The sequence below is a fragment of the Sander vitreus genome, chromosome 3 (assembly GCF_031162955.1).
Source record: "Sander vitreus isolate 19-12246 chromosome 3, sanVit1, whole genome shotgun sequence".
Classification (NCBI taxonomy): domain Eukaryota; kingdom Metazoa; phylum Chordata; class Actinopteri; order Perciformes; family Percidae; genus Sander; species Sander vitreus.
The window spans coordinates 9,672,100-9,816,278 of NC_135857.1; the positions used below are offsets into that span (position 1 = coordinate 9,672,100).

At 40.7% G+C, this 144,179-nt stretch overlaps 1 protein-coding gene across 2 annotated transcripts; it reads right to left on the reverse strand.

Annotated features, from left to right (window-relative positions):
• Positions 1-473: 473 nt before the first annotated feature.
• LOC144515243 (nectin 1b-like) lies at positions 474-87,693 on the reverse strand. 2 transcript variants are annotated; one of them, XM_078245911.1, is made up of 6 exons: positions 86,711-87,693; positions 29,107-29,478; positions 26,386-26,685; positions 25,084-25,201; positions 19,314-19,465; positions 474-2,677 (listed from the first exon to the last, which is right to left on the reverse strand). In XM_078245911.1, the coding sequence occupies exons 1-6, from the start codon at positions 86,799-86,801 to the stop codon at positions 2,175-2,177; spliced, it is 1,536 nt and encodes a 511-aa protein (XP_078102037.1). In that variant the 5' UTR covers positions 86,802-87,693; the 3' UTR covers positions 474-2,174. The 2 variants fall into 2 exon arrangements, with proteins under 2 accessions (XP_078102037.1, XP_078102038.1); XM_078245912.1 differs by having other exon boundaries at positions 86,750-87,692.
• Between the last annotated feature and the right edge of the window lie 56,486 nt (positions 87,694-144,179).

Below are 144,179 nucleotides of genomic sequence, written 5' to 3' on the forward strand. Positions count from 1 at the left end.
GTTAACTGCAATATTGTTCCTGGGTACTGTGTGCCCATGAACTCTTTACCTCTGTCAATACTGACGACACTGACAAAGTGTCGCCTTTTCAGCTGCAAATGAGGACAAACGCACTGCAAATTGATACAGAAAAAATAGCAAAATATGCACATCCACTCCAACACAAAAACATGCATAAAATAAGGCTTAATATAGTATTTATATTGTTCAGAGCCAGCCAGGTGTGTCGTTTATATCCACGGATTTACTCCTTTGTTCCTGTTTTATCTGATATTAGACATTGAACTTTTTTTTGTTTTGTTTGAAGCAAACACATTTTGCTAATTGTGTCATGGACCTCAATGTGGAGGGGAGAAACAAGTCATTTGCTATGCTAGCATCCACTGGCAGTCATTAACAATGATTTAAAAAGCCACATATATATTTTTATATGGCTTATATATATATATATATATAATATATATATATATATATATATATATATATATATATATATATATATATATAATGCCATCTGACAGCCCTATTGGCAAATTCAGATGCCAACATTAAGATAAGGACAGCCATTAATTCCTTTCATCCCCCAAACACCTACTAAAATTCATTTTAGAAAGAAAGAAAAAAAAAAAAGATGGAAAAAAAAAAAAACCATCATGAAAGCAGCAGGTGACTTATTATACTCCAGCATGGCCACCGTCATATTTTCAATTCCCTTTACATGTTCAAATGTTCTCTCTGCAGACGCAAACAAAAGCATCTGTTGACATTTTCCTCCCATCCGTGTCCTTTGTGTCCATGGACGACGACTCTTTATAGAAAAACAGATGTTGGTGTAAGCGGGTGGGGGGGGGCTTAAGCCAATTCTTCAGTACACAGTCACATAATTATAAGAAGAGACAGAGTTGTTGTAGGGAAACTTCCCAGCCACTTTTCTCTCACATCCATTTGATAAAAGAAGGGTTAGAACAAATCATAGTTATGATAAATCATTTTACACGTTTCATTATAGTGGTAGGATCGAGAGCTTGCGTACACAGGTCAAACCTGTTCAAGTCGAGTGACAATCGTGACATTTCAGAGCATTGTTGAAGGTTTCTGTGGATGCTGAGACACATCAAACCTCTTTTGGACATGATTGGGATGCACCACTGAAAAAGTAGAAATTGTTGCAGCCCTTCACTCCCCCTGTTATTCCAATTCACTGATGTGGAAAATCAATTCAAATCAAATCAATTGAAATTCAGGGAAAGAATTGGGGAAAAAAACACTCAATATTCATCTGCCACATGGCTCAGTAGACTGTCTCCCTCTCAGTGAAAAAACAACCCAAGCCTATTAACACGAGGGGGGTATTAGCATGTCTTTGGAACACAGCAATAACACATCTGCTTTTAATGCTGCAAATATACAAAAATGAGTCATTTCATGGACGCTAACCCCAGTGAGAAACAGGAGAAATGATACAGGTGCTGTTTGGTGGCGGCGGCTTTTTTTTTCTTTCTTTTTTTTCTCTGAAACATTTGACCACAACATTACAAACACGTAGCACTCCACCTGTAATTATGTCAAACAGTTAACTCTCAATTATCTGGTCACTTTGAAAATCATACAAAAAGACATTATAAAAAATAACAATAAAAAAAAAGGCAATGGTTATAAAAAAAAATAATAATAATAATCGCACATCCAGTGTAGGACTTTCACAAATGTGCTCAGCAAAAACAAACCTCAACCTGCAGTCTCTTTTTATACATTTAATACATTTAGAACATGGAAAAAGGAAAAAAAAAAAAAAAATACACAAAAAGAATATTACACCAGTATGTAACCAGTAATTAAGTAACCAATCACCTCCCTGGACAACGAGTCCATTTACATACCTTAGTTTGTATTCTTTGCCCATTCACCTGATGGAACTGATACCAATGCTGAGAAGTTGATGTCGCTAGCACGTTAAATAGACGCTTGCTCTTCTAATTGAGATTAGTTGGATGGGGTTTGATGGGGGGTGGGGGTCAGGGGGAAGGGGGGTACTAGGTGGACCAAAAGAGGGAGCGGGACTGTGAAAGGGTTGCAGTGTGACGAATGGGAGGGCGGGGTCGTGATGGAGGTGAAGGGTGCAGTGGAATGCAGGTTGGCGGGGACAAAGGGTTTGGCTTGGCGGTTGCATGCCACTACACATACCACTCTTTCTTAGAAATGACAGAGCCATCGGTCTGAGAGACCATATCGTCGGCTATCTCAGGTTCAGGGTCATACTGGAAGGCCAGAGTCCGCTCGTCATAATCTCGGCTCTCTCCTTCGTCCACGGTGAAATAGGGCCTCTTCAGGTCCTCCTGCTCGCCATCAAAATCACGCTCGCTCGCCTCAAAGCCCCCGGGCCCGCCGATCTGGGCGGGTTTCTTCTCGTCGTCCGAGTCGTCCGGGTACTGAAGGTTCTTGGGGATGGGGGGGTGGGCGGGCAGGCCGCCGGCCTTGCTGTACCCGTTACCGAACACGTGTTTCTTGGTGCTGTAGTCTCCTTTGAAGGTGCGCTGGCGGCGGCGCAGGAATACGAAGAGCAGTATGGCTGCCACGCCCAACAGGGCCACTCCCCCCACGGCGCCCCCGATGGCGGCGCCTGCATTGTGCGGCTCCTGCGTGATCTCGCCCCCGCGTGGCATGTTGTTAGGGAATTCTGGGTAGGAAAAGACAGATGGAAGGGAGTGTGTCAGTGCTCTGGTGGGAGGAGGTGCATTTGTGCAGGTGCAGATTGTTGTTCAGGAAAGATGAAGTAAGGGAAAGAAGGACGGAAAAGCAAAGGGAAAAGGAAGGACCCCCGGCCCCACGACAAACCCCCCCCCCCCCCAAATCCCTGAGGAGCCCTTACCGAGTGTGGCAAGGCCCCATCATTAACAGTCACATGCAGTTTGGAGAGAAATAAACAGCCAGTCAAGCACACAACACCATCAATGAGTAAAAGGATTGAAGAGATTAAAGTGTCAAAGAAAGTGTCATTAAAGTTAGTCAGCATGCATTAACCATCATATTTCTTCTCTGTTTGGAAGGTGGAAGAAAATGAAACAATTTCACAAACTGTGGAAGAATTAATTATTGTGGCCGATCAGTTAATACATTCAACTCTGCAGGTTTCACACAAGTCAAAGTAAGCATATTGAATGAAACACTGTAGCACAGTCCAGCGTAAAACAGTCAAACATGACATATAACCACCTTCATCGTTAGTGTAGCGGTAATGAAATGAAAGAGCACTGCCAGAGATGATTATCAGCAGCTAAGCAAACAGCCAGGATGCATCCAGAGAGCCGAGAAACATGAAGCTCTTTTTATTCAGGCAGCACACAGAGCACACAAAATATATGTTGTTCAGTCAGGAGAAAAGTATCAAATGAGTCAAAGATGTGCTCTAGTAGAGTGACAATGACTAATGGCCTGCTAGAGACAAACAATAACTCAGATGCCAGTCTGAAGACTGGGATTTTGCCTTGCAAAAATACAAACAAAAACAAAAACAAGAAGTTGTTTTAAATATAAAACCGCCATGATTAGACACCATATCTGGAGCTAAACTGAAACATCACATTCAATCCAGCATTTCAGAGAGCAACGTAGCCCAGGAAGGTGACAGGCTCATTACAGTTACAGTTATGTATAAAGCTATGTCCCTTACATACACACCTTCACTTGAAACAAAACAAATGGTGCAAAGCTCCTTGAAGCAAAGCGACAGAGGAGACATCTATATGAAACATGATCAAAGCCTCGAGGCGCACAGGTAGTGCTTGTCTAAACCTGCAGAGCAGAGGCACATTTAGCTTCAATGGCAATCTCTGAGTCCTCAGTAGAGAGTTGAGGGGGTGGGGGGACGGGACAACAAAGACTTAAACCATCCACTGAACAAATGGAGTGGGAGAGGTCTGAAAAAAAGGAGACTGAAACAATGAGGAAGAAAGGAGGAAGCTCCTGTTCACGCAGAGCAAACCACAGGCTACGGTATGCAACAAGGCATGACAAGTCAGATGAGATGCACTAAAGATTTACTGCTTTTAATACCAGTTCTGCCTACTGTTGTACTGATTTACAACTATCCTGTTATGACACGAGTCAATAGTCTGGTAAGCATAGATCTTACCACTGTTCATCAGCTGTCTTCTCAGAGATAATATCTGGATCTGATAACCATAAATACTGTAACACTCAGGCAGCAGACTCAGTTAGATTTATTTAGCTGAAACAAGCATGATGTTCTTCTTTTGATGTACTTCTTTCACATACATTTATATCAGCAAACATGTCACAGCTTAAGGGGCCGTCCACACGGAGACGTTTTTTGGTGGAAACGCACGTTTAGCATCGTTTGGGCCCCTTGTCCACACAAATGCAGAAAAAGCACTGCCTGAAAACGCACTTTTTTGAAACCGGGTCCCAGGGTGAAAAAAATTCGAAAACGGCTCCCTTTTGGCTTCGTTTGGACGGCGAAGCTGGCTTTTTATCGTATCGGTGATGTCATCGCCACACCCCTCGACCTCGTACCGCAGTCCTGCACTAGTGCATGGCCACACACGACTGCGGTGAAGCTAAGCGAGCATATCCCATCTCAATGCTCACTTCATCTAGCTAAATAGTTTGTCTCTGCTCCCTGACACCTCCCTCTGCTTTGCCGGTCCTGGATTCTACACAAGATATATTGATAACGTTATGTAGCTAACGTTAAACATCGCTAAAGTAGCTGACCGCTACAGCAGCGACGTAACGTTAACGTTAGCTGCTATGGTTAGCTAGCCATTTATAAAGTGGAAGCTAGCTAGCTAATCTGTCTGCTTATCAAATCCTTGAACGGATTATAGTAACTTTTACCACGGCTTATTGTAGAAAAACTGTGTAGATTATCAAAAAGACATTGGATCATTGATGTTTGTTTGACTGCCGATGTTAGCTAGTTAGCAGAGCTAACGTTAGCGCGCTAACGTTAGTTCTGCCAGCTAGCGCGCTGCAATCTAACCGATGGCAGACAGAATTGCAAAATAAAAAGCAATCCAACAGCACATTATACAATGTAAACAAAGACACGTTTCCTTGCGGAGGCCTTTATAAAATGAGGAGTGGTGAAAGTTATTATAGTCCATGGATGTATTAAGAGAATGTTAGTCTAGCTAGTCATGTTATGATGGGAAGTTAACTCTTTGTCTCCGTGTTTTGGTGAATTTATGTAGCAGAAACAGCGCTGGAATATGAAGTAGTGCGTTGAGTCATTTACACCTGGATCCGTATAGATGCAAAAATTCTTGAAACGAATCCAGGGAAGACGGGTAAAAAGAAGATCGTTTTGGTACGTGTGGACGTGGCCTAAATGTAACACAGGTGATATATGCACAACAAGCCTTGAATGTTTTCTCAAAAGCCCAGAATCTTTTAGCTTCCAAATCCCTACCCTGTCTATGCTATTTAACTTAAAATAGTAACATCAGACAATTTTGCCTCTTTTTATGTGGCAGATGTGTTCTGGTTTCAGAATGATGAAGACAGTTGGTGAACAGTCAGATACTAAACCGGATCTACAGGATGATTTTTTCCCCTGGCAACAATCATTTTCCCCAAATGATTTTTAGGCATTCTATAATCAAATGACATGAAAAATATTGCATATATCTGCCGTAAATGGAGCATGCCCCCGGACTCTCCCCCGAAGGTTAACAACATCTGGCTACGTCCCTGGTATGGAGATGTGTCAGCTGTTACAATGTAAAGGCAACAACGTGCAGAAAACATGGTTGTGTCAGTATAGGAAACTATTACATGCAATGATGGTTAATCTTGATGGGGAAATGCTCGTTCTGAAATTGGAAACTAATCATAATTGAGCCAAAATTAAGGTTTATGTTAAGCAATCCTAAAAAGTTCCTTAGAGATATTAAATTCTTTGTGCTGCCTCGCAGGAAGTCAAAATAGAGTCAAATCAGAACGTTCCTGCAATAACCAGCCAATCTGACAACCTCTGCCATCCTCATCATGCAAAACTAAAACGCCAAATTTCCCACATAGGCAGAAAATGATTTTTAAATTATTGCCCTAAACTGTTGAATCAAAACCATTACACTCGATTAGAACTGCCTGTTAGTGGAAAAGATAAATCTCTGCAGAACTCTGGTAGAAGGAGGGGATGGTATTGGGCCAAGTAACGACTAAATGCTCAAGCCTTTCCCCTCTCCTTTAATTACAATGGCACTCTATTAGTCCAAAGAGGCGACCTCCCAAACGCAGTCACTCTCTTCCGCTGCGCTTCCTCCGCGCCCTCTCTCCCAGCAGCGACAGCAAAGCTCTCCAATTTCTAAAGCGGTGCCGGGCACAGTCTCAAATATCAGCTCAGGTTTTAATCTGAGCACCTAATGGGATTATTCAGACACAGGCCTTCATTACACACATGAATGAGAGAGCGGAGCCAGGTCACCTCTGCTCGAGAACACACCCTCCTACCAAGTCCAGAAATCCACAGGATTGAAGGAGTGAAGAGAAAAAGGGAAAATGTTCTCTTGTAATCCTCTCCTCTACCATCAACGGCCTTCCGCTGCTAGGATACGTCTTCCCTCTGACCAGCCCCGTTAATCAAGCTTAATTTGGGAGCCCTTTGCCTTGCATTTCTAAGGTTGCCAAGACTCGATATTTACCACTAAGAGAGGTGAGAAACACAAGGCGAGGCCGTTGAACCTACAGAATAGTGGCAGTAAAAAAAGAAGATGCAGCGAGCCTTCAAAGGCACCTCCATTTCTATAAAGGATCAAGTGACACCACCTCTGACACCTGAAGAATGTGACTGCCAACGCTAATGATTGAAGAACATGTTATAGCTTACAAACTATAGACATGAAAGCAGCTGTAAACATTCATTTGCCTTTTACATCCGAGGAAGCCCCAGAAGTATGCCGTATGGAAAAGAGGAACTGGAGTATCTAAAGGAGTTATAAAGATGTTTTGCTCCAGGAACTGGAAGGGAGGAGCAGTGTTGTAGTCAAGACCACCTAGACCGAAGTCATCACCAAGACCAGTGTATCGAGAGCGAGACAAGACCAAGACTTTGAGGGGTTGAGACTGAGACAAGACCAAGACCACACCAGACCAGACCAGCGCGAGTCCTACACTGCATGACACGATAACATGTGGAAAATGCTAACCATAGTCACTCCTCAAATTGATCTGAAAGATCCACAATCCCATAAAAAAAAAAAAAAGGTTCTTCTTCATTCCCCTCTGTTATCGCCATAAGTTTATCATGAGAAATGCCTTGATAACATAATCAAAAGGCAGTTGTGGGGCGCCTGGGTAGGTCACCTGGTAGAGCAGGCGCCCATATATAGAGGTTTACTCCTTGATGCAGCGGCCGCAGGTTCGACTCCGCCCTGCTGCCCTTTGCTGCATGTCATCCCCCTTCTCTCTCTCTCTCTCTCTCCCCTTTCATGTCTTCAGCTGTCCTACAGTATATAAATAAAGGCCCCAAAAAGTAATCTTAAAGAAAAAAAAAGGCAGTTGTGGTCTTGACCGGTCTTGAAATAAAATCCTGAGACCGAGACAAGACCGAGTAAAAACGCGGTCGATTCCGAGACGAGACCGAGACCTTCAAAAAGTAGTCTTGAGACCGAGATCGATCTTGAGTAATACAACACCGGTGAGGAATGTTGGAAGTATTCAGGTAGCACTTCCTCTGTAAGGTGGACTTTAAAAGCAGAGAAAGACGCTCAGAAGCACCAGGAAACGCTCATCAGATCCCTTCAGTGCAGAGGAGGAACACATTGCTTTTATTTTGCAGGAGTCCCTGTTCCCACAGCGTTATCACTTCCGCTCTGTAGTTCGCAAGGTCACACTCTGACACCAGCTCCCGTCAGCCCACTGGCCTTATGCATGCATGAAGATAACAAAACGGCAGAAAAACTCTCCAACACGGTGGCTTTGCCTAGTCCATGTACTCTGCGAGTGTGAAGAAATTAGAGTGTATATAGTGTTAAACTAATCACATTACAGAAACACTAATAATAACACACATTTGAAATGGTCGGCGTACGCAGGGGTGTTTGACAGCACGGAGGAGGGAGAAAGTGTTCCACCAGCACGCCATCGCTACCGGCAACACCTGCCAACTGATAGATAAAAAAAGAGCTCAAAGCAGCACCACAGCCCTGACACTGTTCCAGGCAACAAAAGGCTGTGTCTATTAACACCATGCTGGAAATATGCAGATAGTGGGCTAACCTTGAGTTGCAACCACTATAATGTACTATTGAGATTAATAGGTGCCAAGATGTGCCATGGAAGGCTATAATTCAATCCAAAGGCACCATAGATTTATAGAAGGTAACGGATAGCATGACATACTGCAACTACGCTGCAACTATTGCTGTTACTATTGCATTAATCATACTATTTTAAACACTCACATCGGACTTGATCGATCGGATGATTTACTACCTCCAAATATTTCACTGACAAAATTTGTTTCCCTCATAACCCGATGAGTGTTCTCCCTCTGAGGCATTTGTTTAAAACCCAAGTAAGTCTTTAGGAGACACAAATGGTAAACAAATGCGGCACACTCCAAAAAAAAAAAGAAAGAAAAGCCTGACATCTTGTTGTGGGAAGGTCGGTGCCAGATTTGCGGCTTCAGAGAACAACATAAATTTGGAGTAGGGTTTTGTATTTCGGTGGAAGCTACAGTAGAAAACCACCAGCAGTGGCAAATGTTAAAAGATATGGAGAGGAGAGGGATGTCTGAAGCAGGGGAAGGGGGCTTTCAAAAGGAATAGAAACTGTATCGCAACTCTGTCCTGCAGGTACAGTTTCTGGGTGTGCTCCAGTCATGTCTGCACATGAAGAAAGCAGGAGAGAGACAGGTACAAACATTCCTGAGTCTTAGCGCAATCACTTGGACAAGTTGTTATGACAGAGGCTGAGAAAATGAGAGAGGATTTTCAAAGAGCGCTGCAGGGAGTGGCGTTTAAATACGACTAAATGAGGAACAAGCTGCAGACAACAGGAGATGAAAAGAAAATAGAAGGCTACTCAGAGTTGGAGGAGTGGCAACAAGGAGGGGAAAAAAGAAGATGGAGTGAGTGGCTTTGAAAGGCAGAGGAGTGACAATGGCAAATAAAGAATGGCGTAATGAGTGAGTGAGTACGGGGGGCGATCGGGGGAGACGCATTAACTCAGCAATTCCGACGATCCTCATTACTCCCCTGTCTGAATTTGCCAGTGGTCGTGAAGTCATGGAAATGTAATGCTGCCACATAGAATAAAAAGCTCACCACTGACAGGAATTTACCATGCTGCACGGGGGAGCCATTGCAGAGGAAAAAGCTCCTTTTCAAGATTCTAGATTTTTATTTGCCATTTGTGCATACAACAGTCCAGGCACATACTGTAAGAATTCTTTGTGCAGGCTCTTTGATTCAAGTAAAAAGAATAAAAAGAGTTATGGGCAAAGAAAAGCACACTGAGTAAAATAGAAGATTATACAAGGTAAATTAATTAAAATAAAATCAGACAAAAAAAACTTAGATACTATACAAAAGAGTGCAAAAAATATAATAATGTATGAATACTGTAACTGGAGGATACAACTATGGGGGATATTGCATTTGTAACGAGCATAAACATTGCAAATACTGCACAGTGGAATTTTTACCCTATCGCACGCTCGCCCTCCAAGTCTTGCCATTTCCTTCCGTTTGTCAACACATTTTCTTTCTGCTATCGCTGATTTTACAGACGCTCGCCTCATATGTAGGTAAATGCCACACGCGCCATTAAAACCTTCAGACTAGCGATTCAAAATCATTTCCCTGGCAAAAAGCGGACGGATAAGAGGCCCGGGATGTGCTGGAGGAGATAACGTTGTGAAATACTGGCATCACAGCGCTGGTGACATCATCTGTGGCGCGTTGTGGACATGCATCGACTTGCGGGACGTTCCTGTCAGAGAAACAGAGAGCGTTTCATGTTTTCATCTCTCTAGAGCACATGCAGCACGTAATCCCTTTTTATTTATTTATTTATTTATTTTTTTTGGCCTCTACTGGTGACCGAGGACTCGCAACATTTACAGTCTTTGAATTATGTTAGCGGTGGTTTATAGTTGAAATAAACAATGAAGCCATATCAAAAAGAAGCGTGACTAAGATGACCAATTCGAGCAGAGATCCCACATCAATGTTTTTTTTTTTATTGAAAGCAGTGGAAAATGCTTCTGTTCCCAAAAGATTTCAGAGAGCGTGTTTCAATGCCCTGCCCTTGTTGATACAACATGGTCATTTTGTGCTACAGGGGTTATAATAATCATTCTTAATACTCCTTTAATGAGCAATGAATATTTACACCAGCATCTAAACACCAATGCTCTTTTTAAGGATTGTGTTTGCTCATAGGGTAGCATTATTAATGCATCTCTACATTTCCCTGCTAGCCTGCGTGTGTCTGCAGTGCTAAGGACGGGTTATTGTGTCAACAGACACGCAGCAAATCTGCATGTTCAAAGGCGTTAGACCAGGAGACGTCGGGGGCAATGTTTGTTCTCCGCTAACTAACCATTATTTCCATTGTCGATTCATCTGTGGATTATTTCCTCGGTTGATCGATTAGTTGTTTGGTCAACAAAACGTCAGAAAATGTGGACCAGTGTTTCCCAAAGCCCAAGATGACGTCCTCAACTGTCTCGTTTTGTCCACAACTCAAATATATTCAGTTTACTGTCACAGAGGAGGGAATAAACTAGAACATATCCACATTTAACAAGCTGGAATCAGAGAACTTACTCTTTTCTTTTCATTAAAAAAATGACTCAAACCGATTTATCAAAATAGTTGCCAATTCATTTAATAGTTCACAATTTATCGATTCATCCCCAGCTCTATTCTCCGTACCATCCTACTCTCTAGCTTCTCCTCTGACTGTTTTTTTTCCCCCTGTTGTGGTTTTCCTGTCTCCCTGTTGTTATTTTGGAGCTGTGTGTAGCGAGTGAATCACCATGCAGCAGCTCTGGAGCCAGCGGTCAGACCCTGGGACAGCGTCTGACCTACTTCATCAGGCTCTCAGGGAGGCGTGACACATCCGACACCACACGGCTGGACAGCCAATCCCACTACTCCGTCTGCCCGCCACATCCCTCTCCTCTGCATATCCTCGGGAGAGCAGAAACAGCAAGCCATGCAGAAACAAATGTTGAGATAAATCACTACGATCTCAGCTGCTCTGCTCTCACATGCTCTCCCCTGGTGACATTTCCATTTCACTCCCACAGCCTGGCTAACTCTTCTTCTTTTTTTTTAAGAACCCTTTACACAGTGAGCATCCCAATCCTCCATTTTACGCAAAATGAGGTGCAGCCACAATGTCTTCCCCCCTCAGTGCCCTTCCTGGCACAGCACAACACAGGCGAGGCTTTATGGGGCGGTCTATGGTGTGCAAGCAAAGGGAGCCGCTCATGCTAATGTCTCATTTGGATAATGAGGTGTATTATGGGCAGGATCTGAGCAGCCTCTCATGTAGTGAGGACGTGGGGGCTAAACAGTCACAGTCACAGCCTGCAACACACAAACCCTTCTACATGTAGGTTTGTAGACGCCGGATCAGAAAGTTCAAGGGTGATGAAGAAGCTAGCAGAGAGCGCAGGGTAATGAAACGCTCCTCAACCTGCCTGACAGCATGTGTCTGCTTGAAGTGAGGGTGCAATGATATACAAGATATATACGCGTGTGGCCTTTGAATGTATGAATAATGCAGGCGGCGGCGTGAGAAGGCAACACTGCGATGTGCTATAGGGCACAAATTGAGACAGACGCCACCATGACAGGCAAAGACAAACAAATTCCACATTGCTATGGGAGCCTGTGCAAAGCTCATAATGTCTCTTGTCTCTGTCAGAGGAAAAGAAAAGAGACAAATGGCAGCGTGGAGCCGCTCTGCTGTTAGATGTCAGCAATATATCGTGCGATACTTGTTTTTATTCAATGACGTACTCGTCGCGGTCTCGCAATCACACTTTATCACACAGAGCGATCACGATTGAGAAAACAGGCAGACCTGGCACCACAGAGAGCAACATGTCTGTTTCTCAGCTGATAAAAAAATTATCCAGGCCATGGACACCGGCTGTTATTTACAGTTCACTTGTTTCTTTTCAAAGCCACTATGAAGAGTTTTGGATTGTTTTAGGGTTGGGTGGCAGCCAACCCCTGTGGACGATAGTTGCCATGAGAACCACCATGAAACGGTTATCATCACGTCCTTCATGTGATGTATTTCACGTTGAAACAAGCCAGTGAGGAATCAATCCTAAGCATCAGTTACGGAGCGAGAAGAAAGACGTGACTGTTTTCCAGGAAGTGTCCATTTCATGGGATCCTTAAAAACCCTCCATGTCACAGCTGTTTATTTATGTGGACAAGAGAGGGAACCCGAGAGTGATTTTTTAGAAAGAAATATTTTATAAAACGTACATTGAGGCCAATACCTCTAATAAACTGTCTAATAAACAATACATGTCTAATAAATGTCTAATTGTTGCTACAGATGTTCGATGACTATTATAGGACTACAGGAAAATGTGTGGTATGCATCCAGTTCAAGTTGCAATGCGTTTCTTTCCTGACAATTACAACATTTGATGTCATCTCAGAGTAACATCTCCTGCTCAGTCATTCAAATTTATGCTGAAAACGCTCCCTTTGCCGCTGCCAACACCTCGCTGCTGCTTTCCTGCCAACCCGGTGGCAAGCATTTGCAATCATTATATAGACATAGCTAATGTGTTTCTCGGCAATGGGCTTGTTTGCTTGCGTTGGTTATATGGAGCCAAAGAACTGTAAAGTGAGATTGGTAAATAAATGGTGAAAAAGTCAACGTAGGTAGTTTTTTTTTTGTTTTTTTTAACGGCAGCCCCGTACACTACCACTGTGTCTCAGTGTCTTTTATCATCATCGTAATGTAGGACTTGGAGGATGGGGAAAGTGACAAGCAGTGAACACACAGGCTGTTACACAGAGTCATGCAAACAGCATCCTGCCCTCTGCCTCTGCAACTCTCCTACTTCCGTTTTCCTGGGAGCCATTTCTGCAATCGACTTTACCTCTTCAATAAAATTCCAAAGTATCAAGACCCACTGAAGTGTCTCTTTCGGTCATGGACACCTTTTATTTATTTACATTTCCATTGGACTCTATGTTTTATTCATCTCATTTTCACCATGTGGGTACGATATTTTTCCCCTAAATCTCTTCTCTCTCTCAACTTCATTTTCTCACACAGGGAGCCAACTATTGCTTGTTCAGGGGAGCGTGGACACATGTCGACGGCGGCTGGCCTGTGCTTACAGAAGGATCCATCCTCACGCTTCCTTGCTAAATTGATGAGAATGCTGTCACTCCATCCAGTTTAACCCGGGTGGTAAAGCACTGTAGCAAAGCAACCTGCACCTCGGCTCTCTAAAGCAACTCGCTGCCACAGCTCCGACAAAGGAAGGATGAAAGGTGGCGTGGCTGGGCCGTGAGTGGAATCACCCAAAGGTTCACATACTGGCCGACCCCAAGCTGATCTGATATTATCCTTCACAGCTGATCCTGCTAATGTGGCAGGAATTATACGTCATTGACGCAGTCCCGCCCCCATCTCACAAAGGGCTGTTGTGTGGGAGACTCAAGGTTAAAAAAATATCTAATCAAGTTTAAAAGATTACTCAAGAGAGTAAACAAATTCAATCTGTAGTGAATGTTCTGCTTCGCTGAGAGAAATGTTCCCACAAGTCACACACACTTCTCCCTTCTCAGGGGTGATAATGACATAATTGTAAGGTCCTGACAAAACGGCCATTCATCACGTCTCCTTATGTGCTGGGAAGAAATTCAAGATGGCAGCATCGATTTGTTTCGAGTGTGATGGTGGGAAAGCTGATTATCTTAATGAAAGACTGATTTGGCTCTCTTAAGTTGTGGAGGATCTTTGAGGTTTAACCACATTATTCAGCCCCCTTCCTGCGGCTTTGTCGGCTGCAACATTTCACAGTCAATGTTTGACTGGCATTCCTATTAGACGGCTAAAAGTAAGGCTGCACAATAATCTTTAATCTAATCTTTTTTTTTTTTTTTTTTAATGCCATCTGGAACTGGCGCAATAAACACAACACGAAAGACACTCAGATTTTTGTTTTAGTTGACAGAGAATATCAGCAGAAAACTGTATAAAATGTAATGTGTCATTCTTTTTTTAGTGCTGCCGATATTTATTTTAAAATGTACTTTCATAATTAAAGGTGCAGTGGTTAAGCCTTATAAAACTAACTTTCTGTCATATTTGCTGAAACTGACCCTATGTTCCAGTAGAACTACATGAAGCAGGTCATTTAAAATAAATCCAGCTCTTCTGGCCCCACCTACAGCCTGTAGTGAGATTTGCAAAAATCCACCGCTCCCTGTTCAGATGCACCAATCAGGGCCAGAGGGAGGTGTCTAACTGCCTGTCAATCACTGCTCATGCACACACATTCATTCTCCCTTGTGGGGGGAGAGGCTTAGGAGACCGTTTTGGGCTTTAGCGGAAAGGGGGGAGGGACTGAGAAGTTGTTGATGTTCAAATTTTTTGGCTAAGTCCTGGATCTTCGCAATCCTACCTACGGCACCTTTAAATATTGTTCAATAAAGGAATGTTCATTTGCTTTCAATTCAAAAGCAATGTGTTGTATTTTAGCAGAATACTGAATGCAGCAGAAATGCAGAACTGAGTACACTTTAATATCTGCTTATTTATCGCAAGTAAAAACATTATGGCATATTGCATATGTTCCTCATATCATATGTCATTGTCTCTATTTTTGAACATGGCCTCTGATGCCCGTTAGAGATCTCTGAATTAGAGGTGTTTGCTAACAAGAAGTCCGTTCCAAGAAGCTCACCTCTGTCGCCATAGATCCCCCGCCCCCTGCCTACCTCTCTTCCCTTCCTTATTTTTTTTTACCTCAGACTTCCTCTTTCACCTGTTTGTTTCTGAGAGCGAGGATTGATTAAAACAGGAGAGTGGTTCATTAGATTCTGACAAGCGACACCACATCTGCAGAACACATGTCCTTGGAGAAAGCCGCCTTGGCCCATGTGACTTACCGTAGTCGATGCCATCTCCACAGCAAACACTATCCCCAAACTAATTGAAACAAGGTGCTCCGTGGCCACTCTATCTGCCCAGCTGACACTTATGCAGCTCCCACTAATCCGTCCACCGAAACGGAGGAGCTTGATTAAAACGCGCCTTCCTTAAGTGCTACAAACAAGTTGTCACGGATATTTTATCTTCCTGACACTGGGAGCAGAGTTGTGTCCCTGGCAGGTGTATATTGCTGTGTCAATCTAAAAATCAACTTCAAAATTAAAACAAAAAGCACTACTGCCATACCCAAACATGATGCAGCGAGTAGTAGTGCATTTGGATACATCTAGTTCTTGATAGTGACAGAACTATGGATGTACCTCCGATACTGCCTAAAATGTGGTAATGGGGAGTATGCGAGTCTGTGCACCAATCTGATACCACGTCATCTATACCAGAAAAAAAATCAACTTTAAAGTACTTTATGTTCTTTTTCCGTTCTGTCAAACTAGATCATACAAGAAAGTTTAACAATGATAGCAATATTATCACATTCATGCAGGCTTAGTATTGTACAACTGTTATAAATAATAATATATAGGGAGAAATGGTATCATGGTATCAAATTGGAGCAATGGTATCAGATCGGTACTTGGTATCAGGCCGATACTAAAGTTCAGGTATCGGAATCATTATAGGGAAGCAAAAAATGGTATCAGAACATCTCTATGTACAATGGTGGTATGAAGTGCTTGATAGATTGTGTCATATTGCTCTGATACAGCTTAGTGCAGGCTAAAAAAGGCCAGAGTTATTGACTCTAGAAACACGGAACTCTTCAGAGTGCCTCAAAACTCCCAGAAGATTAAAATGTGCCCTTTAACAAAGGAAAACAAATAATCATTTCATGTTCAGCACTAGTCAGCTGTGGTCTCCCAAATGCACTGCAGCTATGAGCTTGGTCACCTTTCTTTTGTGCAGGGAACACTTAGCTGGCATTACTGAGGCCCAATGCTGCAGCCTTGAACAGTAGCCAGCAGTGGGCTCTCTCACCTGCCATGTCTCTGCCGCCTCTGTCTGAGGCACAAAGATGCTCTTTGAAGTTAATGAAGCATCAGCATACTTCTTTACCTCCACCACCGGGTCATTATGCACAGCCAATGTCAAGGCTGCACAGAGCACTTCAAAGAATTAAAAGGAAACGCCATGCCCACCCTCAAATTCACCTCGAACAGTCTTGTATTTAAATCTCCATAACTGAGACAAAGTCTACCACAAGCTTTTATACATTTTAGCGCTGCAACTAACGGTAATTATCATTGTCGATTTAATCCGTTGGTTATTTTCTCGGTTAATCGATTAGTTGTTTGGTCTCTAAAATGTCAGAAAATGGTGAAAAACGTTGATCAGTGTTTCCCAAAGCCCAAGATGACGTCTTCAAGTGTCTTGTTTTGTCCACAACTCAAAGATATTTAGTGTACTGTCACAGAGAAGGGAAGACACTAGAACATATTCACATTTAACAAGCTAGAATCAGAGAATTTACACTTTTTGTTCTCTGAAAAAATGACTCAATCCGATTGATCGATTATCAAAATAGCGACTGCCAATTTATTTAATTCATTCATCTTTGCAGCTCTGCTACATTTACAGAAATGTCTTCTGAACAGAAACCATTTCTTCTACACACATCCTCAAAGCTTAATGATGTTCCAGGTAGTGCAGGAGATTATGCTGACACGCCTGCTTAAGACAGGAACAGGCTAGCATTTCACAGCATCAGCAAAGAGCACAAGCATTGTGTGATCCCACGGTAACGTATCCATGTTGGACCTGCATGAGACACAAGGGCAGCTCACCTCTGTTCATACATGCTGCTGCGGCTGCACTCCCGTATCCTGGAGCACCAAACCATACAGTCAATTAAAGCTGTTTTGGACTGGGCGCCATGTTGGAGCTGAGGCTCTGAACTGCGCTTTAGGAGGGGAACTTGTCACTGGTACGATGAGAACTGGCAACATGCTTTTGAGGCTTGTATGGGGACCCTTTGGGAATGTATCCTCAACAGAAAATAGACCTTCAAGTGCCTTGTGCCATTTAATATTCAGGATATGTGTCAGCATGACGACACACAGCTAAAGGAAACGCGGCGATCAAGTTGTCAAAATGTGAACACTTCTCTTAAATGCCTAATTCTGGGTCTCTGAATGACATGTAATAACTAAGTGTATTCATTACTGCAAACAAACATAGGGATAGGAAGTAATGACTAGCTTCTGCTGGGAGCCAGCTTTAAATTCAATCATCACATTATCTTTAACATGCAAACATGTACAGGGCTTTAAATTTATATATATATATATATATATATATATATATATATGTATATATATGTTAAAAAAGGTGCAGATTCAAATTTTGTATGCAGAAGAATTGAAACCGAATGTGCTTAAATGTACCCATGCATTGTTCTCCTCACTCATTCAATAGAATTATACGAACAAATGATGAGAATAAACAGAAAGTCTGGAGGAACAATAGCAATGTGGTTTGTTAATTTAAGCAATCAATGAAAAAGCAGAAATAGAAAATGACTTTGGTGCCTTTGTTTTGCCTTTCCAAAGGGATACAGTACTTTATGCAACAGTACAATCTCCTTGGAACACAATTACTCAATACAAGCTGGTGCAGGGTGATTTCCTGACCATATTACTTCCTCACTTTCCTGCTTGATAGATAAGGGCTGTACAAGCTCCTCTGAGATTTACATTATCACACTACTACACCACCCGCCTACTTTGGATTGGCAAGTTCTCTCAATGCAGGTAATGACATCATATCCTACAAAGCTGCTTTGTCCTAGCCTTAGCCTTACCAGACGAGAATAACACACTGAAAGAGAGGAAACAGAAAAAGACGGTATGCAATGATACTGTAAGACACAGCTGTTCACTTCACACCAGGCACAGCGCTCCCAGAGACACAACATGAGTCAACATGCAAAGCAATGCAAGTTAGAACACCCCCGCTTCCCAGAAACCAAGCAGCACAACGAGTACAGTGGAAAAGTCTTTCCAGTCGGACCAGAGCAAAACTGTGACAGTCTTCCAATACCACACACACAGCTGCTACCAATAGAAGAAGATTCTCACATTAGTCCTACGTATAGCAAAAGTCAGATCTGCTATATATATTGCAGCAAAGGCTTTGAGTGCAAAATATGGTCTCCTATGGATGTGAACCCAGAGGAACCACAGTGTGTGTGTGCCAATGATTATGTGGAAGGCAAGAGAACTGAATCAGTTTTGTTCAGCATTTTTGTTTTCCCCAGAAGACAGAAGAGACAAAAGAAGGAACGCAGAGCTCGACTACAAAGGAGGCACGGGTTTCTCGGAGAAATGTGAGCGTGATGCGAGCAAACTAGGATCAATATAGTACCCTCACCTCAAAACCCTCATTCTCCTTGATGTTATTTTAGGCGTTGATACTAAGAACTGCTTTATATCGCTCCCACACATGTGCCTGGGTGCGTAACAGGGCAGGGGGGAAGTAAGGGGGCGGCTGTTGTGATCTCACAGTGTTTGTGGAGTTCTGATACACAAACACAGTTGTTTTTTTTCCTCATCTAACCTGCCACACAGTGCAACAGGGAGTAGCAGAGCCCGGGCAGGTGGTAACAGCATCCACAACACACAGCCAATAAGGGCTGGGTACTGAAGTACCAAAGTTCAACACGCCAATAGGCATGCAGCGTGCTTCTACCGAGATCTAACAATGTCTGTGATTGGCTGTGTAACGTTACACGTCATAGAGGCACGCAGGAAAAACTCTACGTTACACTGAGATGTCTCACGTAGTAGGAGCTGAAAAAATAAAAAAAAGCATTTGTGCCACAATGTGTAATGTTGTTATTTATTTTTGTTAAAATAGATTTGATCAAATAGGTACTGAAAAAAGTATTCAGGAACAGGTATCGAAGTCGCGGTATTGGTGTCAGTACTGGTATCGAAAATGTTTGAATGATACCTAGGCCTACAGGCAATCTGCTCTGGTCTATGCGTGTGCATGGATGGATATTTGTGTTGATTTGTGCGGACGGGGGTCTGACGGATCTTTTAGCAGGGTACTGTATTGATGCAAGCCATGCCAGAGTTACTGAAGAGAAAGAGAGCGGAAAGCGAGCGCCTTTATCAACCTACCTGTGATGTTGACGTCCACGATGCCAGTGCGAGTCCCGATGCTGTTGGTGGCGTCGCAAACGTACGTGCCGGCCAGGTCGTAGGTCACCGGTCCCTTGAAGAACAGGGTGTTGTTCTTGATCTCCACATTACCGGGCAGGGAGCCGTTCAAGCTGAGGTGAGAGAGAGAGATAGAGAGAGGGAAAGAGGAAAGAATACAGACACCATGAAAAAGGCTGAATTACACCAGACCACGGCAGAAAAAAATAAATAAAATCCTTCTCCCCGGAGCAGCAAAGCAATTCAAAGCACATAAAAAATATAGTCTCTAGTGCCAAACAAACCTGGAAGTATGTGTGTGTGTGTGTGTGTGTGTGTGTGTGTGTGTGCGTGTGTGTGTGAGGGTGAGATAAATACCAGGAATATTTGACAGCGCTATATTTCAGCCATCATCCATCAAGTCCAAACTAAATTATGAGGACAGGGAATCCCAGCAGGTCCAAGCAGGTAAGACATAGCTGATGCCTGAGGACACAGGCCTCTTTGGTATGTGGAATACAAAACAGTGGTGGGAGGAGGGTGGGGGCGGTGAAATGGGGGCTTCTTTCCTCAACGACGGCACAGCTCACATGGCTGGACTCGAAACACAGGTGAGCTGTCAGGGGAGGAAGCTGATCAAGTGATAAATGCAGAATCTACCAAAATGCTGGGGCTGTCAATGAGAACTGGAGCCTGTTTTATCCTGCCTGAGATGTTTGTCTTCATGGCTGGCTGTCTCCACCGCGTTAAGACTCGCTAATGTTCTTTGATCAGGTCAGCACACTTTAAAAGGTCATGAGACAGATCATGAGCCCACCCACCGTCCGTTCTATCATCCGGGCACCGTTTTTACGGAGCCTGGAGGCTGAGGAAAGGCATCAGATTTCAGGACAATTAGCTGTTTCCTGTTGCCTTCCCCTAGATCAGCTTCATCAGCTGCTCTGAATGGCTTTAGCTTAAGGCAAGCTACAAATGCGACTGTGATGACATCAAATAGCTCTCCGGGCTGACTGTGGTGAGCTGCTGTGTGTGTGTGTGTGACATTGGTTTCTGTAAACAATGAGTATGTTTACATGCACACTAAAATTCCACTATTATTCTGAATATGACAACATTCCAAATTTGGTAAAGGTCATGTAAAGGCACATATTCTGAATAAAGCCTTTCTTCGAATTAAGCATTTTCCTATTAAAACATGTGGGATATGCTGGTATTACTTAGATTTTAGAAGCATTCTTTGGGCATGTATACAGTGCATTCAGAATTTGCAGTTTGTAATAGTTTAGGATCTATTATGTGCATGTAAACGTAGTCAAAGAGCTCCCTTCTTCATTCCTGAGCTTGCTCTCTGTCGGCGAGACACTTTGAGATCTGCTGGTGTGCGAGAACATTAAAAACAATGTAACGCTCCATTTATTACAGCCGAAGAAAAACTAAATGAAATCACAGAGAGGTAACAAAATTAGGTCTCACGCTAACAATGGCCACACATCAGGCACTTGAGCTGCACTAAGCAGGCTTTCAACAAGATTCTTCAGTAACGGGGAGGAACGACACAGTGACGAGCTATTTGCTAATTAATCTATCATAAAATGTCAATTATAAACAGCTGGCCCGTATGTGGTTAATGGCGTGTTAGGGAGCACATTTTTTTCAGGATAAAAAGCGTGGCGATTTTTTCTCTCTACAATAACGTGTGCATAGTTCAGAACAAATGTAATAGAGCTATGGTGGAGTTGTTTTCATTGGCCACCTCGCAATGGAGCTGCAGACAAGCGTCAATGCAGTACCTCACAATTCAATAATCAGTTACCTTGTGAGCCTCTATCCAATGCTGAGTGCTGCAAAGCCCAATTGATTTGCTGCAGAAATTACAGGCGGGAAAACTGCAATTCACCGCAGATTCTGAGGTGACCAGAGCATTTGTATGAGACATCTAAGTGTGTGTGTGTGTTTGTGTGTATGTGTGTGTGTGTGGAGCCTGAGGGGCAGTGAAATGAAAAGCTTGCATACAGCTTGAGAACGATTCAGATTGTGCAGTGATTCTCGTGTGCATACATGTATGTGGCGTGTGTGTACAGATGAGGGTGAGGGGACTGGAGGACACTATATCCATCAAAACACCATGCCACTATAAACTGCATGATTGTGTGGAGGGGGCATTAAACTTGAATGCAGAACAACAGACTGTACATTATGGCTGTCACAATTCTCCAAATCCACAATTCAACGAATTTAAGGTCACGATTCAATTTCATTTTCATTCATTTGCTAACGTTACCCTGTGTCTTTAGCTGCATGCTACCAGCAAGTAAACTAATGTTACCCTGTGTCTTTAGCGGTCCGCTACCTGCCGGTAAGCTAACGTTACCCTGTGTCTTTAGCTGCCCGCTACCTGCCGGTAAGCTAACGTTACCCTGTGTCTTTAGCTGCCCGCTACCTGCCGGTAAGCTAACGTTACCCTGTGTCTTTAGCTGCCCGCTACCTGCCGGTAAGCTAACGTTACCCTGTGTCTTTAGCTGCCCGCTACCAGCCGGTAAGCTAACGTTATGCTGTGTTTTTTTTTCCTATTATTCCCGTTATCTTTCTTCAGGACGTGTGCAAGTAGGCAGGGGTGGAGAGAGAAAAAAATACTGGGGGAATCGCCAATCCTGCTCTTGACTTTAATAGTCAAAATCAAAAGCTCATTTTGATTGATTTTCGATTTAAAAAAACGAAAGTGTGACACCCCTACTATGCATGCTTCAAGGCTTTAATGTAAAATATGATTGTTATTCATAATCAGGTCTAAAAAAGAAGACGAAGAGATCAAAATATTCATTGAAAGAAGGAGTTCAGACTGCTTCCTGGACTTCAAACTAACACATAAGTATAAGCATGAAAGGACAGTATCTTTAATCAAAGAGCTATCTATTTAGATGGCCTCAAAGTGTTCTTACATTACTGCGTAATGTTTATTGTAAGGTTTCAGTGTCTTTGAGGAGCCACAGACAACTTTAGCAATATTTACTAACTGCTCATGTTAAATAAAAGAGGCAATAAACCTGACTTAAATATAATTTAAAGGGGCATTAAGTCATCTGAGAGTTTCATCCACAGCTATGGGTAGATTGAAGCAACAGTTCCCTTAGGGTGGCCTTTAATCAACATGAATAATAGAATCACATTTTCACTACGGCGATAAGTAAGCTAGCTAATTAGAGTGGAGTTTGAGGTAATCACACTGCAAAATGCGGTGATAACAATAATACTGCTTTCTTATTTCTAGAATCCCATATCTTTGATTGACTGTCAATGCATCGTGGAGGGAGAGGATGTGTGTGCTGGAATATTGCTTTTCAGGGAAAGCAAAAGAATATTAAATCTGAAACAACAGCACATAAGTAATTGAGGTACAGTATTTGTGATCATTAACAATTCTTTCGCCCTCCCTTCCCCCACTTAGTTTTCTTGTGCCCACTAAAAACATACTCAACAAATGTGTAAGGCGAGTGAAGAATGCCCTACAAGCAAACATTTAAAAAGCAAACAAAGTTCAAACAGGGAGTCCTTTCTTTAGTCGAGTCTGCTATTTCAGTGCAGCTCCCCATTAACCCATTTAGAGAAATAGCTCTGGCATTGTGCTCTTAGAAAAAAAAAGGACTGTGCTTATGCCGAGGCGTCTGCACACTCCACACAATGCAGGGGAACAGAGAAAACGTGAGAAAAATGAATGCAGATAGTAGGAAAGTGAAGATTATTTCAATTATAGCTTCTAGAGTGAGCCAAATAAATTAGAAAACAAACAAAACAATACAATCCTATGATCTCATGGGATTAGATAAATACTAGATACAATAGATTGTCTATGTAATTAATATGGATCTGTGTCAGAGACATTACTATTTATTGGATTTGGCTACACCTCTCGTGTGTGTGTGTGTGTGTGTGTGTGTGTGTGTGTGTGTGTGTGTGTGTGTGTGTGTGTGGTTTAAGAAGTGTGTGTGTGGGGGCGGGGGGGGTCTGGGGGTCCTCCGCCAGAAAAATCTTTTTGATTTAAATCCCATTTCCTGCATTTCTAAATACATATTTATAGGGTCGAAGGTGATACAAAATTCAGGAAATAATTAAGTTGATCATAAGGATAAATTATACCAGAAAGAATAGTACTAAACTATGTATAAGAAAACATTGTCTTACTTTCTTTATTGCTTAAAGTAGGAGCGATCGCCAAGACTTATAAATAAAATACTATCAATGTGTGTGTGTGTGTGTGTGTGTGTTTGTGGTGACAAGTGTGACGCAATCCTGCCGGCCTGTTCTGGATCCTTCCGTCACAGCCTTGTGCCGACCTCCACACAAGAGCCCAGGGGAACCTTCACAACACATTTGGCATCTCATTTTCAGTGCAGCAATGGCCGTCCCCTCCTATCTGTCAGCCCAGTGCCCTCGTCTTTCTAGATCACATCTCTTCACCCTCCTCCTCCTTCTCCCTATCTCCCTAAATCTCCCGTTGCCTTTGATGAAAAAAACAAACTAAAAAAAAAAAACAAGCAGGTCAAATCTTCTCTATCTTGTCGTCTTCGTTGGCTGCTGCTGTGTGTATATCAGCGTCTCTGCCCTGAGAGCTAAATCTATGCATAAGAAAAAAGGGTAAAAAACTCCCCATGCCTCATTAAAATCCAACAGTGGTCCATAGAGTAGATACAATGAGGGCACAATGGTCTATTAATCCACATCCACTCGTGTCAAGTGACATATTTCTGTGCCCAGTCTCTGCCGAGCAATTACACGACAAATTGCTACATTTATCTCTCAATTTGACCATATAACGCTGTCATTTCAAACTGCGATACGCTCACAAACATTGCTTTATATTCAAAGAGTGGCACCGCCTTTCCTGTGTTTTTTTATTGTTATTTTGAATCTGACATCAGAACCCAGTAAAGAGTTGATCAGTGCAAATTACAGCAAATAAGTATGCATTCGAGTTGCACTCCGTCCATGTCTCTGTGTACATTTGACCTACATCATTTCCGCACGACCGACTTTCATGCAATTACTCAAAGCAGATCAAACCCGGGGGTTATTTGGCGAGCCCCAGAGGCCATGAAAACATGTTTGTATCTCTTTCTTGCTCATGTATTAGCAGTGATAGTCTCAGAGGCAAAAACACTGATGTCAGCCCTGCGGTATGCTGGCCTAATCCATGGCTTCCAAACTGCAGCCCTCTCCTCCGTGTGTGTCAGAGACAAACCGCTGCCTTCTGTGCCCTCCAGAGAACACAACAGCACCAACAGTGACGCTGTCTTACCCCTCTATCTGCATGCTGGCCTTCCCGACTTCAAAGCAAAAGCCAAAAAGCAAGGCAATGCTGTTTGCATTTATCTCCCAGTATCTGAGACCATCAGGCAGATAGGGGAGTGTGTGTTGCAACCATAATGGGACCATTGTGCTCTGCCTCGGGCCCAAGTCTTATCTTCATTACACGTTATATAAACAAACAAATACACACAGACACATTTCTGGACAGGATGAAGGTAGCTGGTGTGTTTTTAATTTTGAAGAAGATTACTTTCTTGTACATATATATGTACATCTTGAAACAAATGTTGGAAAAGAGCAGGCTATTTGACTGGGCCATTCCATGAAATTGCCTGCCTGTGCTTGAGTAAGCCCTGCACAAAAATACTTGTTTTCACTCAGAAACCCAAGGTGAGAGAAACAACACGTAGCAATGCGGCCTTAAAGGGTTTTGTTTAGTCAAACTCACAGTTTCCACTGGTAGATGGTGACAGGGGGGTTAGCGTCAGCCCTGCAGGTCAGCTGAACATTCTGACGGTTCAGGAACCAGTTTCCATCAAAGTCCTCAATCTTCACCTCGGGTTCGTCTGCAAGGAAGGCACACTGGAGTCAGTTTGTTGCCCAAAAACACTGGTGTATTCCTGAATAAATTTAACTATTGCAAAAAAATTATGAACAATTTCTCCAGATTTTTAACATTTTTAGCTTTACCAATTGTTACATTGCTGTAGTTATATATATGATATGATATATATTATATAATGATCCAACAGTGCAAGACTCATTCCACCAAGATGCACCACAGAGCGCCACTGGAAGTCATTCCTGCCTGTGGCCAATCAAACTCTTTAACTCCTCCCTCCAGAGTGTCAGTGACTGGGAGGCCCTGGGATAGTTTATCATTATTTTTTCATTATTCATATCTTCAACTGTGCGATATTGTGAGCAATACTTTGTTAATACTGCAAGAAAAATTCAACTGTGCAATACTCCGGTTTATTTACATTAATGCATTTACTTATACCGCAAACCGATCCAATTTCTCTGCACTATTATTATGTAGATTATTGTTTACACCGTTGTATATATTACAGTATTTGACAGATTTTATATCTTTATTTTTACATATATATTGATGCTATGCATTTTAGTATAATGTCTATTTTATTTCTTATTTCTAATTGTTCTTATAATGTCTCCATATATTTCTACTCAAGAATGGAGTACATGTAACAAACCAAATTTCCCCTCTAGGATCAATTAAGTATTTTGATTGATTGACTGACTGATTGATTGATTGATTGATTGATTGATTGATTGATAATACACATACCTGTAAAATAGGTGCGTAGGAGAATTAAATCAAAAAGCAGTGAACTCTAACTCTAACATACTTTCAGCGCAAGATTGATTAAAGAGGCTATGTTGCAGTATTGGTTTTTTTTAAAGATAATTTAGTCAATTATTATTAAACCAAAAGTGAAAATTGAGAATTCTTTCGTAAATTGTAAAAATGTTCTTGGTGGGAGTCTGGTGCATACTCAGCAGCTATTTTGCTTTCTTTCTCTTGACTTTGTACAGCTGGAAAGGTTTCTGAGCTGTTTGCAAGAAGACCTTGTTTACTGTAAACTATGGTGATCGGTTCATGCTGGCGGCAGGAAACGAAAACATGATGCATGAGATCAGGAAATCCAGGTGAGAATACGTTCCAACCAAAAAGAAAAGACAAGTGATTTTTTAGTTCAAATCTATATAAAAAGCAGATTCTTACACTGCACGTTGAGCACCACGCTGTCTGAGATCCTTTCGCCTCGGTACATTACGATACACGTCAGCTTCTGTTTGTGGGTCTCACGGCTCGGCACCACCACGTAATTGCTCCGTACCGTCACCGTCCCGTTTTGGTTGCGAGTCTCCTGGAACGTGGCTTCGCCCTTCAACCTGGTGTCCCATTTGATCACACTCGGCGGCTTCCCGTTGGCTGACACACAAGTGGCGACAGTCATCTTGCGTTTGCTGGCCCTGGCCACAATTGTGGGCGTTGTCAGAGTCATGCGTGTCATAGGCCGAGCTGTGCAGAAGACAGGATAAAGCAAACAAATGACATACAATGTAATTAAAGCACGTTAAACAAAGACCTTGTGTTTTGTGTCTAATTGTGTCTTCTTCACCTACAATCAGCTTTTCAAAGTAAATTAAACTAAGGGGATGAGAGACGAAAACATTGTTTTGGAACTCAAATCACGCAAAGTTTTCCTTTCCTTGCTGAAAGCCAAAGCAGTTGTCAAGGCTCATGCAGACGTAGAACCCAATCATCCAATTTCAATCCTTTGCGAGTTGCCAATTAGCAATCTACTTTAAGAACATCTAAAGGCAGGCTCGAGCCTGAGCACTACTGAAAGAGATGAAGAGGCCTCTTTGAATGCTGCCACTTGGTTATCTGCACACAGGTTCCTAACGTTCACTGAGCTGCAGAAAGCCCAAAAAGACCTGGGAGGCTCTGTGACACAAAACGGGGACTAGGGGCTGAGAAGATGCTCTGGCAACAGGGACTACTTAAGCCAAGTGCTTTTTTCTTTTACTGGGACTTAATGGAAAAACACACCAACACTTAATTTCTAATTAGATCTCTAATCAGAGTCAGCGCACAACCTTTTGAAACGCTGCCTCTTGCCAAGATAAACTACTTCTTAGGCGCTCATTATTTCATCCCGCACAAAATGAGATTATTCAAGCCAAATTACACACTCTGAAGTGGCCTTATTGATTCCTGTCCCACCTGCCATTTTTATTGACTGCTTTCTGCAACGGCTTCCTATTTTCTAAAAACCACATCTGGGACTGGTGTTAAACGACACGTCACCCTAATCATCGCATCGTGAAAATGTCAAAAATGATTTTCATTTCAACTTTGAACGTGTACACATAACAAGGTCCTAAATGGAATGAGGGAGACTCAACAATGATGCAATGGTTGGCGGTGCTGTTCACCAATCACAGACGGGTTTTTTTTTTTTTACTGTAAACAGCGTGATTTTGTAGCAGCTTTAGGAAACAGAGAAACAGCATCTGCTTTTTAAACATTCCTACTTCCTCCACTACTACTACTACAACAAAGCCTGTGGCAATGTAACCTTGAAGAGCTTGAAGTGTGTTCTCTTAGCCTGTAACTAAAAAAGGAAGATGTCGGTTTGACCCAGTGTTCTCTGATTCAAAACAATTGTCTTTTGCCCACCTAAAGTCGAAGAGAAACAAAATCGGGGTGAAAGATTTACAACCTTCTGACTTCTCTTCAGGCCAACAATAACATGTTAAAGGAAAGAACTCCTTGGGCCCTATTTTAACGATCTAAGTGCATGTCGCAAAGCGCCTGGCGTAGGTGCGTTTAGGGCGCGTACGAATCCACTTTTGCTAGTTTAATGGCAGAAAATCGGGTCAAAAGGGTTGTACTTAGTGTCTTAATTAATTCATAGGTGTGTTTTGGGCGTAACATGCAATAAACCAAACCAATCAGAGTGTCATCTCCCATTCCCTTTAAAAGCCAGGTGCGTTTGTACCTTGGTGTAAAGCTATTATGATGGCGGATTTGCATCGTAATAATTTTATTTCTAATCTTTTGCATGTTTGTGTGCTGCTGCGCTTCCCTGTGTGTGTAAAAAGCATAGTGTGCGCGCGCTGTGCACGAGCCTAGGAGCATTTTACTAATTTGCTGTTAAAATAATGAAATGCTGCGTTATTGTTTAGACCAGGTTTTTGTTGGTCAATGGCGCGATCACTTTCCACTTCCTCAAGATAGCAATACACCAAGAATGCACCTGAACACACCGCCCTGTAAGACCAGCACGCCCATGGGCGCACATATGGGTGCAGGTGCATTAGCTATTTAAATGACACGGGCGCTGGCCGGGAAATTGACAACTGCGTCGGTCTTAAACTAGCAAAGACACTTGCGCTGTGCTGCGACGGGTGCAAGACAGGGCCCCTTAACTGATGCTAAGATGTAAAACCTGTTTTTTTTTGTTGTTGTCTCACAACACATTGATATATACACCGCGACCATTACACAATCTGTTCTGTACGATCCATGCCTGTTCTACAACATGTGGAAGCTTGAAAAGGAACAATATTGGCTGACCAAGGCACATGCAAACCTGGGTATTAAAGTAATTGGGTTGTGCCATTGAATGTGGATGAATTTTCAGATTTTACTGTGACTGTGCAGTCAAAACCCTGCATCTCCAAATCTGGTGATTTTGAATTTTTCAAACATAGGGAAGGATTAATTATTCACTTACAGATTGAGCAGCTAAACTGAACTCAGATTAGATTTCTAAGATTTATATCCGTACAGGGAGCCTTTGCTTTCGCTTAAATACAATATTTTTGCCAGTTTTACCTTTCAAAATATAGCTGTTGTGGATTTAAACAGAATAAAACCTGACTGACAATCTCCAAAAGTATAACATTTCAGTGTTTCTGTACAAGTTCGTACCAAATACAGTGAGGTTGACCGTGTTTTCCCGGTTTCCCGCAGGAAATGTGGTATACTCGCAGATGTAGGTCGCTTCGTCAGACAGCTGCAGCTCGGAGAACATGATGGTGGTGTCCTCCAGCGAGGGCATGCGATGGCGGACCGCGGCCTGCTTGAAGGTGACTCGCTCCTTAAAGGGCGGCAGGACGGACACGCCCAGGGCCGGGTTGGCTATGGCCACGTTCTGTTTGCTACTGTTGAGGACCTTCTGCCAGGTGACTTGAGAGATCTTGACCGGCGGGTTACTGTTGACGAAAATGCAGCGCAGTTCCACTTGTGAGCCCACAAAGCCGGACTTATTGGAGTCCATCTGTACCATCTGCCCGCTGCCAGCTACAAGTAACAGAGAGAGAGAGAGAGAGAGAGAGAGAGCGAGAGAGAAAAAAACATTTAATTATGATTAACAAGTGTCCAAGGTCAAGCAAAGCACTCGAGTCAATAGCACGTGCATGCACTGAAAGTCAAGGAGTCACTCAGCTTCCTAGCTAGTACATACAACACTCACAGTCAGAATCAAGGATTCAGCCATACATTCACCATACACTACAGATGCAACATCTGCTCCTCACACTGGTGGAATGTAACTAAGTTAATTTACTCCACTACTGTACTTAAGAACAAATGTTGAGGTACTTGTACTTTACTTGAGTCTTTTCTTTTCATGCTACTTTCTTTTCTTCTTTAGTTACTAGTTACTTTACACATTGAGAGTTTTGTACACAAATTAAGTATGTTTTATTATAAATGAAACTAGCCAACAACATAAGGGCCTGCAAGTCCAGCTGAGATGATTAGACCATTAAACACACAACTGTTTGGATCCTTCACTCTTTCTAAAATGGGAGGATTTTTCTACATTGAGTACTTTAACTTTAAAGGTAAGTACATTTACCTGATGATACTTATATACTTTTACTTAAGTAACATTTTCAATGCAGGTCTTTTACTTGTAACAGAGTATTTCAACAGTGTGGTATTAGCACTTTTACTTAAGTAAGGTATCTGAATACTTCCTCCACCACTGGCTCCTTATACATGTATACATGTGTAAAGAGTTGCTCCATGGGGGTGTTGTGTGTAAAAGCTGGGGGAGTTATCAACATAATGGGCACATCCACACAACCCTGTCTTTGTCCATGAAGGCAGTGTTTCTGCTGAGATGAAGGGCCGAGCGAGAACCAATGCATCACTAATGAATGAGTACAAGGGCGACGAGATGGAGCCAAGTCATCGTCGGCTGCCCCCCCGACTACACACTGGCTAACCCATTGTAATCTTAATTACTTTTTACTCACAAATACTTCAATGACTGCCTGGAGCTCCCATTAAAAAAAAACAACATGGAAGAGAACACACAAACATTAGCTATATAAAAAAACAGCAATCACGCCCCTCTCCTCTACTCTTTTAGCCTGTGGGGAGTATGGTACCAAAAAATAAAATAAATAAATTGATTAATTAGGAAGGACGGACCCTCTGTAAACTCGCCTGTGGTTTAGTCTTTTAGCATATGCTGACCTCTTACTAAACTCAAGTGTAAAGCTCCCTTCTTCCTCATGCCCCTCGGCTTGATGCATCATACAGTATGTCTCCATCCTGGCATCTGCTGCCCCTCTCAGCCTGCCTGCTTTTACATAGTGCACACATGATTAACGAATTGACAGAAAATGAACCGACAATAACTTTTATGATCAAATAATCACCTAAGTCATTTATTAAGCACATATGCCAAGCATTTGTTACTGATCGGCTGCTTTTCTCCATTTTGTATAGTTGTAATAATGGAGGTTTGGTCTATTTCATGGCATGTTATGGCCTGAATAATGAATTGATTAATCAAAGAAAAAAGCTCAACGGATTACTCAATATTGAAAATAATGGTTGTAGCTAGGACTGCCCGATATGAGGAAAATATGTGATATGCGATTACATTGTTGAATATCACTTGCGATAAATAAACAGATATTAAAGTGTAGCCAGTCCGCTAAAATACATCAGATTGCTAAAACAATGAAAGGAAATCATTTCCAACATTCTTTTTTTTTTTTTTTTATGAATTGAACATTGAATTTAATATAAAAAGGCACCACTAAAAAAGAATGACTAACATTTTAAAGTGCAGTTTTCTACTGACATTTTCTGTCAACTAACAAAAAAATCTTGGAGTTTCTATTGCGACATACTTTTCACAATGTGTAAAAAGTGCGCCAGATGATATCGCGATGATGATATAAAAAACAACATATTGTGCAGCCCTAGTTGTAGCTCTTCTTCCTGCTCTCATTCTTCTTTGTCCATTCGATCTGAGTTTGAAGTGCAGAAAAACGAACTTTCATTCACGCCTGATCCGGGGTCTGAAATGACTGCAGTCTGAACAGATGTGTCATTGAACCGCTGCAGGGCTCCAGCATCCAGTTGTCTTCGTCACACCTTTGTTATCTCAGGCTCTGATTTATGTTCCTTTCCAGGTGAAGGCTGATGATGCCCCATGATGAGGTCCTTCTACCCCTGGCAGGGCTTGTATTTACAACCAGCCCCAGCTATAATTATCACCCATGGATAGACAGGGACCCACAGGAAGAAAAGACTGAAACGTCTCCGTTAATCACACTGGACTCATAAAGCCACCAGTGAATAAAGTCATAAAACAGAGAGAAAATATGTTGCGGCCTCAAGTGGAGGACTGGGGCCTACACACATGCCGCACAAACAGAGAGGCTCTTTAACAATGAGTAACGGCATCACAGTGATGGATAATCGCTGTGTTTCAGAGATAAAGTTTCCACAGGGGGATTTATGTGAAATGTGAAATAATACGTGAGAGAGATCCATTTACATGTACACACCCACTGAATACAATATCTAATGGAGTCTATCTTCAACTACACATGAATCGGAAGCAGCTATGCGTGCAGTCTGTCAAACTGTCTAAGCAGCCACAGTTGGGAAGATTTTTCTTAGAAAAGCTGTACTGTAGGTAGTCAGCCGAAGGACACCAGGTCACAAAACATGCACGGGGAGAGAAAATATTGGGCGCAGACTCTGGCCTAGAAGACCATTAATGTGAACAATGTATTTCTTTCCATCTTTTCACGGCAAGGCGCACAGCTCTCAGCTTATGCTGGAAAGCAGCACATTACCAGTGAAAGGCAATTTCTATCCATTGTTGTATACTTTCACTGAAGTACAGCCTCCGCTGCCTGCATCAAATCATATAAAAAAAACAAAAAACACAGTGACAACCTTTTGATGTTACTGAGTGCCCATCATCTTTCATTTCCTTCGGACCACATCGGCGAGACCCTCTCTATACAGATTTAAACTTGGGGGATTTTACAATGACAGATTGATTTACTAATACAGTTTGACAGGGAGGACTGGCAACCTTGTCATCTGTACCTTGAGAAACACCTGTGTCCTTGTGCACCTCGGGGCAATGCTTTACTCCATTTTATCACAGCTTAGATTACCAGTTGTGGCAGCTATAGTATGATATTTTTTGAAATAGCAAACACAATTTACTGTGTGACAACACCAGTTAAAGTTTAATCTTAAGTTGGAGCGAAGTGTGTGTGTGTGTGTGTGTGTGTGTGTGTGTGTGTGTGTGTGTGTGTGTGTGTGTGTGTGTGTGTGTGTGTGTGTGCGTGCGTGCGTGCGTGCATGCATGCAGGAGGGCTGTAAAAACTACCTGGCCAGACCTCGCCTCCTTGAATCCTAAATAATCCCAGCAGGGGCTGGCTGTGTGAAAAGCTGCAGCCCCTCCCTCCCTCCCTTCCTCTCTTCCTCTCTCCCTCCTTTGAGTCTGATGCTCCCCACTCAGATTGAACCAAATAAACAGCAGCTCACACAAATGAAAACCAGAGGAGTAGGCATAATTATACAGCCACAGAGCCCAAATCCCCTCCGTGAAGGACCGGGGGCGCCCACGGGGACCCCTTTCACTCAAAGACTGGAGTCCTTGGCTGAGCTCACAATTACAGACTACAACACAGAGCGGCAAAGATAAAGAGGAGCAGAGCCACATACATGCAAGATGCATTAGGAAGGTAGATTGTGTGAGGGTTAAGAGAGCCAGTGGTGTGGAAACAGAGGGCGGGGGGGTAAAAGATAGTAGCAAAAGTGGTGGAGATGCAGAACTGGCGAGAGGGGGGAAAAGAGGAAGGCGGAGCTTTCGGGAGATTTGTAGGTGCGCTGCAGGTTTGGGGCTGGCTTGTGTTGCTGGTTGTGCTGCTGCTGCTTTGTTCTCACACTGACAAGAGGGTGACTGGGGGGGGGGGGTCATGCTCTAATGACCTGAGGCTACACATTGCCTTGAGAGTTGCCAGTGGAGAGAGGAGCCCTTTTTCTGGAAGGGAAAGCAATAGGACAAACAAATAAAGTCTGTCCAAGCTGGCAGAATAGAAGAAAAAAAAGTGGTTTGACTCACACCAGGTGAGCGGAGTTGGATCAAGGGGGACATAAGGGGCACTATTAAAACAGCTGCGCTACCGTCTGGCCCTGCACTGATAGCAAAAAGACTCCCAAGGCCGCGGCACAGAGCTGTGCATAGAACATTCTGTGCAAACTGTAATAAGATCTGGCCTGTCAGGCAGCAAGGAGAAGCATGTGCTTTGTGTTGTTTGCATATGGCACATTGGACAATGTCCTGCACCAAATAACAGCCTTCATAGGCTTCCTATGGTGTGTGGACAATATCCAGGACAATGCAGACCTGCAGGGCACTCTTCACTGCAAAGATTGTTTTTTTAAAACTGAGGGATGAATGTGTTTGAATCAAACAGACATTTTATTGTCCATGAGGGAAAACAAATGCGGACATGAAAAACAAGCTTGATTCCTTCCTGTAACTAATAAAAAATGAATGAGAAACATAACATTAACATTTCATATTTGCTTTTTATCTGCTGCAGAGACAAAGAAATGTAATTGAAGTTTCAACCCTAACACTATACTACATTTATCCGTGCGTTTAATCCCAGATATTCTTCAGTACAATGGAAAACCAGACCTTGCTCTACATATAGAACAATAACAACACGATAACAGCCTAAATTGAACACCAGGGCGCCTTCCCTAAAGCCAAGGAAGCTTCTTCTCCATAAAACTGCTACTTGGCAGCTCTTCTCGCAATTGATACGTAACACTATTGTCTTTTTTTTTCTTAGCTCAACTGGCCCACAGCCAACAACATTTCAAAAGACAATTATTGGCTCATTTACCGTTACTTGGGCCAAGCTCATCCAAGAGAAATCCATTTGTGCCTGAGTCAAACAAAGTTCAGAATAATTCACCTCTAGCTGCTGCGATATGAGGAAGGCAAAGATTAAATAGGACTCAATGCATATTTTAGAAGAGGCACTCATTACTGTCTTCTATTTAAAGCTGCACCAGGCACACTGTCAGTCCCAAAAGGCAGTGAGATGTCGCTGTTTGAAGTATGAAGACTTTAAAACCCAGAATATGTTTAATGTGATGGCATTAAACTGCACCCTTCTTGGGCCTAAATGTCGTCTTCTCAGTGGCTTTTAGGAGAGGATAGAGGGAAGAGTTTCCATTTCCACTGAGCTGAGCGCTCTCTCGTGTTTTTCAGTAGACAGTGAAGCGTTCCTGCTTCTGTCCAACCATGACACTAAAATGTAATTTAGGCAAATAGGTCCAATCTGTGACATCTCGGTTTGTAAGGATGCAACAGTCTCATCAACTGTTGCTCCACTTTGTGAATCAAGCAGATAAATCAGGCGTATTTTGCAGAGATGTGGACTTCAGACTTGGTGACTTGGACTCGAGTTGACTCACGTCACCGCTTTGATGACTTGCGACTCAACTAGGACTTTAGTTAATGACTCAAGACTTGACTTTATGCATCACACATACTGCATCATGCATAATTCATAAGTTTGAATGTTAGCTGTTAAATATAAAATAATATAAATGTATGCTGTCACGTTTCTGTAACTATGATATTGTAGTCTGGCTGACAGTCTTTCACTGTTTTAAACATGATTACATTCATTCCAGTGGATATCAATATTTATAATACAGACTAAATTCATTGTCATACTTTTTGTATTTTATAAGAGGGACTACTAATACCTTGCCTTTTCTCTTTATAAAGGCCGGATACAACCGGTAAGAGAGCTTTATCTTGGGTGTAAACAAAGTGACTTTATTTGGGACTTCACTTGCCTTAACTAAGGACTCAACTTGACATAACCTGTCACTTGACTTGACTTGCCCCCCCCAAAAAAAACTCCATATTGTTTGAGACTTGGACCAAATGACTTGAAACTTTTGCAAAGATGACTACTTGGTCACAACAACGGTATTGCTTTGGAAACTCCATTGTTACTTAAGTGGGATGCTGGTAGACAAATCATGGCTTGAGCCACTCGGGATAATGACTGTTTAATGTAGTCCCAGTTCCCACGGCAATGGCACAGGCCTCTGTACTCCCCTATTCATGACCACACATGGGGTGTTCAAAGGGGGGAGTCCAAATCTTCTGTCTCATACACACACACACACACACAACACCCACCCATTAGTTGCTTGTTTATTCCACTGTTGGAACACTTTTTTTTATCATTCAGTATTTTGGAGCTCAACCAGTGGGATTTTGCCGATGTTATCAACAGACAGAAGTGCTTTTCAAACTGCATTATCCAATAAATGACGGTATTACTCTTAGGGATGACTGGGAGCTATATATCTCTGATGCAGGCTTTAATACATCCAGATAGGGCACTTCATTTAGCAGGAGCAGCCATATTTGACATTTAATGTTGCTTTTTGTTGAGCTTTGCCATTCAGCTTTTTTTGAGATGGAGCAGTACGTGTCAGACAATTTGTTTTAATCTGCACTCAGACACTATTTGATGGTGCATCAGCTGGGTCTCTTGAGTAAACAATGGTGTACCTGCCAAAGCAGCTCGCTTTACCCTCTGTCTCCCCAAGCAAACATTCAACTGCAGAGGCAAGTGAAACCTCACTGGAACAGATGGCTGGTAGACCTGTTCCTAATTTTCTACTATCTGGTTCAAATTTTGAGACAGTGCTTTTGTACAACAAACTCATTCATTGAGGACAATGGAACGTTTGCTAAGCTGTAAATGGTAATAATTGCAGGAATATTTATTATGTTAGAAAACTCTAGCTCATGTAGCAATCCCAGATTGGGACGTTTTCTAAAATAATAAATATTCCTGACAATGCATTACATATGTAACTATAACGGTCATCTCTCTGGGGGAGAGAGAAGCATAATGGCCGAGCGCCGCAGCACAGTAGTCGTGTGTTTTCCACATGGGTTATAAAATTACAACTTTCAGGTTGGCGGTGCGTAGCATCGGCCAGTCAACCGTATGCATTAATTCCCACCTAATGCAGCCGCATCTATCGCTTCTGAAGAAACACGAGGTTCAGAGCACCCGCCCACACATGCACGCCCCCTCGAGCAGCTTTAAGGCGTTTCAAATGTCAAGGGGATGCATCAGTTCGCCTGCAACGGAGCTTCTCATCTTATTTTAGCGTGGTAATGATTCATCTATGAATGAAACACTGGAAAACACCACTGCTCCATTTTTCCATTTCAAAGAACCAAACATAGATGGAACAGTGGGGTATATTACAGCCTTTCTGGGAGCCTCTACTATGATCTTTGAATTTAATATATACAGTGCATATATATGTCTGTTAACTTCCTGTAATTAATGCATTTTTTTTATTCTGGTCTAATAGGAAAATATGCTAGAAGTAATCTGGGAGTTTAGTTATCTTTGAGCACAGCAATAGCAAATAAAGCTGGGGCGAAAATAAAATAAGGCTGTTGCCCTAGGCGGAGAGAGAGAGAGAGAGAGAGAGAGAGAGAGAGAGAGAGAGAGAGAGATATAGTATGGCATATATCAAGTGTAAACACAGTATCGGAGAGCTCTGACCCTCCCCCTGCAACTTAACTAAACAAGGACACTGCGGTTTCGGTTCTACAACACAAAATAAACAGCTCTGACGTTACCTGACCAAATGGCGAGATGACATCACCCACTGATACCAGATAGCAAGCAACTGTCAGTAAACAAAAGGCCGGGTGCAAGTCAAGGGGGGGGAGAGTCCGCCTACCTGGTAAATGAATGACTGGAAGCGTTACAGTTGTGCTTGTTTGACTGAAACTGAGTGGGGAAAAACAGGATCCAGCTCCAGGTGCTGCAAGTGTCACAGTGTGGGATCAGAAATGAAATGTTGTGGTGCGAGAACAATAACAGCTAGATAATGACATGCTTTATGAGACAGATCTAATACCGAGACACTGGGGAGCACTCGCACAGACCAGACAATTAGTCAGTCAACAAAGCATCTCATCCACAGAATGGGCTGAGTGTGCACGACAGTGTGCACTGGTTATCTTTCAATAATGCAGAAGTTTTCTTGGGCTTTCAACTGAAGGCAGCTGTCGGACGTCTTAATAGAAAAGAGCTTATCAATAAATAAAAAGAGGGCCAGGCTGCAAAGTGATGCATTATGGTCTCAGACAGGCCGAGCCCCGGCGGCTGCAGGTACAGGCCACGAAGCACAGAAGAGTTAAGGGGTGGGGTGGGGTTACATAAATGTGATGGAGAGGATTTTGGGGAGTTACGGGGGAAGGGTAAGCAGTGAGAGTGACACGCAGTGGGTCAGACGTGGTGAGCAGATTATAGCACTCAGGATATTAAAGTGGAGGAGAGAGGATGCTGCAGGCAACACACCTCCTGTGGAAATCTCAGTATTAGGGCAGGGTGACACAGAGGCGATGTGCACATTTCATTTGACACAGTCGACATAACGCTACAATAACAACTTCTGCAGGATCATGCTCCTCCTCATGTCCTAGGGTTCGTATCCAACCCTCGCAGGATAGGTCAGAGAGGAGCATTCTTAATGGAAGAATACAAGGAAAATTAATTTAGAACTACATTCATTAGACATTTAACGGGGGACTAAGGTTCCTATTAGCGTATCTGACATATCACCTAAAAGGAACACAACAATACTTGTATACTGTATGTAAGTCTAAATCTACACCATTACGTTTTCATTTTTAAGCAGCGTTTTGAGACAAAACGATCTCCGTCCACACAACAGTTTTAGCTCCAGCCGCAGAACTAATCTCTGTCCATATTAACAAGTCTGACAACACATATCACAGGACCATTCACACACACACTGGGCATGTGCGTGCCGGTGTAAACAGGAAGCAGATTGTCTGACGTTACTCTGCGGTTGGACATCATGGATGTAGAAGTTAAAAATACAGAAAATACTTTGGAGAAAGAACAACAATGATGAACAGTAAGAGCAGGGATTTATTAGCTTGGAGCGACGACGAGGTGGAACTGTTACTGAAAGGGATGTAAGCCTACCTAACCGATAAGACTGACTGACATGTGTCGTCGCTTCCAAAGGTCTCCATTTGTGCCCGTCCAGACTACAAAGCAACCCCGGAGTTTTCAAACCAAAATGGGGGGGTAGCAGTGTTTCCAAATGTCTCCGTTTTAGGGGCTCGGAAACGCTGCAGTAGTGTGGACGTGAGGCGTAAACGTAGCAAAAGATATTTGTTTTCAAACCAAAACGTAGTAGTGTAGATGCAGCCTAAGTGTAGATACATGTAAACCTTGGTCTGCTGTACTTCCTTTGCATTATTCTGCTAAAACACTGAATCAACGCTAAAAGAAATTGATCGATGAAGTTCCCAGTGTGAGGCTGTGTTACTTCTATGTTTTGTATCACTTGATGTCTTTGGGCTTTGGACTGTTGGCTGGCTTGGGTCTGGGAACTTGTAATGGACATTTTTTACTTTTTTTCTGACTTTTTAAAAGATAAAAAAATGAATGTGAAACATAACAGATCATTACAGAATAACTGGTAATGAAAATATTTTTTTAGGGTTGCCCCCTCTTAGTCAATTGGTCAACTATTCGCTCATTTTGGTCTTAGTGACTAAGATTTCTTTAGCCGAGGTCAGCCCTCCTATTTTTGCAGCCCTAATCCCTGCTGGTTTTGAAAGTTGCTCCCTTTGCTTGCATGACTCGGTATTAATGCTGTATATCAAACTATGAACGACAAACATCTTCACTGAATATGCATTGGACAATGAAGCACATCGGATTATGTATAAGAATGGCTTTGGAGTGGGACGTTTAGGATGGGGGTGGCTCAGTCTGAGGCAGCACCACAGCAGAACCCTACACCTCTGTTAAGCACTCAGCAAATGCAGCACGAAGTGCATATAAAGTCCTGCCAAAAAGTGCTGAAAAAAGACTCTGGCCCTGGACAACCATGCATGACAAATCCTTCTCTCACACCATCTGTTCCATTGTGCACAAGTAAAGATAAGTCTTGCATAGAGTCCAAACACGGAACACTTCCATGTGATAATGCCAAGCACTTGTGTTAGATACATAAAACATTAAGATTTCAAAAATCAAACAACTATTCATCTGGAACTGGATAATCAATTATTGGCTGTACATAAGGAAGGTAAAGGAAGTGATGTGGAGACCTTCTGCATGATCAGGGAAAACACATCAGATGTTCCATACACCCCATGCAAGTGACCTTTAGAAAATACTCAGCCAGAGCATAAAATATCATTTTTGGCAAGTGACCTATGTCGGCCTTTACGGGAGTTTTTCTGCTTTTTATTTTTATTTTTTATTTTTATTTTTTTTAACAAAGGCCAGCTGATATCTTACAGGCATACAGGAGGGAGGAAGTCTTGGGGGGATAAATAGGTCCAGTATAAGTATGATGAGAAGCACTGTTGCATGACCACTGGCTTATTAGACTAAGAAAAGAGAACGAACAATCAATATTTGATTAGAGTCACTTGTGATTTTTCAGAGATTTCCACTGTGCCTTATGTTGGAGTGGCCTCCAAAGATTTCTTGAAAGAAAGTATTTGCTGTGCATATCATACATTTTTAAAGATGTGTGGAAAAAAATAAAAGAGCTGGCTGTCATCAAAGTGCATCTCTAATTGTGGTTGGGACATACGTAAACAGGACAGCAGGGGCAATGTGCACACAGCTCTGCTTGTCGGTGTGTTGCACTGAGCTATTTTTCTCCAGCATGGCTGGCGCAGGCCATTTATACAGCGGATCCATTAACATATCGGTGAGGGAATTCACACTTCAGCTGGAGTGGGCAGTGGGCTGAAGCCCCAGTCTGCTATCAATTAACAAGCACACTTAGTATGTGTCTGAGTCACGATCACCATGGGACTCTGACAAATGACGCGCATTTGCTCAAAACAAGTGTTGTCACAATAGCAAATCTTTCAGCTGATTACCAGCCCTCGTATCACATGCAACGCCATCTCATGCAAACTAGTCTGGATCAATGGAAGTACATTTCCAGCATAATTGCCTGACATGATGTCCCTCTCCTTCTGCTCTCTGTATGTTGCCGTTCTCCAACTCCGTTCTCTTCCGGAAACAACAATCTTTAACCTAGCGAGCTACACGCTGAAAATCAAAAGTTTTGAAGAAGATTTGGATGGTGCAACAAGGCAGGCCTGCTTGGTTCTTTCAGGGAATGATTGTAAAGATTTACAAATAATAGGTTTACAGCATTTCCTCTCTAACTGGGACGTTTTGGGACCGATTGGTGGGATTGCTGTGGACGAAGTACACAAGGCGATACACTGGTTAGAGCAAATCAGGTTTAACCGTGTATCCAGCTAATTTAAATAGCTGACGTTACTGTATTGTGTGAACAGTTAACTTCATTTAATATTGTATGAGGTGTTTTCTTTTACGGGGTGCACATGTTCCACCACAACAAGTTCCTTCTCGAGACTTTTTTCCAGAGCCAGCGTTGCTGCGTCAGGAGCTTAGTGCCGCCCAAGATGCATATAAATGCAAACAACCCAGAGTGTTTTTTTCTTACATCCCTGAATGTATGTGTGGTGTAGCCAGACTGTACTCCACAGCGCTGCGGAGATAGTTCTGGCAATGCGAGACTACATGCAAACTCAAAGAAATAAAATGTCCTCCCCCAGTAGCATCACGCTAATACTGTAACGGGACCATCATCTCTGTACACGTGTACAAGGAATTAAGTACAAATAAACACGATTATGAATTTTGCCCTGCAGTCACATCATTTAGGCATGGATTAGTATCTTGTTTTCACCACTGGAGGAATGAATGTGCACAGTTACTTAAGCTGATAAAGTTAGATATGCTACACTCATTCTATCTCTGAACATGTCATCTTATCTTGTTATTTGAATAATTTTCGGTAATGCATGTACATTTTTAATAGTCATTCCTTGCTGCAGTTTAACAGACACGTGTTGCACGGTCAGCAGGCTTTTTGTTCAGGATAATTTTGCCATGAATTTTCTGTATCCTTGACTCTAAACTGGCTTCTTGTAAAACCTGACTCAGAAATCACAGAAGTTACAGTACAAGCATCGACAGCAAGTATGACATGTAAACAAAATGACAAGATTGATGCTTACATGTGGCAGAGATGGCTACATGGGAAAACGCAGCATTTAAGCATAAATGTTGGCTTCTGGCATTTGCCAAATTCCCCTTTTTTTCATGTGTGTTTTGATCATAAACCTCTATGAAATCCAGCGGTTCTCGGCAGAACTCCGAGACCGGGACTGAACCATTTCCTAAACCAAGACCACAGCCTATCTTTCCAAGGCGAGTAAGGCTCCATGTTCCACATACATATAACCGTTGGAATGCTCACCACATCTCAGGACCGTGTTCATATTCTGCTGCATGTGCTTTCCAGCTGTGATCGAGTATTGTCTTTCCCACCCGTCTCCGAGCCTCAACATATACACTACTTTCTCACAGCTCAGTATGTTTCCATACGCCGTCGTTCAGTGAATCAGGCTCTACACTGTATGTGGAATATTATGACATCTCAAATCTCTGCTTGCACGTCATTCTGACACCACGTGCCTTTGTCTTGTATACCTACTTGTCAGCATGGAAAGAATAAACAATATTGGTAAATTGAGCTAATTTTAAAGACTTAATAATATCGGGAGAAGCAATTTTCTGGACGCTTATTTTTCGGGCATCTGTGCCTTTCATTCGTCCTATTGTGGCATTATTTTTGATGGAGAGCTTTAGAGGAACACATGATATAACAGTACTTAAACGTCTGCACATTTTGCAACTGGCCTTTCAAGAGAAAAAACAACTGGCATGGAGACATAAGTAGGGAACCACAAAGCCACAGCAAGGGGAAAGGAACAGCCTGAAAGCTGAGACGGGTGGTATGAGTTACTCCAGTCTCCACTGGTCGCTGGATGTCTAACACAGTGTATTGACACAGAGACTCTCAAGGATGTACACGGCTCAAAAAAGAGGACAGGCACTTCTAAAATGTGACTGGAAGGAGAAAGAATGGGAGCAGAAATCAATCTTAGGAATCAAAAATCACAAAAAACGACTCTGGGGTTCTCTCAGTTTCATCTGAAAACACTGTAGTGGGTGGGCTGTGGGCATGAAAAAAGTCAGGAAATGAACTCATAGCATTTTTTTTGTCTTCAAAGTGTAGCTGATGCTGTTGAAAATCAAGTAGTGGGATTTGACGCGTTTAGCCCCAAAGATTGTTGAATAAAACTGAACCCAGACTACAAGCAGCAGGATCAACAATCACTTACTACTAATCTCAACATTTCAGTTTGCAACTTAATACTACGAAGTATCCAGATAAAATGAACAATGGTGAGGAGAGCTGCCAGTGACTGGAGATAACTGTGCGGTTCAATGCAATTTCAGTGTGGCCAAAGATGTAACTGTGTGACTGCTGTGTGAGTGCTCTGCGGACAGCTTGTGCTATTAACTGCAATCAAACCAGCACCGTAATTACCCTCCATGTTAAAAGACATTCTGTAGTTAAACTTCCCAGCGTGCCAATTTGGACACGCATTGCAAAAGGATGCAGTGAAATGAGCCTGGGAGAATGCGAAACGGCTTCTGGCTCATAGGGCTTTGATGAAACAAAGAAAAAAGCATAGCTGACAACGCTGATGGTGTATTACTATTGATCAGAAGCAGAGGAAGTAAAGCAGGCAGTCACAAGGAGATTCAACAACTCAATTAGGCCGTATTGAAATCTCTGTCATTCACTCAGCCAATGGAGCAACGTACTGTTGGGAGCAGTCGAGGGAACCATCTCTCATGATGCCAGCGTCTCTGATGGCATGCACATTTGAAATGATGAATACCAACTTCTGTCTTCTAACCGGCGATTTAGGGTCCCTTCGTTTAGATACAGGCTCAAGAACTGTTTTATACATCAGTGTATCCTGTTGCTAAACCAAAACCTGTGTGCTGCCAGTTACAGTAAGATCTGGATCAGTAGTTATCATGAAACCTGTTTCTTTGTCATGGCTTTTCATCTTTGCACTATTTCTGTAATTGTTGTCTTAATTGTATGTATGTCCTTTTCATTTTTTTGCAACGAAGCTGCTCGGGAGCACAAAATTAACTTTCAGTGTAAACTGACAAAGTTGCATCGTATCACATTGCATCGTATCACATTGCATCGTATTGTATGAGAGTCAACCCAAAGCCTTTTTTAGCCTAGGGCTGGGCAGTATATCCATATCATATCAATATCGAGATATATATATGAGACTAGATATTGTCCTAAATGGATATCGTAATACTGTAATATGACACAAGTGTTGGCTTTTCCTGGTTTTAAAGGCTGCATTACAGTAAAGTGATGTCATTTTCTGAACTTACAAAACTGTTTTAGCTGTTCTATTATTTGCCTTTACCCACTTAGTCATTGTATCCACATTACTGATGATTATTTATCTAAAATCTCATTGTGTAAATATTTTGTGAAAGCACCAAAAGTCAACCCTACAATATCGACATTGATGTATTTGGTCAAAGATAAGTAATATCTGATTTTCTCCATATTTCTCTTCTTTTGTAGCCACAAACAAACTTCATCCCAGATATAATCACTCGGGAACGCCTACATTTTGACATTAATAGCCTTTGAAATCTGCTGACATTGTTTAGACTACTGCTGTAGCTGGCTCAAAGACACCGGGGCTCGTCCAGTGGGAGCCCCAACTAAATAGCTGTACACTGCACATACTGGCGTTTTCCTCAGGGCTGCAGGGATATTATTTGGAGCTCTTACCCTGGCATTGCCCTCCCTTACTGTGTCTACACTGTGGGCTTCTTAGTGTTTGACAGGATTGACAAGCTCCCTGGCAGAGCTGATTAAAAGCTTTAAGGTCAGAGAAGTGGGACAGATATCGAGCGAACACCTGTCACCTCGCTGTGAGCCAGTCCCCTACTGGGTGTGTCCTCCATTGGCGCAGGATCAATGGCTCCATTAAGACCTAACGTTCTTTTTTTTTTTTTTTCTGACAGCGCTGCTTTGGCTTGCAAAGGACCTTTCACCTGGCTCTTCCTCTTTTTACTTCCCTCTGGTTCTAGTTTTATCAAAAGGGAAAATGTTGCTTCCAGAGGAGGTGATCATGTTTTTGTACAACCAAGGGCATGAGCTAGTCTTTGCTTTAGCACAAGCACACACTGCAATGTGTTTTCTTTCTTACACTTTGTGACTTAATTTCATCATGGATTTCCACATCCTGGTAAAAATAACTTTGAAAGCCTGGTTGCCCACTGAAGATTTGCCAAAGGATTATAGATCATTAAAGAGATGTTTGAAGTTCACTTGAAGTCTCTCCAAATAAGTTACTCGAATCACAGAGTTTATTGTGTCTTGGCTGCACGTTTTCTCGCTCTCTCTCTCTCTCTGGGACCACTTGCCTTTAAAAAAAAAAAGAGGGTCTCACAAACTGTCACAGCTGGTCATGCTCTCTGGAGTCATAATCCAGAAATGGACATTTCAATTTCAAGTTTGGATGATAGTGAATTAAGATACCTGAAACTGTGGATATCTTAGCGATTTAATCCCCTCTGGTAGGCTTTCCACTCAGAGCTTCACAGAAGAGAAAATGTGACAATAATCTATAAAATGAAACCTAATACCATAGCTTTAGCCATGGGATGAGACTTTAAGGGATGGGTGACTTTCACCAAAAGACATTTCGAAGTGTCACATACACACACACACACACACACACACACACACACAATTCATCAGAGTACTTCCAGTTTCACAGCTTTCTGGATCCCTGTGTCCCGCATAGTCACTTAGCTGGTCTTTCTTGATATGGTTCAGTAGCTGAGCTCAGAGACACATTGTGCTGTAGTTTTTGATCACATTGATATAGTTTGTAATCTTGTTTCCGTTTAAAAAATAAAGCAGCTGCCTAGACTAACTTGTATAATAAAGAGACTTTTTAAGACATTGCCAAAGAAGTATTATCAAAGCTTCGGACCTGCTCATTTTTACATTCCTCATCTGTCCCATTCAGGGGAATCACTTAAATAATTTTATGTCATGATGAAATTGTCATCGTTTCACTAGTCTCGCTTTGCCAGACCTTCCTCCACAGCACTGCGGAGGAGGGTCTGGCTAGTCCACACAGCATTCTGGGATGGGAAAAAACGTGCTCTTGGTTTATTGGAATTTCTTTAAATCAATCACAATTGTTTTGGGCGGCGGCAAGCGCTGGACGGGAAACGGTGCCGCTGCAAAGTAGCCTCGGGAAGGAACTTGTTTTGGTGGAACATGTGTACGTTCAAAAGTTGTTTTAGTCGAGCAACAGAAAACTCAGATTGGACAGATAGTCTAGCTAGCTGTCTGGATTTACCCTGCAGAGATCTGAGGAGCAGTTAACCATAGTCCTCATAAATCCACGCATCCTGCGGAATTTCCTGCAGAAGTGGAACGTTGTAGATATAGACTCGTATGTTTGGGGTTATGTATGACTAATGGCCCTCTACACCACATAAGCAGTTACAATAGACTACTAATGTGGGGAAACACACAAGTGCTTCATCACTTTGTGTTTCCACATTTATATATTTGATGAAGATGTAGCACAACCGTAAGGTGAAAGAAGCGAGTTCACACTTCTCTGGTGGTGTTGTCAAGTAGGTGTGAAACTGGGTTTGCAGGAGGACAGGGTGAAAGTGTTGGTGTTGTGGTAGGTCACATCTCCATTTGCAGCTGCTCTTTGGCCCTCTCTCATGCAGGCATTTTTTCCTTTTACGTGTCAGTTTCAAACAAGGTCAGAAGGAGGAAAGATGTGATGCAATGTTTTGAAGCTACACTGAGAAAGAAAGCGTGGATAGACTCTAAAATCCATGGAATATGTGGGAAATGTTTTAATGACATAATAGGACAAGTTTGGCTTATTTACGACTATTGAACCTCACTACTTTTTTGGTACCAAAATGTGTGGCATAAATTATTGTAAAACCCGCCTTGAATGTCTTCACAATCATTCTGTCGTCAAAAGATTGTGATTTTCAGGAAGAAAAATGGTTAAAGCTTTTTTGGGTACTGACCAACTGTGTTTTTCGACTAATAAAATGATGTGGTAATGCATCTTCTCTCTACCGTTACTTTCAGCATTCAGTGCAATTAGAAAAATTAGATTTAGATAGTGTGTTGTTAGTTAAGGATCGCACCTTTGCCCTGCAGCCTGGGTATTTTTTATAGACACTAGGGAGCACTTATTGCCAACAAGATTATGAATGGCACTGTTGCCTACAAATGACAGTAGCTTGGGTGAAAATGTCTCATCTTCTCTGTGCCCTTCACAGATTGCTAGTGTACCTTGTGCTCCCGCAATCCCAGCCCTGCAGAGCTGGTAGAAAATGTTTGGGCAGAAATGAGCCGAGTGTCTTGACAATTGACCAAACTTGTGCATTCAAAGTTATGCTCATACTGCAATATACACCTAAGTGATGTGAATGGATGCTGGAATAAGGCTGGACATACAGTATGGGCCAGAGTAAAACAAAGGCCAGTGAGCTGTGACAGGGGTATTCCTTCTGGGCATATTCTTGTCTTTAATCTTGTTTAAAGTTATTTATAATTTTGGACTGTGTTGTGCGTTAATCTGTCAAGCATACCAGGGAGGTAATTACAGCTAGTAATAATTTCAGAATGATGGATATGTTTAGGATAAGAAAAGAAAACAGGACAAATAATCACATTAATCATGTTGTCTCTGGGTCGACTTGAGTTATTTGTGACAGCTATGCAGACACATACAACAGCTATAGAGGCTATTAAAGATACAAAAAATCAACTGACAGGAGTGTAGCTTTGCTATTCCAAGATAAATTAGCATGGGAACACTGTTAATACAAATACAGCTAGCTGTAACACAAAGGACGGTAGTAAAAAAAAAACTTTTACAGCTCCAAAATATATGCTAACCCATCACACACTGTCACTGTTGTGCAATAAAATCCAATAAATGGCTGACTGATGAAGGCGGGTGGTGGGCTGAAGGATTTCAACCGAGGTTGGGCTCTTAAAGCTGCTTTTATCTATTCCAGCTTGGCTGCAATGTATGCTCACATGCTGTACAGGGCACAGCCGACCCTTCATACATAATAGATGTGTTGGTGTCCATGGAGCTGCATGAGCCAGAGACGAAGGGTTGGTGCAGGGCAGAGACAATAAAATGCATGTTTTTCAATGTTTTATCAGGCTAGAATGCTTTATACTATTCAGCAGCCTCTCCAGTGACTCAACAGTACATATGTGTTTTTTTAACAAAAGCTGTAAAGTCTGAACATTGTAACTGATATAAAGCTTGCATTTCTATACAACGGCGCCAAGAAATGGAAAACTTATACTACAAAACAAACCTTGACTTCACACTTGAGCCACTGTGAGTCAGAACAATAGTAGCTTATTAATACGTCAGCTTATTGTTCCTAATGAAAGTGGATTATCCAACAAACTAGCATTAATAGCAGACACATTTAGATTTTATTCCAGCAATGATCAAAGACATTAGTTTCCTGGGAGGTGGGAACATCGATGGTGCACAGCAATTAACAGTGTGTTGTATTCCTAATCCCCAAACAGTTAGTTATTTAGCAATTATCATGCACACCATAATTTTGCTATAGTTTTGAAATGCAATTTACGACTATGAATAAAAATGTCTTGTCCCCTTTTTTAATCTTGTTATTGTAGTGAGAGAAAGAAAAAAAAAAAACATGGACAAAAAAAACTGTTTAATATTTATATAACCATTTTCTAGCTACGAGCAGATCTCGCTCGGCTGCACTAAAATGAAACTTGTTGTGACCTAGTTAGAAGAATGCCACATGACGACGCCGTGCTCGCCCTCTATCCGCCAGACTAGCCAAGCAGAAACGGCCATATCCAACACGATATTTTGCACGGGGATCCTGATCGCCAGTTTGTTAGCAGGGCGTGGGGCAGCCAGGTCTGTGTCCTACTCCTTGGCTGATTAGCTGGGTGAAGGACAGATCCTGGCTCCCCGGTTGCAGGAGGCTGAGGCGCTTTGTTAATGTGCTGCCACTCCCCTGCAGGGTGAGCAGGCCTGGACAGGCTGAGGTGACGTTCCCCTCTTTCCCACAGCTTAGCCAGCTTGCCTTTGCTTGGCTGATGAACTGTGACGGGACACAACTCCAAGGTTGTTTGTGCTCCTTTCTTTATTTTTATTTTTTCACCTGGCTAGCCAGTCAGAGCAAGAGTGTGAAACATTGTGGAACTCTGCTGATGGCTCTCAACCTTCGTATCAGCTGGCTCGGCTGCAGCCGCGACACGCTCCGGTGAACACCTAAAGGATCCCCACTGTCAGGGTGTAAGAGTTGCAGCCCGTAGAGCCAGCTGCTTATGTTTCAATACGGGAATGAAGAGCATAAACAACGTCATAAACCTGCCCAGACATGATTTACTTTGCTCAACTTCAAATGAGTCAGTCTTGTTCCAGACAACGGAGCACTCAAACTCGAGGGAACTTGCTTCACAAGTCAAAGGTTTCTGAGTGGGTGCATGTGAAGAGATTGCTACTCTTTCAGAATTATTATTCAGATCACTTCTATTGGCCATTTTTAGCTCAGCTAGAGAGCCTATCAACATCATGTATGGGTTTCAAAGCACACTGTAGAGCTTTCCGTCGGTAGTTTTGTGATAATTCTCCCCTCACAACTGAAAAAGGTGTTACGGAAGGCCCTGTGTGCCTTGGAGGTTGTTATTTGGTTCTGCCTTTTCAACTCTCTGCAAATCAGAAACATAGAGTACCTCATGTCACTATACTTCAAGATCAACTTCAGGTTTGCTGAAATAGAATCCAACAACACAATAAATGCTCGCCCTGCCAGGGGGTTATGAAGAGCCTGCTATAAAAGCAATAAGTGAGGCCATTGTACATTTTTGCAAGGAGCTTGATAAAATCCCATAGAGGGAGAGGCAGCCAATACTTCTGCATGCTTCTTATACAAAGAACCCTCCTGAAATGGTGCGATGGATTCCCATAAGATGAATTTGCGTTCATGTAAAGGCACTGAGAACATATTTCTGTTTATGTTGAACATTTTTATTAGGAGCAGTCTCTAGAAAAGTAAAATTCATGCAAACTACTCGCTCCTTTGTTGTTCTTTTTATAGGGCTAACACACCTAATAGTTACTTCTAAGACCTTGTTCACACCCACTGTGTTATTACTACAATCTAACACAACAGGTAAACTGCAGAAAGCCAACCATTGAGACCATCTTAAAACAGCATCCGTTCCCAATCTTTAAGTAGCCAATGTCAATGGAACTAGAAGGCAAGTTGTTTCACACATTTAATTTCAGCATACAGCCACAGTTAATCCATGTGATTACATGAGACAGCGTTCAGGTTGAAGAATGAAAGAAAGGCAAATAACTAACATTATTGCTTACTCACTTCAAAGCAAAGAAAATGACTAATTCCTGTGTCATGGTAGGTTGTTAAAATCAAACTAGGCAGAAAGAGAGTAAGAAAAGTACCAAGTAGAGCAATTATGTTGCAATCTACCATTTTACTATATAATGGTTCTTCCAGCTTAGTACTTCATCCAACAGAGTTACCGTCAACCCCTCTCCAAATACTCCATCACAGGCCTCTGCTGGTCTTCTGCATCCAACTGTTAAGGGTTGAGTTTCCTTAAACTTTTCTGAAGTTTTTTTTTTGTTTATTTGTAAGGAGCAAATTTAGCAGACTCAGCATGTGTGTCTGTCAGGGGATTACTAGTCTAGATGTGAACTGTTTGTTGGTTTCACTGCATAAACCAATTACAGAACGAGGCGCCATGAGAGAATTAGAAGTTTGATTAGCCATAGGGTGGGTGGCAGTATAATTGGATTGGACAACAGTTGGACAGCTGCTATTTGTGTACTAAAAAGGAGACTATTCATGTGTGCGATAATGTCTGATAATGGCAAAGAGGTTGTAAATGAATCTGTGAAATGTTGAAATAAATACATTTAAAAATAAATTGTCTCACTGGTAATTTGCACGAAAAAAAACCCAATAAACTGTGAGCCTGCTTTTGAGCGTGTCGAGGTGGGAATATGCAACTTTAAAAAAGGTGCTACAGACTTCGTTCTGGTATGACTAGTGCTTTATGATAGCTAATGTTAGAAATCTTTAGACAGATGTTGCTGTGAAGCTGATGTTGAGTCAGTTCACAGGCTTTATGACTCTTCTCTACTTTTCTACTGTTACACTACATTTTACCTTTTACCATTATCCCGTAATTGTCACTTGTGGCTACAGTGACCATCATTCAGCAAGAATTGCATAGCCCCGCTTTAACAATGGGAGTTGAGTAGCACCTTCCTGTACAAAATTACAGTCTATGTATTTTACAAGGCCCTGTCTGTCGTATTGTTTGTTTCATGTTGGATTCAATAGCTGAAAATGAGTGTGATGAATAGAAGAAATATGTAGCTGCCATTAGAAAGGACCACCACCTACTAAAAGTCCAACTGCATCAATGTAAAATATGTTAGAAATAGTAATATGTTGTTGAATGATACAGGCACATAAAAATAATTTGGCAATATAAAAAATGGATGCATTTATTTTGAAAAGCCGCCTATTTCTGCAATCTATGACAGTGGTTCTCAAAGTGGGGTCCGTGGAATCATTTATTGCCACTATAATTCCATCCATAAGTAACACAATGACACAATGTATGACTATTTTGGTTATGGGTTTCAATTTCATTCTGTAATAAAACATCTAAGCGCAATCATGTGGGGGACCATGAGACAAAATCTTATCAAATGGGGGTCCGTGGTCTAATTTGTGTCAGTTAAGGGGTCATTGATGTGAAGAAGTTTGAGAACCACTGATCTATGGGATCTACATTTTCTAGAGACTCCAAATGCCAGAGAGATAAATTAACTCACAAGCATATTATTTCAAACTCATAAAGTATTAAAGTATTCTATATTGAATGCTATACTGATTGGTTACGATGCCAAATAATTATGGAACTTTAATCAGCTGTGCCTTGGTCCGTCCCTACATCCTTGGAAACCTGAGTTAGTGAGCCACGTCCAAAGAGTTTTCTAATGTGTGAGAACCAGGGCAGTTACAGCAATGAGCTCTGTTTAGCGCAATACATGTCACTAGAAGTAATAACAGTCCTAAAACTGTGCCATGAATTACATAAAGCTGCAGCTTTTGGTGTTCACCCCACATCTGAGGCAACACTTTGACATAGCTGACGTTTCCACTTTAGCCACGCTGACGATAAGCGTAACCAGACATGTCGCTGTTTCTTCCTTGACACTTTAACTCTTGCCCATATCTCCTCCGTCTCATTTCAGTATGCCAAAAACTGAGAACTGATTATTATTTCTATTCTTTCATGGAGAATTGCTGCAATCCGGCTTTGAAGATCTAGGAGAGATGCCCTTGAACCAGCCGCTAAAATAACAGCCCATTAATCCAGACTTTTCAAGAACAAGGTGTCAGATTTACAGGAGATACTCTCAGTGCTGTTGTAGATTAAATGCACTTATTTCAGAAATTAGTTGAATATTTTACATGCAGTTCATGATTCAGTGAAAGAGTAATTTAGATTCAAACGCCTACAGACAGGATTAAAGTTGGGAAAATAAGGTTCTACTCTATTTACAATTCATTGACCTTGGGCCCCTAATGAATAAAAACAAGGGCAGGGGATACATTGCAATTTCATCTGGTCTAAATATTCAATATGTTCAACCCAGTGAGAGCATTTATAAAATAGCAGTTCAGCATTATTGCCTGTGTGTGTGTGTGTGTGTGTGTGTGTGTGTGTGTGTGTGTGTGTGTGTGTGTGTGTGTGTGTCCTCTCCTTGAAACAACACTGTCCTTGACTGACTGTGCTGGGGCCATCACCCTGAGAGTTGACTCGGACATGTTTACACTGACGGTAGAGGTCATCAGTGTGGTTCCAGAAGGGAATATCCCATTTATTTTCTCCATAAGGATTGTGATAATTAGCCATAATGTCTAAATCATCCAATGTAGAATGACCACGAGCTACAAGGACGTGGAACAAGGGTTTATGCTCCCGTAGAAGCCACGTATGACATCAACCTTGTTTTAAGAAAAACGCGTTTTATTCGTGATTCACGAACAGCGACGTCTCTGATTGGCAGAGCTCGCTGTTATCATGGAAATGTTTACCCTGCCGGCGAAACCATTAACACTATTAACTGCTATTACCATTGAAGTCTATGAGCGTTTGTGTACCTTTGCCTTTTTGCCATTTTAGATTTAAGATTTATTTATTTTATTAGGACAATGCACATTAATCAACATTTCTGTAAATGTGCCAGTGTTAGCCAGTGTTTAGCCATTTTCAACTGTAGTCCTAGTTCCCTAGAATGCATGTATTTATGGTGGGAGGAAACCAGAGCACCCGGAGGAAACCCAAGCTAACTCAACACAGAAAGGCCCTGCCCCGACCGGGGAACAAACTCGGCCCAGACCAGGGATCGGCAGTGCCTGAGGCAGCAGTGCTAACCACTGAGCCCCTGTGACGCCCTTTTCCGTCATTTTCCAAATGTTATTTTGCACTGAATCAAATGTTTTATAATCACGATTCATCTCGGAGCTGGTTGGCTTGGTTCCAGGCTTAAAACTCTTTATATAAGCATTTCATGAAACGTCAATGGAGATATTGAACGGGGAAAATCACTTCCGGAACCGGAGCCGTTCAGTGAAGTGGGCGGACACTGTTGAGCTATATACTGTAAGGCCTGCTCTGTATGGCTTACCGAGTCCGCTGACAGGAGAACCAGTGAACAAAGAGACAAAAAAAAAACATCTTCAGCAGTAAAAACCCTTCTGTTTTCTTTCCAAAAACTGACAGAGAATATCTTTGTTTACATTTTTTGATTCATACGTCCTAAACACTGTCACATCCAAGTGTAAGAGTAACCTATTATTATAAAGTACTTTGATAATGAAAGAAGGCAGGGGAGTTTTATAAGAAAGGCAGGGGGAGACACAAAAATAGACAAACAGTGGGATGAGGAAGGGAAAGAGAGAAATGAGCACTTTCATTCCTCAGAGATTCATTTTACCAGGCGGCGCTTCTATTTGCTGCGTCTCCTTTGTCTCCTTTTATGTGTTTAGCAAGACACTGCACTCTACCTTGTGATCGTGCAACGCCCACACTGTAAACAATAATGTACTGGATGAAGGAATCACTGTTCGGCAGAGTGAAAGTGTGAGCGCTTATTGTGGTAAAGACGACAAACAAAGAGACTTCACCGACTGTTTAAAAGGGACATTAGGAATGTGTTTTACATGATTATGAAACTTCTTTTTTTTATATTGTTTTCACAGGACAGCTGAAGACATGAAAGGGGAGAGAGGGGGGGAATGACATGCAGCAAAGGGCCACAGTTCGGAGTCGAACCCGCTCTACCAACTGAGCTAACCCGGCCACGCTTCACTCAATTTTGATTTTAATTTTGCTTTTTGTTTTCAATTGTTAATGTGGAAAATAGGGGCATGTCAGTGGTTTTATGGTTAATGTGACTGAGGGCATTTTAGGACAGTGCTGCAGTTTTCTCTCAGCTCGTTTCTTAAAAGCACCCAGAAACCATGTTCCCCTGTTTCTACGTGAGTCCTGACACCTCAAAGGTGAGCCAAGGCCAGTACATTTTTCATGAAGAGGAGACATAAGCTTCTCACTGGCAACTTTTTGTGCCAAACCAATTGTACAGAGGCATACATAAGCCTGAAATTGTGGATTTTTGCACATTTGAAGCGGCAAGGAGAGTGGAAAAGGAAGGAGAATGAGGAGGTGGATGGAGAGGACAGGGGGCAGTGAATCAGCTGGGCTGCCAGATCAAATAGGAATGTGAGAGGGAGAGGCTTGTTTTGCCCCTGCGCAGCAATGAGAGAGAACCAAGCGTGTAGTGCATCAAATTTTCATATGAGCATCAGTGCACAGCTTAGAACTGCATTATGGAACCAAAGCAGCAGAAAATATCCTTGAGGAACAGCTGAATGAGAACGTGGCTTAGTTATAGACCGTGATGACAGCACAGTTGAATGATTTAATTAAGCTAATTAAAGGACAGCGAAGGGCCATCAAGCAAAAATACGCATTTATATTGTAATGTGCGTGCAATTATTCTGGAATGGGCCACATTATAGTCCAATCTATAACTACATCCCTTTCATTTCTATGCCCACGTTAACAATCACTGAGCAGAGTACAAATCAATATGTTCACGCACAGTTTTCAGTGAGAGCCTTTTTGCAGCATTTTATGTTATTTATACTTCTATGTTGAGCAAACATGTGCTGGAATGTCTCCATAGAGACCTTTGCCAAAATGCTCACACAAACCAACACGTCAGAACTGGAAGTGTTGATTGTAAACAAGGCCTGTATTCACAGCCGTGTACGTGTGGTCCTGGGTTGCTTCAGGAAGAAAAAAATAATAATCCTTGTAATGAAATAAACATATGGTGAAGACACACCTGCACACCGCAAAAAGAATATATATATATATATTTTTTTTTTCTCTCTTTCAGGCATACTGTAACTGCAACTGTAACTGTGTTCACCTACTATCTGTGAAAGTAATAGATTTTGCTTTTCACACATGGGTCAATGCTACGCGCACAGATAGAGCCACGATGCTTGCATGCTATTAAGTAATCTGGCACGCGAGGCACGTTCTGTATAATGCACAAAGGTGAGTTTACTGCAACACAGCGCTAAGCTTCAGCCTTTTTACTAAACGTAGTGTGACTCATAGAGTTCACAAAAGTCTCTCTTTTCGAGTCAAACATACCAAGAACATTGTTATCATGCGCTCCCTGGCATTGTGACTGCTTTTACACGTGAGGCATCCGTTGTAGAAACTGTTGCAACTGTTCACTGTGGCAACACGTGAAATAAACAAATAGGCAGAAGGTTAAGCTGACATTTGACAAGCCTAAGTCAGCCTTTTTGACAAGGATGTCTACGCTGGAGTTTGATAAAGACAGCCTTGTCAAAAAAGAAAAACGTCAAAACATGTACGCATCAGAGTCCTTTTCAAAAACGAGGCCAACATGTTAACCCGGCACGGCATTTCCAGGTAGCATTGCACGTAGGGCTGGGTATCGCCGGCGATCTCCTGAATCGATTGGATCACGATTCCAATTCGATCTGATATCAATTAGGTTAGGGGAATTTCAGTTACAATAGCAATTTCGCTTGGATATAAAAGAGATACTCAGAGAACTCATGCTGTAAATTGTACAAGCAAGAAGCAACCCTTAAAACATTATTTTTAAATGCACCAGGTTGATGTGTACATTAGACTGACCCCCGAAAAGTGTATGGTGGATTATACTACACATCCGTAGGAAAAAGGAATACATTAAAAGATCGATTTCAGGATTTAATTAACCACGGTCAAACAAAGATCGATTTTAATTGGAGAATGGATTATTTTAACCCAGCCCTAATTGCACGTCTGAAGAGTCTCCAGTCATCAGTGAGGGAGGGAGGGACACTCCGCCTGAGAAATGAGGAGCCTCTGTGTAATACTCGGGTCTTGTTCGACAGCACACCTGGTTTCCAGCCTCGGCGCCCGCTTCACAGATGCAGTTAGCAGATGTGCCATTGAAAAGAAATAGCGCTCTGTAACGTGGGTGTAAAAAAAAAAAATGTTAGTAAACAGCCCACTGGATTACAATATTCACACATTCATTTATTAAATTGTAGGCAGGCTGCTTAATCATTTTGTCCAGTAAAATGTTTAAACAAGCAGCGTTCAGTGCAGAAACAACAAGGAGGCATGTCCACTCCTTTTTCTTTTTTTTTTTCTCGCCTTCTAGTTCAATAACTCAGAGACGAGGCAACCTTTGGTTCAGTGCAGGTCAATAAAGCAATGCACTGAGGGCGTCTTGACAGAGAAAGAGGCTATAGAGCAAGACCTCAGGACATACGGTACAAAAATTATGATTCATCAAATGTAAATAGTTTCTACTAAGGTCAATAAATTGGTACATGAAAGTACAAAAATGATACTCGGACTACGAACGAGACAGGAGAGAGCAGTGCAGCCGTGACAGCTCAGCAGACGCCAGGGCTCGTTGGTGTGATAAGGCTGTTTCATGATGTGTAGTGTGAAATTGTGATATTTCAGAATGGTGAGGTAATTGTGTCAGAACTGATTCCGCTTTCAAAAGTCACGCGATTGTTGCAGTGAAATTGCCATTTAAAGCATTCGAGTTCTGTGAACGTTTCATTTCATTCGTGAAGAAAAAATATGTCTTCTTTCAGGTTTACAGAAAGTGACATGATTAATACTACCAGTAATATTACACTAGCTTTAAAAGATGTGTTGTCAACCCTGACATGAATACCCATCAAAGCTGAGGGAAACTCATTGTGTTTTCTTGCCACATTTTACAAATTAAATGAAATGTTTCAGGTAAACATATCAGTATGACTGGAGTATAATGAAGTGAATAAGTGTCCATGTTGCCTTTGGCTCTACTTCAACGGTTACGGTTCTAATAATTTCAAAAGCAGTTCTTTGTCCCTGATCCTCCTGCTCCCAAATTAAGACATGTTTGTTCACAGCAGTCAGTCTAGCACTGACACCATTCATGCATTCTAAATCCATTCATGTTATTGGTGTCACACAGCATGTAAGACACACAAAATAATAATTTTACTTCTTCTTAAATAGGGTAAATGGGTAATGTTTCCTGTATAATCAATGTTGCACAACACAGCTTGAACGTTGGCAGATTTCAAAAGGGAGTAAGGGGAAACCCAGAAATCCACGATGACTGGCAGGTCAAAAGAGGTCTCTGTCTAGGTAAAAACTAAATTTGGATGAAAGTGAGCAAATTTTAGACCTCTAGGGTACATATTACTGTCACTTTTATGGCATTTCACTGCCTTTATGCAGTTGGAAGGTAGTCATTGGAATTTGCACTTTTCAAATCACATTTTTAAAAATAGAAATTGAGAAAAGGCAAATCAGGTTATTACTCTGTTCAATTATTGTTTTCTTAAACATTATCCACCTGGGACGATGTTAAGAGCATACAATAGGCTTATATGTAAGAGCAGTTTAATGCTTTGATGCATGACAGTGAATCAGAAAAACATACATTACACGTATCACTACCCTGACATAATACTGTGATGTGACCTTATTTAGCATTGGCTGGGTCCACTTGTGCAAACTCGACCATACTAAACCCCAGCTTTTGGCAGTGTCTAAATAACACACTCAATACACTTCTCCCAAACTCAAACAAATCCCTAATGGAGATACACACTATTCAAACACTCCTTCTTTAACACACGTACACCTACACACACCAGTGCAAACGAACTGAGGGTGAGTTTAACGGCTTTTCTAGATTACGACTCCCAAACACAGACCGGTTAAACAGCTCGGTCCACAGCTGATGTCACCCATGCAGCTTTTTTTTCGGTTTGGTGCAGACATGTGGGCGAGCCGGGTGTGGCCGCCTCTGCCGCAGCTTACTCTCTGGCCAGAGTCACATATAATTTCTACACATTTCACTAACCACGACATGGCCAATATGAGACGCTTGAAACCCCAGGGAACGCCACTGCCATTCAAACACGCCTCAGTCTCTGCTCGGGTGCAAACACGCTTCAAGGTTTGACAGCCACTCAGTGCCCATCCCCTGCCATTGTCCATAAGGAACTGTGTGTCTGAACATGAAAAAGCTCTAACCACACATGAAATCCCAACATCTGTACCAAGGACACTGGGCCTCTGGAGGAACACAGTACAGGCAATAATAGAGCCTTACTGTGGGGGAAGCAACTTCTTCTTCCCTCACTCGCCCATCTGTTTGGACCTTTTCCTCCAAGCAAATGGCTTTATTGTACGTTTTTCTTAGGTCCTCCACAGGGTGACACTTTTGCTGGATAACACCTTCAGTATCTATGAGCTGACAGTAAACCAATGTCAAGGTCCATGTAAACTGTGCCGGTTCTGGAATAGCATGATTCATGTGAGGAACATTCACACGGCAACAGCTAAACAACGTCCCTATTCAGTCGGCTGAGCCACTGGTATTATGAGTAATTGTTTCAACAGAGACAGTTGGTTTGGCATTGTTGGTGCAGGCAGGGACTTGTCCTTCCTGTCACCGCTCAAACCTGAACTTCCAGGAGAAGAGTGCTGCTGGTGCAGAGAATGCAGAGCTGTCATCTGATAAGTGCATATTGTGATTATTTATTTAAAACCCCCGTGACACTTTGGCAGCGCAGTATTCTTAAAGGGGGGAAGGGCAAACAAAGAGTGGGAAGAGTACCGGAGAGACTGCTGAACCGATTGTTCTGGAGCAAAAGATCTCCCTATAGCTGCAAACTGACTCAGGGGTGGTGACATTATACAATCCCCTCTAACTCTGAGCATCTGCTACACTTACAGAAATCTCCCAATTTATCTGTGCCGCTTTGTTGTGATCTGTGATGTTTTGGGTCTTCTAATTGGTTCACTAACAGATGCCGCTGAGCAAACTGAGACGCATTCCCCGACCCAACGACTGCTGAACCAGCACTGTTCCACTTCTGTCCCACGGTGAATCCTTATTTCTGCAACACCTGCTTTTTGCATGACTCCTTGTTGATAGACGTGACATGAATGAAACATTGGAGGTTTAAGGATGCATCAACCTTGCACACAGGTATTACTTCGCATAACCAAGATGAAATATGGCTTTCCGTCTGCTTTCTGTTCTTATCCGAATCCCCGCCCTGTATCTTGAGGTTTATATTAGTGCTGAAGCTATTAGTCAATTGACAGGAAATTAATTTCAAATATTTATGATAATCACTTTAGCGTTTAAGTCATTTATCAAGCCAAAATGGCCAACATTTTATGGTTCTAGCTTCTCAAATGTGTGTAAATGTGCTGCTGTTTATGTTTTATATCACTGTAAACTGAATGTATTTTGGACTGTTGGTTGAAAAAAACAAGCGATTTGAAGGCTCTAAAACGTTTGTAATGGGTGTTTTCTTCTGACATTTTATACTAAAGGAACACTTACCGAACAAATTGACAGATTAATCAATAATGACAATGACCGTTTGTTGCAGCCCTTGTTTTTATCCTTTCAAATTTAGCTTACAAGTTAACTCTAACGTATAACAAAATTATCAGCCAGCAGACTCAACAGGGTGCCTTGTTAATGCTAAGGTACATAAACAAGCCAAATCACTTGCACATGAGTATTTCTGCACTAATTTAACACAATCTGGAAACCTGCCAGGTCTCGTTAAGCCTCCTCCGTCTGAAGTACAATGTTAGCATACAGCCTAGCAACACTATGTTTGTGAAGCATATTCAAAATGTGACATTTAAAGCATCCATAATAAATCCCCAAGTTCTGATGTTCGGCTTTTTTTTCCCCCTCTGAGATGCTTTGTGTCAACACAAAAGGTCTCCTCCTCTCTGCTGTCACCAATCACATTTGGCCGAGAGTCTTGCGAAAGCATCAACACCGCGTCCACCGTCATTACAAATTAGAGCTTAATTACCACAGAAACACCCATTCACCATTGTTTCCCTCAAGAGTGCTCCCATGCGCCTAACCATCTGCATTACTTCAATAATATTTATCATGTTATACTGAGCAGCCGCGCTTTCCCACAATGCCCCTCCTTAATAAGCCCCAGACCCAAAAGCATGCTGTGTGTTGATAATTTCCCCCACGTCCATTCCAGTTTATTGTTTCATATAGTGCTACTCTTCCTCTAGGCAAATGTCCTCTTTTTTTTTTTTAACTTCCCGTGGCCCCACCAATCCCATCATAATGCTTTGCCAACACTTCTGTGTTCCATTAGCGTCTGGCATTCTTCCATTAATTGCATGAAACTAGGTCTGCAACCTCTTTTACACCCAATCAGCGGGGGGCAGAAGGGTTCCCTCTCTTGATTATATGCCACGGGAACCGGGTAACAGCATCAGTTGTAGACTAGACGTGCAGCTCAGGTGGGTGCTAGGGGGTTGGGCTCCTCTTACCTCGCCGTGTCACTCCATTTGTCGCCACCGCAAGGAGGAAAACGGGAGGGGAGGTGGATGGGGCGGGTGGTGACGAAGCCAATTATTTTCACCTATCTGCTGCTCCCTGCCAGCAGACATGTAATCTTTAACGGTCTCAGTGATCCCTGGGCAGGCTTTGAGCCCCTAGAGAATATGGTTTCACAGATGAAGCTGTCACAGGAAACAGCTTGCATTCAGCAGCAGGCTTTTCAGACGCTCCTCACCTGTCGCCTATTCGAGCGTTATTACAGGAATTTGCAAAATCCTTATTTCCTGAAACAAAAAAGAAAAAACTAGCTTGTTAGCATTTTATCTAAGGATGCCTGCGTAATCATCAGTAGTTTTGTTCTTAAAAGAAAATGTCCTGCTTGCTCAGTGTCTTATTATGTAAATGAAGAAGTATGCAGTGGCATATAAAAAAGTGATCGCAGCAGTGAGCTCTCCGAGAGAACGCAGGGTGGAATTTCAGCTCTGCAGCAAAGAATGGAAAGGTGTACGGAGGGATGCTGTTACAGGATCAGGTGATGCAGACTGACACAAAGCTGGACTACAAAGTTTCTCCGGGTTATTACTATAAATAAACGACAGAAGACCGGACAAACAAAATTGTTAAATTATACCCCAAGGAGAAAACTGAGCCATCTTTCAATGAGTCAGCCTTCCCTGGAATGAGCATGCCGTTGGTTCAGTTTCTCAACATTTCTATAGCAAGTTCATGGCATAACCTGTGGCATCCAACTCGTCGGGTGCATCATTCCTATAATCCATAAAGTTACACAGAAGTGGCTAATGCTGAAACAAACGTCCGGCATTGAGGCTACTAAAAGCTAAAGCTGACACTTGCAATACCTGCACTTCTCTGGAGACACTGAGATGTTTACCGAGATAGGGATTTACTAGACTGCACACTAAATCCATATCTTTTCAAGTGCAAAGTTGTCTTTTGAAAAGAAATATAGCTGTGTCATACCCAAAGATGGTGTCTGAAATGCTGTTGTTAGGCTCAATTACAGGCGGAAAGATCTTTTTTTTTTTAACGGAAATATGACAGACAAAGTAGTCGGAAAATCGTCCCACCCAAGAGTGAGTCTGCCTTTCAAGACATGGGTTAACCCGTTCAAAAGTAAACAAAAGACGTCCTTCTATCTCTGCTGAGTTTAAACCACATGTTTTGTGAATGCAGACCCCTCCTCAAGGTGTCCTTTTAACCCTTTAGATAATGACAGCTTTATAAGCCATCAGTGTCTGTGTGCTGTCGGACTCCAGCTTCAATAGCTCATTAACGTTCCTTTACAAATGGGTTTTGCCACTGTGTCATCATACAAGTGGTCACTCATAAAAACAGGTGGACAATTCATTTGAATCATTTTAACCCCCTTTCATCCGAAGCTTGGTCAATTCCTGGAAAAACACAACAACGATTCCATTACTGGTAATCAAGCCAGGGTATTGTTGTATTATTGTTGTTACAGATACCATGAAGACTATACCGGTTCCTGAATGATACCTTTTTTCGATGCAAATTTTATAAAATCCATTTTAACAAAAATAAATGATAACATTACACAATATAGTCCAAAATTACTTTTTAGCTCCTTTCCACCAATGTGAATCACACTGTAGTCAAGCCTTTCATAATACAACACATGTGAGCCCCGTCTCTGTGCGTAATGGAGAGTTTATCCTGCATGTCTCCAATCACAAGCAATATAAGATCTGATGCTTACTGGCTCGTTGATGCTGATCAGATTAACTCCTTGGGTATTGAAGTTTAGTACTGAATGACAAGGCATTTTGATTTTTTGATACTCGATAATATGAAGGCAATTCACTCGGTGTCTTAAGTATCGATGTTCGGCAACTAGACCTACAATCAAGACCACAAAATAAAGGGGAAAGCAGTACAAGTGCATGTATTTTTTATCATATTTCATAAGAATATGTTTTAGTTACAGTTCTTCAATTTGAAAGTGTGACTTATGGGTTGTGAGAGCGAAGTGTGGAAGTTCCAGAGAAAAAAATATATAAAAACATTAGTCCTTAGCCCATTATCCAACCTTTAGCCACATTTGTTAACATGTATCCTGCTGACACACAATGTGTCAGCTTTGCAGCTTCCCGAAAACAACCATAATCATAAGTAACAACCACCTCGGAGTCTTAACACATGTATCAACGTGTTGGTTCCAGGTGGACAATCAATCACCTGAGTGTGTAACACAGCATGTCCTTTGCCTTTATTTGTATTCTCATCACTCTTGCGTTCAAAGAGGCACATCCTCGCAGAGCCACCTCAGATCTATAAATACCCTGCATTTATATTTCATTTATTTACAGGCAAATCAAGGCAAGCTCTCCTTCTTCCTAATGGATCACACACAATGAGACTGACTGGACATCAAAGTTGCACAGAAAGAGCTTTGAAATGAGGCCATTAATATGTCCATTCTCTTTCTGGTGCTGGATACCTATTTGCAACACATTGTGATGATACATGTGTACATTGTTGATGATCCAAAAAAACGTCCCTTCATTAGGATTCTACAGATACCTTTCATGTCCAAAAAGGTACCATGTCCAAATATTAGGGGCATTGTGCAATACATTTTGTAGACTTGAGAGCCAGTGTCACAAATACAGCTACAGTGAAAACGGAATTGCAGGAGACAATAAAGCTTTTACAAGACACTAATCCTGTAAGATTACAGCCCTCAGCTGATACAGTAACTGCACAAGCACAAACAAAACCGATGTGAATCCAAAACCAGCCTTGACACACCTAAGCAAGAAAGACAGCTTTGCAAATGGAAAGACTGTGTAATCTGACTACAGTGGGGAGAGGACATCTGTGTATCCATCACCCAACAACACATGTGACTGAAGATATGGATGTACTTTATATTCTGCATTTTCACAAAAGGTTTCAGAGTGGCAGTTCTCCTGCAGGTAAACTGAAACACCATAACGAATATTATCATTACATTTACTCTTGAGGCATTTTGGCAAACACTCTAATCCAGGGTGACTACAATAAGACAACAGACAATGGCTGAGTTTCTAGCTCCAGGGCACTTCAACAGGACATACAGCTGATGTTACATGTTGGATAGTAGAATCATGTCAAGTTAATGCTTCAACTCCAACAACTTTATATCTATATATCTAATAACCCATTTCAATCAAGTATACACAAAGACACTTGATAAATATAATGTTCAAGCAACATGAACAAAACACTGAGAGCTTCAAAGGGAATTTCAATCTGTCGTTCAGCAGTCACATGAAAAGTGTTTCCTATCGAGGGAAATTACAAAACATCAAAACAAGGCCAAAGAGGTGTCAAGAGCCGCGCTGTAATCAGATTTTGGGCTGGGCCTTTAAGTCAAGTCAAGCCTCTTCTCTATGGAAAACAGCCCTGTCAGGACCTGCGTGGTGGGCCCCCTCTTTGTGTCACTGTCATTTAGCATCGGCACCGGCCTGTCAGATAGAATGCCACCCTCGCACTGGCTGCTAGCCCCGGTATGAGACAGGATGCTGAACAAAGGCCCCAGAATGATAGATGATGTTATACAACGGCCACTGTTTTTGTCAGCGAACTGGGGGGGCCACTCCCTGACATCTATTGATGGATATGATTCTGAGAATACGTCAGTGTGTGAGATGAAGCCATCAGAGGAAGCAGAAAGGCAGGAAAAACAGGAACCTGACAATATCAGCAAACGTCTCAGGGACCCAAGTTAAAGTAATTATCTGTGACATTTTCATTCTTCTAAATGCTTTTTTTTGTGCTGTTCTCTCTCATTAGATCCTAAAATACAAAAGCACTCCAACCCAGGTTGTGAATGTTTTTACATTTGCTGTGAAAACGCCACGTCACTTCTGGGAACAAAGCAGAAAGTGATGTGGGTTAAGTTTGTAGAAGCAGAAAACAATAGTTTGTTGGAAATAAACAGGAGTACTGGGGGGTTAGAATGAGCAGCGCTGTGACGGCAGACAAAGAAAAGGCCAATGCTGAAACAGATCAACTAAATCAACAGAAAATCCAAGGAAGCAGATGCCACAGAGCTGGACACGCTGTTTGCTCGCAGAGGGAAATCAGGGAAATACAGTGCGAAATCAGGATGCTTTTGCCAAGTTTGAGATGTCGGGAAAAAAGGAGCACCTTTAGTGTGAAAATACCTCTGCAGGCCCAGCTGTTATGATGAGAAAATATTCACTAACACGTCCTCATCCGCACTGCTCCTCCCCAAACACCGACAAATGTATTTCCGGGCGCTGAACATTAAACTACTGTGTCTTCTCGGTGAGCTTCAGCACCCAGAGGGTTCATGTGTGAGTCATGGCTGCTGGCCGGCCTGATACGCCATGACAGACCAAGCCTTGGGCGGACAGAACAAATGCCATCACGCCACACTCGGCGCACAGCGCTGCAGCACAAAACACAGCCATTAGCTATCTAAGTAGGCAGCTGTGTCTTAGGAGAGGCATTCAAAAGAGGCAATTGGCATTTTACCACACAAATGCATCACTGGGAACTGAAAGACAAGATAAGCATGTTACAGACTTAACAAGAATTCAACAGTGCCAACGCTAGCTTGGAAAATTCCAAATGATGTTTTGTGACAATACAAGGCCAAGAGACAACCTTGATGTTCTTTACAAGGTATCTTCATTCTCAAATGAGTTGAATAGAGCAGGAACTAGTTGTTTATGACTCCTTAAGAAACTAAGAAATAAGTCTTTTCCCTGCTGGTTACAAATGCAAACAAAGTCAATATGCTGCCAAAAGCTGAAAAATCTCACTGGCATATTGATGTACAGCTCTGGCCCTTCTCGAATGCAATCTCACGAGCAATAGCATCTGAGTTACAATGTGAATGTTACAAATCAGTGAAGGAGAAGGAATAACTATCTTTATGTAAGCAGCCCTGGAGTATTGTGTAACAATCTAAGAAAGATAGAATGAACACGTTGGTACACTATGTGAAAATCAAATGTCATAAAGTTGAAACAGAAAACATAATCCCAAAAACTAACCACAAGCTTTGCCACAAAAGAAACATACTATCTGAAACAAATTCAAGGTTTTTGGGAATTCTTCTTTGGTTACTGTGGTATTTAGTTGTTATCCGTTGGAAAAACTCGGCCCCTTTAGAGACATTGTGTAGAATCCAGGGGCCATTTGATGACCTTCAGTCAAACAAAAAACATATTGGAAGTGTTTCGTGGCCACTCAACTATTTTACTTAACGATTATTTTCATTGCCGATTATTTTCATTGCTAATTATTTTCTCGATTAATCGTTCGGTCTCTAAAATGTCAGATAATGGTGACAATGGTGATCGGTGTTTTCCAAAGCCCAAGATGACATCATCAAATGTCTTGTTTTGTCCAATACAATTCTTCACTTTTTTTCAAAAACATGACACCACGGAGAACTTTCAGCATTCTCTCTTAACTCACTTCCTGCCCATTCTGCAGCACTTGCATGTAAACTTGACATGTAGGCTGTAACAAAATCCATCCGGCTCAGGATCTTGAATAGATCCTGTTTTGTTTTGTTTGTTTTTTACATGCTCACAAACACATACTGCATTTTGTATGAAAGGCAGAGGTCAAAGAGCAGCGACAAAAGGAAGCCAAGTGTACTTTGAGTGTGACACACCTGGCAACAGCGCGACAGACCTCGAGATGAGTGTGATTAACCCCCTGGCCTGCCAGCTTTGTTTTCTTCTGGCTGCATCTGCTCCAGTGAAGCAACGCAGGCTGCAGGAGTTAATGTACCGGTGAAGAAAGTAAGCCAGCTGCAATCTTTGAAGGTCCAGAAAAGGGGGATACGGGACTTCCGTAAGGCCAGGACCTTAAGAGGAGGACGGCGGAAGATGGATCTGTCTGTCTTGGCGTGCGCTGTTTCAAAAAGACAGCGAGACATTTGTGCCAACATGTCAACCATGGTGGCTGCAGCTTGTAAATAAGACATTAACCTCTGTGTTTACGACGGCGCAATGTGTTTTTTTCATTGCAAAGTGCTTTTCCATCGCAGTGCAGCACTGCTGTAGCACACAGCTCCCTATGAGGGATGAGCGGGGGTGGTGAGGCAAAGAGTAATAAAGTGTGTCAGTTCCTTTCTAGGGATAAAAATATTAAATCTTTCCGTTTTCAGTGAAGGGGTCCATTTTCATTTTTCACTGCTGCCTTTGCCCCGTCTCCCCCCGACTTAAGTTTAGAGTGTAAAAAAAATAAAAATTCTGACTAGAATATTTGTGCTGGGGAAATCAATCTATTAGCTATTAAAGCTGAAAGAAGTCACGCTCTCATTATGTGGAGGGGAGTTACACACTGAGGCTGCAGAGTGCACTTACTCGTGCACACAATGAGGTCAGCACGTGACCCCCCCTCCAGTGCTGGGTACAAACACATCTCTTCTGCAGAGCTTGGGGCCAAGCGTTAAGGACCATCTGACCGAATCCTTAACATGATGCCGTCCTGACTCCTGACACCGCATTGGAACACAGAGCGCTGTGTGTGCATGTGTGTGTTACTAAAAATACCTCCACACATGCAAGCAAGCTCTGGGGGATTGGATAGTATAGTAGTACCTCATCGCTCTGCCTGTCTGTGTGTGTATCTGTGTGTGTGTGTGTGTGTGTGTGTGTGTGTGTGTGTGTGTGTGTGTGTGTGTGTGTGTGTGTGTGTGTGTGTGTGTGTGAGGCAACTTTGCATGAAAGAAAAGCCTGCACACACTCCATTGTAATGCATGAGTGGCGGCCATGTTGTCTGAGCTCATTCTCATGGACATATTCATTTCCTCCGATACTTAAAACATATAATAGAAGGAGGAGGAGCAAACGGCTTTGTGGTAATAAATCAGAGTAAGTCTCACTGCAGAAAGGTTATACATTTCTGAATGGATCCTTTTTACTTCTTCTTGGTGGGATTTTTCCCTGTTCAACCTTTGATTTACAGCACATCAGCTGGCTCTTGACTTCTGAAGCCTTGTTGATTCATCGGAGGCTGACAGCTCCTAACAGTCTCCTATAAATATTAATCACGAATCTAAGGTTCAAGTCATGGTGGTGAATAATCTGAAAGACATAGCCAGTCAGGAATATTAATTACATACATTTAATTAATCCTTTTGACTAAACTAGTACTGGAAGACGTGTCAGCCGCCCATGGCTACATTACCTGAGTGAGAGAACTGGCATGATGATGTTTCAGGCCCGACTTTCAAAGTTGTGTGAAAGTAACTGCATGACAACCAGAGATGGCAAAAGTACTCACTTCCCGTACTCAAGTAGAAGTACAGATACTTGTGTTAAAAAATACTCTTGTAAAAGTAGAAGTACTGATTTAACTTCTTTACTTCTTAAGTACAGGCTTGGACATTTACTTAAAGTATAAAAGTAAAAGTAGCCTTTGCGAATGACAACCATTTTTTATGCAAAGCTACCTGGACCCCACACACACACACACACACACACACACACACACACACACACACACACACACACAACTATACTAGAGTGCAAGCTGAGAAACTTCAGTGCACATGGAAAAAAGGCTCTTTATATGCCATTGCCTACATTTTAAATGGATGTCTGCCAATAGGCCTAAAACATCACATGTGATTATTGTGACAGAGACCGGGACTCCAGGTTAATACGATTCTGACTGAGTAGGAAGATATGAATTCAATTGTGATTCTGTGAGAATTCACAGATCCACTTTCTCCTTTCTCTGGGATCTCAATTTTCTTCATTTTCAATCATGTCGCCGTCCATACAACTACGTGCTAACATTACCGCCATCAAGCCGCAATGATTTGCCACGAATGAATGCCGCCGAATCTGTCGAGTCGTCTTGTAGTTGTGCGTCAAGTGCAAAGTATATATTTCCATCCACTTAGATTGAATTCGGTATTGATGACGCGAAAAATAATAACGGTAACTCCACTGAAATGATTTGAAACTAAGTAACGAGCCAATTTTGTAAAATGTAAGGAGTAGAAAGTACATATATTCGTGTTAAAAATGTAAGGAGTAAAAGTAAAAAGTCGGCACAAAAATAAATAGCAAAGTCAAAATATCTGAAAAATCTACTTGAGTACAGTAACAAGGTATTTGTACTTTGTTACTTCCCATCTCTGATGACAACATCTGCATTAATTCAGCCTGCAGCTTTTCATTTATAATTAAACCTTAGTTTAACAAGGGAAATCAGCTGAGAACTAAATTTAATTTACCGTAATGCCTTGGCAATTTTGGCAAATGCAGCCAAATATTCAAGCATCAAACCTGTGGGAGCAAGTTTTTTTGACTCCTGCATAGATTGAGAAATAATCAACAATTATGTGGATTCAAACAAACTTGCATTGTCATGAAACAGTAATGCCTGTAATCCTCTCGTTATTCATTAAGTCTAATTTCTCATCCACTGCATGATAATCAGTCTACAACAAGACCAGCTAAACAAATGAGTCTGCACATGCAGCACAAAGGACTTATTCATGCCTTGGAGATCCTCCTACCCATCCTTAAAATGCCTTTAATTCAAAATATAACATACAGTCCTTAATGGTAGTTTTCATTGGTTCTGTCTTCGATTTCTGCAGGCCTTTCAAATAAAAAGAAAAAAAGATGAGAACTCTGTTCAAGGTGTGTGGGAAGGCAAACCTCAAAAGGCACATAGATACATGTAAGCCTTTCATTCCTGGCTTTTGTTTATCTCGCAGGGAATTTTAAATGGATAACATTCATTATTCAAACAGTATTTGCAGAATACAGACTCTTAGGTGTGCTTAGTTTTGAAGATGCTCTTTGTGTAAATGTTAAATAAACCAGACCTTTGCTCCAGGGATTACCTTTTTAAATGCATGACTGTCACTCTCATACTCAATAGAGAGATCCTCCACAATAGGTCTATACAATTTAGTATTTTGTACACTGCTCTTCGATAGAGTGAAAGAACTGCTAATCCACCCATCACTTCCCCATTTTTTTATTTGCACATAATACCACTAGCCTTCTGTTATCAAACAGACTACTTTCCTTCACACATAATACCACTGTGGCCATTTTCAGAGCCCGCTGCACTTAACCAGTTCCTCCTGCTGTGATTGTTATGATTATTTTCATCTTGTGGCGATTGGGATTGAAGATGCCTAATTGTGCTGCAGGATTTTCTGAAACATAAAGAAATTTTCTGTGTTTATCCTTGGCAAAAGTAGGCTACAGCAACCAACCAGTCAAAGGCCAATGTTTTGTTGATTTGAAGTTAATGTACTGCAGAGGAGATATGAAAATGACAGTTTCCATGCAGGCAACTGCTGCTGCTGCTGCTGCTGCTGCAAACCATTAGGATGTTTATAGGACTGGTGCAATATGGGAGTTTAGTTTAGTTTTTTTTTGTGTTTCGAAATCATTGCCATAGACTCCTAGAGGAACTTAAATCTGCGATCCATCCAATTATTTTACAAATACATACTTTTAAAGAGAGTGTAACTTGGGGAATGGCCTGATTTTCACACTGGATGAGCATACGGTCACTATTCATACGTGAGAGGAAACATTAACAAATGTACCAAGGCTCAGTAGGGCTGGGCTTAGCTCTTTGTTTGAGTGATATGATATTGATTAATACAATCTTTAAATTGATCTTTTGATATGACTTTTCACCATGGAAAATGTTTTGACCTAGTGCTTTATAAAAAAGATATTTGAGGGTTGCTTCGTGGTTGTACAATTTACAGCATAAGTTCTCTGAGAATCTCTTTTATATCAAGCAAAATTGATAATTTTTCTAACCTCCTCGATATTAATTTGAAAATGTAATTGAATCAGGACCTTGTGAATCGGAATCAGGAAATCATTGGTGATACCCAGCCCTGGGGCTCAGTACCCTGATTTGTGTATGTTTGGGTTTACTATAATAACCTGGAGGGTACAAACAAGCAGGGTGAGTTCATTATCCCATACAGTTAAATAAAGCACACTACTTAGGTGCGTATGCCTGAACAAACAGCAATGTCTTAATCTATCTATGCGGTAAGTAGATGTATTCTCAGATGACACTGGATTTCTGCTCGATGGATTCTCCAAGCTCAAAGCGTGAAAAGCAGTTGTGGATGTGAAGATTCCCCTGACACTCATCCACCAATGATCAATTTCTCATCCTCCATCCTCTGCCCTGCCCTGCCCTCACACATCAGCATCAATCCAACACACATAAATACAGTGAGTGGCTTAATGCATTTTCCTCTCCAGGGATTCTGCAGACCAAAATGGTACCGGGAGGGTAAATAAATAAATATTGTGTTGAGTGGTGGAGTGGATTGCATTCTGTTGCAAAGTGAACAAGCTTTCTTCCCCCTGCTGTCCATGAAAAGGGAATCAAATTCTGTTTAGTATAGGCTTCTGAGCATAAACAGTCATGGACACGGTTGCAGAGGAGAGTCCAGACTTGGATGATAGTAGCTATAAAGCTGAATTCAAAAAAAGAGAGAGGAGGCAGGCGGCCCATGTTAAACAAATCAAAAAGGCACCACTGCATAGTCAGCATGTGCACTTGAGGAGGGGTAATTAGAGCCCTCCTTTAGTGTGGCCTCCATTCAAACTGCAATCAAGAGTTTGGCACAACAAGGAGCTAACTAGGTCTATCCACAGTGCTCCGCCATGACATAATCCTTTAGAAAGATAGTTTAATTCTCATCACTGCACCAGTTCACGTCAGGCTATAAATGTTTTGCCCCTTTGGCAATGACAGGACAGACAAACAAAACAACATGCAGCACAGCTTAAGGGGCAAATGTGAGCAAGACTGGCTGGATGAAACTTTACTTGGTCACTCTTTCATATAGCGTAACATCATACGATTTTGATTAATCTCTCCGAGCACATAATCTCGGCTGCTGCCCACCGAGCACATTGGTTCCCACCCCACCTCTGCACAGCAGCAGCTGGATAAGCTGTTATAGGACGAGGGGCGTGGTAGCGAATAGAACACATCCAGCGCTCAACATCATGCCCTTGACTGGAGAGCAGGCTGACTGGCTGGCTCTCTATCTCTTCGCACTGCTGAAAAAGGGGGCGCGGTCCAATTACAGGCACTGGGTACATTGTCTTGTTAACTCCAGCTGAGACTGTACATCTGGGCAGCTCAGAGATCAAGCGCTCGCTGGAGTTTAAATTGACAGAGCTACCTTTTCCGCTGTCACAGTCTCCTGTGTTACTCTGTCACTGGAAGGTGATGGAGGAGAAAAATAAGCTGTCGGGGCCATCTATGGAGATAGTGACGACATCAAAGTCTGCTGATTGTGACAGCCTTCGTTCTGACTCTTGTTAAGCAATCTGGTAGAAACACACTATAACTCAGACACCACAATGTAGTTGAATTTCATGAAAGAGGCTTGCACTTGCATCCATAGTTAAGTCTGTCTGCCATGACACATTGACTCCAGACAAACACACATTAACGGTCACATAAACACCTACTAAAGCTATGTATCCTGCCACAACAGCATTCCTGTAGCCTCATGGTTGTAATTGTGCTGGAACAATGTGTCAATTAATCCAGTTGGATCATTGAAAATGAATTGACAACAAACAGGATAATTTAGTAAAAAAAGAATATCAAACTTTCCATCTTCTGTGAAGGTTCTCAATCTACTATCTACTACTAACTATTTTAATAATTGAATAATCGGTTGAAGTTAAAAATTCTCAGATTCCAGCTTCTTAAATGTGATCATGTTCTAGTTTCTTCACTCCTCTGTGACAGTAAAATGAATAGAACAGCCTGACCGATATATCGGCAGGCCGATATTATGCATTTTCCAAACTATCGGTATCGGCATTTATAATGGCCAATAAATTAATATTTAAAAAATAAAATAAAAACGGACGAAACACCCTTCAACCGTGTCATGAGTGTTGGCGTTGCATAGTTTGCCAAAAGAGGGCGCTCTACAACGTCCCTGTTGGCAACTCGTGTTTAACCCTTTTAAGTTTCATATCTTAAGTTTGTATTTTTATACATTTTATTTATCAGAACTTTAATATATTTTGATGTTCCTCTGTTCTGTTGTGATAATAAAACAAACTAGTTTATTTTTAAACTGCATTATCATATTATTTTAGTAAGGACTCATAAATAACTACAAATAACTAATGTGAGGGAAATCTGTTTATGTTTTGTTACGTGTTTCTGGATTATTTTTTTAAATATATATCGGCCGATATCTCGGAATATCGGATTTTTAAATCACCAAATATTTGTATCAATATTGGCCTTAAAAATGCTTTATCGGTCGGGCTTTACTGAATATCTTTTGAGTTGTGGACAAAACAAGACATTTGAGGATATCATCTTGGGCTTTAGGAAACACTGCTAGACATTTTTCACCCTTTTTCTGACATTTTAGAGCCCAAACAAGTAATCTATTAATTGAGATAATAATTGACAGATTAATCGACAATTCCAGCACTAAGCTGGACCTTTGTGAAAGCAGTCATTCTTCATTAATTGATATTAAACATGTCAGTGTAACAGACCCCTGTGGCTTTGCTCTGAACTTGAAAGCCGAAATGGTTGCAGACATGATGGGAGCTACATTTCATCCAAACTCCGCCAGATTACTAATGAGCTATTGACCTATAAATGCCACTTCAGAAATGACAGCCACCAATTTGACCTTTAAAAGAGGAGTAAATATAAAGAGTGTCTCCCAAGGCTCAGCACTGTGCATGTGCCAGAGGTCAATACTGAGACTCCATTATAGCCATTTAAGTAAAACAGTCTCCTGGAATAAAATGCCACATTTAGCTAGTTGGCCAAATGAGCCTGTAGAACAGGCATGGAATATCTGAATGTTAAACAACACACAGGGCAGAATTGATGCAAGTGCAGCTGACAGTCTCAGGAGCAAGAGGCGACCTAGCCGTGCAGACCTCTGAAACACGCTTCGGTGTTAATTGGAAATACAGCCCAACTGCATCCTCACTGAGGCGTTTCATTGGAGAGGAAATAAGCAGGAGCAGCAAAATATACAAAGACACTCATGAGGATAAAGGAACACGGCTCAATATGATCGGAGCAGGCAGATGAGACGACACTAAATACACATCTGACTGAGGCAATACAGTAATCCTAACACAGACAAATAGCCCTTTGTTGAAAAATTCCCCTCGTAGCAAAAGTGAAATGTGTAATTTGTAATATTTAGGAACATTTGTTTCCCTCTGGACTCAAGAAATAGAAAGTAGTGAAAAAGTTACAGATAAAGTTTCCTGGGACATTCAACCATAGTATTTGTGTCAGATCAAATCCATGAAATTTAAATTTTGTATATAAATATATAAATAATATTTTCAGGTTGCGAGCTAAATTGAGGGCTTAACATGCTCTATGCCCCTCAGTTTTAGGAGAACCTTTCAGGCCCCATTGAATCCATTGGATCTAACATCCTAAAAAAGCTGATTTTATTTTATATAATTTTTTTAAAGCACTGAGAGCATCTGACCATCTGTTTCAGATGTATCATACAGGTGTATTACTGCAGACAAGTATCTCATAATACAGTTCTGGTGCCCCTATGACTGTCCAACACCCTACCCCCATTCCCTGACCTCTATTTCCCTGTTGGTCAGTCCCCAGCAAATCCGAAAAGCCTCCCAGCATCTCTATGGCGACGGTCCTCAGTCGAGCAGATGGCCTCAGTGTGCCGCGCAGCAATTAAAGAGGGAGCGCCGAGCGGGGAAAAGAAAGTGGGTCAGGATCAGGGAGAGAGGGGGGGGGGGGGGGGGGGGACAGGGCCGGCAACGTGAAGCTGCCTCTGCGCACGGACGTATGCATTTGTGCACTCTGTGGCGCACACACAAACACACACACACAAACACACATTCATGCCTGTGAGAATGAAAAGAGGGGTTAGAGCGACGGGGGACTGCCCCCAAATCTCACACACCGGTGAGAAGTCAGAAAACTTCCCCCGGAATTACATGGGCAAATCCTACAACCAAATCAATAGGATTAACCCTTTAAATCCCACACAACGACACACAGAATCAGCCCTATGTTATTTGGATTACTTCCACTGGAGCGCTACAACTCAGGAGGAATTGGTTTATTTTTTCTTCTTTTTTTTAAGCTCCACCAAAGTTTGAAACAAACAGCAGGGATGAAACCCACCCTGGCGATGTGGGGCAAATCCAATCAGTTTTACCCCCCCAACTACTTTCATCGCAGTCTATTGAAACATGGGACTCCAATTTTATCTCGACTTAAACCCACTTGTTCTAAAGATCTGATTGAGCTTCTGAATCGCTCATTACTCACATTAAGAAAGGCTTTAATTAAACAGATTCAGAGGACAATATGATCTTTCAGCACATTATGGAGCTTTTAATTTAATTTCCTGTTTTATGTGTCATCATCTTACAATTATGCAACAGGCAACGCGTTTGTTTGAAGATAGCTTTAATGGAGAATATGAGTTGGTGTAGGGGGGGGTCCATTGGCTTCCCGCATAGGAAAAAATAAAAGGCCTAATGAGCTGGAAACAATTTAATGAACTTTTATTTGCACAAGTCTTTTCTTCCAGCGAGCAGCCCAAATTGTGCCTTAATAGAACTTCAGCCAAGAACACTATTTCAAGGCATACTAGAATTACCTTTGGAACATAGCCTCATTCAGGAACAGCATGACCCTCACATCCCCCGCAGGGTCTACATGTATATCTCCATGTCCCCCTTTTCCTCTTTACATTTAGGCTGATATGTTTCCCTTGCAAATTTTCTTCCACAACTTAGGAAGAAAGGTACAATCCTTAAAACCATTTTGCAGAACAATTTGAAACTTGGCATCCTGAGAGGAATGAGAGTGCAGGCCAGAGGAGGGGAGGTATTTTAAGAGTTTTGCTGCGGTATTAAACAGCCCCTATATCAAATTCCTCATTCCAGCATTTGTTCCTCTGTTCCAGCATTTGTTCCTGTTTAACTTGTATTTTCAGTTTGATAATGCTGACAAAGAAGGTACACAGTGCCGGGAAAAACTGCATGCCAAAGTATCTAAATAAATATGTTAAAGTGAGAGAAAAAAACTCCAAGTCAGATACATCAATAAAGGCAGGGAACTGTACAGTTCACTCTCACTCTGTGACTGTGAGCTATGTGGGTGCAGGGTCAGTGAGTGGGTGTTCTTGTGGCCACTTATATCTGCATAACTTATCATCATAAAAATGTTAGAACTCATATGTTCGACACGTGGGCGGGAGAAACCCTTGACCCCACCGAGCCTTCCGTTTCTCTAGCCAGACATGACATTTGGCATCCTTATGGCTCAACTGACAATTGCTGTGAACTACAAAATGGCCCTGCGTGATTCCTTTATTGGTAACAAAGCCCTCTCCAGATTCTTGACTGGTTAATTCCACTTGCAAACCCGCAGCCAAGCAAGACGTGTGCTGCCAGAGTGGAAGCTCCCAAGTGTATACCCCTGGTAAAGTTATTCATCTGGAAGAGGCTGGAAGAAGTGAGCGGCAGGATAGAGGTGGGTGGGTGGGGATGAGGGGGGGGGGATACAGCAGGCATTTTATATGCAACTATTCTGCATTAGAGAGGATTAGCTTTAGGGGAAATAGTAAAAAGTAATTCAGACAAAATGTCAACGCCAACTAGTAGTCAGATGGAGGTCAACTATGACCTGGATCGTTCTCTAACCTTAAGCAAAGGTTTTTTTCCGGTTTCTGCGTCATACTTCACAGGAGTGGGAATAACCAGATGACCATGATATGATGTTATTGCGACATACTGCAATATTCTGCGATATATTGCAATTCATTACCTTTTTTCCAACATCAAATGTTTCCCAATTTCAAATGATGTCCGCAAAAGGAAACTTTGTCAACATCTGTTTTATTTTAAAAGATACATTTCTCTGTTTGTTCATCTCACTTCAATTAATTAATTATTGCTGCAAAATGGGTTTGTCAAGCAGACAAACTGACCATCGCATATATAATAATAGATCAATACTTGGCGTCTGTTATCGACACAGTATTGCCATGGAAAATATCGTGATACTATGCTGCATCAATTTTTTACCCACCCCTAATATTTCATAATCATGTAAACTCTTCAACTGTAAAATACCCTGCCTTAGACATATCTTTGTTGCATCTTAAAACTTATTTGATGAAACCTTGCCAAAGTACTTGCTTGTCATTTGTCCATGTAAAAATAGGGGGCAAATGTCTGCTGATATATCACTTAAGGAAAGTATCATATATTTTCCTATATAAATATGAACCTCATTGGATAGACTGGAAGATACAAAGGATGGTAGAAGACAGACAGGTACGGCAGCAGGTCCTCATGGGGGAGACCTGCTTTCCAGCCTGTCGGTCCTTAAAATAATGCATTAGGGATACTGCAACCGTCCTGTGTGCACTCTGTGTGATGGAGACCTTAAGAGTAGAGGCTATGTGCACATCATCCATCTATGAGTGTACAAGTCCCTTTGGTCCATGTTGCGTCTCGTAATAAATGTCAGGCGATATTCAACAACCTTATCGCAGTTTTCCTCATATCGTGCCACCCTAATTGAATGCATGTTCCACTTGTTTTTTTCTTTAGCCGGTATATGATGTAGGCCTACTGTATATGTGATAAAGTCAACTGCATTTAGAGGAGCAAATATAGTTTACACCCAGCACAACCGTACCCTACAGCTTTGCTGTTATGCATACAAGTCAATAGTTTAAATAGGTGCAGTGCTGGCTCAGACTCTGTCTGTTCCAGCTCGAGATAAAAGGGATAAACACAACCCCTCTCCCCACGCGGAAGAGGGACTGCTGGTTAGATTACTCACTCGCACACCTCTTTTTCACACACATTTAAATACAAAATAGCCACATACGTTGCAATGACATTTAAATAAAGAGAAGGCATACAGGAAGGAGGCGGAGGCCATTTGGTACACCTGACTTTCTGAAAACAATGCAACATTGGAGTCAAATTCAGTCAGGCTTGAAACTGGGTAATCAATAGCAGACTACATTAGTTGCTTCGGAATAGACCCTACTAACAAAACGTAAGGATCAATGGCAAACTGCAGGCCATTTCTGTGTTCATCTTCATCTGTTTCGCACATAAGTTGAAACATGTGCACTAACAAACTGAAAGAAAATGAAGAATCTCTACCATTCACGTAGGGTTGACCTCAATCTCAGTATAATGCCAAGCACTGGGAGTATAGTGTCAGCTGTGGTGCGAGCGGAGGGAAGAAGAATAGCTGAAATACTCTCAGACATGTTCACGTATAGGCAACTGAAATCCTTTTTAATTGAGCAATTATCTTTAAAGTCGATCACAGCAGGGGAAGGGTGCAAACACGAATGAAGGATGCACACTGGAGAGAGGGATATGACAGACACAGAGCTGACCTGTTATCAGTCATATTTCACTAGTCTGTCTGCACAGGACCAGGACACTAAGGAGCTTTGCAGCAGGCTGCAGCACACGGGAAGATTAGCTATATGTCAGGGAGAATAAATAAACCTGTGTTTGTGTTATCTAAGCAGACCCCCCCCCCCGTCCCTCATAAAACCAACGCCACTGCTGCCTATGCAACACCCCCCCCCCCCTTCCCCCACACCCATTTACAACCACGCTGTTGCTTTGAAGCGCAGTCAGTTCCCGGAGAGATATCAGTGCGGAATATTAAATGAGCGAACACCATCACTCATTAAAAAGGGAAACATTTCGTGGAACAAACCCCCTTTTGTATCAAGTGCTAACCAAGCCAAACTCTCAGCAAGAGCCATTCTCAAAGGCAGAGCGCGGAGACAGGAGAGGGAGGGGTGGATGGGGAGAAGACATAGATACAGGGGGAGCGGGGGTAAAGCCGAGTTTGTAGAAAGTAAAAGGGAAATGTAAAGTTCTGGCAGGAGATCAGCTCTGAGCCTCGTGAAGCCCTGGGTGCTGTGTAACAATGACGGAAATTCTGATACCGCTTTGATTCCGAACACTTCCGTCACGACAGATTGAAACCCGCTGTTACATTTTTAGAACTAGCTCAATATTTTCATTCAAGTGTGTACTGCAAGCTAATATTCCATTTTAGCTTCACCGCTGGAGGGCATTTATCAGTGGATGGCGTGTGCAGTGGGGGAGCTGGAAGGCTTGTAATGGGATTGACGGATATGGTTTTTGAAGGCAGTACGGATGTTTTCAGTCAAAAATTTAAGACAGTTTGTGTAAATATTCAATGTCCTATAAGCAGACCTGTTTGAGGTCACAAATTCAGTAAAGTGTCAAAATCTTTAGCAGAATTTGCTTTGCAGGATGGAAAAGCCACTTATTCAGCAGTCGAGTGTCAAAAGCACAAGAAGTCTCCAATGAAACTGAGAATAAACAGAGCTCTCAAAACACTTAGGGCAGGAAGAAAGAAACTCTGAAATACATTATTGACTCAGTTAAATCAACTAAATATAAGCTATTTAGGGCTGCAACTAACGATTATTTTCATTGGTCATTCATCTGTTGATTATTTTCTTGGTTAATAGATTAGTCGTTTGGTCTCTATAATGTCAGAAAATGGTTAAAAATGTGGATCAATGTTTCCCAAAGCCTAAGATGACGTCCTCAAACGTCTTGTTTTGTCCACAACTCAAAGCTATTCAGTTTACTGTCACAGAGGAGAGAAGAAACTAGAACATATTCACATTTAACAAGCTAAAATGACTCCATCTTTGCAGCTCTAAAATTCACAGTGGAATTATAAATTAGTGGCAAAAAAAAAAACCTTATCGACATTGTTGTCAGGGAGAAACTTTGACTAAATATTGAATGTATTGGCCCAATACACCAGCCAGCTGATGGGGCTGAGCCAGGACAGTAAGAGGCAGAGCTGCAGGCCAGCTCTTGTCAACAACAGACTGCACAAGTCAGCACAAAATCCAACTGAGTCAAACAGCAGAAAACATGGCAACAGCATCAACCAGTCCATCAAGTTTGAAAATGACTCCCAGTCCACCTCAACTAGTTCACAAAGTAGAGCAGCGAGTCAAACACAGAAGTGTGGACCAAGACAAGCACCAGCCAATGTAACACAACCTCAACAGTTATTTAAGCCAATCGAATTCCAGAAAACACACTGTTCTTTTTTCTGTGACACTACTTTATGCAGCCGACCTTCGGTAAAAAAGGCAGTCGGAATGACTGCCTCCCCGAGTTGATCAAAAAAGTGCCTCAGAACACACCGAAGCGACACCGACTTGAGCGTACGTTCTGTGCATGCGCGAGAAGTAATACGTCTCCATAACAGCAGGCGGCGCTTATCTGTATTGTCTCCCAAAAAATGAAAACCGGCAGCTGATTGGACAAACGCGTCACGTGGGCCTGGCTGCTCCCGGATTTTACAACCGAGCATAATGGCAGCTCGTTCGGAATATGATCTCATATTTTACGAAGATAGTTCACCGAAACGTGTTTCTGAAAACATTTTAAGCGAGAAATAGACCATGCAGTTGCTGAATCTGTCTTCATTTCAGATCGACAAAGGTCAGTTTAAAAGATTTTCGTCTGATTTCGAGAGGCGTTAGTCACATCATTTCCGGGTTAGCGCTCCACCAATCAGATTGGCCACTGAGTCCAACTGCCCGCCTTCCGATTCAACATGTCAAATCGGCCCAAATGAAGGCCAACGGCTCCTCCGACTGACGAAGGCACGGAACCCACCGAACAGACTTCGAGTCACTGACCTCGCCAGACTGTCTGACGGCCGATAATAGGGTTGGTGTGTCAGGGCCTTAAATGGAGGCACATCAGCCCGGTTGCCTGTTGTAAATTGACTTGTTTCAGCACTGATCAGATCTGCTTTATTTTAAAGGCGTACAGCCTTAGTGGGAAGACCAGGAATTATCTACTCTCTCAATCCCACATCAGCCCATGACTAAATGCCCCAGTTGTAAACCCAGACAAAGCATAGCATTCCCAATTGATTTCTTTTGTTAAAGTGGCGCAGCAGAAAATACAGGACGACTGCATAAAAACGTTAAAATGATGCGTTAAAAGGCAGCGCTCACTTCGCACAGCTATGGATGTAGTTTGTGTCAAAAAAAAAATACGATTTGCCTTAAACTGAAATGACTGACTGTAGGTAGTAACTATAGTAACTGAGCTCTAAGGGAGAAATAGAGAAAAGAAACTCCACAAGCTATTGGCAAGCCAAGACGCAGTCACATAAAAACAGTGCAGACTGTCAGAATCTCTCCAACATGGGGAATTATTTACTTTTTCTTCAGGGAAGATTTACATCAACGCAGGAATCATAATAAGCCCATCCTCAGATGTTGGAACAGCTATCTGACAAACTGCAAGTAAACTACGGAACAAATGTAGTCAGTTAATGCCATTCTCATTCTCAAGAGCAGGAATTTAACCATTTAATCCCTTGACAAGGATGGACTAAATAGAAGAAAACGACTGGGCAGATTAATGCCAAATCAGAAAGGCTCAGGGCGAGATTTGATTCCCTTTATCGATTTCCTTTTTTTCCTTCCTTTGCTGATTCTGCGATTTGAGTTGAAACAGAGACGAATTTCAAGGATTTTAAAGCAGAACATTGCAGCTGCAGCTTCCTGATAAACGTGTTTTCCATCCTGATCCAACACGGTGACTGTCTGGTGTGAAGAGAGCAAAGGAGCAGGAGAGAGGACACCAAACAGACACCACACACCTAAATAACAACCGAATGAAAACACTGCATATGATACTGAACTGCATGTTCTGACACAACAAGCTATCTGGTAACCTTAGACAGCCGGTGTCTGGGACAAACATTACTTGTGATATTTGACTATCCTTCCATATCCCCAAAAATCGCTTCATTCACTGATCCAACCTATTTCATCATCACAGAGACATGCAGACGAGCTCACTCGAGGCCCGGAAACAACCTTATCATGCCTAAAATGCTGCATTAAAACTACAGGCTCCAGACAATCAGAGGTGAACTTAATTTAACATTCATCCAGTCTTTAATACTATTTGTGCAGTCATCCGATACACGCAGAGAACACTCCATTTTGTCCTAACCTTTCCATTATTTAGGTTCAGTGCTTATCGTCATGTTTTATTTATCTATTTTGGGATACGCAGCCATTATGCGGAGACCACGGTGGCTGGAAATGTGCACCATGAACTTACAAAGAAAACTGAGGATGTGCCTCTTTGGATAGACTGCTGTGATGCATTGCACACAACTTAGATTAGCTAATTTGAATATTTTGCCAAAGAAAAGAAAAATCTTTGAAATTAATGAAGGGCAAGTCCATTTCCAGAATCATAACAGAGGGAAGTACGCTTTACAGAGACATTTCACGCAGTGTTTGGAGAAAGATTTGCAAAAGAGCTGACAGCAAAACCACAATGAGCTCAATTCTCAAAGAGATGAAGTTTGAGTGGCCAAGTACCTCCATTAGTTTCACTGGCAAAAAGCAAAGCTTAATTTCCTGTCAGCTCCCCTCAAGCTAGTCTCCCAGGACTCGGAGCTCTCTCTCCCATCCATCACCTCAGCAGGGACCAAAGGGAGACTCCCCAAAGGACTGAGGATCAGAGCAATTTGCATTCACACTCAAACCATCAAAGCCGAACAATCCCATAGTGACTTTCTCTCACAACTGTCATCCCAATGAAATGTGAAATGCCACGACCGGCAATTAATAATAATTAATTTATAATGTATACTGTTTATTGATCCCCAGTGGGGAAATTACAATTTACTCTGTTTGTTAGAAAACAGTAGTATTCATTCCATTAACCATCTTAATGAAACATTTGCCTGCCTGTTTCAGTGCTCAACATCAAGCGTGTAGTATTTCAACACTATTTATGAACATGAATAAATAAATATATAAATATATATATATATATATATATATATATATATATATATATATATATATATATATATATAAAAAATATCCTCAGACCCCGACTGCCGGGTCAATCAATCCAACGGAGGTACGTGACATTTCAGGTAGACTTCGATGTGCTTTAAATGAGTCTGGAGAACAAATACACACTGCAGCGGCACAGCATGTGACCGGTTGTCATGAGTCAGAATGATCTGTTGTGCGTCAGGCTTCGGTGACAAGCTTGGGCATAGAAATCAGGCAGTTAGCTGCGCAATTAACCCTAAAGAGCCAAAACAATAAAGCTGTCTATCAAAAAGGAAACGGGAAACATCACCCGTGGTTCACTTCTCTCACATCTCTCAGGGGACACCATGAGAAGAATCAAACAGCAGATAAACACAGTTAAAGGGCAGTGACACAAAACAATGCAGTGTTGAGAATTAGTAGAAAAACTTACTACTAGGGCTGCAACTGAAATGTATTGTTTCATTATCGATTAATCTGCTGATTAATTCTCCGATTAATCGATTAATAGTTATAAAAACCTATATAAAATGTCAAAAAATGTCCCAGTTTCTCAAAGTCCAAGGTGATGGTTTTAAATGTCTTGTTTTGTAAGTCCAAAACCCAAAGATATTCAATTTACTATGATATAAAACAGTAAAGGAGTAGGGTTGGCTACCGATTAGAACGCAAATTTCGGTTCCGACTGAAATATTTTCCCTCCGTCGCTCCGGACAGCGGCAGACTCTTTTTTTTCCTTCTCCCTTTTCTGCCGAGTGGCGCACGTGCCCGCTTGCGGTGTGAAGCGCGTGTCTATTCTCGACATGCACTCTACTATCACTGCTGATAGACGGCTTTTTGTACACACTAGTCTACTGTTAGCTAGCTATCGTAAATGTCGGCTACTTTTAAAATGCCATATTTTCCCTCTGGGCTCACCAAAACGGACGTAAAGGCATATCAACCATTCACTGCACGTGATCGCCGGTAAACATATTACACTTGCTCTGCTAGTTTTTCGTTCAGGACAAGACCCTGTAGCCTGGTGGTGGGGGAGGCTGGACAGAATCCCCAAATTTTCTGCCCTTTCAAACTCCTACCTGTGTGTACAGGCCTCTTGGACACCATCTGAGATAGTTTCTCCTGTGCAGGACATGCCATAAGTCAGGAGAGGTGTAGTATCTTGCCAGAGAAGGCAAATTTGGTCATTTTTCTGCAAAAGAACTGCTAAAGTTTGAAGCATACCAACTCAACAACATTTTTTTTGTTGTTACTTGTGAATAGTGTAACTGTTATTTGTTAAATTATTGTAGTTATGTGTTAGGTGACTTAGGTTTACTTATTATATATTTAAGTACTTTTAAGGCAGTGGTGGCCTAGAGGTTAGAGAAGAGAGCTTGTGAGCTTTTTTTTTATAAAAAAAAACAAACAAAAAAAACTCTATAATCTTTGATGATTTTTCAGTTTTTCAGGAATCGGTTAGGAATCGGAATCGTTTTAAAAGTACCAGTTCGGCATCGGAATCGTAAAAATTCAAACAGTACCTATAAAGGAGTGGGGAACCTCCATGTTTGAAAGGCTAAAAACAGCATTTTCTGTCATTTGTTCATGAAAGATTACTTGATCGATTGATCGCTTATCAAAAAAGTTAGCAATGATTTTTCTGTCGATCGACTAATCGACTGGTCGACTAATCGCTGCAGCTCTATACTTGCCACCAAACGTAGAAGAGAAACTCGCGAGGGACTGCATGAAATGACTGACAGACGTGAACAACAGGGGTCTTCAGCAGAATGATTTCAGTCGGCATGCTGCCAAGTCATTACAAAGATTAGAATTCACAACTACACAATTTACCTTCCTGAATAATAGTGCATTCAGAGTTGATGCTCGTCCGCCATTCAGCATTCATTTCCCCAATGTTTAATCCAACTAAGATGAGGAATTAGAGCTGGAAAATCTCTTTGTGCCCCCACTGAGAGTGATATCCATATGGGCTCGTACAGCCCCAGTACCCGAGGAGGGAGCCCGGCCATAAACAGCCACCTGGTTGCTAATTCAATTCACAGTCAATTAAATATCAAACTGGAACACTGGAGAGAGCGAGTGCTAATACAAGAAAGCACAAGCAGAGCTGCCGTTATTATTCACAGATCCATTATTCTCAATGTTGCTTTTATTTGATAATCTGTTTGGCGAGCAGCTCGGAACATTTTCTGTTTATGAATTTGGCACTCTTGTGCTTTCTACAAAACGCTTATTACCATGACAGGCACACATGGCTTTCCCTGATGGATAACTGCGACTTGCATTTGTTAAGGCCACTCACCCACTTGTTTGTGCGTCTGTAATGAGGGAAGGGTCTGGAACATGTTGTATATCAATTAAGTCATCAAAGACAGTGGGCATTTATTTTACGCCCTTTAACCTCAGGGTGAAAGACCAGATTCTTGTTTTTGCATGTCAAAAGAAACGGGCCCAAACAACTGCTGCAATAAAACATTTTCCGAGGCCTTCCCCTCATGAGGATGTCTGAAACGCATGAATTGTGCAGTCACTTTGGTTTTAAATTAAATACAGCAATAAAAAAAAGAATAAAAGGGGGGAAAAAAGGGCTATCCGTACGATGTCTAATTAGGCTGAGAAAACACCCCCTCTTTACTCAAATAAGACATTTCCAGGACACTTTAACTGCAATTTTTGAGACATGTTCCACTCCCCTTGACTGAACAGCTTCAAAAGATTTCCACCGTGAATCCCAAGGGAACCAGTTAATCCTGATCTTCTCCACAAGCAAAGGGATCATCTCAATATAAATCAGACAGGGCTTTTTGATCAAAGTATTCAATCAGTCTTAAACACATGACGCCACAAGGAGGCTCACTGCGAACAAGGTCAATGAGCTCGAAGGGGAGGGGGGGGGACGACAACCAAGATGTGACAAATAGATTCGCCCAGAACATACTTTTTAGACTCATTAGACTAGGAAAGGGTCACCAGAGTAAAACATCAAGTAAACCTGTACAAGCTGCAGTCTGTCAGAGAAAATGACGATACCTGTGCCATTCCAAACATCATCTGACATTTCTTGACCACACTTGACCCTCGGCCGTTCCTTTCTTAAAATAGGGGCACCAGACCGAATTTACTTGTCCACGATGTTAACAAGCCGGTAAACTTTCAGCTAAGCCTTAAACCCCCTCTGGATAATGGATCACACACACACACAAACACAAACACACACACACACAGGTGTATACATGATGGTTTATTGTTGGCTTGTTTTGTTTTCTAATTAGAAGCTTGTCAATAGAACCAGAATAATGATGCTCCTTCCGATTAGAGTCCAATACACATTAAGCAAGTGCTTCAATAATTAGGCTCACTTGAGGAAGCTTTAATGCCAGGATGATCAATGTCAAATTATCACTCATTTATCAACCACCAGTGTCCTTCCTCAGCACCTCATCCTTTCACCCAAACACACACACACACACACACATATAGGAGGTAGCCTACACATACTCGATCTCTCGCCATCTCCTCAAATCTATTAAGGTATTCAGGATGATTTCTCAAAGTGTGACTGGAGCCGGAGACAAATGTCACCACATCGTGAGTCACTCTTGCTCAGAAAATATCATGACTGCGTATGAAAACAACAAAAGGCCTGTGGGTTTGATTCTCAGTTTAAAAAAAAAAAAAGGAAGGATTTAGCCACCATGACTCAATCCGAATCATTTGCAACATTCAACTAACAGGACAGGAGCTGGGGATAACATGGCCACAGGTTGCAATTACCATTCAGGAGCACTCTGTGGCTCCGAGTTGCCATTCCAATGACATATTGGAAAACTTGGGGACTGCTTGGCCTGCACGGTTCGCACACATCGCCATCTGCCTGCTGCCCGGGTAACTTCAGTACTTTGCAGCCAAATAGCCTATGCATTCTGCAGTCGTTTTGAGTGGGTTGGATTCTTTAAGACCGGGCACACTTTCTGCACATCTTGTTGCAAAACAAAAACCACGCCATGGAATCGATCCACCCGTTGCATGAATCAAGTCTGTGTTATTGCAAAAATAAAACACGCAGCACACACACACACACACACACACACACACACACACACACACACACACACAGAGTGGAGCAGGGAGGTGATGATAGATTAGATTACCATGTGTTGGATGATTCCCCGCTGAAGTCTGCGGCTTACCTTGGACGTGCAGCGCTAGCAGGAGTATCCATATCCCCACACACATCGCCATGGCACCTCAACTATCCGCCGGATCTCGTTTGATAACCTGAGGGGTGGATGAACGGGGGGGCTCACTCGAGACGACAAAGACCAAGCATGCAACTTGTGCAAATCCCACTTTGGTCCAAAACTAGTCGATCTCCCTCACTGAGCAGTAGGAGACTTTCGTAAAACTAGAGGATCGGTGTTGCGCTTCTCCGTGCCAAAGCATCCAATTTCACGTCTGCGACGATTTCTTGGCTGGCTGGCAGAGTTTGCTCTAAGTAGAAACCTGGCCCGGGTCCGCCGAAATGAAAAATGAGATCCAAGCGGCTGCCGATTTGACCGGTTTAGGTGATGGGAGTATTCTGGGAAACAGCAGGCGAGGAGAGAAGGACAGTTGGGTTTTTATCAAAGCAGCTATTGGAGTTTAGGCATGTAGCCTTTGTTGCTCCATGCATCCAGCGTCCGCAGCGGCTGTACGACTCTCTCCCTCCGCACAGGCTCAGGGATCAGAGGTAAAGTGGGCGGGAGGTCCTCGATCGATGCTGGGAAGTTTGCCAACACTTGGAGACTTCCTTCGGGGAAATGTCGCCTTTTTTTCTCTTCCGTATGCAAAAATGGACAAGGCACCTAACAGATGATCTGCTTGCACCGTCCCTGTTTTGAGTTCCGTAAGTTCCCGGTTCTCCCTGTGTGCAGCCGGAGAGATCAGCACACTACCAGGCCGGTGAAGTTGTTGGAACTCTGGGAATGGTGGGATGGATGCGCACCCTCTTTTCCTCGTTCTGTTATTTTTTTTAATGAAATACAGTGTAGCTTTATCCTGCTATACGCACAGCCCCGCTGATCTGCCAGTGCCTCCACATACAGCGTGTTGTGTTGCCGACTATTGCTGAGGATTTGGGAGAGATCGGGATCGGGTGACGTCGTGCAAGGGAGGAGCCTGCAGTGTCCTGCAAAAAGCAAAAGCATCGCCTGGAAAAACTCCAGCAGCAGCCTGGTTGGTGGTAGCCCCCTAGGAAGTGACTCTCAAACTTTTTCTTGAACACCAAGGGTCTTTCAAATTACTCGTTTGGAGCAGGAGGTTGTGCAATTTTGCGCAAAGGAAAAACACATTTTAGGAGAATTCCGATATAGATCCGTCGAAGAGACAGGGTGGGGATGCGGTAGAGGACATAACAGAGTGTACAGTCATGCTCTAGTGAAATGATGCACTCATATGTTGAAACCCCTACAAAGAACCCTTTGAGACTGACCAATGAGAATCGAGGACATTTTTCTTGTGTTATGTAAATTGTCCCGTTTTCTCCCACAAAGAACTGCTCAAAATAGAATTTAATAAAGCGAACTAAAAACGAATGAAATTGAACTAATTTCAATCTCACTGATGTCCAATGACCAAAAGAGCAGCATACCACAGTTTGTGAACCACCTTACAGGCAGCAAAACCCCAAAACAAAACACCTACTCTAATCCATTATCACAGCATTACCTTCAAATTAGGTAAATAAGTGAGAAAGGGTAGTAGACTACTTTTCATATGCAGGGCGCCATCAGGGATCCCCTCAATGAACCCTGCTGCACCCCAGACCTCATGTGAACCACAAGTCTAACAAACATGTCAGGGTGGGGCAGTGACAGCTAAAATATGAGCCTTACATGTTCTCATAGTGAGGTAACGTTTTGGCAATTAAAAAAGGGGGGAAGCAACACTGGATGATGATCTTAGGGAGAAGAAAATGACTGAAACATTTTCCTTACATCTTCAATATATGACTTTATGTGCATGTGGTCTGTTTTACCTCATTAACCAGCTGTGTGTCGCTTACTAGCCATACCCAGCCCTCCTTCATCTTCCTTCCTTCCTTCCTTCCTTCCTTCCTTCCTTCTCACTTCTCAACCAGTTCATCCTTTTTCTCCAGAAGCAACCAAACAGGATCAGGCCTGTAGAGGAACTGCTTGGAAATGAATGGGAGGATGAATGTGTTAACACTTCCCTCTTGTGGACAGTGGGTCTTTAGATAATTACAGTTTTTTGTGTCGCTATGGTACTATTATGGTGCAATGTTTTAAAACTCTAAGTATAAGACTCCCAACTGATCATACTTGTAAATCCTTCAATCTTGCATTCAAAGCAACGGATTCTCCTTTCATTTGGCTCGTAAACACCTTTCACTACAAGACCAATGTTTCAACCACTCAGTTTCTGGTGAAATACAAACAAGTACATTTGTTAAGTCACCTGAACATATCATAGTGCAGTTAAGTTATTGTAACAATCACTTAGGCCAAGACCAAACAATCAAGATACATATATCAAAATGGCCCTTTGAAATGCTAAAGATGATCTGTTTGCTTCACTGATTTCACATTACAGTAGGGGAAAATGTAACTGGTCATTACCCATCAAATTCAACAACAAACTATTTCCATAATTCCTATCCCATAATCAGAAGTGTGATCAATGAAGACGTCTTCCCAAATCATTGATGCAAGAAAAATATTCTTGAATGTCGAATCCAAGCCTGCCATTGGTCAGCAGTGATGTCATCACAAGCCTCATCCACAGTATTGTATTGTACTGTCATCATTGCAGTGGTCCTTTGTGGCCCTGATGGTTTGAGCACTACTGTAAGTTACCAACACTAAGGTTTAGGGTTCAAATCCCACCAAGGTCACAAAAGATCTCACACCTTAGGGTGGTGATTCTGAAGTTTTGCATCGGACTATATCAGGCAAAATAAACAACCATACATACAGTATCTTACGCAAATGTTTCATTGACTATCAGTTATGAACAATGAGCATAGTGTTAGTAAAATGTATTTTAACAATAGAGAACAAAATCCTATCCAAAGTTATGCATGTACTTTGTATGACCGTACTGTGTTTCAATGTGAAATTTTTGTCTATCTAGATGTTTTTTGTACACAGTTAATGTCAGATGTACGTAGAGTTGTGAAAAGAGGTATTTCTTGATGATCTGTTGGTTTTTTTGTACTTAAGGTAGTGAAATATGACCACATACTTGTGAGAATAGTACCATAGCGTCAGAAAAAAACTGTAAAATAGAACAGTAGTCAGAGAACTTACTATCAAAAGAGCCATTTTTGGCAAAAACACTTTTAGCTTTTAACTTTCAGCTTGGAGCCGCAAGACATATTTGAGCCTTATAGTGAAGGTAACACAGTCTATTTAGTCCAAATTAGCCTTTCAATATTACAAATACTGTAGTTCTAAATGAGCATTCATTAATATGGAGATGTTTGTTGCCATTTGTATTGCCCATGTCTTCAATTAGAGGGGCAAAGTTTTCATGACGCACATTTTAGTTTTATGAAATGTTATGTAAATAGTTATATAAGAATAGCTTTAGGCTTACAACAATGATACATGAAAGTTGAAATGTTAACACATAATCGTTATTCATTTCCATATAATTGTTTGTCAAAGCTATAGGGAGCCAATGGAGAAGGGCTAAGGAGCCGCAGGTTGCAGACCCCTGGAATAGACAAAGACCATCATGCTTAATATCGCAGAGTCGATTGTGGCGTTGGAGCTTGCAGGCTTGCACATGGCCAAAATCCTGTCTTTGGTCATGATTCATTATCAGCACCACAGAATCATCTTCCGAACAGCAAGAGAAATCACCTGGCATGACAAAACAGCACCGGGCTAATTGGTTATTAGGGTCAGTGTAGGGTTGGGCACGGCAACATAAACATGCTGTATAAAGATGAAAATCACTAGGTGAAGGATGTGCAATTAATAAATATGCCTACAATCCTGTTAAACACATTAAAACCAGACGAGTACATCTGTACAGGGAGCATTCAGTTAAACTCTGTTAGACTTGACATTTTGTTTTGTCAAATATAAAGCTGCAAATGGCTACTGCTTGAAATCCTGCATGCTTATCCCAAAGTAGTGGTTTTAGCTAAAGGGAATCATGTCAACTGAATGTAGTCCACAGCTGAAATGTACTGACAAGGCACACATGGGAAGAGGAAATCCATGGGTATCACGCAAGATAGCAGGAGTATTTCCAGGGTTATGAATAAAGTATACAGTATAAATTCATAATGTCAATTTTACACTACGTTTTACCATTCATAAGATAATCACTTTGCTTCATAAACCGTGAGAGGTCAGTGCAGCAGAAGCCTGCGGGTATTAAGAGATGGGTAGATTTTGGACGGCAGGAAAGGAACATGAAATCCTCTCTTTCAAAGACAACTACCTTAAATTTGCTTTCGAGCAAGGCACTTAACAAGTAGCTGCTCCAATGGCAGAAACTCATTGGTCAGCAGTGGTGGTCAGCAGTTTGAGTTAAGATCTCCTGACAAAAAGCTTCCGAGCTCAGCCAAACTTGTGTCACTCCTGTGACACATAATGGCTTAAAGACACACCAGGTCTGCCTCTTACCTTTGGTGCATTTGCTCCGATGCCCCCTTCTTTGAGTGGCAGAGGTTATGATTGATTTACAAGCGAGCTGATGAAATCTGATACACTCATAGTGAACTACAGCTTGTGCCAGAACCCAAGGCCGGGTCTGAGCCACATTGGAGATTTAGGAACTGTTCTGCATAAGGAATATTTGGAGGTGCATAAGATAAAGCAGCGATGGCTAAATGATAGGCTAGGTCCTATAAAGGTAACAGACGAAGGGTGTTCTGATTAATCCATCAATGTCAAATAAATGGCGATGATGCATTTCACTGCCGCAAGAAAGTAATTGATATTTTGCTGATGACAGTATTACTAATGTATAGTGTAAGAAATATAGAGACAGTGATGCACAATAAGCTGCCTGCTTTATTTTAATTTCCACAACAAATACAGAAGTAGACTGAATGCTGAATCATACTTTGAACATTATATTACCTGTAAAGGTTTTATTATATTAGTTATAAGCTCTGATTTTGGTGACTTAGTGATCTTCTGTCATTAGTTTTTATGTATTCTTATTTTGGAAAAATGATCTCAGAGCTGATTAATGACTTCTTGTTCACAATGTAGGGGAAAAATAATATAAAATCTAATTTATTACAGCCTCGTAAAAGTCAGAAGGCATATTTTCTAAAGAAAAACCATGTAGAAAAACAACCTAATTCAGTTACATTATTTCATAAATCAATAGCTGTGACATAGGGTGTGAGTCTAATCTGCTTCAATCCCACATTCTGTCATCACCTCTGTCAGTGATGCAAACACTGATTTATAAAACACAGAATCTGTTGTATTGGTGACCTAATGTAAGCTGTCACAAACTTGCAATTGTGAGCACAAAACTGATGGCAGAAGTTTGGCAGAGGGCTGATGAGCGAAACACAATCCAGGTTTTTAGGGGTCCAGAATAGCATGAAATCTGCATTGGGCCAGACCCAAGTCTGCCTCCCTGGAGAGCAGAGAACTCTTTTGATCCAAAACTGTTAGATTCCCTGGCCTGAAAAGCATGTGATGGAGAAATCTATGTCCTATATAAACTGTATTTGTTCTGAACAAAGACAGACCTACAATTTTCAATTATATCTATGATCTCCTATGACACCTTATATCGTCCTGTATGTTACCAAAACATGATCCTCATATTAATGATCCTCATATCTGGAAACAACACCCTTGTTGGGCTGCTGTTAACTGATTGGCCTCAGAATTTTACCCCAGTGCAATTATACAGGCTGTTCTCATGAACCAGTTGTACATATAGCTACAAAAAGTAAGGCACTGTAATTAGTACTCTATGTGTTCCACGTATTTATTACTGTCAGCACCACAATGACTTGTATAACAGCGTGAAGATCCTCGTAGAGCGGAGGCCCGGGGGGGATGTTTGGCTCCTGAAACATAGGGCTTTTAGAGTTTGTGTCCCGGAAGAAGATAAGGGGAAAAGTACCATAATATCATACCAACCGGTTTATGAGAATGCGTTGAGAATTATATTGTTGCAGGCAAATGACTGACCATTTTAAAGTTATGACTTGATACAGTGGATAGTAATTGTTTCACCCAAGAGAACTACAGTAGGCTGGTCATGTCTTCAATCATGTAGAAGCAAAAACTTGAATTACTGTAGGCTATGATTATTTGTTAAGTGTTGTTCAATCTCCCAGCAGTTGATGGACAAGGAAACAGATGACATAAGTACTGTAACAGGACTAACATTGGAATAGCCAGTAGCTCCCACCCGAACTGGACATTTATTTACACTTGACATACCATATACTGTATAAGATCTTTGGTGACATGTTCCCCAAAACATACAAACACAACATTGAAGAGAAAGGCCAGCACTGAACTGTATGAGGCAGCTAATCTCCTTCAGAGCAACCGAAAAAGGTATTATCAAGCTTTTACAGTGTTTTTATTGACAGAGTATTATCTTTTACCAATCAAAGGGACAGACATTATCTTTCTGGCATTAGCAGCATGTGCTCCAAAACCACTGGAATAAGAAAAGAGGAAGTCTCAGAGAGTTTAACTCTCAGTGGGTCCTAAGAAAAGCCAAGAGAAGAGAGAAAACATTAGATTGCGAGTCAGTCGTACTGTACTCCCACTTCTGGTGCCTCAGTTTTGGACAAATTGAGGGTACAATACCTCTGAGGCCAAAGATAAAAGGTGTATGAGGTTTCCAGCAGTGGACAATGAAATGGTGTTTTAAATATACATATATACATTTGACACCTGACCAGTGTCCACGGTCTGCACTTCAATCAGACAATTATGCAAATAGAACAGCTGGGCTCTGCTATCTGTCTGTATGGGGAAATTACAATATATTCTGTTTTATGATTAATGTAGCATATTCAATGGCAGCCGTTGAAATGTCCAATATAGGATAGTCTAAATTATGGTAAAGTGAAATAAATGGAAGTCAATTTCACCTTTAACAGCCAGGTCTGTGTGTGTGTGTGTGTGTGTGTGTGTGTGTGTGTGTGTGTGTGTGTGTGTGTGTGTGTGTGTGTGTGTGTGTGTGTGTGTGTGTGTTGTTGAAGCTGATATTTAACACCTTAAGTGTATGTGGCATCTGTGGTCTCTCACAATTCTTGACATTTTAGTATAATTTAAGCATCATACACTGGCTTCAACATGGTACAAAAATACATACACACATATACTGGACTAGTGTTTCTGTCCAAAATCGCTTTAAGGATGGAACATCTACTAAGTGTACTGTATTAGCCTGTAGTTTTCAAACAAATCAGAGATCTAATACAATTTAACCAATGCAAACTTTAGCTTAAAACTAATCCTTTCCCTGTACATGATTTAACTGAGGTATGTGGTTAAATCTGAGGTGTGCACTGATATCATTTATAGGGTAAGACAAGGATCCTAATGGGTGCTTAACAATGACAAAACTTAGATAATACTAGATCGTTTTTCATAAGAATGGAAACAGATTTTTGTAATAAAAAGAAAATATCTCCTAATCATAAAAAAAGACCTAGTCAGTGCAAGAAAGCGCGGTGATTTTTCTTTGTCAAGTCAAATGCAATATGCTTCCATAGTTCAGTGTTTTTATGGTTTTATAAACACAAAAATGATGGTTAACCAAGGAATTACACATGACGTACTGTAGCCTACAGCATTTCAGAGTGTGTGTACTGAGCAGGTATTCAGTCTGTGTTGCAGTTACAAGACAAGAAAGGATGATGTGCTTGTGCATGTGGGTGTATGTGTGTAGCCAGTGTGTGCGAATGTGAGCGACACACTTTGGATAATTCTTACCTTCAGGGAACGTTTAAGAAAATGCCAGGTCCCAACTTAGAGAGGAGCTCAATCTCTAATAAAGTAGTCACATCATGTTAGTCACCTACTACAGTAGACGAGTTAACTAGGAAGCAAATTAATGAAGAATAACTCACAGTATACTGGATCGCCACAGCTTTATCTGCAGGGATACAAATGACCTCTGTTTGCTAGCTAGCTGCCATTAATGAGGGAGCCTTAGCCTTATGTGCTAGTAAACAAGGGCAGAGCTGTTTGTGGCAGAAAGCTGAGATGACAGAAAAGAGGCTCAAATACAGTTTATCTTGACATAGGCTGCTTCTCATGTCTTTCATTTGATATCTCCTCGCTCCTAGGTTGAACAGAAGGTCGTTCTGGCCTTTCTTCGTGAAGGCCGTCTCAAAGCTCTTACTCCTGCCCCGAAGAGCGAGGACGGATCTCTGAGGAGCTATGAGCGAGGATACAGAGAGCAGCCTTCCCAGAAGCCGTGCAGCTAACTCCGCCGATACAGCTGACGAATTCACGTGATGCTTCACAGAAAAGGACGTCTCATCTCTCTAACACACATTTCCTCGTTTCCTCTCTCCTCGCATGATTTCCTCCGTCTCTCCCATGCTTCCTTGGTTGGACGGACTAAGACGCGGGGAAGGGAAGCAAGTGAAGGAAACAGGGATGCAATTTAATAATACGGGATGTACCCATACTATCTAGCACATGAATAAAATGGATTTAATTGAAATGGTTTTTCAAGTTGAGTTTCTGAATATAGAACATCTTTAGTAATTAAAACCTAAATATAACTTATTTGAAATGTGAATTCAAATGATGTCCTTAGCCACCAGAATCTGCCCTGTCCATTTCTTAAGTACAAATTTACCCCCTAACATTGTCAATAGTTTTCTATATTTTCCCATATTCAAAGCTATAGTCATCCATTCACCCATGATTTTTGCGTCTCTCAGCTCGAGTTGAAACTGAGCAGAAATGTTGTGATTGCAATCTTTGCAAAGTGTGGATCCAACAGCTACATCTCAGCATGGAGGCGCTTTTGCAGTGGCAGCAGGATGAAATCTCTGCTCGGAGGATAATGAGATGGATCACATGCATGGCAGCACTTGGTAAGTTACATGGTTTTAACTATCTATCAACGGGCTCATTTTCCAGCCACTTCAACCTCCTAAAGCCTAGCTGGGCTGTCTCCACTTTGACTGGCTGCCTTGTTAAACTGTGGATGTTTCTGCTCTCATACAGAAGCGCCCAGACTTCACCCCCAATATGAAACATTAGAATTATCATTCTGAGGGTGCTATCAGCCATTCCTAAATCACTCGTGGTTTCATAATCACAGTACCTTCCTGATGGCAATAAAGCCACATTTATTTCACTCATCTTATAACTCTTCCTTCTGAAGCCGTGGAAGGCAGGTTACTGTCTCTGGTGTCCATGTGTGCCAGCGGGGGTTGATTCGCTTTCAATCCAATCAAATCAAATTGTAAATAGAAACGGCCTCATTTGCTAATGGTCGAGTATTCACTCTGATATCTCCCGGTTGGGTATGACAACCTTTTCATGACAAAAGCATTTCACTGTTGTGAATTTTGAAGAATATCCACTTCGCTCAATTGATTGCTGAATGGAAAATGAACTGAATCCAGCTTTTGTGCCAGCATTCAAAGCCACTGTTTAGCACGTGTTTCACAAATTTGCAGAAAATGTTCCAGGCCTGTCCTGTCTGATAAAATGCCTAGTACAATTGACATCCTTCCCGGTCCTATACAACAAGGATTTAGCACAATGGAAAAAAAAACTAAAAACAGTGGTGCTGCAAGACTCCTGGTGGAAAGTAAAGACTCTCCGTCACCTTGGCTTCAGGACACCGCAGGAATATTTAAGGATATTTAATTTAAAATCAGCTACGCCCACAAACCATATCTCGAGACTCCTGTATATAGGTAACAAAGAGTCGATGCAAATATCCACAAGGTCGAAAAGTAGTGTGGAAACAACTTCCACAATGTTGTCAACATAAAGAGTACATCAGCAAGTAAGTAATAAAGGGAAAAAATACTCCTTAAACTCCTTCTGTCAGACTCTGAGGAGGACACCCGAAGGTGACACAGCTGCTGCGCCACTATGTGACTATCAGAGTCTCAATAATCCAGTTGGGATGCCTGATGATTCATCATTAAGTTAACCAAATAGCTTCTTTATAATTATATTGTCTATCATCTGCTGTGTCACTGACGACATGATCATTAAACCCAACCACTTGTCGAGTGAATGTTTCCATCACACTGCACCCACAGTGTGTGCTGTTTGTAAGCAACAAATATCAGTTATTGCAATAGGAGGGTTTGTTTACAGTTTTTTATCACAGATTGTCATTTCTGTACTTTTGACTGCAAGTAATCCAAACCAACCAACCAACAAAGATTGGGGCGATGACAAGAAAAGAAATGGATTAATAGGAAATGTTGTTCTGCGTGGACTATGTAAATGGATGAAAAGTAAATGTACAAAAACATAGATTGGACATACTGAAATGCTGACTGCATCATACTCAGGCTATTCCAGACTGCTGCCTGAAGCGGGTGATTTCATTTCTTTATTTCAAAGGAATACATCATTAAAAGTGTTTGCAGAGAGACATGCTTTCTGTTGGTGCCTATTAACTTCTATTTATATTTCATGATTTATTTACCAGCAGGTTATTAGCATAACTTTATCAAGAAGGAGTGACATAAAAGGCCACTCTTGGTTTCACATTGATGCAAAAAAAAGGCAAGGCAGGTTTAGAGGATGACGAGGAAAGGATGAAAATAAACTTTTAACCAAAATTCAGTAGGATCATGTAACAGATGGCACAGAACTGACTCCCTGTATACCTGTATTTACTTTCTGTTCAAAGTTTGTTTAAATTATTGAGTTAGATTGCACTTAAAGGAGAATTCCGGTTGATTTCAACACGTAGCTCTGTTGTTTGTAAATTTGGAGTGCTGTCAGTAGCGAGAAAAACGAAAACAATCGGTGCTGCCTACACCGTGTTATCCTCCTGCTAGAGTTAGCAGCCAACAGGCTTAAACATGGTTACCTTATGCATGCGCGATAGCTGTCGAACTTTTGAACTCCAGCCGGCCACTCTGCAGGCTGAGCTGTGGTGTGGTGTCACGTTACAGCTTGTTGCTACAGTCATTACTATGGAAATAACCACGGCAAATCGTTTTTTTGGGGGGAAAAATAAGTTTTGGAATATTGGATTGTATGAGTTCGGCAATCGACTAGTGTGGACTTCACCAGAAACCAAGAAATAAACAGAGGTATGGATTAACACAACTTTTATGCATTTCTGTCACAGCTACTGCAGTCAGATTCACTGTGTTCCCTCGGTAGGAATCACTTCACATGGGTAGGCACTTGTAATGACATTTCAAAAATGTTTAGAGGCTTAAAACAAGTTTAAAACTTGCCCTGTGTAAGCCTGTTTGGTGCTAATGCTAGCAGGAGGATACCACGGTGTAGGCAGCACCGATTGTTTTCGTTTTTTTCTCGCTAATGACAGCACTCCAAATTTACTAACAACAGAGCTACGTGTTGAAATCGACCGGAATTCTCCTTTAAATTTGATGTTATGATGTTTGCATTTATAGCTGCTCATCCAAAGTACAATCTCCTTCGATTCGTCTCATTTTACAACAATAAGATCATCAGAGTAGGAAAAGGTTAATAAATCATTGTGGAGGATAAGGGAAATACATGATTAGAGGAGACTGTCTGCTGCTTCATACACATAACAAAGAAGACAGACAATGTCTGCACTCCATAAATACACCGTAGTGCTTTTAACAGCATGGCAGTAGACGGAAAGTAATTTCACTGCTTGTGTCCTTGCACATTTCATGGAAATATTCCGCACTGCCATCAATATTAACAATTATAAAAGCCATCAGATCCAAATTGAATCAATAGCTCTTACGTTAAGCTTTCAGGAAATGTACTGCAGGCAGGAGAGATATTTTATTCTGTCATTTGAATGGCGTTTTTACCTGTAGTTGGCGATGACAAACTCAGCACATGAAAATGTTTTAGCAATGGCTCAACTGGTCAAACCTTTAAAATTGTAAACCTTTCCTATAAAAATGTACCTATGATGGACACAATATTTTAACATATATGTTCCATAGAAATACATTAGCCAGCATAAAGATTTAAAACACAAACACTTACTTGGAACAATAATTCATCATTATATAGAACAAAATAAAAATTACAAGGCTATGATTGCAATTACATTATTTGAAGTGTTATTTAAAGCGATAGGCTGTTAGCGAAAATGTAGTCTCACATTGCCAGACTATCTCCACAGCGCTGTGGAGTAAATCTGGGTACACCGCACATCCGTTGATCCAGACTAGAGGAAAGGTAACCATCTGGTGTGGCACATTCATAGATTTATAGCTTATGCATCTCCATGTATAGCATACAATACATTTAAGTTACAGCACTGAACAAATATACATGTAACTGTGCATAGCAAAGTCTGTGGAGTTAAACTGCTGAGCAAGATGGAGAAAGAAGACTGCAAGGAAAGGATTATATCTGGAGATCTTTAATTTCAGTCTTGGGATTCAAAGGCCTGCAGAGAGAAAATGAGAGAGTTGGTGAGTGACCAGTGGACTATCAGCAAATGGGTGGGCAGTGACACAGGGCTCATCACAGAGACCATTCTGGAGCTGCACACAAGACAAAATGACTACTCCAGTTCATCTTGTTTATTTTCGTATTATCACAGTGGGAGCATGGAATCAGCTCCAGATCAATCCTCTTTAATGCTTATGTGAGAGAAACATCTGCTTTTCAATTAGATATTTAGCGAGCCCGACAACAGGGGGTTACCTCAAAGTAGCGGCAGTGTCACTGGGCCTGCAATAATGATGTGGCTAATGTGCCTATCGAGCGACACGTGGATCGAGAGCTCAGCCTGCCGCAGTATCTTAAGATAGCTCTGCGCAGTCTGTTTCTTCTGATAAGGTGCAATCTGATTCAGAGGGAGCAAGCATGCTGCAGGAATATAAGAGAAAATAAAACCCAGTCAACAGCCACAGATTCATAAATCCACACTCTCAATCAGAAAAAAAACCTGATCCTGTCATGTTGGTCTCGTGTTCCTGTTTGAAACCCCAGCAGTCCACCAGCCTATCTCTGATACTTTTTTGCCTGCATGATTTCGAATAATACCCTCCGAGCATTCCAGGGGGTTATCAGCATTCACCTCTGGTAACATCCTGTCTTATAAAATTGTTGTGAAAAAGTGTTTTTTTTCAGCCGAGGTAGCAACATTTGAAAATACGGAGATAGTTGAAATAAATAAAGAAAACAGGATCTGCTAGAGCTGATAAGACTTCAGGATGGTAAAATTGATTGCAGCCTGTTTTCCTCAGCATGTGAATGTTGCTGATCTAACCAAAATCGATTGAACATTACAGTAGAAAGCAATGGATTTTGACTCATAAGATCCTGTATCTGTGACAATCAAATAGCTGAGCTCAAGGGCCACTTTTGGGACGTGATGGGAGCTTTAGGGCCAGTTGACAAAATGCAGTTATCACTGCAAGCCACTCTAAATATATATCTCTGCTGCAAAAAAAAAGATAGTTACACAGTGTACCTAGAGTTCTACAACAACAGGAGCCCGCTAAGAGAGCTGTGGTGGTGGTGCTTTCCCTGACTGATCCAACACTGTATTTCTCTCCTTGCATGTGTCTGACATGTATGAAGACTGGAGAGGAGAATTGAGGCATGATCCCCTGCTACTGTCTGTATGTGTGTGTGTGTGTGTGTGTGTGTGTGTGTGTGTGTGTGTGCGCCCCCCCCTCCCTAACCTCCTACGAGGAGCGTACAAGCTTGTGATGATCGGGACGCTGATGGTCTTCAGGCCTGACGCTGACAAGATCTGGCAGCCGATCCAAACACACTGCTCACAGCTCTGGCAGGTTAAGGCCTGCATCTCTGCACAGAATGACCTAAGACCTACATCACAGCATCCCACCCTTGAAATACAAGGCCATCAAAGTGAAATAACTCACCATATGCCTCATAATAGTCCATGGGATAATTCACCATTGCATTTAGCTTTTTCAGTTTCTCAGAACAGAGGTTCTCAATTATTTTTTTTTAGCCAAGGACCCCTTACAAGGTAGAGAATATACTGGGGGCCGCCTCATATATGCCTCATGGAATAATTTGACGTAACAGCACACATATGTTTTTACACTTCTATTAGTCTTAGTTGTGTGGTAGAACAACAGAAGCAAAATGTATAAAAAATATATTAGACATTTATTAAACATTTGTTAGATCAGAACGTAATCTATGAACTATTCTAAATTTAAAAATAAAAATGTCGTTGAACTATAGAGCCTTTTGTAAAAAAAAATTTTAAAAAAAGTCACAATATTTAAAATGAATGACTCAACATGTGTGTGTGTAGTGCCTGGGACCATACTTTGAGAATCACTGTCTTAGAAGACAGTATAACTGCAGTAAAGTCAACAAACGGGCATGTGCAGCGTGATTAGGATTGAGATCCCTACGCAGTTAACCATTATGACTATTTCAAGTTAACCTGACGCACCACATGGTTACACCAGTGGCGGTTCTACATTGAATGGCGCCCTGGGCGAGACCCCCTTCCCCCCCACCCCAAAACAATATTTTTTTATTATAACAACATAAGTGTAACATATTGTTCACACTTAAGAGAATCCAGTTATTTAACTATTGCAATTACAACAGGAAACACACTTTTTAAGGTGCACAATCTCCACCTCCAACATTGCCAAAAGACAATGAACACAATTATGCACAAAATATGACAGTATAGGTTATGAGAACTTAAAATAAATATACACTATATACATAAATGTGCCAAAAATATATACAATCATAAAACATTAACAAGAGCAGAGAGCAACAATAATATGAAATATTAAGAATAATATACAAATAAAATATAGAAATATTCTAAATAGCACAAATTCTTCATCACACAAATGTGAAGACTAATCTAAGAGAATCTTATTATTACACTATAGCACTAAGAACAGAAAACACAAACTAAAACTAAAACCTGACCTCTCTGGCCTTCCTTGACGCAAAATCATCAATGATGTCATCGACAGGGACGGACTGGGACCAATAATCGGACCTGGCATATTGGGCCAGACCGGCCCACCACATAAGATCACAAATACCACCCTCCTTGCGCTCCCTTGAATATGTATAGCAACTCCTACTCCTTAAAACTACTAATGCCATGTAATGAGTAAGCAAGAATCAGTGAGAGTTGACACATTAAATACTTCAAAAAAGTGCCATTTATTAATACAATAAAATGGTATACTCCTCATGAATCATAAAACAAGCTCTCTCTCTCTCTCTCTCTCTCTCTCTCTCTCTGTATATATATATATATATATAAATACATTTTTTTTTTATCATTTCAAGAGGCCCTGTACTTTAATTTGAAGAGGTCTATCATGAGTTTTTGTCTGCCAATGCAGATAGAAAAGCTACAATTCAAGTTTGCATGATGTGCAACGTTTACATAGGCTACTAATGCAGTCATACAGTAAAGCATGCCTACATCTTTTATTGTTGTGGTTTTGTCCACCACTCAGTTTTTGGCTCAGTTTTATCAAGGGGCAAAGTGTTTAAAGGGGAGTTGTGCTTACAGCAGGTTCTACCCTCACTCCCTCATCTCTGTCTCTCTCCTCCTGAGTCTCCTCCTCACTATGCATGCCACTGCCACCGACACCGACACCACCACCACTGTCATCAGCCATGGGAGCTGATGAAGGTCCTGCTACTGCCGAAAACATGTCTTTTCGCTTTTTTCTTTTATTTGAGCCGCTTGGGTAACTTTGTTTAATTTTTGTGTTTAGACCATTGCCATAAAAGAAAGGTTTAGACTCGTCTTGCTCCGTCTCTGTGTACTTCCCAGTTCTCCTGTTACCGTGTGTTTATGTTTCGCGCCCGCACCACTACGGACTAGTCCATTTCATTGTGAAAGTAGGGGTTGCCAGCAGGGCACCTGCAGCTGCAGGGGGGCGCCGATTTGCCAATTCCCCACACAGTGAAACAATAGATAAAAGAAAACCGCTTTGCGGCGCAGAGGACTTTTAAAATTTTTTTGTTATGTTCTCGTGCCGCCCCCCATATGACATGAAAAAATGCCGCCCTAGGCGGCTGCCCGGTTCCCCCGTGCCAAAAAATGCCACTGCTTAACACAAAACCATCTGAGAAGCCGTCATTGGGCAGGCACTTTCAAAAATAATAACTGACAGGTTCTTGGATGAACCATCTGTCTATCACGTCCGCCATTGTTGTTTTTAACAGTCGCAGCCATGGATGTATTAAGAGAACTGGATACAGTGTTCGGCGGGAAGCCCCGTACATTCCAATGAGAGTGCTCAAAAGCGCATAAAGCAAACACGGAGCTCGGCTCTTCTGCGTTGACTGGCCCATGACGTCACGATGGACATTTGTTTGTGTTGTCGTAGCAACCGGTAGCAACATGCTCGTTCATGAGCTTCTCTCTCGTGTCTCTTACAAGTGGCGAACTCATGAACTCGCCGTTTTCATTGTCTAAAATATTCACTAACGTTAAACATTGTGTTTTCGTTGTTCCTGATTATCTAAATAAACGATGGATGTATTTAGACAACCAAGGAGATTTAATCATTATCTCGTGCTACTAGCTAGCAATTAAGGTTAGCCTGCAGTTTCGTGAACAGGGCTCATCCATGGCTTCATCCGTCATCCACGTTACAAGCTTTACAGCATACAGCCCTTGGATGTATCATAAGAGAGAATCAAGGCAATGTAATCACTAGCTATGTCTGTAGTAACGTTATGTAGGCATATAGCTAATTATGGTATTACTGTTCTCTTAATACATGCATGCTAGCTAAAGCTATAGCAAAGTGTATTTGTAGCATATATATCCATTTTGTGTACGATCCATCTGGCGTTGGTGAATAGTAGTCTCTGTAGTGGCGAACTGTGTGTTAGTTGCCTTAGCCAGGCTAGCAGGCCAGACCGGCATCCTTCTACTTCCTCCCCGCCTTCCCCGCCTGCCGTGGCCGACAACAATCCACGGGCGCCCGCTGGTCTGGTGGATGTCCTCCAGAGGACAGTTCATGCTTTCGCGGCGAAATTTGTGCGGCGAAAAAAGTTTATTTCCTCCTCAAAAATAGGTAATTGAGCACTGTAGTGGTTATGATCATATCAGTGACTACGTAACTACATGGAAACGGGCCAAACCCTAACCCTAACCCTAGAACACATGGTGAATTACAACCATTAGCTATATCCATTATTACAGCTACAGGACCTTTGGAGAACATTCATGTGAGCAGGCGGGCGAAGTCCCGCGGCGCTGCTCGCGTCTATTATGCGTGTTCGTCATACCTAGTTTAATAACTCTGGATTCGGCTACTAGTGAATGTTAAAAATGTTAAAAACGTGACATTTTAAACAAGGACCCTTGTTTGGGCTGGTAAGTTGATGTACCCCCAACAAAATTATCTGCTGAAATATAGAAGTTTCTTTCGCCATGCAAACTCTATGTGAAAAGTCTTTCACATACACCTACACCAAGCCTCTAGCTGCCTCACTAGATGCTGATTGGTCAAACAGCTAGTAGTTCAGACACAAACGCATTACTTGAAGAATGATAGGATGGATTTTCGTGTGATATGTAATTCTGGATCTGGATCTTGTAAAATCGCGAGAATTCAGCTGCGGTGCAAGGTGAATTTCAGGTGGCTACTCACCATGTTTACATTAAGTCCCACTCAGAGCAAAGAGTTTGAAATGATTCATGTAAAAATCCTGTTTATTTGGAAATAAACCAGATTTCCCTTTAGTTTCCATAGTTCTTTAAAAAGTGGCAGTATAGTTAACCTACTTCAGCCCACTCTTCACCCTCTGTAGGCCAGACAGCTCTAGCTGTAGCCCAGCCTGCCTCAACAATCCACCAATGATTGGTGGCTTGCTACCATGACTCCTCCCAATCAGCCAAGAGATGATAGGCGTGTTGATTATCTTGTTAAACAGAGTATGCATATGCATATTCCAATGCACACAGATGCAGACATGGGTGACTCTAAGTATGACTGCATAGATACATTCTAGTAGTAACATCCTGCCACCACTGTAGCAACCACTGATTTGCAAAACATCTTGCTGTGTTTCCAACTTGTTAAATGGAAATGTGCATTCAATGGCTGGTATTGGGATAATAGAATGAAACTGGGCCATTAAACACACGTAACTATGTCTCCTAATGGAAGTGAGGTGAACATATTGTCCTCAGGGTACATTTGAAAAATAGCAGCATTTGTTATCCTTTTAAAATATGATGATATGTATTGAAATAGATCTGACGTGAGTTGACAAATAAAAGTGATTTCCAAAAACTTAATTTTACTTTTGGAGCGTTGCCGTTTCAGTGCAGAAAACTCTCAGCCTTTGAAACTGGCTGAACTAATGGGATTGAAATCAATGTTTTTTCTGAACATTACTCTTTGCAGCCTGTATACCAAGCAATATTAGTTATGTAACTCAAAGATGCAAAGCTACAAAGATATATATATATATATATATATATATATATATATATATATATATATATATATATATATTAGGGCTGTCAGCATTAATGCGTTAATCGCGATGCGATTAAGGGCCGAGCATAATGCGTTAATTTTTTTTAATCGTATTAATCGCATACCGCCATTTATTAATTTATTTTCACGTCACTCGGCTTTGCGTCGTGCCTAACAGGCTACTATTTTGCCGTACTTCATCGTAACAAGCGTAGCAACGCGGATTTCGGTGCCTCGTTCTGGTGCCACTGATATGTCTGCACTTCTCTTTGACGCTCTGAAACAGACGTTACAGTCATTCAACAGCTATTTACTCGTGAAATAAGTTATAGTGATGACATTATTATTAAACATTTAATTTTGACGATATGGCCTTAGCAATAAACAAGCCATTCTTTAATGTCGCCAACTGTTTAGTACCCTTCTTTTTTTTTTACTTTCTTAAAAAGTATCGCTTCAGGCCCCATTAAGGCACCAGTACTGTTTTAAAAGTACCGCTTTAGCACCGGTATCCAAACCAAACAATACCCAACCCTAATATTGACTCTAGATTCAAATGTGTGACTAGATTAAATATATAATAAACAAATAAAGTCACTTTCTTTACATTCATTTGATTCCCAATCAAGATACACTGGTAATAATTGTTTTCCATTGTTAATATGTACTTAAAAACAGTTCTGAAATGCTAAATAATAGAATTTTAATCATGTGATAAAACATGCGATTAATTGCGATTAACTATAGAAATTCAACGATTAATCGCGATTAAGAAAATGTAATCGTTTGACAGCCCTAGTATATATATATATATATATATATATATATATATATATATATATATATATATATATATATTAGGGTGTCAAAATAACGTGTTAATTTTGATTAATTAATCTGAGAAAAAATAACGCGTTAAAAAAATTAACGCAGATTAATCCATTCCATATTGACGTTTGCATACAGACGAAAATCTGGTGCCACTGATATGTCTGCGCTTCTCTCTGCTGCTCTGAAACAGACGTTACAGGAAACACAAACCCCGCTGCACATGACGCTAGTTAACACAATACTCAACAGAAGCTAACGTTAGCCTACCGCTAGCTAGTAGCTGGATTAAACACGGTTAAAATGCTGACAGCTAACGCTAAACGGTGTAAAGTCTGACTGTGTTTTACTGTAGAGGATTCAACACCGGGATGTAACAATCTGCAGCTGCCGTCGGAGAAACAACACAGACGGTTCAATGAAACTGGTAAACTACAGCCTCGTGGTGCATTAGTTATTGTAAATGTCCTTTTCCTATCTGGTTGTTGTTTTCGTCGTTCAACAGCAATTTACTAGTGAAATAAGTTATTGTTATTGTTATACATTATTATTAAATCATTTAATTTTGACCATATGGCCTTAGCAATAAACAAGCCGTTCTTTAATGTCACTGACTGTTGTTTAGTACCCTTTTTTTTCCGTATCGTATCGGTTCAGGCACCGTTAATTATGTATGCGATTAATTTCGATTAATTAATCACAGAGTATGTAATTAATTAGATTACATTTTTTTAATCGATTGACAGCCCTAATATATATATATATATATATATATATATATATATATATATATATATATATATATATATATATATAGGGCTGTCAATCCATATATATATATATATATATATATATATATATATATATATGTATATATATATAATTTTTGCTGTCATGGAAACATAGCCAAATAGCTAGTCCCACAAGGCTGCCAGTGCTGATGGCTCTGTTTGATGATAAGCCAACCTGACAATATTTGTACTGTCCCCGTGGAAGTGGTTGGATCAAACAGATCACTCAGGAACAGTGTCACTCTTTGGAAATCTCACTCACATTTTGTATAAGGACCTTTCCAACCACAGAGAGCACTGAAAAAGGGCATGTAATGTTACACATTTACGATATCCTGTGCCTTTTTCAGTAACTACAGTGAATTATAAAAGCTCACCTTGGTGTTTAACACTATTTGTAATAATTCTGAATCCTATGAAAGTAATTTGTTTTACTTATTTGCAGGTCCAATATTATTATTCTTGGAACATGTTTAAATGCTTTATTGTTAAAAAAAACACATCAACATTATTTTCCTTATACTGCCTGTCTGAATACACCTCTATTCACCCTCTGTCTGAAACGCTCCATTTTAGCACCTGTCTCTTTGAAAAAGCCCAGTCTGCTCTAATTGGTCAGTGTTTCCAGGAAGTCTGCAACTGTGCCCTCTGGGTCTCTGCACCCGGGGAATGACTGCAATGGCACTGCAACTGCAGGAAGTCCTGACAGCTCGTTTAAAGGCTCAGTTCCTGAATACGGGCTGTGTGCATTGCTCTGTGTATTGAGCTATTTGATACTTTCATAGTATTTACATAGCATCCTGACCTGCTTTATAATAAAAAAGGACATGGAACTCTCACTTTTTAGAATATGGGACCTTTAATGTTCAGATCTGAAGAAGACATCTATACAATTTCTGTTTGCTGGTAATGTAATAGCAATACTCCAAAAACTCTAAATAATGCAGTGGTTTAATGTAAAAGTCTTAGAACTGAAAATGCATGTGTTCCAAGCAGAGTGTACAAATATACATGTTAACACATACACACTTGCTAGAGATTGCTTTTCAGTTTTCATTGGAATTGTTCATGTATGAATAAAAGATGAAGTGAAATGTAACTTGTTAATGTCCGTTAAAAATGCAACAACATTGATCTGAGGCGAAACGTTTCAGAGATAATCAATGGGCTCACTTTATATAATAACCAGCATGTTCATACCAGCTTACAGTGAAACATAATCCATTTTTAATTAATGCAATCAATGATTATTGTCAAATATTCATTTATTTGAAATGTCCATAAAATAGTTTTCACAAGTTTCCAAGTGCATGTTTTGTCTGACCAACTATCCAAAAAGAATCACTTTGTAACATTGAGTAATAAAAGCAGGAAATCCTCATGTTTAGCAATTCTGTTTGATTAATTCGTTATTCAATTACCAATTGTTGTCAATTACTTTTCTGTCAATCAACTAAAAGTAAATCCATTATGGTTTCAGCACAGCATATTTATTATTCCTCAAGAATATATATTTAAATATGTTAATGGTAATATATGCATATGAGTGTGATTCTGTTTGGTATAGCTTTGAAAAAATTCACTGCATGGATGCTTTGATGGGTGTGTGTGTGTGTGTGTGTGTGTGTGTGTGTGTGTGTGTGTGTGTGTGTGTGTGTGTGTGCGTGCATGCGTGATGCTGTTTAAAAGAGAGGGAACCTGAGGAATCGAGGAAAGTGATGAGCTGCTGTCTGAGTTAAAGCCAGCTTTAGGATGTGAAGGCAACGCTATCTGTTTGGCCGCCAGAGCACAGGGCTGTGCTAGCAGTGTGATAACACGGGACCCACGCATAAAACAGGCTTAGTCTCCTAGAAAAGTTCTTTAATCAGCTTGATGCGCTTAGTGAGCAAAGACTGTGGGAACTGAAGTGAAGAAACTCAGGTCAGATAATGAGACTTACATCTGTACACAGAAAATGTGATTTCCTTGAACCCAGCAGAGGAGAAAGAAAAGCTCATTATCCTTATCACGTGTCAGAGAGGCAAGATATCGATATTGTGCATATTTTGTGAGGCTCTTCTCAGAAATTAGCTAAATCCTTCTTTTTTTCTCCCCTATTTGCATTGTATGTCCATTTTCATATTTCATATTTTCAAATGCATGAGGCCACTGTTTCAATTTGTATTCTGACTTTATCAATGTACTTTATTTTTGCGCCCTTTTCATTCATTTCTGAGAAAGAAGACAATTAATTGAACAGATGGATGATAATCACGTCTGTTGCAAACTCTCCCTGGAGGCCGTCCTCTCCCTCTGGTAGGGAACAGCCCAGTTTTTATGTCCTCCAAAGCAACAGACAAAATGAAATGTGATGGGTGTGGGGGAGATAGGAAAACAGTTTATCAAGCCACGAAGCAACAGACATTGCAACATTCAGTAATTATGGCTGACGCTGATTAGCATTTCAGACTAATCATTGCAACAGTTGAGGGCAATTTCCACATTTTTACTGAAACCTTTTCTTAGCTAAGAAAGCTTATTTTCAATGAAATGAGCTCAGTTGCAAACATTTCTGCTTATTTTGTACGTTATTTATGTAAGGAAAGGAACAGCTGTCACAGTCTGAATTTTCTTTCTGCCTGAGAGGCTACAGATTCCTGAATGAGAAATTGTTTTCCCATTGAGGTCACAGTGTTGTTCCAGCTGCAGAACAGCATGATTGGAGCTGTTGCAGTGTCTTGCTCAAGGGCACCTTGGTAGCTTGCATGCTTGCTGTCACTTGAGCCTATTTTAGGGATAGTTTTCCCAACTTACTACCACGGCAATCTGCAGAGAGCCAATATCATGGTCACTGGAGTCACAACGTCAATGGCCATTGTAAACAAAATGCAAATAAACCTTATGTGGATGCAATCAGGAAATGAGACTCATACCGATGCAAGAAAGAGCGCACTAAAAGAGGGTAAATCAGCAAAATAATAACACTTCAACTACCATGATTTAAGCCATCTTCTTGTTTTGTATTGATTACAGCAGTTGATCACTTTGCAGACTTTTTAGCAAGTTTTGGATTTAAAGGTGCAATAAACGACATTCAGAAAATGAATAGCAGCAAACAAATATTGTATGTAAAGATATAGAGGAATAATGGCATCCTGACCGTGGCGCTGTAAGATGACGTAGTATTAAGAGAACGGTAGTGAGTAGCATGAAAGACCGAAAATCCGATGGGGTCAAACAACACAGGACTTTCACCCAGGTGACCGGGGTTATTGTCCTGTTCTTGTCCCGCGTGTCACTGAAACGTACATTTTATAACCCCACCCACCATCTTTTCCTAAACTTTTCTTGGGGGGACATTTGGCACTGTTAGCGTTGTAAGTGCTGTTAGCACAGTTAGCGCAGCTAGCGCTGCTAGCAGGCATTTCGGATCAGCAGCGTCCATGTTCCAGGTGTTGATTCATTTCCAGATGTTGATTGGTTTTAATGCTACAAATAGGCATGGTTATAAAATCTTGGAGTCCCAATAACAGCTCAGCAGCTCTGAAAATAATATGTACCCAACACATTTTAATAGTCTGACTCACCTCTCTGTGATGAAAGTCCTTTTTATTAAATAAACCAAATCCTTAGATTTTCTTTCAGTTTTTCTTCAAATAAAAGCTTCGTTGGAAAAATGAATTCCTCCGTCTGTTGCTTTGATTTTGGAGGATTCAAGCCAGTCAGGTTGAGAAGTGCAGCTATAGGCTGTGCCTAATTTGACTTCTAAATGAATGCATTACATCCCACAAGCTAATGCTGTGCCCAGTGTTGATCCAGCACACAGACAGACACTGCAGTGCTTAAAATAAAGACCCCAAATTAGACATGATTTGTAAAACTGACATTTTCTTCATTTTTAAAGTTTTAAAAATGATAATCACATTATCATTACTGCAATGTTCCTGCCCTAGAACTAAACCATGTAATCTTCAGCATGCTGGTCTGAGAAAATCAAAGCCTTTTTTCATGTGAAATGTCACATCTGCTCCTGCTTTTATTAACTCCTGAACGATATCATAATTAAACCTTTTAAGAAAGCTAGAAAACAAAGTGCTTAGTGTCTGCTTTAGCTGGAGTTTTGCCATAAAAAACAGTTATTTCTCCAATACAACACCTAAGGCACACAATGCAAATGCAGCTTAAAATCAATGATGCATGTGTAATGAATTTTCTACATTTGAAATGACTGACTGAGCAATGAGCACTCTGTGCATCTGGTGTGAGCAAGGCAGTGTTTTTAAGTCCATTTGCGACACACGGGTCGTTCATTTTATTAATGAATAATAATAATAATAAAGAATTACAGACAAGGCAGAATTACAGGGGAGGTGAAATGGAATATATTTTGTTGGAATAGCTGCAGTGGAATGGCCATGAGACAATCATGCATCTCACCCAACGTTGCACTCCCTATTAGCATTATATAAGAGATGTCAAGACTGGCTTAGCTAACACTCCCCATGATGCTACGAGCTACTCATGCATGTTTTACATCCTGTTATGCTGCTTTGAGATTGGGCTATAAAACCTCTGGAGGCTGAGAAGTGATTGCTCTTGTAGAGGTCAATGCCTTTGCTCTACATCTTTAACACATATCATGAATACAATGTATTCAGTAAGTTGCTTGTGAGCATGTGCGTGCGTGTGTGTCGGTGGATGTAAATGTGGCTTCAGCAGCTTTTCATTAAATACACAGCACTCACTCAGTATGCTGCATAACACCGGGGCTTCACTGTTAATCTCAGAAATACTGAACCCTTATTTTTTTTGGAAATAAAGGAGGAAGAGATGAGGTAGTGTTTTTCTTCCTATATCCACAATACAGGTTTCTTTCCTCGTGTGCACTCTGCACAGTGTGCCAGTCTCAGTCGTGCCCCGTGTACTGCCATTGAAGAAATCTGAAATGTGAGTTTAAGATTACAGGTCTACATCATGTTAGGCAGCAATGTATCAATTGTCATTGGGAATATAAGTCTATCATTGTGCACTGTGTGTATACTGCATGTGTGTGTGGTTGCATATGTATGTGTGGCTCGGTGGGTCTGTCTGTGAAAATGCATCTCCCTTCAACTCTCTACTTTTCTTTATTTAGAAAATTAATTAGACTTGCTGTTTTGTCCTTGGTAAAGCTGGAGGAAACACATTTTTGTATCGTCACCTTTGTAACCTGCATTGAATCTTAACACATACATACATTAATAACACATCGGCATCAACATGTTGCTGCTTTTGGGTTTGCTATTTTTATTTGTTGTGAATGAAATGATGCAGACACAATGTAACGTGTTTTCATGAGGAGCTCTGAGCTAAATACAGACTGTGTGTGTCATAGACTCTTCTTTATTTACACTAGAAGCAATGTCAGGACTTCCTAAACTAATGCTTTTCGGGATCCTCCAAACTACTCATCCTCGGTGTACACTCACTGTTGTTGTATTGTATAAATATATATATGTATTGTATAAAATTAAGTTATATAAACTGGGCCTACATTAACGTGTAGGGCGGTCTAAAGCCTTCATACATACCTTTCTTGCATAGAATACTAAGCTATTAATGTTTTTTTTTATGAATCATTCTATTCTGGTGCAGTATAGAGTGTACACAGAATTTCAGTGCTAAAGAAAAATTGGTGCAGCTGTATTATTGCTGTTAAATATTGAAGTTTTGATGGTTGGTTTCAGGTTTTTATTTTGTTTCTGTAGTTGTGTGTGCGAGAATGAAAATAATCGAAATTAAAATTGACTTACAGATGCAGTTGATCTGGTTTTAGGCAGTGCGGCTTCTATAAATTAATATACATAATTCACTGGACAACTCAAAGTTGGCATATCATTTGATTTCTGTCACTTTAGGGTCAAATAGTTGTCAGACAAATTCATGTGTTTAAAGTCACGTAATTAAAATTCTTCATTCCAAATGACCTGAATGATGAATTTGATATTCCACAGTGAGTGTGAGCTACTGCATGTTTGGCAACAGATTACATCTGAATTAATCAGGTTATTGTCATTCTGCAACATGTAATCCTTCACCCCCCAACTCTGCATGTTTAGGTTGTCTCAACGTGTTCACATCTGTTGCTGCAAAATAGCTTAATGCATGGAAGGGAACTGCCACATCTCCGTTAAGAAACTGGACTTTCATGATGTAAGCGAGGCTTTGAAATAAACATTTTTATCCTAATCCTTCTATAAAAGAAATATCTCTTTTGTTGGCATCAGCTCGAGGTGAGGAAAAGGATATCGCTTAATGTCATGTGTGTGTCCACTGCTCCTCCCCCAAAGAAAGCCAAATCATTTTATGCTCTAATTCCTTCCTTTAAATTAGGCAGGAGGCATAAAATATGAAAAAGGCAAGAGATATTTCAAGAGGTCATGTGATTTGTGGCATAAATGCGAAATAAGCAACATCTTATTATGTCATGTTTGCAAATAATGTTCGGCTGTAACTTGATTAAATACGAGAGTAGTCTCTAATGTCTTCTTGATCCTTTATTTACCCATGAAATAAGATGTGATGCTGTACTCTGCCAACCACTTTTACATTAATCTGGGTGTAATGTAATATGCAATCCCCTGCTGCGACCGTTTCTGGAAAAACCAAATAGAACATAACACACACAAAAAATAAGCATCACAAATAAAATGACAACACATTTCGGAGACACGTTTGCTGAATAACAGGTCTTAATATGAGTTTGAAGTGTTGCTGTTGTGAATTCCACACTGTTAAATTATTCAGCTGCTTTAAAGGCAGTAGAGCCACATTTAAAATGATTTGAAACTATAACTGCTGGTTATCTTTTTTTTTCAGACTATATGAGGAACCCAGTGTGAGTTTCACCTACCACTGACTTTAATATCTGCATTTATAGTTTGTGGTCTTTCGATCTCTAAGTAAACTATCCGACATCTGTCTTTGTTGTATTTCTCTTTTGTGACAGTTTCGACATCATATACTTTGATTTAGGTGTGTGATGTCTCACACTTTCATTCTGTTTTTAAAGCAGTTGAGTTGTCGGGATGAATTAATCGCTGTCAAATCCACACAGTCTCCCCTTTAACGTACTGGCATTTATGAGGTGTTATTTTTCCCATGTATTAGTAAATTGCATGCATGCAATTCATTTCCCCCCCCCAAGGCACCTTGTCGTATTTCTCATCTGAACAGAGTGACTGGGGCAGCGAGCTATATGGGAGATATATTAGTGTCCAGGAGCACAGCACCGAGAGGGTAAGGCCTGTCTCGGTGATTTATTCCAAATCCAAAAGCCCTGCAGGAGCGTGTTGTCAATCCCATTGGCATCACCTTAGGGTCACATCAAAGCACTGAGATGGAAAAAACTGAGACAGTTGTTTACACATTCAGCCGCCTGTTTTGTTCTTTGTTGGAGATGGGAATTAAAAAGTAAATTGAAGCTGCTGTTGTGGTATCAAGTATGAAGAGGAGGTGACGTGTCAGTGAAATCTGACTGGTATTTTCTTGGCCCCAACAACAAGCAGCATTGCGTTGGTATCAATCAATTATGTTAGACTTTTCTGTTGTTTTGAAAGACATTTTGCAGATTTTCTCAAACAGGCTATACGGTGATTCACTGAGGAGTATTTTCACACATGTAAGGAATGATGTGGGCCAATTTAAGCAGGATACTGGATGAGGGTGAGCAATTTACCAGATGTCACGAAGAACCACATATCATAAACTAACAATGCAAAAACAGGATATTTAGTTCATTGCTAGAGTCACAGTGTCATCCTGAATCATGCTGCTTGCATGCTTGAGTCATCACTTTTCTGCTACGGTGCTATCCAGAGGGCACTACAGTCTCTTGCTATTGCTATCACTCATAACAGTTTAGAGAACTCTTACCACTAAGAGTTAAACTTAAAGCCAAAATCTCAAACTTACAAAATGCTTTTACACAATGTACACAACTTTGAATAATTATATTATATGTGGTCCCCAAGCCTTTTGTCTGATGTAGACTACCATCACAGCCCTGTCAGATGAGCTCAATATGTCCCCTTCATACACACCAAATATGTTCTTATGAACTATTTATTACGTTAATCCAATACACTTTTTGTCAAATGCAATGAATATCTTCTCACTGTCACCTAGCTCTCTATTTTCTGTGTGCGCTGAAAATTTTTTTTTTGTTAACACACAGCCATGGCTGTGTAAATGCAAAACAAACAGAACGGAGTGCAGGATCCACAAAACACTGTTTCAGCCAATCAGCAGAATCAGAATCAGAAAAGCTTTATTGCCAAGTACGTTTTTTACACATACAAGTAATTTGTTTTGGTGTTGTAAGTGCATGTCACACATTCTCTAAAATAAGAGGTTAAACAGAACAAAACAGTATATATATATATATATATATATATATATATATATATATATATATATATATATATATATATATATATATATACACACACACACAGTATATAAGAGAATAAAAATTAAAATTAAAAGTGCAGTACAGCAACAGGTGGTGTCAGTTGATGGTGGGGGGGGCAGCATGTGAATGTGCAGTAGTTATGTGTCCGTGAATCAGAGGGCAGGGACTGTGTGTGTGTGTGTGTGTGTGTGGGGGGTCTTTGGTTGTGTTTGTTTGGCAGTTGAGTTCAAATATCTACAGTCTTTTCACAGCATTGCTTACTGCACCTTTAATAAGCTACATTAAAGTGGAAATTGTTGATTGAATTGTCCATGTTTAGGTTGTTCTGGTCAACTTTGCATTAGAACACCTGATGCTGGATGTTTCAACCATTTATCTATTGGTATGGCATATTTTAAACTGTTTGTTCATTGTTTTTAGCTAACTATTTCACCGTTCATCCATTGCTTTGAGCTAGCTATTTCAAACTGTTTATCCAATAGCTTTTAGCTAACTGTTTCAACTGTTCATTAACTACTATTTTAGCTATTTATCCATTGCATTTAGCCAACATCATTTCAATTTCCACTTTTCGATTCATAACTTCTAGTTTTTAGCCTATTCGAGTTGAGTTTAGCTGAGTTAATCAGTTCAGTTCTCAAAGTAACACCTACTGCCAACTGCAGACGTACAAGTAGGCTCCCTACCCCTGGTTGGTAATCATTGATTTAAATCATTAAATCCATGATACATTCATTTTTCAATAAAATAAATAAGTAATTATTACAAACAACATTCTTCAGGTTAGAAACATTGCACAACTAGTGCTAACCCCTAAACCACTTCACAGAAGGTCGTGTTAATAGCATTTTTGGTTATCGTTTATATACTTTTACTTTTGGTTTCTTTTGTTGTTTGGTTTGTTGCAAAATTAATAAATGTACTGGAATTCTATGAACAGGTGTGTGCTTTTTTATAACTCACAATAGCATTTAGAGAGACTATCTCAAAGTAAATAGGCCTAAAATCCTGACAATATCCTCCACTTATTAATTTCCTACTTGCTGAAGTTGTTGATGTATTCTGTCACGGTGTGATGGAAATACGGACATTACCCTCTTATTCGCTCCCACTTTGTAGTCCCAGTGGGAAGCATTCATCCCAGTAAGGTTTATTCATGAGGACAGGCGAGTGCCCCGTGCATTATAAATAGAACAGAGCTCTCAGCCGTGCTCAGGATCTGACTGCATTTCGCCAGTCGCAATAGTTTGAGCTCTGAAATGCAGCAATACTCTGAACAAAGGAACATAGCTTAATAAAAACGTGATAGAATGAGTTTTGTTTACTTTTAGTCTCAATCACAGGGGTATGTCACTTGATTTGACAATGTGCTTGTTATCCTTACATTCCCACAGTTGAGTCAATATTAGACATCAAGCTGTGAGATTCACAGCCCTGAAATCGCGTTTGCTTTGCTCACGGTTAAATGTAGATTTATTGACTTTGAGTTTATGTTTGAACTACCTCGATTGGCAATATTTTCTTTTTGCTCACAAAAATAAAATGTTCCTGGATGCTGCTGGCAGTCTAGCAGGCAACACTGCAACATCACAGCCTTGAGTGGGACTGCCTTTGATGCATGTTATCTGCATCTCTCTAATTTTTTCTCTGCTGCTGAAAAAAAAAAGATTCAACTCCAATCTGAAGCAAACCACACTGCCATTCAAAGGAGCACCTTTTGATTATTGGAATTCCACCCTGTTTCCCTTTAAATGGCAAAAGCTGGTTTAATCTTCAGGGATATTTTTATTCAAAATGCTTGTGTCGCCAGAACCCTCATGCTCTATCAGACCTCTGAAAGACGTCTTTGTGCTGCGTTCTGCGATTCAAATTTTGATACAGAGTCAGACTGATTGCACCATGAGAAACCAAAGGTGATTATCCTGATGGACTAGATAGCAAAATGTAGCCCATTATGTGTGGTAAGAAAAGGTTGATTAAAATGAGTTTCCAGTTGACTCTTTGTCCTTCTTCCTAAGCTCTCTTTGCCTGACCCCACACTGCCCCAGGCCTTCTCAGACTTGTGGAAGTAGCAAAAACACACTCTATAATTTTAGATTACTCACTAATCAGCACAATAATTGAAGTATGTACAGCTCGATCAATCATATAAACTCTTTACCGTTCCTTTTGGGATGTTATCGAAGACAATGTTTATTGATTCACAGATTAAATTCAACTGGAAATGACACTAACATCGTGAAATGTCAAAATAAACTTCTAATGATTTGTTGACAATGTATTGCTAAAATTGCTTAAAATCCAGAAGCAGTGCTCTTTCTGAGACTGAATGGCATACAATGTTTTCATATTAAAAATATAAAATGCTTCAGTAGGATGAGAGGGGAAAAGCTTATAATGCTATGCAAACAATGGACCTCTAGTGTTGTTCAAGAGCACTTGCACAGATCCTTGAACATGTAAAGCCTTGCTTCACAAAGCACCAATGTCCCTGTATGTGTACAAACATATTGTATGTATGTAATCAGGCAAATCGTGGATCCTCCTCGTGCATTTTGTACTGTGAGCTGTATTCCTTGTAGTTGGTTATGCAGCTGGTTTTGCTTATGAAACTCTTCTGTAATGATTATTTTCTCAGATATGGAATTGTTGCTCAATGTAAACCTGAAATATACAGTAGAACTGATTTTGTTAAGAGTGCTAGCTTTGTGGCTGTGTTCTTTAATTGAGTCCAACCGCTGCTGAATGCGAACAAAATGAATTAATGTCTGAGCTGCTTCCTGTTTAAAGCTTTCAGCAATGCAGACAACATGTTTATACACATTATAATATCAGCTATGTTGGTCTGAAACACATTTTATTCCTTTTTACTTCTCAGAAATGTTTTTTTTAATTTTTTTGCCTGAGATAAATAACAGCCTTGCTATATTAGTGAGATTTTATATTGTGAGTAATACGGAGAAAGTGCTGCCCCTAGCAATGTCAGAGTAAGTTACAGTCATCCAGAAATAGGTACTGAGGATAGGAGTTGATCATGTCATCCTGACTTAGGTCAAGCCAACAGGAGCTTTGCAGAGAGAACAAAAGCAGCCAAACTGCTTCCCTCAGCCACAGAAAACCTTTGTTTCGTGCAGCAGGATACAATTGCAGCTCATGTGCACTCCAATCAGATCATAGTTTCAAATATGTTATCTCCCCAGACCACAATGAAGCAGCAGAGGCCATTGATAGTTCTTTGATGAGCAGAATGGGTGATATACTCAGACATTTCACAATTACTTTTGCTTATTGGAACAAAATTGTTACAGAAATTTAAGGTAAATGATGTCCTCAGTGTTTACCAAACTCATATTTTTTTTTTATAGAAGCTGTACAATTGCATCATAAATCTCCAGGCAGCCACAACTGACAACATCATGGAAGTCCACTGGAAACCTGTCCGTAAATCCAGATTAGGGAAAGAAAAGTCCATGAGAAAGACTGCTGTTATGTTGGATTTCTTTCTATCAACTGCCGAAAAGATGAAAGACAGCTAGTGCTATGAGTACCCAAAGAGACATGTGTGTGTTCCAAATCATTGAGTATGTGCACCATATAACCTATAATTTTTCAGAAAGCCACTTTTGTAGGTTTGTAGGTATTTGAAAACTGAAAAAAGGAACTTTTATGGTATGTATGTATATATGTTATGTCTTCAAGTGTTAAAAACTGGGCTATATGTTGCGTAGTCCCGCAGATTTCAGTATTTCAGTTTGTTTATCATTGTTGGCCATATAATACAAGTTATAAGTTAAGTACAAGTTATGCCATTCAAGTGTGGCATATCAGTGTTGTGACTCACATTCAAAAACACACGTACCAACACTAACGCTAATGTTGCTTACTCTTGGTTCCAAAAGCATTTAGGTCAAAGTGATATATATATATATATATATATATATATATATATATATATATATATATATTATATTTATTATATTTAAAAAAGGAGCACCTTGTTCAATTGTTTTTGTCTGTTCTGTATGTTCAAAAATATAAAACAATAAAAAGTTGATCAGCATTTTAACTGTGTTTACTCCAGCTGCTAGCTAACGGTAGGCTAACGTTACCTGCTGCTAAGTGTAGTGTTGACTAGCGTCCCGTGCGGCGATGTTTCAGTTCACTCTAACGTCCGTTTTCGGAGCATCAGAGGGAAGCGCAGGCATTTAAGTGGCACCTCAATAAGGCATCGAAATCCGCGTTGCTATTCTGTCTGGGTAGATAACGGTCGTTAAGGCACTGGTGCCGTATTAGCACTGGGTCTCAGACCCCATTCAAAACGGCGATTTTCGCCGAAAAGCGACTAGTTTGTAGGTATGTACTACCCTTTGGCCGGCTCGCAAGCCCAAACAAGTGTGTGCAGCGTGCCTGTTGTTTTGTTTCTGGTCTAGCTAGATCTGGTGTGGTGTTGTAGTTTTTCTAACGTTACTAGTTGTTGCAACAGCATGTAAAAAAACGACAAAGTTTGCTAGGCCAAAAAGAACGTTAATCTCGCGATAAAAAAATTTACGCCGTTAAAATGGGTTTGCGTTAACGCCGTTAATAACACGTTTAACTGACAGCACACATGTTTTCATTTTGTTTTAGTTTGTTTTGTTTTAATTATCCAAGACCCAAGAGGAGTGTTTAATTTAGGAATGTTTGAAATATAAAAAGTTACAAAAAAACATTTTTCGCAAGCTAGCTGACAAGCTTTTTAGCATTATTGTAATGTTAGCATGGAGCTAGCCATTATTGCTTACCTGCATGTTAACATTACTATTAAAATGCTAGCTGTATTAGCTGCTGTAGCTAGCATAGGGTCAATGGGACTTCAAATACAATGTTATTCCCATTATCTCTTTTTTTTTGTCTATTGAGCCCTTGATGATCACAGAGAAACACACGGAATAATGAAGAAAATAAACATCATTTGCATCATCAACGTCATTTGCACTATTCTTGCCATCAGTAGAACTTCCATAGGTTCTTTCAATGCCAAAAGGCTCTACAGCACACTTGACCATCGACATGACCCATCACATTGCCATATATTAACCATGAAATGTCTCCCTTTCACACTGAAACACATGAGTTGTTACGTTGAAATAATCCACTTATTGATTTTTTTTTAAAATAGATTCATGCATCAGAAAATCTCAGAATTATTATTGTTCCTTCCCAAGACACCAAGTGTTGGCAGCCCTCATTATCTGGTGTCAAAATCAGATGAGAATTACGACTGAGAGACATGTGATGTTTGCTTGCAAACACAACTTCAATCAAATGTATTAGGGGCAAATCAATTTCCCAAGTTTAATAAATTCTGAAGACGAGAGCTAAAGACCTCCAATATGGCTGCCAGTGGTGTGTTAAATCACCTGACAGACCTCTGCCGCAAAAGGAAGAAATGCCAAGATGGCTTATTCTCTCCGTATACTGTTGTCCAGTATAATCTTCTAGCTGTAAGTTAACAGCCACATGATAACACAACCAGACCCCCCACCTCCCCTCTCTGCCTCTGACAGCGCAGATGCTCAGAAAGGCTTGGACTGGTCATAGAGTGTCACTCACAATCAGTCTCTGAGTGCCAAAGTGCATTCATCCAGAAAATGCCAAATTCCACTATAATCATTTTTTTCTTATTCTATCTCCATCTCTTCATACCTTGGCTATCTCAGATTGTGGAGACAGGCTACTGAAAATCTTGACCTTCAGGATGACAGTTATCACTGCTCAGAGATTTGTTTATACTGTGAAATTGTGAAGTACAACTCTTGGAACACAGCGGGTTTTACTGAAGCTTGTAACTCTGTTTTTGGCTAAATATCTGAACCATTAAAATGACAACTGGCACTATTTTTTTAAAGCCTTTGTTGGGGCTTTCTTCATTTTACTATGCAAATGTTGTGCATTTATTATTAGGGAATGCGCTTGAACGATGCATTGTAAATCGGGAAAAAAAATGAATATGAATGTGTGAAGATTACAACCGGTTGAGATAAAAAAACGAATCACGATTGCAAGTTTGAAATGGTAATTTACTTTTGATTTCACTTTTTTTAAACTTCAGAAGTCACTACGTCTTCTTAGTTAATTTATTTGAAGAGATTGTTTCCTTATTTAGTTATTTTGATGTGGGATTTGTTTTCAAAATCAAATTTCAATTTTTTTTATTTCATTTTTGTTATTTAAGATAAACTACAATTGCAGTTGCACTTTTGATACTACACATCTGTTGTTTTGCACAGTTTATATGAATAAGGGAATGTTTTCAGTAATTTATCTGCAGCTAATTCTGTTATCATCAGCAAACCATACCCTGAACTTAAAATCGTGAATCGTATATAATTGTGAGTTGAGTGTATCGTTACATCCCTATGTCATGCTTTTTATGTCAGTAAAATATGTTTTTCAAATATAAAAGCAGATGAAGAGTAACTGCTCTTTGTGTTGGAGTGGACATCATATGTAAAACCGTTTTGGCTTTTCTTTCCACATAATTCTTAGGAAGAATGATAGCAAAGAGGACAGTCTTTACCGTGATTATGGATACGACAGTGATGCCGGAGGTATGATGTACTTGTTCTGACTGCATCAGCATCACTGCAGGAGATCCACAAAGATATAGTCTTTCATGCAAAGCAATGCATGGCTACTTACTCAAAAGTTTTTTCAATACTTCTTGAGAAAAATTAAGTGAGACAACAGAAAATCTACAGAAATGCGGATAACCAGCTAGTTACGATTTGCACCATGGCGATGATCTCATAAACTATAGCCGTATTAACTGTCCCTGCTGCAGAGAGGCATTATCTTCCTTCCTACCTATTAAGGACATTATATGGGGTTTCATGTTTTGCAGGGAAAAAATGAATGAGGGACTGTGTGTTAAGCATTCTTCAGAGGAAGGTGATGTCTATCTGCAAAATGCATTTGGAATGCATAACACCCCCGACACAAACAGATTGTAGATGATGTCTGCAGCCAGGCGTAGCCACGAGAGCTGTCTCTTCATGCTTAAATGGGCAGTCAGGATGCACAATCCTCTGTGTGATGTCGGGAAGTAACCCTATAGCGGGTACAGTGTGCCCAAAACGGCATTGATGATGCTCGTGCATATTTGATATTGAATATTTGATGGGAAATGTGGGGGCAGGACGGCAAGGATGAAAAGCCACGTCTATGCCTGCAACCCAGGATTTGATCAGCATATTAATGTGGAATAGTGATTATACTTTGTAGGCAATACCTCAAGGCCGGACATTTAATGAAAAAAAAGAGGCTGACCTTCCAGGCGAGCCGAATCAAGTTTTACCAAAAAATGGAAAGTTCACTATCAGCATTCAATCTTAAAATAAAGTCTTGTTCATTTACATAATTAGAATTTGGATCTCCAAAGGAGTCCATCCATGCACTCCACTGTTTAGTAATATGTGCTGCAGGACATCGCAAACCTCCACAGAGGACAAGTGAAAGGTATTTTAAAAGGGAGATGAGGCACCATGCTGCAAAGACTTATACACGAGTTCAAACCAAAGTTGAGGGGAGCTGATTTAATGTAGCTGCTGGGGAGAATTTACTGTCTGCCTCTTGCAGTATAACTGCTGTATAATTTACAAGTTTTTATCTATCCATGTAGCACATGCTGATCTGGGATAATGGCATTGTTTGATGAGGCAGCCAAGAGAGCAGACTGCAGAGTCGTAAGATAATGTACATCCTTCACACGTGTGCAGTGTTTAATGTTTCTTTTTCTAATCAGGCAACAATAAAGAAGAAAACTGCATTCATTATTTGGATTCACTGATTGTTGACAGTTATATTCCTTAACTGTAGTTCAGATTATTCATTTGTAAACTTGCACCAATCATAAACCGCACATTTCAGTGAAAAGGGATTCATATGGAAAATATCTCTTCTTCTCCCCCAGGGTTTTGTGCAGCACAATTAATTGTGTATCAAACCATAAGAAAGGCTGCTGGAATAGGGATTGTGTTTCTAACCTTAAAAAAAACATATGCAAATGTGTTTACACAGACAGAACCGTATAGCAAAGAAAGTATATTTAACTTTAGTGAAATAAGAGCAGTAGGGTGATCTAAAAGGTCTGTGTACGCTGTATTTTGATGTCAAATAATGTAATTGAGAGTAGGCCCACCTTTCCAAAGATATAAACAAAATTAATTCATTCCTAAGTGACAGCAATATGGCTGTTAAAATAACAACACAGTACAACATTAATCATCATTAAAAGTGAGCAGAATTCAGGGCTGATGTTATAAAACAATGTTTAAAAAAAAACCATTATGTTAATCAATCCAGATTGATTTTATAAAACCCTATCTGTCTGTTATATAACTGGGTCAGCAACGTTGTTATTTCTTTCCTTATGTTGATGATAACTTTTTTGCCATCTTCAACAATATACTGTGATTAGGAAATCACTGAAGCAGATAAATTACAAATGTGATGAAAGGAAACTTCTGAAGATGGGATTTCAAACAATATTCCTATGGCATATTTGTAACACGCAGACTATTATTGATAGTTTCGGGGGATGAAACACAGATGATGTTACTGGTCTAATGCAGTGGTTCCCAAGCTTTTTGGTCTGGGGTCCCCCCATAGCCCGGTCAGATGAACTCTCGTACCCCTTCAACGATTATATGTTCCAAATGGATAACACTATTCATTATATGAAGGTAGATATGTAAATTTTTCATAAAACTGAACTGTCAATATTTAGGTTGGTTTGGTCAGCAATCAAACTACTACTACTCTAACTAAATTGAACATTTCAACCATTAATCCAATAATTATAGTTGAATAGTTGAATTGTTCAATTCTTTAGTCATTACTTTTTATTTCTTCTATTTATTCATTACCTTTAGCTACCTGTTTAAACGTATGTGCTCGCTTGCTAACTAGTTTTAACACTTACATAACTGCAACAGGTAGTGTCCAGGTGTTACAGACTTCGTCTGGATCAACGGAAGTACATCTCTGTGTGTTGTCGTTCTTAAAATCCCTTCGCTATGGAAAACAACAACAAACTTCGAACTACTGAGCTACACGCTGAAAATGGCAAGTTTTGAAAAGTTTTTTGGGTGTTGCAACAAGGCAGGCCTGCTTGGTTCTTTTGGGGAATGATTGTAAAGATTTACAAAGAATATGTTTAGGGCATTTCCTCTCTAACTGGGACATTCTTTGGGAACGATTGTTGGGAATGCTGTACTCTCCAAGTACACATGGACATACACTGGTAAGAGCAAATGAGGTTTTTAACCATGTATCCAGCTAATTTTAATAGCTCACCTTACTGTATTGTGTCAACAGTTAACGTCATGTAATATTGTATGTGGCGTTTTCTTTTGCTGGGGTGCAAATGTTCCACCAAAACGAGTTCCTTCAAGAGACTATGTTGCAGAGCCAGCGTCGCTGCGTCCGGAGCTTAGCGCAGCCCAACGCGATGAACCAGAACGTTTTATTTTCCTATCCCAGAATGTATTTGTGGTGGAGCCAGAGATAGGTCTGGCAATGTGATACTACAGTTGACTTAATGTTATTAGGTTAATATATTATTTTAATTAAATCACAATTTCTATTTTTTTTAAATTAGTTGCGCTACTCTACAATCTTTCAATGTACCCCCTGGCAACTGCAAAACCAGGACCCCTGGTTGGAACTCACTGGTCTAATGAACCGAACTGGTAATAGCTGCATGTCATCGGTTATGGTGTGGTGATGAGGTGGAAACAGAGCTGTACCACTTGGATACCATGACACAGACATTAGAACAATAATTGTTAACAATAAGGGCTCTTTTCTAATATTCCCCAGCAAAGCAAGAACTGAAAATATTACATTGGCAGCAGGGTGGGGATCGGTGCGATATAAAAGGAATTTTCTAAACTGGGTACAACATTTCCAATTCCATTCTGTCACTGTTATCACAAGTTTGTCATATTTGTGTATCATGTTCCAATACTATTTAATCCCTTGTGACAAGGTCTGAAAATGTACTTTTTTACATTCCCTCTTATTTCTTGAAAGAGTGAGAGCAAGGAGCACAAACTCTGACTCTCACGTATTGACATATGATATGAGTTTTTTTCCATTTATAGCTACAATATTCCTCTCCCTGTAGTGCAGCCAAGAGACTAAATACCTCAAAACAAACTTTGATGATGGTTTCTTTTTAGGTTTGGTGTCAGAAATAAAAAGAACTACAAATGTTTAAAGGACAATTCCGGCGCAAAACGAACCTAGGGGTTAATAACAGATTGCTAACTTGATCGCTCTCTGGGACATGTTTTCAGGCTAATCGAATGTGTTTGTAGCTTGAAATAAGCTAGCGCGGGTTGCTGATTAGCTTACAACGCTAGTATTCGGGGCACAGAGAAAGTAAAAACAAATTGCTTATTATACCACTAAAAAGCCTCAAAATAGCACCACACTTCAACAGTAGCATAATGAGGGTCTTTATAATCTATCTTTTTAATAAACACAACACTTACAATGTTCTCAATGCTTCGGTTAACATTTAGGGACCCTCATTATGCTACTGTTGAATGGTGGTGCTATTTTGAGGCTTTTCAGTGGTATAATAAGTACTTTGTTTTTAATTTCCCTGTGCCCCAAATACTAGCGTTGTAAGCTTATCAGCCATCAGAAAGTTGATGGCTTAACTCACCTCAGGCATGCAAGCTATTGCTATGCTATTCTACAAACATTTTCTCTGACACTGTTTTGAAAGAACATGATCACCATGTCATAGGCGCTGCGCAGGTTCTTCGGCACTGGTTAGGGTTGGGTACTGAAACCCGATGCCAATATAGCACCGGTTGCTTAACGATCTGTATCTACCGGACTGAATGACAACGCAGATTTCAGTCCCTCATTTTGGTGCCACTTAAATGCCTGCCCTGCTCTCTGGTGCTCTGAAACGGACGTTACAGGCAACAGATGCATCGCTGCATGTTAACACTACACTTGGCAGCAGGTAACGTTACCTACTGCTAGCTTGTAGCTGGCTAATACACAGTTAAAATGCTGACAGCTAAACGGTCTAACATGTGGCTGAATTTCACTGGAAAGGATTCCAACACCGGAATGTCCAAAAGTCTGCAGCTAAATACACAGAGTAGACTATAGCTGCACTTTGAGACACCATGGCCACTACTTAGGAACTTAATGCCATTAAGTCTGTGGTGCGTCCAATTGCTCCTCATAAGGTCATGGTGGACCTTGAGAAACTCAAGCTGTACCCTTCTGACATCTAGTAGTTCTTCTTTTTGTTGTTGTTTAACAGCAATTAAGTGGTGAAAAGTTATTGTTATGACATTTTAAATTAAATAAATGATACATTTGACCATATGGCCTTAGCAATTAACAATGTTTAATGTCGCCAACTGGTACAGTGAAACATGATTTGGCAGATTCTTGTTTTGCCTTTTGATTGTTTTGTTTTAATAAATGGTAGAGTACAAACATTGATTGTGCCAAGAATGGGAGGTATTCCAAACTGACAGACAAACAAAGCATCACTCAAGAATCATATTCCAAGTGCCACATCTTAAGGACTGCAATTTCTATACAGAATATTCGGCATACAGCAAAAGGTGCAGACAGTGTTCCCATTTGAGCAGAAACACGATACGGGAAGAAAACAGAAGGGCTTTGCTTCTGGGCTGAGAAGATGAATCTGTTTTATCCAGAAAAGCAAACCCTGGCTGTATACTAAGCGAGACAGAATGTGCCCAGATATGTTGTGTGTTAGGTTTCCACTATTCATCACCTCAAACACATCCTCAGCTCACTGCCAATACCGGGCCTGAGCCCCGTTGCAGCTGAACGGTGTGACTGCCACCGGTGCTCTCAGCCCAGGAGCCATACCCAGTGATTTACTATCTAGCTGTATTTTGTATCACTTGGGTGCACACCACTAGCCACACTGTTACCCCTGTCACAAGCTGCCTCGCCACAATTCTGTGTAAAGCTGTACCTGTGAGGTGCTATCTTTCACGCATTCATCAGAGGACACACTAATCTGGTTCTGTCTCAACTCTGCATCTACAAGAATGAGAAAGATGAGTGTGATGAGGCAGTGCAGACAAAATATTCTGCATCAGATGTGTTGCAATTACTTGCCAGGGAAGTTTGCTCTGTGATTTAAGCTATCGTTGAGCATTTTATAACCTCAGGAGAGCCAGTCCTGAGTGTAAACCATTTCTTTGTTCAATGCTTAATGCTGAACCTTAGCACGGAATGGTCTGAACCTCATTAAATGTGGCGCTGAAAAGATGATAACTACTATTATCCCTAACTTTAACTCTAAATACCTAATGGTTTAAGTACTTACGTGAAGGTGTTGATGAGCAGCTTTTTACATTTGCATTACATGCGGCATGTGGCAGAAGCTTTTTTTCATCACTCTTTGTTTTGGTTTATGTCATGTCCCCTGGAAACCTGAGTAAAAACACAAATTAATGTGTAATGGAGGTTCTGCCACCCGAGCCCGCAGGCCAAATGGTCTTTCCAGTGCGTTCTCCATTTCAAATGAGGCATACGGATTTGAAAATGCCATTTTGTATTTCCACGTGCACATTTCTTTAATATCTTATTTAAGTACAGTCTTTTTCATTCTTTCCTTAAGGGGCCAATTTAGACTTTGACATCAAGCTGCACTGGACAACTTTTCAGGCTCTAATGGGACAACATGAAACACTTTTTTTAATGAATTTGACTTGAATATCAATAAGTCCTGTCAGTAAACTGCACACAGCATGCTCATGTTTACCAACCAGGCTGCTGTGATCACTTTATAGCAACAGGATACCAAACGGATGCAGAAGAGATGACATTACATAGTCTGGAATAATCGCACCAGGCAACAGTTTGGGATTTCACATTTTAGCTTTGATTTGTTCTTTTCCTGCAGTGGAGAGGAGTTCCTATCACACACACCAAAACTTCACATGGGGGAATCTGAAGGGTTTGAATTAAGAGAGATGGCACTTTTTCCACTGTTATAGCTCCATTTTGTGATTTAGGCTTCTACAGCAGACGTAAATATAAAGCACATCTACTGTAGAGTGCAGCTTTATGTGCTGCCTCAGTCACTTTTTATGTGCTGCCATGGACTCGCTCAACCCTCGATCTTTACAGTTCCATTAAAGACACATACAAGGTTTATTTGCACATATTTTAATCAAAGCATTTACACCAATACATAAGCTGTGCCTTTCTTTACCTACAAGGCAACTCCCTTTGGTTTCACACGTGCAATGCTAAGCTATCATATCAGGTTATGAACTGCTGAGTCATAAAAACATCAACGAACAGTAATAAATTAAATTGTGTAATTGGTTTCTGAATAATTGAAACAGACATTCAATTTCCAATCCATGCACAACAAGACAAACACGATGTATGTGCCTGTGCTTTAAATCATTAAAAAGGGGCTGTACTCGGTATTTAGAACATTAATATAGAAGTAAACAACTATTTGCTATGTAAAGATTGTGTCCTGAGCAGGGAATGAAGTCGCACTCCCTCTGTGTGTCTTGTAATCTGGCTTTTTCAGTTCTTGGTTTTAATAGCTGGTCCAGCCATGCGTACATGTTAGTGCATGTGAGTGCAATATTCTGTGATACATTGCAATTTACATTTTTTACACTTTTTTTATGTCCAATTTCGCCAAAGGAAAACATCATCAACATCTGTTTTATCTAAAAAAGATTTCATTTCATTTCAATTTGTTCATCTCACTTAAAAAAAACTCAACTGCACCATCTAGTGGATTGAACAAGCAATTGATTTCATTATTCTAGTACCAAAAAGTTAAATTATCATGTGCAATATATATATAATAAAAGATCGATACTTGGCGTCTGTGGATCTATACAGTACTACGGACAATATTGCGATACTATGCAATATCGATTTTTCATCCCCAACGCTAGTGACAAAGCAACACTATTTGACAAGTTCACAAAGGTCTGTAAGAGCCATGTGGAGGCAATCCCAAAACACTTTTTTCCTGAATAATGAGTACAGCCCCCACCAAGAGTGGTAGCGCCAGACTCCACCTTAATATGAATAATAATATAATAATATTAGCCCTGGTTCTTCTCAAGAGCCGGACAAACTACAAAAAGCTACTTGACTGAACGTTTTGCGCTAATAACGGATAAATAGAATTTGTATTCTCCAGTACCATTTCTCATTCTGCAGTAGCTTTGCATTTGGCAAAACTCGTGGCATGAATGAGAAGATTTTGATATTTCATATTCTTGATGTAAAAACATTATTTCCATAATTTCCTGCAGTCCAAAATGCAGAGCAGCATAAATCATGTCACATTAATGTACTTTAGATTTGATTACACTGTTTTCTAATCAATGTGCCAGAGGCGGTCATGCTGCAAATTCAGTTCCTTGTGTGCTGGTGTCCTAACCAAAACTCAAATGAAGGTGCACTGTGTTCAAAAGTAACACTGTTCATCAGCAGAAACACCTTTAAATGAGAAACATCTGTGCTTCCATGTATTTTATTTTTCTTAGAGGTTGAAGGGATTACAAATTATGTAGGTAAGCACAGGTAAATGTAACACATCAGCAAAAAACACCTGAGCTGGAACTGGTTGGATTAATCATGTTTCTATATATTTTCGAAGGGTGGCTCAGTGCTTACTCAGACTTTGTAGTAGTATGTTTTCTCAATGACATGCATACTACTGTAGGCACACACTCCTGCCTTTACTAATAGGTAAGATGACTTACATAGTGAGGACAATTCCAGGTAAGTGCAATTCAGTTCAATTTTACTTATAATAATAATGTCAAATCACAACAGCAGTTATCTCTCAGGACACTTTGGAGATAAAGTAGGTCTAGACCACACTATTATTTACAGAGACCCAACAATTCCCCCCAAGCGGCAAAGAAAACTTTCTGATTCTGCTTTGGGATTTGAACTCAGATGAGTCATTGAGGAGCTTTCAGTTCTTAGCAAAAATAAGGTACGGCTTAATGATTTCACTAAAACAGGGGTTCCCAACCTTTTTGGTCTGAGGTGCCCCACAGCCCTGTCAGATAAACTCACGTACCCCTTCATAGACTCCCAATGTATGTTCCAAGTGTACACCACTATTTATGACATACTCTTTTTTTTAATACTTGTTGGACTGTTGATATTTAGATTACTATATGTTATAACCATGTATCTATTACTTCTAGATAATGATTTAAACTGTTTAGTCAGTAAGCCTACTTTTAGCTAACCAGTTTAGCCGCCTATGCAATACTTTGAGCTAATTATTTTAACCGTTTAGCCATTACTTTTAGCTATTTATTCCTACCATTTAGTCATTACTTTTGGCTACCTGTTTAAACTTCTGTGCTCTCTTGCCAACTATTTTTCAAGCACTCTTACACAACTGCAACATCTAGTGTTCAGGTGTTACAGCTGATATATATATATATATATTTTTTTTTTTTCAAATAAGTTGAGCTGCACCACAATCTTTCCACGTCTCCCCTGGCAACAGCAGAAGTACCCCTGGTTGGGAATCACTGGTGTAAAACACAAGAAACATCATTCATATTCTGTTAGTGTGTATGTATGTGGGGGTCCTTGAAGTAAAGATGTTTGATAAGCCATAATGGATTACTTGCATCGTGTCTCTATGAGAAAACCTATGAGGGCTTACTGGCATGAACTTTCTTGTTATAGTATTATATAATACAAGGTTGACTGCTGTTGTATCTTAATATAATCTAAATCTTATAGCGATATACTGTAAGAAAATGAAAAAGAACTGATGCCCAGAAGCACTGGGGAGGAAAACGTCTTTGGATGCTCACACAAAGGACTTTGAGTCATAATAATAGTAATACGAACTCTAATGATAGCAGTCTTTATGTGGTGTAAATAGACATGTTAAAGTATACGCAGAGTGTGTCAAAGGGAAATAGTTTGTCCTTGCAGTGACTAGACCTTACAATACATAGCATTTCAAGTTTTATTATAAAAACTTCAGATGGTATGCACACTTCCATTCTCTCCTCAATACCAAACTGCATGGTGTGACATTGAAATATTCTTTCATCCCAGTGAAAGATTCATAAAGAAATTTCATGATGACAGGTTCTGGTATCACGGGTCAATGCTATTCAGACCACGAGTGGCTTCCTGTGGATAAACAATCCACAATGGATGTAATGGAAAACATTCATCCTTGGAAAACTGTATGAGGGAAACGCAGCCTGCTGTGCTGCAAAAACAAAAAAAACATGCCCAAATGTCTTATAGCCAGCATCGTTGTTTCTCATTAACAAGGCTCTCCATATGCAAAGCTTTCGTTTCACCGCTATATTCTGATAATTAACTCTACCTGGAATGTAAATCAAATACATACAACTTAAAAGCTCTGCACTGTTGAGATTTATATCATTTGTGCTGAAGTGCAAAACCTCAAAGGCGACAGAATGAGTAGGCAGACAGAAATTATCCCTCCACCGAATAATCACATACTGCATTTTGATTTAATTCAGTAAACGCAAATAAATGCTAACATCTGAGCAAAACTGCCTATTACATTTCCTGATTGTTTGACCAACATTAGTCACAATTGTTATTGGTTCACATTGTCAATTCAAATGTTGGACTTGTTCCTCTATACAATCCAAAGACAGCATCACTATGGGAGCTGACAGGTGTCGCACATTGGCAGGAGATGTCTTTCTGTAATTGCAGCTTGTTATATTAAACACCTATCCATCAAGCATGCACAGATTTTTCTCGTCACACTTTGATGCTATTTACAGGTGTGTTACCATAATTGCATTATTTCACATAGCAGTTTTCCAGAGGAAGCTTGCTGGAAAGCGTCTTCGCTGTAGAAAAACAGATTTTGTAATTTCACTGGAATTACCCACAGGTTTGCAAATACTTAAATACAAAATATAAATTACGCTTTATAAAAAAAGTTATGTTTGAATGTTAATCTTCATTCATTCGTTCATATAGAACGGCAGACTTGTGAACTCGTTAGCCAATTTAAACAAGCTTTTTCTTCAGTGAGCTCACAGTGAAAGGAGTTCACAGGAAGGAAGGAGAAGGCACACAGAGACTGTGTTTTCCCTGTTTTTGAAATGCTCCTGGGTCAGCTGCTGTTTAGTAAAGAAGCATTGAAAATGGCCAAGGTGTTACCTAGCAAGCTTTAGAAGGTGGTATACAGAGTGTGAGCAGCTCCTCTTCATATTTTCCTCAGAGTTTATGTAATTTTCAAAATTGATGAGCAGCTCTTGCTTTCATGGTAACAAATGGCCTAGGATATTAAAATGAACACCTCCAGCTTAAAAATCTATGTACTGTATGCTGATGTTAAAGAATCCCAAAAGTGAAATACATCTCTCATAATAACAGTCCAGTGGCATTAATGAACAAAGCCCCTCCATTTGTCCCTTTCAGATAGAATTCACAGCAGGTTCCACCAACAAGATTGGATTTTTATAAACACCTCCAAGATGGGTATGGGTATGCTTTAGGCTATTGGTTAACATGACATCTCAAAGAACAGACAGCTGTTAACACTGGCTGGATTTGTTCCTTTACCGAAAGGGTAATTAAGGTATTTTTAACTTGGACCCTATTTTCCCATGCATTTGTGTCTCTTCTGACTAATGTGAACAAAAACCTTTGAAAATGGTCCAGTATTAAGTGACTAGCAGCCGGGAACCAGGCTGCAATGTAACCCTATAGGGTAAATGTGCACCGTCAATGTACATCCAATTCAAATGGCTATAACTCACTTATCGTGGGTTTGAATTTAACTTTACTGACAGAATTTAGAGAATGTGAGAAAAATCATGGCAGCACTGAGACAATCACTGTCTTTTTAATCAGAAAATGTTGAAGATGTTTTAATAATAAAATATGCAATCTAGAGGTTTGTGGAGCTTGGTATAGCTATAATCTCTCTAAGTGCTTTCCAGTTTTCCTCTTTTGCAGGGCTTTTGCTCTATGACAAAACAGGCTGCTGCTGGTGTCCTCTCACGGTCACTCCATGCTGAAGTCCCTCTAAAAGACATACTGCAAGTACAGTATGTCCTTTCTTCTTTTCCTCTTTCTTCCCCTTTTAGTTTACAGAGTGTGGGCAGCTCCACTCCAGCCCTTCCTGCGAGCTTACACTACTGCATAATTGCCCGACTATAGTCAAGTGTGAGTGTTCCAAATACCTCTGTGGGATGCACACCCCAGTATGTTCACTGTGACATCGAGCATCCTTCACCATGTTCTCCGATATCCCTGACATTTCAGGAGCCACACAAAATTGTGACCTAATTACAATCTAATTTCATGCACTCTTCGCTGATTAGATGTGAGGATAATGAAATACAGGAGGCACAGGTTTTCAGAGAACAAACTGATTTATAAGAATATTGGTTACCTTGCTTGGAAAAGTACTCCATCTGATACTGTAGTTACCTTCAACTGTTAGATCATGTATCTGTCAGTGTTATATCTCAAAATGTAGGAAAGGATTTACATAAATTTACATTATTCAAAGGAATGTTGGATGACTGATAGATGTCATTATTTTCAGCATTATTTTCCTGGAAATCTTATTGCTTTATGTCTAATTTAAGGTCTCTGTATTGTTCCACACAGGCACACTATCAGTCCCTATAGGAATATTACAGATTATTCATTCAGCTGCAGCTCCAACAAGCAACTTGGCTGCTGAAATCGAATGTGAACAACAACCTAACGGCACCATATCAACAGAACAGCATAGCATTTTATTTTTATCTATTCATTGTAAGAAGACAGTTGGAGAATGGATACCTGACAATGAATGTTATGTTTGCCAGGCCATACATACTATTGAACATATAGTTCAAATGAGCAAGATGATGCCTTTGTGTATAGCAGATTGTGCTGGCACAGCTCCTCTACGTGCTTTTCTATTTGTTTTAGAGGATTGACCCCCCAATCATGAGGACGTGTATGTAAACACACATTATTCGTACAAAAAGGGAACAGCAATGCTGAGCTTCTGTTTCTTCCTTGTCTATGGACCACTGAGCACAAGGCAATTTCTTTTCTTCTTTTTACTTCTCTCAGGTGTACCTGGATGTTTCATTGCCTCACACCGATATTGCTCAAGGACAAAAAAAAAAAAAAAAAAGAGAGAGATAAAAAATGTAGACACTCAGTGAACACTGAACTGTAACATGCTCATTACAGTCTTCCTCCATTTGCTCATGTCAAAAAAGAAGAAAAAAAGAGAGCGATTAAGTTAGACATGTACATTTTAGCAGAACAGTAGAAATCACTGAGTGGTCAAACACACAAAGAGGTCAGAACTTGACAGATCCCTGTGGGGAAGAAGAGTGTGTTTGCAATTGCTTTCTCATGAAGCTTTATAATCAGAGAAATGGGGCGCAACACTACTTTAGCAACTCTGGAACATGAAAGCTCCAGTCAGCGACATGCACCTGAAGCCCCCCATCATAAAACTCAGTTAGCACAATACAAACGGTCATGCAATGTTTCTGTTTTTTAACTTACTTGGCCCAGACATTCAAATTTGCCACACCAACACAATCCTAACAATGGGGGCTGACAGTGCTGAGAATGAAATAGATGAAAATTAGTAAAACATTCTTTCATCATAGAGACAGTGCTTTAATCTCAGCAAAGAGGATGTTTATGCTAGCTATGCCTCCAACCACTTTTCATCTTATTAGCTCAGATGGAAATTTTTTGAAAGAGAGAGATCTGAAAAGGGCTCTCACGAAAGACGACAAAACACTGCACATCAAAAGAAGGGAAATGACAACTTATTTGACGAATCATCCAGGTAACAGCTTGCAACTGCACCGAGTTTCTGAGAGGAAAGTGGTTTGAATACAAAGCGTACACACTTTCAGACTTGAGTCGTAATTATTCGAAGAGTACATTTTGTCTGCGAGCTGAGTGACTCGAGCGCCGCAGCTGGTAGACATCATCTGTTTGAAGCAAATTCATCTTTGTGACAGATGACAGCAGAGTCTCCTAAACTTTTATGATTTGTGTAATATTTTTATGAATTTTCAGTCCAGGATTTGAAATAAATGGGCAGAGGGGAGACATTTCTGGCCAGAGTTACAGGTGACAGTCTCTTGCATCAGAGGAAAAGTGCTGCACGTATTAAAACATTTTTCTTTTTTTCACAGAAATTTATGATGTATGTATCATTCTGATAATAAATCTAAATTATCTTTCATTTGTTCTTGTCAGCCACTGCACCATCCTTCATGCCAGCAACTGTATACCCCAAAACTTAATCTTCCCTCCACATTTGTCATTCTTTTTAATAAGAATCCCAAATCCACATTGTCTGTTTTATGTGCCACACAGTATGTAGGGCTTGCAGGATGTGAGGATTGAAAGGGAAAGTTAACATTCACAGATGAAGACACACTATTGTTCAAATTTGCAAATTCATCACAATAGTGCTATGATAAGCTTTAGGAGAAATATATACGACCGAGATACTTACAGTTACAGGACCAATAATGGCTTCTTGGATTGGAAATTATAATGGAAAAATAAAGTGTTTCAAATAACCTTTATCTTTTACTGTCAAAACGGAGACTTACTCCTTTGAAGTGTAAAATTTCTCTTAGTGTGTAAACAACTCTCTCCCATCCATGACGTTTACCTCTCCTCTTTGTGCTCGCAATTTTCTACATGAATAAAGAAGCTGCTCCTTTCTCCCACTGGCTAGACCCTGACTCAAGTGCAATCTGTTATAATATCAACTCAAGACCCCATTGGCAAGCATCATTAGCCTCCGCTCTTTCTTGCATATTTAGTGATGGCAACATCAATGTGGCAATAGACGGCATTACAATTGATCCTGCACAGTAAGATGATTAGTGCTTAGAGATACTGTTCTTTACAGGGGATTTATCACTCTTATCTGACTATTAAAACACCCAAAGTGTAATTATCACTAAAGAATCTTCTCTACTTATTAATGTTGAGTGAACCAAAGCCCCAACTCTTGATTATCTCATTGCAAGGTTTTATTTTGTGGTTGTTTTTGACATTTCCTCATAAAAGATGGGTTATTGCTTTAAAAAATCTTGCAGGATTTAAGTGAAGTAAGCTGTGACTGTGTAAAAATTAAACGCCTCTTCCTCTGACAGTCAGCTTAGTATCTTGATGCTGCTGCGTGCTGTGCACCTGGCACTACACTATAGGTAGGGAGGCTGGCTTAAGATTTCACACACATCCCTGTCATGAAAGATTGAGCATGTGGGAGTCATTGAAATGTATTCATGCTCACAATGTAGAGGAAGCACGGGGCCACAGTAATGGTTGTCAGGGGCTGGTATGCCTCAGTGAACTGAAGACGACATTTTCTGTCTCACTGGCTGCAGGGATGTCTGAGTTATATAACCCTGCAGGAGGCCACAGATGAGAATGTCACATATGAGACCTAATAAAATGCAACATTTAGTTTGTGTGCCATGAAAAACCTAACATAGTCCAAGTGATTAAATGGAATCTGTTTTTGTGTAGCCTCCTTTTTGAGTTTGATCATTTTATTCACTACAAGGTAATATTTTACTCCACGTGCCTCAGGTTGCCTCTGTTTGTGAAACTAAAATCAATGTGATGCTGGCCTTGCAAAACAAAAGAGGGACATCTGGGAATGTTTCGAAATTGGACATTATTATTGTAAATATTGCTGGAAGCTGGGGCATATTTTGACCCTGAGTGCTACATTTGAGTCTATAAAAGCTCCTCTGAACTCTCAGATAACATCTTGGGCAGGATTCTACAGTATCGCCGCTCGGGTTAGGGTGTCCTTTTCAGAGATGAAAATGTAAAAATGAGATGAACTCATTTCTGTGCGATCCAATTACATTAATGAGGAAGAAAAAGGCATACCATGTGAATGGAAAGTTTGTTGTGGAGTGCTGGATAAAGGAAATGGAAGGATTTCTGTGCAAAGGTTTTACTCTTCTTTTTTTTATTCCCATGAGGATAATTACAATTTTTTTTTACAATATGCAGGGCAGAAATTCAGGAGCTGTGTTCGAAACCATTCCCCATCACAGAAATAGTGCACTACATAGTGTGTTCGCCATTTTGTAGTTGTGTTCGAAATCTCTGCGATTAATTTGATTCACTATAGTGAAATTGAGTCAACTATAAAATACCCACATTACACATATTCCTCTGGTAAAGCACTTTGTTGAGCATGACTGGTCTCACTTGACTGCCACAGTTTTGCAGTGTAATCATAGATGGTCCACAGCTCAGAGGACAAGAGCAGAGAGGATCTGTATACACAAATTAGGCACCTTACAGCCATTGGGTCTCAACGAGAGGTGGTCACTTGGGCATGCTGATAGCACATGGTTTGTGCACATACTTACATACATACATACATACCTCAGATCTGTGGTCTCGCAGCTGTAATATATAACTGCGGACATAAGAGAGGACCATGCAGGGCACAAGGGCGCGAAAGAAATCTTCACAACTGCGCATGTGTGAGGGATAAGCCCTCATAAGCTATACTCATAGAATATGGAGTTACAATACGTAACTATCAATCTGCATCCTTTGCTGGTCATGTAGATTGTTCGTTTTCAGGAATGGTCGTTTGGTTCATGGTTAAATGTTGCTGTGGCAAGGAATTGTGGGGCAGCATTTCCTCCTTTCCTTTTTGTAAAGGATGGTTCAGTCCAGTTTAAGTGGGATGGCACAAGGGGGGACCAATAGACAGTCAGAGAGGCCCGTGATGGGGGTTGCATTTTATGAGAATACAGCATAGAAAATCTGCTTGGAAAAATATGAAATATTGGAGGATAGAACAATACAAATTAATTACAAACAAACTAAATACAACATCACACACATTATTAATTCCACTTGTTTTCATTTGAAGGAAATTGTATATGCGGATAAAATACACATTTCCTATAGACTCAGTCTGCCACTTTTTTGGCTAGTCATCATGGACTATTTGACCGCATCCTAGAACTCTAAAAACAACAGATGAAACTTCAGGTGCATTCAATAATTTAGCACTCTTAATCTAAAGTGTTTCTACTTGGACATCTTTGACAAATACAAGTATTGGAATATATTTCAAAGAGCTATTTTCCTCAAAGCCTTAAACAGTTATCTAGCATGAGCTACAGCCTGTAAGTGATATAAATGTAATTTATCACGAGTAAAGGTTTGTTGTTGGCATGATATCCATAATTACTCTATTGCCATTTTGTGGTAATATCTAAAAAGAGGGTAAAGAGGATGAAGTCCAAATGACATAAAACCACTCTTTGTGAACTCAAAAAGTAGTTAAACAGTGACACATTTAATATGTTTTGGCTCTGCACTCTTATCTCTTTGGATTTCAACAGATAAAGTGAAGTAAAGGTTAAAGGTCCTGACAGTGTTTTTTATCCGCACAACAGTTCAATGGATAAGATCCGCTTCACCTTATTTACGCAGTGCTGTCATCTCAACATACCACACACAAAGTTTATTTCAAATAAAGTCTCTGCAGCCAGTGGAGTCAGTTTCTGAATCTTCCGGTTGTTCACTTTGCCTAAAACAGGTCAGAGAGTAATTGCAATCATGAAGAGCTCCTCTCCCAAAGCAGGAAAACAGAGAACTGATTGATTTTTTAAGTCACTGCAAGACTGAGGGCAGTGTTTGGGAAGAGGGGAATATTCATTTGATACAATAAAAAAACTTAAACTTGTAGTGTCATATTATACACTGTAAAATCACAGCATACAACAAAGCACATTGAAACTGTATTATGAGATCATGGACATAATAAACACAAAGCTAAGGTAGACTTTATCTTTTCTTTGTTGTCATCTTTTAAAGGACTGTAGAGTCTCTGAATAATTTACTCTTCAAGGCTTTCTTATCCACCTCCAAAGTTGAAACAGAACACATTTAAAATACAAAGAGACCAACTACAAACCAAAAAACAACAGTAAAATAAACCTAAGGGAAAACTTGGCAAATGTACTGTGGATGTCAGTACTAATGGTATATGTAGTCCATTGAAGAGTGCTTCATTGACTGAGAAAGTGAGTTCTCGTGCTCACAGCCTACATGTACCAGGATGCATTGTGCACAGTGTCAGCTTCGGTAAGCTGTAATTGGTTTTGTAGCTCTAATTGGTTTGGTGTTCTTGGGCCTAAACAGGATAATACAAATGTATACCTTCTGAATTCAAGTTTGTCTCTTTCAATACCAAGATGAGATTACTCATCATAAAACACACTGCATTCAAACAGGACAGAAAATGAATACAAGTCACTGTGATGTAGCATAGCCAGAGTGTCAAAGGTAGACAGGCAGAGTTCTTGAATTCCAACAAGTGCAGATTTATTTGCAGGGGAGCCACACGTAAAACTAAAATTACAAAGAAAATACAAAACTTGAAACTATCAAAAGAAAACTGGAGCCAAAACAACAAAATCTAAATGGACATGAGACAAAGCATGCGTTTGAGCAGCAAGGCTTCTCCAAAAGTCTGTTCCAAAAAATTAGTAAAGCACACACTTATATCAGCACTGCTCCAACCTTCTCTTTGTACAACACAATCACTCTAAGCACATATTTATATCAACACAGCTACCCTCACTCAAAGCATGACCAGCCACTGCCTTTATAGGGCTCTCAATCAGCCCTGGACTGCACCACTATTATCCTGGGGGGAATTCTCTAAACATTTGAATAATACCACACTCTAGACAAAGCTAGACAGTTGTAATTGTACTACGCAGCTGAAGAACACTTTTGTAAGGTATGCTACTTTCCCCCAATTACCCTTCAAATGCATAAAACAATTACTAATCACTATACACAAGAAACCCTCATCCCTTGGTTCTGACCCATGGTGTCAGTGATGACATCATCAATACTACAAATACACCCTGCTGCTGGGCAGTTCCTCCCCAAACATTTCTGCATAGTAGACCAAACAAAAGAACAAAGAAATGTATTTATGAAGAAACAAACTAACTTTGCAAACCTGCAAATTAATAAATCTAACTGCAATTAAACAGTGGTTGTGTGTGAAATAAAAATCATATTAAATAACAGGAGCAATGTGTAAAAATAAATATGGAAAAATATACATAAGCACAGGGACAAGTGGTTAGTGCATCACCCACTTTGTCACACTCACCAAATCTGTCTTAGTTTTAGAATCTGCACATTCTTTGAAACATGCAAACATTACAACATGTTGCAGACATGCCAGAGCTCATATATTATGACATATTGCAAGTATACTAAATGTGGACATCTCCAGTCGCCTTTCCGTCAGCTCCACAAAACTTATGCTGAATAGTCTATTTTACATATGTTAGTTGTTTGACGTTGGACGATGATGGCATGTGGCGATTAGTCCCTTATCAGGATCAGAAAATCAACTTGCAAGTCTTTGCTGACTTTGCTAACCTCGTGCTGACTCTGCTAGCCTGGGCAAGCTAACCAGCTGGCTGATCAAGTTTTCAAAGATAAACCTCTGAGTAAACACGGAGGAAAAGGTGGAGAAGATTAGCTCAAGCTAGCAGACCATCATCATCAACCCTAACCCGTCATTTCTTCGCTTGCCTGTCTGCCCGAACCTGGACTGGATTAGCGAGAGCAGTATGTCCGAAAATATTGTTGCACACATCATAGTACTGCGAGTCATGTGGTGGTCATGAACTTTGGTGTACCGCTCTCTCAGTGCCATACATTTCTTTGTGACCCATTTCTGTGTGCGGCAGATGCCTCTCTTATCCAGTAATGTTAGCCTTGTTATGCTAATTAATCTCTAATATAATACATTGTCCCTTGCTGCCCCCCGTCATCTGCCGCTTAAATTCTATCTCACCACAGATGACAGAGCTCCCACATCTCCAAATCTTGCCACATATCCATGTTGTTCAAATCGTTGTTTAGCTCCACTGTAGCTGAAAACATGTCTGCTGCCATCGCACCGTTTGTTTATTATTATTATTATTATTATTATTATTATTATTATTATTATTATTATTATTATTATTATTATTTATGTGAAAAATTGCATCCTCGGTGTGAAAATGGTATTAGTGACTTGATTAAAATGTTTATTCATTCGCAAGTCATTGCTTTTCTTGCCATTTGTTGATTTTCTTTTTGATTTTGAACATGTTTCTACCTTTCCTATTTCCAGTTGTATTCAGGCAGGCTACAATTTTCTGCTAGGGGCGTTGAAGTACAAATGTATTACTCTCCTCACTGTTATTTTGGTGCAAAGACCCAATACTGTACAAGGCACAACTACACCATGATCCAAATCAATGCAATAACTGCTGCTGCTGAGGTCCCACTGTTCCCACTTACATTGTCATTGTTAAAAATGCAGTGCAGACGACAAATACAAAGGCCAGCCTGCTCTGGGAGTCTGAAAGGGCAAACTGCTAAAAACTAAAGCTGTATCTGAGAGCAGAACTAAAGTGAGACGATTCCCAGGGGAGAGGGCCACAATATGAAATCCATTAGCTTCCACACTAACTGCTGGACACATACTTGAAATGACCTGGGGTCTCATTTATAAAACTGTTCATAGGATCCTTACTAAAAGTGTACATACGCCCAAAAGCCAAAACTGGCGTACGCCAAAAAAAATTCTGATTTATAAAACCGTGCGTACGCACACCTGTGACCATGTTCCCTTTATAAATCACAGATTACCCACAAGTGTGTGTACATTAATCAGCCTCTTATCCCACTCTGTACACACCCATTTGTAACCATTAATAGTCAATGCAAAGCACCTCATGAATGCTGATCAGTATTTTAATGACGACTGGCAGGGAAAAAGCAAAAAACTTCTCAGACACTCGGGAATTGCTGCAAATTGAAGTATAATTTTGGCCTGTTCCCGCATAGTGTAGGGAAACCTGATCTATAGACTACCTATATTAATAATACCGTCCAAAACGGCAGGTATTACGGCTCTCTGGAAAACTTTGATATACCAGACCTAATGATAAGATTTAACAGAACTATATATTATATCCAAACAAGCTTTAGTGATAAAGTTGAAGATTATATATAATATTTATATAAAAAACTTAACTGTCTGCCATTTCCCTCTGGAAACAGCCAGTTGCCCATAGAGTGCTGAGGACCTGTATTTGGATCGGGATAGCACGGACCCAATTCAGAACATAGATCCAAGAGCACAGCTTTAGGGAATTTAAATCGGCATATTAGCCAGTCATCGTTGCGGTCCCTGAAGTCTCTTTTTCTCCTGATTCTTCCATTGGTGTAGTCCTCCTGCAGGGCCAGCAGTGCCATCATGCAGCATTACGCACGGGGGTCACTGCAGTATTTATAAGTTTACAACAATTGTGATTATTAACACCTTGCCAAAATCACAGCATCAACTAGTGGTACCCCCCCCCACACACACACACACACACTGTGTAATCAGTGATTTCAGCACCTGTTCTCAAGGTGCTTGTTTTAAAATCCTAAAGTCCTAAAACGTTTCAACCTTCATTGTAATGGAAATCTCATGCATTTACAGCTTTCCTTATCTGTATCCTTTCTGCTCAGTGTCGACAATTAAAACGTCATAAAATTAAACTGGAGTTGAAACAGAAAGATGCAAAGTGAATGATTAATTAATGAAAAAAACACTGCCACCTAAATTCATTACTATAATTTACGACAGTCTGCATCTGACATTTTTCATATCGCAGCCAGTGATGCCATAATTACAGAGATGTTGTCATTACAGCACATTCACGGACAATTAAAGTGAAAGAGAGTGAAAATAAATGACCACTCTCATCATTTCTATTATGTCTAATAGGATCTTGACAGGGAAAAGTTAAGCAATATTAAATGCAGTGAGCTTATACTGTAGATTTCTTAAACCAACGTGTGCTAAACTTTCCAACTGATGACTCCACTACAGTGTCTAAAGAGAAGAACTATTGATTTGTGTTCACCATCCAAACACATTTAAATCTTTAATTAGCTCAGTGGCATGTGGCCAAATGTAAATTAGACATCTGACTTGTGATTGTGTCAGGATGTTGATGAAAGGTTCCAGCATTGGCTTCTGGCGGAAGCAGCATTGTCTTTGGTGAAAATAAATCTGATTACTGAAATTGAATTGTAGGTTGTGTGTGTGTGTGTGTGTGTGTGTGTGTGTGTGTGTGTGTGTGTGTGTGTGTGTGTTTGTGTGTAAGAGTGATAGAGAAAGAGAGAGAGAGAGAGAGAGAGGAAGGGAGAGAGACTCAAATGCAATCTAATACAGTAATGCAAATCTAATGCCACTAAAAGCCAATTTATTGCTTATCTTGACTGTCATTTTTTAAACCTTAAATACAGAACAGAAAAGTACTTTGTACATCTATTTCATCAGACAGGTGTGTAGGAGAGGGATGAGTAGGTCAAAAGTTGCAAACCAAATCCTGCACACTGTCTAACTTGCAAAGAGACATATTAGACATATTATTGACATATTAGCGCCGTTTCAGTACTAGACCTTCATCAGGCAAATGGTTTGTGACAATGAGACGCCATCTTAAGTACGGAGTGGCTGTAAGTATGTAAATAAAATCCTCACAAGCAATAAGGCTTTAATATAAAGCATACATTTTCTATACATAGAGCTGGAAAAAGTACAACACTCTATACAGTAACAATCGTAAAAGTGCGCCAAAGAGAAAGAAAATATATACGTTTGCCGATTGGAATTTTGTGAGGCTTTGTTGTGGTTTGTTTTAGTTGTGTTAAGATGTTTTCTATGCATTTATTGATGCTGTTCAGGTAAATCTACAAATGTAACCTGCAATATTTCGGAACATATGCATTTTCAATAAATGCAGTTTAGCCTTTGGGGTTTTAAG

Coding starts and splice junctions, on each gene's coding strand:
- LOC144515243 (XM_078245911.1), bottom strand. CDS start 86,801: ATGGCGATGTGTGTGGGGATATGGATACTCCTGCTAGCGCTGCACGTC. Junction 29,479..86,710: donor GGGGAATCATCCAACACATG/GTAATCTAATCT, acceptor TGTTACTTGTAG/CTGGCAGCGGGCAGATGGTA. Junction 2,678..19,313: donor CGTGGACGTCAACATCACAG/GTAGGTTGATAA, acceptor TTTCCTACCCAG/AATTCCCTAACAACATGCCA.